At 41.9% G+C, this 121,896-nt stretch overlaps 1 protein-coding gene and 1 pseudogene across 2 annotated transcripts; both read left to right on the top strand.

The window, feature by feature from the left end:
* The first annotated feature begins 16,788 nt into the window (after positions 1 to 16,788).
* Positions 16,789 to 71,550, top strand: LOC110347689 (beta-1,4-galactosyltransferase 1 pseudogene; annotated as a pseudogene). Its single transcript, XR_015449950.1, has 7 exons — positions 16,789 to 43,674; positions 45,513 to 45,620; positions 46,891 to 46,991; positions 52,530 to 52,885; positions 65,661 to 65,783; positions 65,906 to 66,036; positions 66,724 to 71,550. The product of XR_015449950.1 is annotated as a beta-1,4-galactosyltransferase 1 pseudogene (transcript).
* A 42,735-nt stretch (positions 71,551 to 114,285) lies between these two features.
* On the top strand, positions 114,286 to 121,251 carry LOC147830521 (syncytin-1-like). Its single transcript, XM_087217282.1, has 2 exons — positions 114,286 to 114,660; positions 119,038 to 121,251. Exon 2 carries the CDS (start codon positions 119,047 to 119,049, stop codon positions 120,787 to 120,789), a length of 1,743 nt encoding a protein of 580 aa, XP_087073408.1. The 5' UTR covers positions 114,286 to 114,660; positions 119,038 to 119,046; the 3' UTR covers positions 120,790 to 121,251.
* The last annotated feature ends 645 nt before the right edge of the window (positions 121,252 to 121,896 follow it).

The following is a 121,896-nucleotide window of genomic DNA, read 5'->3' as shown; positions in this document are numbered from 1 at the left end:
AATTGAACTCAGGACCTCTGCCCTGACCTACATGCCCAGATTTCTGGGTCTTCCCAAGTCACTCTGTTGCTCAGACTGGGTTAAACTGGTGATGCCCCTGCCTCAGCCTCTCAAAAGTGCTAGGATCACAGGTGTCAGTACCACGTCCAGTGAACTGTTTATTCTTTTGGTGTAAGTTGAGAATTTTTCAATATATTTTGGATTTTTTTAGTTTTATATGAACACATTTTTAAACTTTTATTAACACATGTTTGTGGTACATAATGCTCACATTCACTTTAGGGGATTGGTACATGTACATAATCTTCTGTTGGAAGAGTAACTGGCAAAGATTTTTCTCCTGTTCTGTAGTGCCTCTTTGTTCTGTTGTTTCCCTTGCTATACAGAAACTTTTTAATTTGATGCAATTCCATTTGTTGATTCTAGCTTCTAGTAGTGATTTCCTTTTTTTTGCATTATCCATCAACATTTACTCTTTGGAATTCTTATGTAGGAAAGGTTTGTCACTCATTCTCTCTCTCCTTCCTTCTTTGTTTAATCATTTTATATCAGTATGTACTCATGGATATTTACTTTATTTTCTTTGTTACCCACTGCTATCATTATTTATTTTCTTGCTCACATTTTTTCCATTTTGAGCCATGAAAAGTTTTTCTGTTTGGCTCCTTTTAACCTGTTTCTTTTTTTAAAAAATAGCATTTTATCACTTTCTGGATTTATAAGACACTCAAGACTCATTTTATTTTCGGGTACCTGTTTTCATTTATTGAAGATTAATCTGTCTGTATGTCTAACAATCTTGACACATATCAAAATAGACAGATGCATACTGCTGTTCCCAAATGCAATCCAGCATGGCAGGATTAATTCCAGCGTCCTCTCCTTGTTTATCTGTAACTTCTTTAAACTATAGTGTAAGACTGCACTTTAGGCATCTACTGTGGGTTCACAAACGTGTAGTTTCACATGTGCTATCCCATACCCTTGTGAGAAACACATTTACCAAGCACAGTTTTTGTGCGCGGTTCCCATGCCTCAGAGTATCCAGCCAAAAGGCTATTTTCTGAATTTATGTCAGGATCTTTCATCTTCACCCTCTTCCATATTGTTATGTAATATTTTTTTAATACAGTAATTAGGTTCATTTTTCATTGTTCACAATCCATTTGAATTCACGTAAATCCTGGTTGATCTACTTTTTAAATTTTAAAATTAATTTTATTGGTACATTTTAGGTATACAATATGATGACATTCATTATTGGGAATTTGCACCGTTACATGATCTCTCTTGGTTCTTATATTTTTCCCCCTTCCCCTGCCCTCCCTTCAACCCCTCCATCCCTCCCTATTTACAAAGACTTTGTTTCCATTTTTCCTTTTCTCGTATTTTTTCCTTTCCCTTCTTTCCTTTCCCCTACCTCTCCCACTTCCGCTTCTCCTTTGCCCCTTTTCTTCCTATTTCATGTTATCTATTATACATTTTGATCCTTATTTACACTTTCAGTTTCTCACACCAGAGAAAACTATTCGGTATTTACACGTGTGTGTCCTATTTATTACACTTAAGAGTATGGCTAGGGCCGGGGATTTATCTCAGTGGTTCTGGCGTCTGCCTTGCAAGCTCAAGGTCCCAAGTTCGATCCCTGGTACCAAAAAACAAAACAAAACAGAGTATAGCTTCAATGTGCATCCATTTAGCTATAAATATCTTTTGTTTTTCATTCTTTATGGCTGAGTAGTAGTCCATTTTATAAAAAAAAAACTCCACGTCTTTATCCAGTCTCCAGTTAATGGGCAATTGGCCTGTTTCCAAGCTTTAGCTATTACGAATTGTGCCGCTATGAACATGGGTGCACATATATCGGTGTGGTGTGATTCTTTTAATTCACTGGGGAAGATCCCCAGCAGGGGAATAGCTGAGTCAAATGGGACTTCTAGTCCTAGCTCTTTGAGGAATCTCCACACTGATTTCCACAGTGGTTGCACCAGTCTGCACTCCCACCAACAATGGAGAAGGATTCCTTTCTTCCCACAGCCCGGCCAACATTTGTTATTGGTTGATTTCTTGATAGCAGCCATTCTTTCTGGGGTAAGGTGGAATCTCAGTGTTGTTTTCATTTGCATCTCTCAAATGACCAGTGGTGTTGAACATTTTTTCATATATTTGTTTGCTGCTTTTACTTCTTTGAGAAATGTCTGTTCATTTCAGATGCCCATTTTTAAGTTGGGTCTTTATATTTGGGGGGTCTGATTTTTTTGAGTTCTTTAAATATTCTAGATAGTAGACCTTTTTCTGAGTCAAAGTAATGAATTTTAAATTGCTTTCATGAATTTCTTCATGATTGTATTCTCTTAATGTTGTTAATGTTCATTTTCCTAAAGTTGTTTCACTTTATCAATCTTTCTGAATAAAATCTATTTTACTGATCTTATATAAACAGATTTGCTGATTACTTTGAATTGATTTTCTATTCTTGGTTCTTAATATCAGATTATTTGACATATTTTAAAATTATCTTTTCCCTTTGCTTTGAGGTGAAGGCTTACTTCACATACTCATATTATTCCTTTTCATTTTCTTGTCAAGAAACCCAATGCTTGCTTACATATTATCTCTCTGAGCAGTATTTTCTTTCTCCTTTTCCTTTCTGTCTATTTCTCTGGGGATCCTGGCTATTAATTTCTAATTCTTGTTTTGATTTCCTGTATAACCTAAGTGTAATTTATGAGTGACTATGGACTTATGCATTGTCTGACTTGTTTACAGCCTTTTTGTATTTAGGTTTGTGGTGTGTGTGCATGTTTGTTATTTTGGGGGGGACTAGCCATGATGTACATAGCTTAGTGAGGGGCCAGATTCTAGGCTCCGCAGTGTTAACTTGTCTCGGGATCAGAAGTGTGCAAAAGACCTAGACTTCCTGACTGTGGGAAAGCCATGATCCCTGCACTGCAGAGACAGGATAACTCCTACTGAAGGCAATAAAAAATGCAGACATCTGGGTGTGGGGAAGGACCTTAACTTTTCCCTTTGAGATGCTAAACTTGTTCCCAATCTTGCTATCACAACTTACTGCAGTCCCTGTTCCTGGAATAGTATACTACCCACTCCCCTGCCCTTCTTGGAGAATAATAAAAATGGGCCCCAGTGGAGTTCATTGAACCCTATCCACTAGAGATAAATTCCTCCTGGTCACCCATTACAAATTGAATATTGTTTCTGTCTCTTTTATTCTCCATTCTCCCTACAGGTATTTAAGGGTCTAAGGGGCTCCTGATATTATTTAATGAACAGGATTTCAAAACTACCTACTCATTAGATGGGCTACTGGTTTGAGACAGGGTCTTGCTATGTAGTTCAGGCTAGCCTTGAACTCACTGTGTAGCCCAAGCTGGCCTCGAACTCATGGTGATCCTCCTGCCTCAGGCTCCCAAGTACTGGGATTTGAAGTATGAGCCATCAGGCCCAGCCTCAGTTTTCCTTTGTTTGTTTGAGTTAACAAGTTCAAAATTTATAGGGTTGTGTTTTGTAAATTTCTAAATTTCTAGTACTTCCAGTGCTTCATGCTTTTATCAGATGTCCCTGCATTTTTATGATTTTTTTTAGGACTCTGATACTGCCGTGAGTTTTCTGGGGTTATTTATATTGGCAGATGCATAACTTTAATGTGGGATATATTTAGGTAACTTGATTGCAAATCTTCTGCTGCACCACAGTCATTCCATAGATATTACAGTTCTCTTCTTGTCATAGACATTTGACTTAAAAGTATTCTTTCCATCCATTGGTATTTCTAGCTTCATATGAATACCATTCGTGTAATATGAAGCATTTAATGATGTGTGAATATGTGCAATTCTTTTAGTTTTTGTTACCAAGGACCATTTATAAGACCCAAATGATTCTAATCTGCTTCTCCATTTTTAAAACTTTCTTCCTTGTATGTGGAAATTAGTAAGGATCTTCTGAAGTTATTTAACTATAAAATCTAATAATTTATGGGGGCCAGTTCTTCCTATGACAGATTAAATTTACTGGGTGTTTAACCATAATTAGGGTGTTATCTTAACTCAGCCTGCTCCACAAAAATGTATCGCCAATTGAGTGTCTAATCACACACACACACACACACACATATATATGTGTGTGTGTGTATATATATATATAAATTTTTGAGACAGATCTCACCATATAGTTCAGGCTGGCCTTGAACTCACTATGTAGCTCAGGCTGTCCTCAAACTTGAGATGATCCTACTGACTCAGCCTCTGGAGTGCTGGGATTTACACTACCATGCTGGTGAGATAATTTTTTTTTTTTTTTTTTTTTTGTAGCAGGGAATAGAACTCGGGACCTCTTGCTTGCCAGGCAGGCACTGTGCTGCTGTGCTGCATCTCCAGCCTCATATACTTTTAACCATTGTGGAGGATGAGAAAATATAGAGAGCATCTGTTTGCTAGTTCATTCTTGATAGTATTATCAATGTGTCTTCACATATCAAAAATGATATAGCAACTTTTCTCTGGACGGTTGTAAGGACACTGACTTCATTCATAAGAAATCTACCCTCAGAATCAGCCCGTTGCAGACAGGCAGGTCTGTGCACGCCCTACCGAGGTCCTGAGTCACGCGGAAGACACCGAATCACCCCACTGCAGACAGGCAGCTACCTGATTCCACATTACCAAGGCGCAGAGGACACCAGACCACCAAACCAAGGTACTGAGTCCCACTGTTCCCAGCCCAGAGGTAGGGTCTTCTGAGCCGTCGTCCTACTGCTCCTGGTCCAGAGGAAGGGGCTTCCCGGTCACCATCCCTCCCGCTGCTCCCAGCCCAGAGGAAAGGGCTTTTGGGCCACCTTCTATCCCGCTACTCCTGGCCCAGAGGAAGGGGATTCGGGACCACCATCCCTCCCACCGCTCCCGGCCCAGTGGGAGGGGCTTCTGAGCCACCATCCCACTGCTCCTGGTCCAGAAGAAGGGGTTTCCTGGCCACCATCCCTCCAGCTGCTCCCAGCCCACAAGAAAGGGTTTTGGGTCACCATCCCTACCGCTGCTCCCAGCCCCTATCCCACCTCACCCAGCTCAGAGGAGATAATCCGTGTAGGCGCTAACAGCCCCCCGCCCCAGTTGAAATGAGAAAACACATAAATAAGTCTCAAAACCAGACTTCCAGATCACCTACAGCAACCCCAAAGGGAAATGAGATGGAACCCTCTGATACTCAACCACCTGGACCCACTGAACTGGCAACAAAAGGGGATCTGGAAAAAATGAAATCAGAAATAATTTCTCAGATAACTGAAGAAATTGTGCCCTTAGTGCAAGACATGATTAATTAATCTAGAGAGGAGCTGAGAAACATGATGGAATGCCAACATAAGAAACAAATGGAATCCATAAAACAGATGCAAATAGATTTCCAGGACATAAAAAACTCCATTGAAAGTCTACACAGCAGAATGAGGCAGTGTGAGGACAGAATTTTGGATATAGAAGATAAGATTGCAATTAGTGACCAGGAAAAGAAAAATTGCTTCAAAGTTATAAGGGAACATGAGAAATCAATCCAGCAGCTGCTAGATGATGCAAAAAAGAATAACATAAGACTGATTGGGCTCAATGAAGAAACAGGAGAGAGTGCAGATGACATAAAAAAATCTCTTCACAGAAATAATGGCAGAAAACTTCCCAAGCAGGGGAAAAGAGCTTGACATACAGATAAGTGAGGCATATAGGACTCCAAATAGCCTTGATCAAAAAAAATCTACACATAGGCATATAATTGTTAAGATTCCAGAAACACAACAGAAGAACAAAGTTCTCCAAGCAGTCAGAGAAAAGAAACAAATCACATACAAAGGAAAGCCCATCAGAATCACAGCAGACTTCTCAACACAAACCATCAAGGCAAGAAGAGCTTGGAGTGACATATTCGAAGCCCTAAAACAAAACAGCCTCCAACCCAGACTGATGGACCCTGCAAAACTATCTTTCAAAATTGATGGAGAAATAAGATACTTTCATGACAAAGAGCACCTTAGGAACTTCGTGAATACCAAACCAGCACTCCAAAGAATTTTACACAATAGCCTAGGAACAGACATTGAGGATCACAACCCCAGGAAGCAAAGCAGAATGAACCCATCTGTCATGACAAGAAATTAAATGTAAAGGGGGAGAACACAACAAAAAGAAAAAGTCATGGCAATGACAAGTCAATACGTTTCAGTTATAACCATCAACGTTAATGGTCTCAATTCACCAATCAAAAGAAATAGACTGGCAGAATGGGTCAAGAAGCAAACTCCAACAATATGCTGCATACAAGAAACACACTTAATTCAAAAGGAAACTCATAGACTGAAAGTTAAAGGGTGGAAAACAATACTGCATGTGACAGGAACCCCCCAAAAAGCAGGAGTAGCTATCCTCTTGGCAGATTAAGTCGATTTCAAACCAACACTAATTAAGAGAGATGAAGAAGGACACTACATCCTTGTAAAGGGGATGATCCAAGAGGAAGAGATGACAATCATAAATATCTATGCACCAAACACTAGTGCACCCAACTATATAAAACAAATACTAACAGACATGAAAAGCCATATATGCACTAATACAGTTGTAGTGGGGGACCTCAACACCCCACTGTCACAAATAGATAGATCAACTAGACTAAAAATAAGTAATGAAATACTAGAACTCAATTGAACTCTTGAACAAATGAATTTAACAGATGTTTACAGAGTCTTCCACCCCACAAAATCAGAATACACATTCTTCTCAGCTGCACATGGGTCATTCTCCAAAATAGACCACATACTCACACATAGAACATGTTTAAGTAAGTGCAAAGGAATTGAAGTTGTCCCCTGTACATTATCAGACCATAGTGTGATGAAATTGGAGATCCATAGCAAAAGAAACTCAAAAAATTTCATAAACATGTGGAAATTGAACAACACAGTTCTGAATAACCAATGGGTCACAGAGGAAATTAGAGAAGAAATCAGACAGTTCCTTCAGTTAAATGACAATGACAATACAACATATCGGAGTCTATGGGACACAATGAAAGCAGTCTTACGAGGGAAATTCATAGCAGTGAATACGCATATTAGGAAAACAGAACGAGCCCAATTAAACAACCTGATGCTGAACCTCAAGCTTCTAGAAAAAGAAGAGCAGGACAATCCCAAAGCTCATGCAAGGGAAGAAATTATAAAGATCAGAGGAGAAATCAATGCAATGGAGACTAAGAGAAAAATACAAAAAATCAGTGAAGCCAAGAGTTGGTTCTTTGAAAGAATCAACAAAATTGATAAACCTTTAGTCAACCTTGTCAGAAAAAGGAAAGAAAAGGCCCAAATCCATGCAATTAGGAATGAAAAGGGTGAAACTACAACAGACCCAGCAGAAATCCAGAGGATCATCAATACCTACTTCCAGAACCTGTACGCCAATAAGATGGACAACACAGAAGAAATGGACAGATTCCTAGATACATATGAATTACCAAAGTTGAATGAAGAAGACCTAAAAATTCTGAACAACCCAATATCAACCAATGAAATTGAAAACGTAATTAAAAACTTATCAACTAAGAAAAGCCCAGGCCCTGATGGCTTCACTGCTGAATTCTACAAGACATTTAGAGAGGAACTGCTGCCACTACTGTTTAAACTCTTCAATGAAATTGAAAGGGAAGCAATACTCCCAAATTCATTCCTGGAAGCAAGCATCACCTTGATCCCCAAAGCAGACAAAGACCCAACTGAAAAAGAGAACTATAGGCCAATCTCATTAATGAACATAGATGCAAAAATCCTTAATAAGATACTGGCAAACAGAATGCAGAAGATCATCAAGAAGATCATACACCCTGATCAAGTGGGATTCATCCCAGGGATGCAGGGATGGTTCAATATACGAAAATCAATTAATGTAATACACTATATCAATAGAGCCAAGGACAAAAACCATATGATTATCTCCGTAGATGCAGAAAAAGCATTTGACAAAATCTAACATGCATTTATGATAAAAACCCTACAAAAAATTGGTATAGATGGTCTCTACCTCAAACTGATAGAAGCCATCTGTGAAAAACCAACAGCCAATATCATACTAAATGGTCAAAAACTGAAATCCTTCACACTAAAATCAGGAACAAGACAAGGATGTCCACTATTTCCACTCTTGTTCAATATAGTTCTGGAAACATTAGCCACGGCAGTTAGACAAGAGAAAGAAATAAAAGAAATAAAGATAGGAAATGAAGAAGTCAAATTGTCATTATTTGCAGATGACATGATACTCTATATAGAAGACCCCAAGAACTCCACCAAAAGTCTTCTAGACTTAATAACCAAATTCAGTCAAGTAGCTGGTTACAAGGTCAACACACAAAAATCAATAGCTTTCCTCTACACCAATGACAGACTCACTGAGAGAGAAACAGGGCAAATAATTCCTTTCACAATAGTATCCAAAAAACTGAAATACCTAGGAATCATCCTAACGAAAGAAATCAAAGACCTCTTCTCTGAAAACTATAGCACTCTGAAAAGAGAGATTGAAGATGATATCAGAAAATGGACAGACATCCCCTGCTCCTGGGTAGGAAAGGTTAATATAGTGAAAATGGCTATACTTCCAAAACTGCTATATAGATTTAATGCAATTCCAATTGAGATCCCAGCAGCATACTTTGTAGACCTCGAGAAAACAATCCAAAAATTCATTTGGAACAAGAAGAGACCCAGAATAGCAAAAGCAATTCTAGGTAACAGAGACATGGCAGGGGGTATCACAATCCCCAACCTACAACTATACTACAAAGCTACTGTGATAAAAACAGCATGGTACTGGCAAAGAAACAGACCTGAGGACCAGTGGAACAGATTAGAAGATGCAGAAACAACTCCAGACACACTCAGCCATCTCATCTTCAAGAAAGGAGCCAAACACCCTCACTGGAGGAAAGATAGCCTCTTTAATAAATGGTGCTGGAAAAATTGGGCTTCAACTTGCCAAAGATTAAAACTAGACCTGTATCTCTCACCATGCACTAAACTAAAATCAAAATGGATTAAAGATCTAAATATTAAAATAGAAACTCTGAACCAGTTGGAACAGAGGTTAGGTAGAACCCTTGAAGACATCGGTGTAGGAAAAGATTTTATGAACAAAACCTCAGTTGCCCGTGAACTAGCACAAACAATCAACAAATGGGATCTCTTCTTATTAAAAAGCTTCTGCACAGCAAGAGAAACCACCAGCAGTGTGAAGAGACAATTCACAATGTGGGAAAAAATCTTCACCTGCTCTTCCTCAGACAAAGGTCTACTATCTCGAATCTATAAAGAACTTAAAAAGATCAGACCTCCCAAATTTAAAGACCCAATCCAAAAATGGGCATCTGAAATGAACAGACATTTCTCAGACAAAGAAGTAGAAATAGCAAATAAATACATGAAAAAATGTTCAGCGTCACTGGTCATTCGAGAGATGCAAATGCAAACAATGCTGAGATTCCACCTCACTCCAGAAAGAATGGCTGCTATCATGAAATCAACCAATAACAAATGCTGGTGGGGCTGTGGGGAAAGAGGAACGCTGCTCCACTGCTGGTGGGAGTGTAGACTGGTGCAAGCACTGTGGAAATCACTATGGAGATACCTCAAAGAACTAGGACTGGAAATCCCATTTGACCCCGCTATTCCACTGCTGGGGATCTTCCCCAAGATTAAAAAGTATCATACCACAGTGATATATGTGCGCCCATGTTCGTAGCACAGTTTGTAATAGCTAAAACTTGGAAACAGCCCAAATGCCCATCAACTGGAGACTGGATAGAGAAAATATGCGGTTTTTTTAATGAAATGGAGTACTACTCATCCATAAAAAATGAGAAATTAGAGACATTTATAGCTAGGTGGATGCACATTGAGGCGATACTCTTAAGTGAAATAAATAGGACACACATGTGTAAATACCAAATAGTTTCTCTAGTGTGAGAAACTGAAAGTGTAAATAAGGACTAAAATGTATAATAGGTAATGTGAAATAGGAAGAAAAGGGGCAAAGGGGAAGGAAGTGGGAGGGCTAGGGGAAAGGATAGAAGGGAATATAATTAATATGAGAAAACGGAAAAATAGGAACAACATCTTTGTAAATAGGGAGGACTGGAGGGGTTGAAGGGAGGGCTGGGCGAGGGTGAAAAATAAGAACCAAGAGAGACTATGTAAAGGTGCAGATTTCCAATGATGAATGTCATTATATTGTATACCTAAAATGTACCGATGATTAGAATGTATAATCGATAATGTAAAATAGGAAGAAAAGGTCCAAAGGGATAGGGGTAGTGGGAGGGGCAGGGGAAAGGAAAGAAGGGAAAGGAAAAAATGATGAGAAATGGAAAAAATGGAAATAAAGTCTTTGTAAACAGGGAAGGGTGGAGGGGGTGAAGGGAGGGCTAGGAATGGGGAAAAAATAAGAACCAAGATGCATTATATAAAGGTACAATTCCCAGTGAGAAATGTAATTGTGTTGTATACCTACAATGTACCAATAAAAGAATTTAATAAAAAAAAAAAATAAAGAAGTCTACCCTCAAGACCTCATCTAATTCTATTACCCCCTACAAACCATACTTCCAGTGCAAGAACATTCATGCTTAGGTAGCATTCAGTTTGTAAGTGATATTGTACTAGATTGAAAGATAATCATAGACTGAGTCTTTTTCATAAGGATCTCTATGCTCTCTATGCAGGCTTATGTCCAATAGCTACCAGAACTTTCTAGCTTTCATTTTTGCTATAGAAAGGATTAACAGGAATCCTTACCTTTTACCCAATATATCTCTAGGATATGAGTTCCATAATTTCCTGCACAGTCATTGGAGAATATTGGAGAATTCCCTTTTGTTCACAAGACAGGATGGGATTCCCCAAATAGACTTGTTTAAGAGAAAGTAAGTCTGTAGCAGTATTAACAGAATCATCATGGGCAACTTCTGCTCCAACAGGAACACTGCTGGAACTCTACAAATTTACCACAGGTGAGGGTGAGTAGAATGGGGGAAAATGAAAATAGCTTTAGTGGTGCCCTTTTTAGGTGAATAACAGGATGAAAGGAGAAGGCTGGATTATCCATCTTTCAAAGTGTATAATCTCAAAGAGTAAGTACACAGAAACTTATATGGGTTGCTCACAAGTACTTTTTCTGCACCCAAGAAAAAGAAAGCAGTTTTCTGAAAGTCTGAGTCTGATCTGTTATTTTCTTAAAAAAAGAAGCCTTAGGAAGATGATTAGAAAGAGAAAGCAGAAGTAACTCTTTCTACCATTTCAAGGTTTTACTTAGCAATGTTTGGGTATGAGATTGTGTTTTATGACAACACTGTTCCTCATATTGTTTCCAATTTTATTTCCTTTTAGGTTACATTTAATTCCTAGGCATATGCTGAAAGAAAATGGCCCATTTCCTTCTCTTTATCAGGTGGCCCAAAAGGACACATCTCTGGCCCTTGGCATGGTTTTCTTGATGCTTCATTTCAACTGGACCTGGGTAGGACTTGTCATTACAGAAGGCCATGAAAGCCATCGGTTTCTCTTAGATATCCAAGCAGAGGTGGAGAGGAACACAATCTGTGTAGCATTAGTGAAAATGCATCGTATATACCAAGTAAACATCAACAGGTTATCCTGACTGGGGAAACATCACTGGTAATTGTGCTTATAACTTACTAGGATATTGATTGTCTAGGTGATGTAAACTATGATATACAGCCATATTTAGCCACATGGAGAATCTGGATCACAAATTCACAGTGGCATGCTGACACTGATACAGGAAATAATACCAGAAATACGAAATATTATATCTCCCAACCTGTTAGCTGTATGATACGTTGAATTCCTATTCTGTAAAAATTGAAGAATGAATTCTAGGAACAACAGAGGTTAAGAGTATTTATTGACAGGAAAGCTCTTGAAGGGCAGGAGGGGATCTGAGTGGGTAGCCAGGGAGGCCCACTTTTCAGAGGAGTTTTATAGGGTGAAGCCCACGTGGGTACAACATGGGCCACAGCCATGATCATCCAATAAGATTACAAGCACAGTCGCTTAGGCAATAGTGGTCCAACTGGGAAGCAAGTCATGTAACAAGTGTGGGTAGAAAGAACAAAGATTCTCCTAGGAAGTGGTGGGTCCAGAGGTCTCTGGTCACCACCAAGGTGGTTGATGTCTATCTAGACTTTATTAGGCCCAGTGTTTGTTCTTTGAGGAAGTATGTAGGTCTGGTCATCTTGTCTTTATCTGAGGCCCAGTTTCCAATCGATATGTCTCTGGTCTGTTGACCCTCTCCAGGACCTAGCCCTGTCTGACTACTTATAATCAATTACCTAACTCATCTGTATAATAACATGGCTGGGAAAAATTTTATACTTGACTCATTCCATGGGATTCTCATTTTTTCAAACTACCATGAGGAGATTTCAGGCTTCAGAAATTTTGTCCATGTAGCTAACCTTTTCAAGTATCCAGAAGACACATACCTCACTAATTATTGGTTCAATAATTTTCATTGTTCATTTTCTGATTCTGATTTCACAGTGAAGAATTGTACACCTAATGCCTCTTTGGCGTGGTTACCTGTGAATCATTTTGACATGACCATGAAGTAGGAGTCACAATGCTGTGTATGTGGCAGCCCTTGCCCTTCACAAGATGCTTCTTCAACAATTAGAAATGCCACATGAGAAACAGAGAAGTGATGGTGTTTTTCTCCTGGCAGGTAGTTTCTTCCATTGTATGGAATAGACTATCAAGGTGCATTTATTAAATTATTCCACTTGTGCCCTACCCATGAAGTTTAGAGTCTTTAATCCAAAAAAAAAAAAATTGTAGCAGGGTCACTGACAAGGAGATAAATCTTGAGCTTGGTAGAAATGGCCATCAGGGAACCATTGGTAAGGAGGAAACGTGAGACAAGATATTTGCTTTGATATAAAGGATGCCAATGCCTCACCCACGTAATGCTTCATTTAAAAAAATTAAACAGGGCTGGGGATTTAGCTCAGTGGTTTCGCCGCCTGCTGCACAAGCGCAAGGACCCGAGTTCAATCCCCAATACCAAAAAACAAAACAAAACAAAACAAAAAAATCTAAACATTTCCCAAGACGTGCTTACAAGACAACAGGAAAACCTAGTCCTATATGAACGTAAATAGTACCAAATCCTACAGTGGATATATTATATGAAATTTTTTCATTAAATTCTGAAACCTCTTTCCATATTGATAGTCACATTTAGCAGATAGATAACATGGGAAAAATCATAAAACAAAATGGATGTTGGAAGTTTTGATTCCCCAGTGAATTTTTGTGTAACATACATGTACAATATTTGCTTAAATGGGTTTAGATTGAATATTTTCTACTGAAGCTGATTTTTTTGAGGAATATATTGACATATTAGTCCTCAGTAGGGTGTTATTTGTTGTGGTTTATTAGAAGACAGGGTTAAAGTAGTGTTATGAAAAAGGGATTAAAGACAAAGGGTCTTCATTCATGTTTTCTGTCTCTGTACTATTCACTGTAGTATGATGTGTTTGTTTTCAAGCTGTTCCCCTTCCTGAAAAACACTCAATTTAAGAATCCTGCTGGTAACCAAGTGAATTTGGATAAGAAAGGGAAACTGGATGCAAATATGACATTCTAAACTTTTTGAACTTTCTAGAAGGCCTTAGACTTAAGGTGAAATTAGGAACATTTCCCCCACATGTTCCACTTGTTGAACAATTTTCTATATCTAAGGATATGCTAGAATGGGGGCTACCAATTAGAGAGGTATGTTTGGCCTAATTGCACTTTGTTAGCCACAAATAACCAAAATGTTGTTGAAGGTTTTGTGTATGCAGTTTTGCTCATAAAATGGTCATATGGAAACTGAATAACTCAATTTTCAATCTCAAAAATTTTCTCACTTACCATCTTTGTGATGAATGGAAAAGGAACATGTTTATTTAACTGTATTTTTTTAAATATTCGCATATTTATTATTAACTAAATATGCCATTTAACTACATAATTAAATTTTGTGGATACACAAATTTAGTTTATTCCTTTTGTTTTAAAGGAGTAAGTAAAATTCTAAGAATTTTCCAATCTATAGTTTTCCCCTTAGATTTCCCATTTTATATGCAGTGAGAGTTGCAATCCTGGAAAACTCCTTAGGAGGGAGTTATTTTGATAGCATCCCTTGTCCAGAAAATGAGATTGCCAATGATACTGGTAAGAGCATGTCTTATGGACAGTTCCTCTTTTTACCTTAAGTTTGTTCTATTCAGTACTATTATTTATTTATTTATTTATTTATATTTTTTGCAGAACCAGGGATCAAACTCAGGACCTTGTATTTGCCAGGCAGGTGCTGGTGCCACTGAGCTAAACCACCAGCCCAGTACTATTATTTATTAAAACACATCTGTTCTTTCCCTTAAACTACACTCTTTTTCACTTATTTATCTTTTTCTTTTCATTTGTATTTTTGACATTGTGGGCGATTGGATTGAGAGGTCCTCTAGCACTGAGCTGCATCTCCAACCATTTTTATTTTGGTATTTTGAGACAGAATCTCATAAGTTACCCCGGGATGGGGTCAAACTTGTAATTCTCTTGTTTCAGCCTGCTGATTAGCTGTGATTACAGGCATGTGCCACTATATCTGGCCACTTTGATTCATTTTGTTAGAACCGTGAAAACATTTTTTTAAAAACCCTTTCCCTATCCAATGGTTTCTAAGTTTCATCTCCATCATAAAGTTTAACAAAATATTGTTAAACACCAACTCTTTACATTCTTTGAAACTAACTTAGAGTACACTTAAGACAAAAATTTTCCAGTGACTTACTTTTTTTTTTTTTTTTCTTTTTTGGACACAAAGCAGATGGGAGGGAATGTGTTTGGTTAGAGACAAAGGCATGTTTTTGGCATACAACATATTTGTACAGCACAACCTCAATTACTAGAGATTTATCTCTTCTATATTAGAATTCTTAGGTGAGTATGGGGAATATCCTATATAATAAATCATGATTTGTGCCATGCTTTTGCAATGATAATATGTAAACAGAAAAAGATATTTTTAAAATGATGATTATCTACAATTTTTGGGAGAGTGTCAAAGGCATTTTACAGAGGCAGCAAAATTAGTATTTATCAGAAAGATGAGAGGGCATAAATTTTTAGAATGAGCAGAATTGGCCATAGTGGCATCCCCTTTTCAATTTCTATTTAGTTTTTACTATATTAAAAATTATTTTTAAAATTTGCATTCTTATTAGTACATGTTCGCAGCATAAAATGGCCACATCTCTTGTGGGAAGTTGGTACATGTACATAATGCACCCTTACTCTTTTTCCATCCTGTTCTCCTTTTCCTACCTGCTGCCTTTGTCTCCATTCAAAGAGCCTAAAACAATGTTCAATGTCATTAAAACACAGATAATGTGAGGATGGGGGTTGAGACATGGGGTAGAAACGTTACAGAAACCAGTGTGGAATATTTTTGCATACCACAGTACCACTTTGGAAATACTTGAATGTATGATAAATTGTGACATGCTAAAATTACCTTTCTACTGGATATATTCTAATTTGTTTTTATGGCTGATATGTGGGCATGGGTTTTTTTTGTTGTTGTTGTTGTTGTTTTGGTACCAGGGATCAAACTCTAGACCTTGCACTTCCAAGGCAGTCGGTGGCACCAGGCTAATGTGTGTTTTGATCACAACATACTAAGTATGATTTCAATTTGCTGTGAAATATGTCAAGAGTGATTATAAGGTATACTATGTACTTAATTTGGATACTTGTTATTAAGGTTTGGTGATATGGTACTTTTATTTAAGTGTTACATATATGCACCCAGCAATGTCAATTACTTCATGTTTCTGGTTTTTGAAATACAGTTCTCAACAATCTGTAGTTTATAGCATAGATTTAAATACAAGTGAAAAATATGTAACTGAAAATATTACCTATCAAATCCTAAGAGTTGAAGTTGAGACACAAATGTACATTTTATATTATATCTACTTACAAGCTCTTCTGTATATTTAAATGAAGGCTGATATTTTCCCTATGAAATATTCATCATAAGGTAAAAAATGAAAACCAAATTTGTATGCAAAAATAGAAGATAGGAAATGATATGATAAGGATTTTTAAGAAATTATAAGAAATACATAGAGAAATAACTAAGTTGACTCTGGTTAAAAATATATTAACAACCCTTAATATATTCTAACAAGAAGAAGGAAAAAGGGTTGCAAAGCAACATAATATGACTACAATGTAGATCATTTGTAGAGATATACAGAAAATTTATTATATGAAATATAGTAGTATTTCAATTGACTTGAAAGTTGACTTAAAATTTAAAAAATCAAAAGAAAAGTAAGCAAACTAGTCCTAAGGAAAAACTCTGTACAGTACAAGGTTTACTAAGAAATTTGAGTTCGGGCCGCGCCGCCCCGCCCCTCCCCCGCCCCCGCCCCGTGCCCCGCCCCGCCCCGCCCCGCCCCGCCCCAGGCCCGGCCGCGACCTGAGCCGCCTGCCCCGGCTGGTCGGAGTCCCCACTCCAGTGCAGGGCGGCTCTAGCGCTGCCGCCAGCGGGCAGCCCACCGGGGAGCCCCCTTCGGGCCCCTCCACTCAGCCTCGCCCGGGTCGCGACTCCAGTCCTGATGCAGATTCGGACACCGGCCCCTCGAGCAACTTAACTTTGGTCCCAGTGTCCCCGAACAAAACACTGTCGCTGCCCGCTTGTCCTGAGGAGCCCCCGCTTCTGGGCTGGAGATAGTATGTTCGATCGTGCTGAGCTTCTCGATACAGGCTTTCAAGAAGCCTTAAAGGACTGTGACTACAACTGCTTTGTGTTCAGTGATGTGGACCTCATCCCGATGGAAGATCGTAATGCCTACAGGTGTTTTTCACAGCCACGACGTATTTCTGTCGCAATGGACAAGTTTGGATTTAGCCTACCTCATGTTCAGTATTTTGGAGGTGTCTCTGCTCTAAGTAAACAACAGTTTCTTGCCATCAATGGATTTCCTAATAATTATTGGGGCTGGGGCGGAGAAGATGATGACGTTTTTTAACAGATTAGTTTTTAAAGTCATGTCTGTATCTCACCCAAATGCTGTGGTTGGGAGGTGTCACATTATCCGCTATTCAAGAGACAAGAAGAATGAACCCAATCCTCAGAGGTTTTCCCATATTCACACACAAAGGAGACAATGCACTCTGATGGTTTGAACTCACTCACCTACCAGGTGATGGACATAGAGAGATACCAATTATATAACAAAATCACAGTGGATGTCGGGTCACCAAGCTAGTGTTTAGGTGCAAATAAGAGACTGAAAATGGCCAGAGACCTCTGCTGTGTGTCTTTGTCAGTCTTTTGGGCTGGTTCCTCTCATTTGTACAATCTGAATAATAGGTCCCCTCCCTCATCATTTGGACACCTTTCCAGATGACCAGGAGGAGTGGAATATTTTGTCTCCAACTTGGCTTGGCATGTGACTTCTTAGCAGTACAAAGTGTTTATCAGTGTAGAAGCTGTCAGTCTTTGGGGCTTCTTGACACGTTCACAGTGTCACCCAAAGCCTCAGAACTGTGCACAGCTCAAAATTGGTGACTGTGGGACTCAGTCCCACTGATGAAACTCCTAAATTGTGAAATGGGTAAGAATTTTGCTTTAAATTGTGATGTTTTTATTACTTCATGAAAAATTGGAGTCTGCTGCTGAAATTGGTTGGTATGATATCTTTTGGTTGTAAAGTTTTAACAGAAAAACACAAAATCTCAACAAGTTTCATATTACGTCCCCTCCCTCACCCTCTTTCAGTGGTATGCAATCACTGTGTGTTATGTGAGACTTTTCATAGCAAAAGAATTTTAAAACTTGAGCCTTGAACCTTTGTCCTGCTTATGTATGAATCTCAAGGCAACTTTAGCCATCAGAGCAAAGGCCCTGGGTATTTAATCTCACTTACAGTGCCTATCTTCAAGTTGTCTGTTTTCTGAATGTAAAGATTTTTTTTTTAAAGAAGCAGCTTGTAGTATTTTTAAAAACAAATCAAGTTCTAATTATGGTCTAGCTTGATTTTGTGTTGATCCAAATTTGCATAGCTGTTTAGTGTTAAGTTGTGACAATTTATTTTTCTGGGCATGTTATGTAAACTTGAATTTCCTATGTATTTTTTATTGTGGAGTTTTAAATGTGGGAGAGGATTGAACATTTTTTAGGAGGAAAAAAAACGTGTCCTGTAATGGCCACAAATAGGCCTCTCAGGGGACTGGGGATTTAGCTCAGTGTTTCCAGCGCCTGCCGAGCAAGCAAGCGCAAGGTCCTGAGTTCAATCCCCAGTACCAAAAAAAAAAATGGGCCTCTTGATTTAGCTGGCAGGCCAGGTTTTATGAAGAGCAAAATCACCTTTGGATCTTTTGATGTGGGTAAGGCCTTCTGGTCAGCATTATCCTGCCAGACCTCTGGGGCAGAGACCTGAGAGCCAGGCTCAGCCTCCTGGGCAGAACTCTCCACCTCTCCAACCATCCCCAGGTGGGCAGAGCCGAGGGCCTCAGCCTCCTGTAACTGACCCCATAAGGCCTTAGGTAGGCTCTGGGCTTGTAAATAACAGCAGTCGGCTTGTTTACCACCCCCTAGCTCCTCCCCAGCTGGAGGGAACCTCTGTTCAGGCTGAGACTGCCTTCCCAGAGCCTCTGTGGCCACACTCCTTGGCTTACCCTGCATTACCAATTCTCCTTCCTTCCTGCCCTGCCTTTCTTCTTTCTTCCTCTCCCGTTTAGTTCCTTTGTCTCTTGCCTGTTCCCTAAAATTTGCCTGTGGCACTCAGGGTCAAACAGACTATTCATTCTCCAGCATGACTGTGCCTTTTAATTAGTGATCTAGAAAGTTCAGCTGTACCCACACCCCCAGCTCCTCCTGAGAACTCTGGTGCCTACAGCCTCTCATCCCCGCTCAGGGTTTTAGCAGGTGCTCCCACACCTGTGAAGCCCAGCCACAGGGGATCCTTCACAAACCCACCTCTCCTCATCTGGGATGGGTAGCAGCCTGGGGTGAGATGGCAGGAGGCACTCCTACCACAAAATGCCTCTCCAAGATCCATCCTGGGCTTAGGTCCTAAGGTTCAGCTGCCTAATCCTAGGCTTGAGGCTTTTGCTCTGGCAGGCAGGACCCAAGCTACTGCCCTCTTGGGCACCAGCCCTGAGTGTGGAGGCTGAGCTGATACCTGGACCCAAATTCTACCTGTGCCTTTTAATCATTTTGAGCATCTTGAATATTGACCTGGTTCTTTTTTTTTTTTTTTTTTTTTTTTCCAAAAGTCTTAGTATTGGTTAGACATTATCTCCCTCTGCAGAAGCAGCCAGGCCTATGCAGAGTATTCCTTCATCAGTTCCCCACGCCTTAATAGTGATGTTATTAAAACACATTGCACTGGGCCGGGGATTTAGCTCAGTGGTTCCGCCACCTGCCTTGCAAACGCAAGGACCCAAGTTCGATCCCTGGTACAAAAAAAACACAACACATTGCACTGACAGAGAGATTTGAGAAATGCAGAAGCCTTTCTGTTCCTAGATCCTGACTTTTCCAAAGTGCCTTAAAAGAAAGGAAACAAATGCCCTGAATGGTGACTTTTTAATTATTTCCTTCACTCTTAAAATTCTGCATTTTCTTGTTTCTTTCTTTCCTGTTGTGTTTTCATTGATATGAGTATGTGGTTCATTCTCAGAACCAAGGGAAATTCTGCTTCACCTGTACCCCCTACTTGCTGACTTTCCAGTGCTGTCAGGGGATATCCCCAAGCCCAAGGACATTTTCCCAGCCCAAGAAATGCTGTGGATCTGGTTTCCTCACTGGAAATTCCAAGGCTGAGAGTTCAGGGAGCATTTCCTTCTCCTAGCAGTTACTACTATGGAATTGTCGCATGCTGTGCTTTTCTCTGTGTCCACCCTGTTGCTGGTGACTCCATGTGAAGTGACCTTTGGGAAAGATCAAAGTTGGCACAGGAGAGTAAAGGAAATGCTATACTGGCTTTTAGCCTGACCAGAGTCTCCGCTGACCACTGCCCTGGGTGTGGGGTGCCCCATACAACCAGGAAACAACTTTCATGTCCTCGAGACCTGTTGTTCTATGTATTTTTATTTCTTGAATATACAAATATGTGTATTTTCTGTGTGTGGGGGCAATATCTGACCTTGATGTTCAGAACAGACAACTGTATTTTTGCCTGTGAAATCCAGTAATATAACATGAATAAATGACCCTATCTTTGTTAAAAAAAAAAAAAGAAAGAAATTCGAGTTCATATTTTAATGCTTTCCCACAATTTTTATGTGAATTAAGAATATTAGTGATGAAGTTTATAATTAATCTGGAACATGCCAATACTCAAACTCTTTCAGAAAAAAAGGAAAAGTGGGAAAACAATTTATATTAAGAGAATAGCTAACTTCTGTTACCTATATCTGGCAATGACATTGTATAAAACAAAGTTTACAGGGTACGTTCCTTATTGAACTAGTATTATATTCTGTTTCAAGTTGAGGTGTATATTTTCAGGAGGGTATACCCTGACAAAATTAAGTTTATGAAATATAATTGACCATACTAGTTTCTTGGAGAAAAGATATGATATCAATAAATGAAAAATATAATAAAATTGAACACCTGTTTAGGATTACAAGTAAACAACAATAGTTTCTTTTTTATTTTTCAGTACCGAGGATCGAACTTAGGACCTTCCGCTTGCGAGGCAGGCAGCAGAACCACTGAGCTAAATCCCTGGCCCTACAAGTAAACAACAATAAAAACAATTGTTAGGAGTAAGGGAAGCTGTATAAATCCCATCAGTTGTCCTTTTAGAATCCTAAAGCAATTCTAACATTTTGTGGTTCAATTTTGAAAGCAAGAGTGAGACAAGAATTTCCTATGTCACCATTTTGACCAAACATTACACTGGATATTCTGGCTAGTTCAATAGAGTCAAGAAAACACACAAAATAGCAAATTATATTGGACAGGAAGTAATATAACTGATAATAATTCCCAATACTATGAGTATTTACATATAAACCCATAGAAATAATAAGTTAATTTTGAATTTAGTGGGGATGAAATACAAGATTAATGTAAAAGTGTATTTCTATAGTTCATTCATAAACCATTTATAGATCAAAATTTAAAAATTGACATTTACTCCATCTTAAAACTATTAAATATCTAGCAATAAATCCTGTAATGGTTTTGAAAATAACATCATTAAACTATCGAAAAACATTTGTGAACATAAAATTGTACGAAGTGGCTCAGTAAGTATGTTCATGGATGGAAATGCTCAATAATTAAAGAATATTAGTATTTTTCAGTTTGATCTACGATTGAATGCAAATGTAGTAAAACTCTAATTTTTTTTTTTTTTTGGAAACTACAATCTTTTCTAGGGTGGTGCAGCTTTCTATGACATTAAGTACTATTGATCATATATGTTCTGGAAATTAGTAAATTATGTTGGTTTCTTAATAATGATTACTCATTAATGACTATCCCAGGCATCACTTATGGAGGTATGATTGAGATAGGTAGGTCTTGTATTGCTTTGTGAAAACAGAAAGATGCTTTTATAATAATGCCAGAATAATTAGAATAAATAACAGGACTGTTCACTATCTAACCTGCATTTTCAGGCAGACTACATTTGGAGTTGTGTTTACTGTGGCTATTTCTACTGTCTTGGCCAAAACTATTAGTGTGTTTCTGGATTTTAATATCATTACACCAGGCATGAGGATGAGGCAGTTATTAATATAGGGGCATCCAGCTCCATTATTCCCATCTGCTTCCTGATCCAATTCACTGTCTATGGAATCTGAATAGAAAAAAAAACGAACAGAACACTCTTTGTTGGTGTAGATGTACACTCTGAACATGTAAAGAAAGAAGAGAGAGAGAGAGAAAGATTAGATTACTTCTGGAAGCAGTTTGAAATCCACCTATTTATCTCAGAATGACTGCAGGTGCTAAGAGTGGTAAAATAAGACATTAGAAAGGAGATTCTCCTGCTCCTTCTGACCAAGATAAAGAAATCAAAATAGTGGGGCCGGGGATTTAGCTCAGTGGTTTCGCCGCCTGCTGCGCAAGCGCAAGGACCCAAGTTTGATCCCTGGTACCAAAAAAAGAAAAAAAAAAAAATTACAAAATAAAAAGACAAAGGCTCAAACTTGGTTTTATAGTAAGGCAAAAAATAGAAGGGAAATAAAGATCTTATCTAAATTTGTAGATGTGGTATTAAAAGAAAAGGTACTCAGAGTAGATTAAACTATTAAAAGAAATGCTGTTGTGGCTTATTTAAAAAAAGAAATAATTGCTAACCCTTCGGGGGAGGATTCTAACTGACTAGTCTATTTATAGTTATAAACCTACAGCTATAAAGAGGCTTATTTTAATTGAACATGGCCAATATATATAAAAGTGCAGTTACATTTAATATAGTTGATTTATGTACTTCTTTTTGGTTTGTTGGTCTGCCTATTCATCTGTTTTAATGGTTGGTTAAATAACCTACAGGCTCTTCATTTAAAAAAAATTTTTGAGCTCAAACATTTGTTTTTATTTCCATTTTTCCCCTTATAAAGTTATTTTATTTGGAGATTTCTGTGGAAAACCTGTTATCTTGTTTTTCAAACTCAAAACATTACAGGATAAGCTTGAGGTTTATATAGGACTTACAAATAAAAGCTTTAAAGTTTTATAGCATTGGTTTGATGTATATGTTTCTGTGTATCAATTTTTTGTTTTATAAATACAATGTCTACTGTTGTGTGTGTACAGTAACTTAAGAGTTTTTCCTTTGTTGAAATAAAAATACATAGCTCAGAAATGTTAACTATGGTTATGCTTTGGTTCTCATGAGACATCTAAAATAATGGTTAAGTGAAATAGGTATATAGAACCCTAACCCTAAATAGGTTTAACCCTAACCCTAAATGGTTAAATTATATAGCTAATACATCTATTTATTTATTTATTTTTAAATAAATTTATTGGTGGATTTTAGGTATATAATATAACGATATTCATCATTGGAAATTTGCACCTTTACATAATCTCTCTTGGTTCTTATTTTTTCCCCAGTCCCTGGCCCTCCCTTCAACCCCTCCATCCCTCCCTATCTACAAAGACTTTGTTTCCATTTTTTCCTTTTCTCATATTAATTCCATTCCCTTCTTTCCTTTCCCCTACCCCTCCCACTTCCCCTTCCCCTTTGCCCTTTTTCTTCCTATTTCACATTATCTATTATACCTTTTAGTCCTTATCTACACTTTCAGTTTCTCATACTAGACAAACTATTTAGTTGTAAATGGGACATGTGTGCCCTATTTATTTCACTTAAGAGTATGGCCTCAATGTGCATCCATTTAGCTATATATGTCTCTAATTTCTCATTTTTTATGGCTGAGTAGTACTCCATTTTATTTAAAAAACCACACTTTCTTTATCCAGTCTCCAGTTGATGGGCATTTGGGCTACTTCCAAGCTTTAGCTACTACAAACTGTGCTGCTATAAACATGGTGGACATATATCACTGAGGTATGCTTCTTTTAATTCTTTGGGGAAAATACCCACCAGGGGATTAGCTGTGGCAAATGGGACTTCCAGTCCTAGTTCTTTGAGGTATCTCCATACTGATTTCCACAGTGGTTACACAGTCTACACTCCCACCAGCAGTGGATCAGGGTTCCTCTTTCCCCAAACCCCCACCAGCATTTGTTATTGGTTGATTTCATGATAGCAGCCATTCTTTCTGGATTGAGGTGGAATCTCAGCATTGTTTTCATTCGCATCTCTCAAATGATCAGTGATGTTGAACATTTTTTCATATGTTTATTTGCTCTTTCCACTTCTTTGTCTGAGAAATGTCTGTTCATTTCAGATGCCCATTTTTGGATTGGGTCTTTAAATTTGGGAGGTCTGGTCTTTTTAAGTTCTTTATCAATTCGAGATAGTAAACCTTTGTCTGAGAAAGAGCAGGTGAAAATTTTTTTTCCCACATTGTGAGTTGTCTCTTCACACTGTTGGTAGTTTCTCTTGCTGTGCAGAAGCTTTTTAGTGAGAAGAGATCCCACTTGTTGATTGTTTGTGCTAGTTCACGGTCAACTGAGGTTTTGTTCATAAAATCTTTTCCTACCCCAGTGTCTTCAAGAGTTCTACCTAACCTCTGTTCCAGCCAGTTCAGCGTTTCTGTTTTAATATTTAGATCTTTAATCCATTTTGATTTTAGTTTAGTGCATGGTGAAAGATACAGGTCTAGTTTTAATCTTTGGCAAGTTGAAACCCAATTTTTCCAGCACCATTTATTAAAGAGGCTATCTTTCCTCCAGTGAGGGTGTTTGGCTCCTTTGTCAAAGATGAGGTGGCTGAGTGTGGCTGGAGTTGTTTCTGCATCTTCTAATCTGTCCCACTGGTCCTCAGGTCTGTTTCTTTGCCAGCACCATGCTGTTTTTATCACAGTAGCTTTGTAGTATAGTTTCAAGTTGGAGGTTGTGATACCCCCTGACATATCTCTGTTGCCTAGGATTGCTTTTGCTATTCTAGGTCTCTTCTTGTTCCAAATGAATTTTTCAATTGTTTTTTCAAGGTCTGAGAAGTATGCTGCTGGGATTTCAATTGGAATTGCATTGATTCTATATAGCAGTTTTGTAAGTGTGGCCATTTTCACTATGTTGGTTCTTCCTACCCAAGACCAAGGGATGTCTTTCCATTTTCTGATATCCTCTTCAATCTCTTTTCAGAGTGCTGTAGTTTTCAGAGAAGAGGTCTTTGATTTCTTTCATTAGGATGATTTCTAGGTATTTCAGTTTTTTGGATGCTATTGTGAAAGGTATTGTTTGCCCTATTTCTCTCAGTGAGTCTGTTGTTCGTGTAGAGGAAAGCTATTGATATTTGTGTGTGACTTTGTATCCAGCTACTTGACTGAATTTGGTTATTAAGTCTAGAAGACTTTGGAGGAGTTCTTGGGGTCTTCTATACAGAGTATCATCTCATCTGCAAATAATGACAATTTGACTTTTTCATTTCCTATCTTTATTCCTTTTATTACTTTCTTTTGTCTAATTGCTGTGGTTAATGTTTCCAAAACTATATTGGACAGGAGTGGTGATAGTGGATATCCTTGTCTTGTTCCTGATTTTAGTGTGAAGGATTTCAGTTTTTGACCATTTAGTATGATATTGGCTGTTGGTTTTTCATAGATGGCTTTTATCACATTGAGGCAGAGACAGTCTATTCCAAATTTTTTGTAGGGTTTTTATCATAAATGCATGTTGGATTTTTGTCAAATGCTTTTTCTGCGTCTATTAAGATGATCATATGGTTTTTGTCTATTGATATAATGTATTACATTTATTGATTTGTTTATGTTGAACCATCCCTGTATCCCTGGGATGAATCCCACATGGTCACGGTGTATGATCTTCTTGATGATCTTCTGCATTCTATTTGCCAGTATCTTGTTAAGGATTTTTGCATCTATGTTCGTTAGTGAGATTGGCCTATAGTTCTCTTTTTCAGCTGGGTCTTTTTCTGCTTTGGGGATCAAGGTGATGCTTGCTTCCAGGAATGAATTTGGGAGTATTGCTTCCCTTTCAATTTAATTGAAGAGTTTAAACAGTAATGGCAGTAGTTTCTCTCTATATGTCTTGTAGAATTCAGCTGTGAAGCCATGAGGACCCGGGCTTTTGTTAGTTGGTAAGTTTTTAATTATGGTTTCAATTTCATTGATTGATATTGGGTTGTTTAGAATTTTTATGTCTTCTATGTTCAACTTTGGTAATTCATAGGTATCTAGGCATCTGTCCATTTCTTCTGTGTTTTCCATCTTATTGGTGTATAGGTTCTCGAAGTAGGTATTTATGGTCCTCTGTATTTCTGCTGGGTCCATTGTAATTTCATCCTTTTCATTCCTAATTGCATAGATTTGAGCCTTTTCTTTCCTTTTTCTGATAAGTTTGGCTAAGGGCTTGTTAATTTTGTTTATTCTTTCGAAGAACCAACTCTTGGCTTCATTGATTTTTTTGTATCATTCTCTTAGTCTCCATTGCATTGATTTCTGCTCTGATCTTTATAATTTCCTCCCTTGTATGAGCTTTGGGTTTGTCCTGGTCTTCTTTTTCTAGAGGCTTGAGGTTTAGGATCAGGTTAATCTGTTTTCCTCATATGAATATTCACTGCTATGAATTTCCCTCATAAGACTGCTTTCGTTGTGTCCCATAGATTCTGATATGTTGTATTGTCATTGTCGTTTAATTAAAGGGACTGTCTCAGTTCTTTTTTAATTTCCTCTGTGACCCAGTGGTTATTCTGAAGTGTGTTGTTCAATTTCCATGTGTTTGTGAAATTCTTGTGGTTTCTTTTGCTATTGATCTCCAATTTCTTCCCAGTGTGGTCTAATAATATACATGGGGTTAATTCAATTCCTTCGCACTTACTTAAACATGTTCTATGAGCGAGTATGTGGTCTATTTTGGAGAACAACCCGTGTGCAGCTGAAAAGAATGTGTATTCTTATTTTGTGGGGTGGAACACTCTGTAAACATCTGTTAAGTTCATTTGTTCAAGAATTTGATTGAGTTCTAGTGTTTTGTTGTTTATTTTTTGTCTAGTTCATCTAAGAATTTGTGACAGTGGGGTATTGAGGTCCCCCACTACTATTGTGTTAGTGTTTATTTGATTTTTCATGTCAGTTAGTATTTGTTTTATATAGTTAGGTGCACTAGTGTTTGGTGCATATATGTTTATGATTGTCATCTCTTCCTCTTGGATCATTCCCTTTACAAGGATGTAGTGTCCTTCTTTGTCTCTCTTAGTCAGTGTTGGTTTGAAATCCACTTGATCTGCAGAGGATAGCTACTCATGCTTTTTTTGGGGTTCCTGTCACATGGAGTATTGTTTTCCACCCTTTAACTTTCAGTCTATGAGTTTCTTTTTGAATTAAGTGTGTTTCTTGTATGTAGCATATTGTTGGGTCTTGCTTCTTGACCCATTCTGCCAGTCTATTTCTTTTGACTGGTGAATAGAAAACATTAACATTGATGGTTATAGCTGATATGTATTGACTTATCATTGTCATGACTTTTTCCTCTTTGTTGCATTGTCCCTCTTTGCATTTAGTTTCTTGTCTTGCCCAGTGGATTCATTCTGCTGGGCTTCCTGGGGTTGTGATTCTCATTGTCTTTTCGTAGGATATTGTCTAAAATTTTCTGGAGTACTGGTTTGGTATTCATGAAGTTCCTAAGGTGCTCTTTGTCATGAAAGTATCTTATTTCTCCATCAATTTTGAAAGATAGTTTTGCAGGTACATCAATCTGGGTTGGAGGCTGTTTTCCTTTAGGGCTTGAAATACATCACTCCAAGCTCTTCTTGCCTTGAGGATTTGTGTTGAGAAGTCTGCTGTGATTTTGATGGGCTTTCCTTTGTATGTGATTTGTTTCTTTTCTCTAACTGCTTATAGAATTTTGTTCTTCTGTTGGGTTTCTGGAATCTTAACTATTATATGCCTATGTGCAGATTTTTTTTTTTTGATCAAGGCTATTTGGAGTCCTATATGCCTCACTTATCTATATGTCAAGTTCTTTCCCCCTGCTTCGGAAGTTTTATGCCATCACTTCTGTGAACATTTTTTTTTATGTCACCTGCACTCTCTCCTGTTTCTTCATTGTCTCTGATCAGCCTTATGTTATTCTTCTTTGCATCATCTAGCAGCTGCTGGATTGATTTCTCATGGTCCCTTACTATTTTAAAGAAACTTTTCTTTTCCTGGTCACTAATTGCAATCTTATCTTCTATATCTGAAATTCTGTCCTCGCATTGGCTTGCTCTGCTGTGTAAACTTTCAATGGAGTTTTTCATGTCTTGGAAGTCAGTTTGCATCTGTTTTTTGTATTCCATTTGTTTCCTATATTGGGATTCCATCATGTTCCTCAACTCCTCTATTTTTTTTTAATCTGTGTCCTCTCTAGAGTTATTAATCATGTCTTGCACTATGGACAAAATCTCTGCTGTTATCTGAGAAATTATTTCTGATTTCATTTTTTCCAGATTGTCCTTCATCGCCAGTTCAGGGATTCCAGGTGGTTGAGTATCAGATTGTTCCATCTCGTTTCCCTTTGGGGTTGCTTTAGGTGATCTGGAAGTCTGGGTTTGAGACTTGTGTACATGTCTTCTCATTTCAATGGGGAGGGGTTAGGAGGGATGTGTGCTGTTGGCACCCACATGGCTCTGCCCCTCAGCACTGGGGGCAGTGGTATAGCTGCCTGATAGGTTCACCTCCTCTGTGCTGGGGGCAGCTCTGCTCCTCGGCACTGGGGGCCAATACATCTATTTGTATTCAGTAAGGCTGTTTCCTAAACTTCTAAATGGTCTGAAAATATTTTATTTATTGCTAACCTCATATATTAAATGCATTTGTGTTTCCTAAGTGTGCAGGTCTTTGAAGATGCAGAACTTTAAAAAGACATGATACTGATGACCTCCAGACTAAAGTGATTCATGATAATGGATTTTTTTCAGGTTTAGGGTTATAGGATTGTTATATAACTGTGTTATGATGGTTATATGTATCTAAATAATATACAGTCCAAATAGTGTCACTCTAAAAATGAAAAACTGGACAATTGTTAATATTTAAATATCTTAAAATATTCTTGTCTAGAAAGATAACATATTTAGATTTAAATTTTCTTTATGTCATTTAATATTTTATAATTAGATTAAGGTGACTGCTAAAAGGTTATTTTATACTAAAAAATTTAAATATATTTTTATAAATAAAAATTTCAATGGTTCTAAAATAATAATGCCATCATAATGGTGAAGCTAAGATGCTGTTTGTTCTTGATTTGTTTTGAAATTTAAAAATTAGCCAATGTCTCTTCATAGAGTCTTTTATTACAAAGAAATATACATGATGTGAAGAATTTTACATATATTCTCCATGTACCATGGAGCAGCTGTATGTTAACCATCTAATGAGAAGAAAGCTGGTAATTTATAATAAAAATGTTGACAATTTGCATATGTAGAATCTATCATCTAATATGAGAAATGTTCCTGTAATCAATGAAATTGTTTCCCTTTCTAAAGTCAGAGCTGGAATGACAGTAACACAAGGAGATTCAATTACCCCTTCTCCATATTGATAGAGTCTATCTCCATATTGATGGGTCTATGCCTCCACTTTACTCAGCATACTGGACTTGTGAATCCTGAAAATGTAACAAAAATCTGTCATCCACAAAACAAATATCAAGACATTTTGTATAACAGCTCATATATATGAATGTTCTTTAAAGAATAGTCAGCTGCATGTAACAGCACACTTTACCACAGCAATAGCAGCGATTCTTGACTTTCTAGTGGGAGATCAAAGGTCTGAATCTGATCTCATACCTGACTCTTCATAGGAGTCACACATCCTCTCTCCAGCCCACAGGTGAAGGGTGCTTAGCAAGGAGCTGTTACTGAAACATAATTTCACTTTTGTGCTCATGGTTTTGTCATCATCCTGAATTCTTCATCTCAAGGAAAGGTGAGTGTAATATTGAAGATGTGAGGTGCGGAAGAACAGAATTAAGCACACCACACTCACCATGTCTCCAAAGGTATTCATGGTCATGGTGAAGCGTATTTCCACTGATTGTATTTCCTATTGTGCAATTCAGTCATTTCCACATTCTTCTCCCAGACTGCTCACCTCCATCCTCCCTGTCTTTAGAGGCATATATATCTAATGGTCTTTATTTCTACTTAAAACCCAATCCATGCTTACTAAGTGGATTTGGAGATCCTGATGGAAGAGAAACCATGGCCAATGTGAAGCCAGGGCTGGCTTTTTCCCTCATAAGAGCTGTTCCCCATGGCAAGACATGACAGGGAATTTGTCTACATTGTACTTACAGTGCAGGCCATTAAGTTTACTGCCTGGTGAGACCTGGCTTCTTGAAACTACTCTTTGATTATGAACACTCAACAGCAACCACCATTCTCTCTGATGTGTCTGTGAACATTTCAGATATTATCAGCCATGCCATATAGCTGCCTGTATGTTGCCTTCCACTGGGGCCATTGTGCATCTAAACTGTGATCAGGTTTTGAAGCTGCTGATGCTTTTCCCAAGCAAAGGATGTCCAGGAAGAATGAATACTTCATGCTTCAAAAAATCATTAGAAGAAATGTTGGATTAGACCAATTCTTCTAAAAAGCTTTCTTACTCTTTCCCACCAAATTATTCCACCATGGTGGAAGGAAAAAACAAACAAACAAACAAACAAACAAATAAACAATTTTCCCAAGTATTTTCTTAAGGGGTGTGGAATGTCATAAGGACATAGTTGCAGGAATAGAGACCAAATGCAGGTATTGGAGCCACCAAATGAAAAACAGCCTGCCTGCTGGGGGCACTGCTCTATAGAGCATTATGGCCAGGCCTAACTTGCTTCCTTCTGTGGATGAGTCAGGGCCCTGCATGGAATGAGGAACACGCATCTTGTTCACTTCCTCCCATGAGGCAGGGCCCCATGGGAGGAGAACAGGTGACAAAAGGGCATGGTGGAGCAAGGCCAGGCAGAGAAGAGGCCAATCTTCCTGCCCATTCCCCAGAGAAATGTCAGACATGATGTCCTGCAGACCTTAGCCTCGGTTGTAGACCAGCCCTTTTTACCTCCCCCTGCACTGCCCCTATCTCTGCCTCTATAGACAAACGTGTGGCCATTTGCTTGGTCTTTTCCTCCCAACAGGGGTTAGAGCCCCACCTGGCCCTGCCTATACCTTATTATATCTGTCTGTCTTCGTTTGTTTTTTTTTTTTGGTACCAGGGATCGAACTTGGGACCTTCCACTTGTGAGGTAGGCAGCGGAAACACTGAGCTAAATCCCCAGCACCTTGTCTGCCTTTCTTAATCTCTCACCCTCATTTCTCACTCTGTGAACCCTTCAGCCATGAAGGCCGTGGGACCTGCCCAGAGTCTATGAATTGAAACAGCGTTTGAAATAATTTAGGTTTTAAGAACTGTGAGAGGTACCTGTTGGTGGGTCAGAATTTTACTGCAACGACTAGAAAAGAAGGAAACTCAAAAGGCCCAGGTGTTGTACCAATGGTCAGAGGACACCCAGGTGAAAACCTCAGTAGTGAGTGTGTCTAATACCAAGCAGGGGCAGAAATCAGGAGAGTCGGGAGGCCACCCACACCTCCTTACTGGCTAATGTATGTAACGAGGTGAGCTATGCCTTGGAACCTGCCCTTCTTGAGTTGAACCCTTTCTGAATTGCCTCCACGGGAGCTGCAGGACTGTGCGCTTGAGTACCAGAGGAGCCCCATGCCCCGTGGAGCCTTGGGGTGGGGATGCCAGGCCGGGAACATGCAGAGCATCTCCTCACACACTGGGCTGCAGAGGACGCATGCAGAGGCTCAGGAAGGACCGGAGTCATCGCAGCCCTCGCAGAAGTCCAGCCACCTGGGCCTGGAGATGGCGCCAACTGAAGTCCGGCAGGCACATCCGACCCTGCAGACCTTGCATCTGCCTGAACCACCAGGGACTCATCTGAGACACAGACGGCCCCACAGGCTCTGTCTGCAGTGGCCAGGCCTCGGACTTTTGGGGGTCCTGGCCCCCAGCTGCCACTCACTTGACCTGCCCCGCCCCTGCTGCTCACCCTCCGTGTGATTGGCTCTACCAGCTGCTGGATAGGGCCTGCTGGCTTTGATTCCCTCAGATCCCAGCCTGTGGGAAGCTATAGCCCCACACTGTAAGACCTCCAGGCCCACACAGAGGGACCGCTTTGATCTCATCTGAGCACAGACACAAATATCACAGGTAAATTGTATTCTGCATGTTCTGACAGGTTATCCAGGGACAGAATGCAAGAAAAAGAAAGCAAAATTACCAAATATATCAGTAAGACTATTTCAAATTTGAAAAACTACCTTCTGATGAATTCATAAGAGATACTGTATTTATTGCTGTCTCTTAGGGTCAGAGTAACAGCCAGAAGAGGTGTGTAATTATGTTTCCTCATGGGGAAAATCAGTACACAGAAGCCATATTCAGTATCAGTTGAGACATAGTTCTTTGCTTGAATATCAATTTTTATCTCAGGTTTTGAAATATAACATAGCTTCCCATCTCCCAAAAGGGGCCCTTCCATCTTTGTGAAAGATGCAGTTGCAACTCTCTCCCTCCTGAGGCCCACCATTTCTCATTGATCTCGATATCAAAGAAATGTTAATATTTTGAACCATAAAATAGTATAAAATGTTTTGTTAAAGTGTAGAAATATAATATGTGAAGTAGGACATAATGTACTGCATTTTGTGGGAAAAACCCCAGAGAATAAGAATTCTTATTCTGTGTTCTTAGGGCACAAACATGATGCCATGAAACAGCCCCACTGAAGAACATATGCAGTGGGATTCAGGTCAGAGATATGGAAGCGAGTGGATCTCATGTTCCCTCTAAGACTGGTGGCCCAAGCAGCCAAATAAAGTGGGTTTGGAAACATCAGCCACACATGACTGCATGTAGGGACTTGCCTCAGGAATCAGAATTATGGGGAGTGGGTTGTGTGGGACCAGCTGCACATCCTCTCCTGGGGAAGTTGATCCCCTGCCCTCTGCATGGGCTTCTCAAAGGGCACCACAGACCCAGATGAGCAGCAGAGCTCAGCATCAGCCCTGGTCTGGAAGTGTGTTGAATGAATCTTTCAGAGTAAACTCCTGTTCCATGCTGCCTTGTGCTGGTGAGCAGGAAAGCTGATTCTCTTCAAGGAGCTCCGGTTCCAAACAACTCCAGCTGGCAGCCTGACCTGCAATATGAGAGGGGAAAGGGGTGATGACTCCCAGTGCTGCTCTTCTCTGAGGGGCACAAAGCCCAGGAAGGCACGGGGGGAAGTGCAGGTTGGGACAGGGAGTGGACGCCCACTCTTGTCTGTATTCAACCACCTCAGCAAGAGACAGTCCTTTTGTTTCTTATTAGGACTTTGTAAAATTTTCTGATTGGTTGATATATCTATGTCTATGTCTGTGTGTGTGTGTGTGTGTTTTAAATTATTTTTTGAAAATAGGTCTCACCATGTAGTCCAGGCTGCACTTGAACTCACCATGTAGCCCAGGCTGGCCTTGCATTCATGGCAATCATCCTGCCTCAGCCTCCCAAGTGCTAGAATTACAGATGTATGCCACCATGTCCAGATAAATTATTTTTCTTGTTATTCATTTTTATTTTTTCTTGCTCTTGTTCTCTTTTTTTCTTCCTTCTAATACTTATATTCTTTTATTCTCTCTTGGTCACTTTGAGGGGCTTCACTTTTTATTTTCTTCTGTTTTTTCCCTTTTCCCTTTTAATATATTCTTTTACTTCTCCATGTTTTCTTCTCTCTTAATTAATTATATTTTTATCAACTTTAAAACATACATTACTTTGTGTTATTTCTGACCCTACAAATCCTGTTGTCAGCATTGTGGGCATTGCAGTTATACTCGGTTTTTACTTTATTACTATGTCTGGTTTCCTGCTATTTGTCACAGTTATGGTTATTCATTTCCCCATTCCTATGTGTTTTTGAGGCCTGAGCAGGTCACTTCAGGTATTTGGAGTAGGTGCTCTGACACTGAGGTACACTCCCAGCCCAGCTAAGAGACAGGACATCTTGCTCCATTCACAACCCAGCCCCTCTTAAACTTCACCAAATATTTTAATTCAAAGAATAGGCATTGAAACCCAGACAATGACTATAGTCTTTTGACAAATAGCCAAAGCTCAGCTAGTTACAGCAACTGGGCTTGTCAAGTGCAGAGTCATGAATTAAGCTGACTTTGTAATCAATGAAGCTGTGTTTGTGCCTAAGTTCAGCTCACAGTTGCTGCTCTTCTCACTGCATGCCCTGGCTCTTTGAATCTTCTCTGGACCTGAGAGCTGCCAGGTAGGGGAATCCTTTATTTTATTTGCTCAAATAAACTGCTAAGTTTCACTTATCTAAGAGTTTTTTCTTTTTAATATTAACCATGGGATAGACACTGAAATTTTATTTCAGTGTGATTAGAAATGGGAGATGTTTAGTGTTTATATTCTCCATCTGTAAGTAATCTACTAATGCTGGGTATGGTGGTGCCTGTAATCCCAGCTACTCAGGAGGCTGAGGCAGGAGGATTACAAGTTCAAGGCCTGGCTGGGCAATTTAGGGAGGATGGGGTGGAGATGTAGCTCAGTGCAAGACCTTGGGCTTATTCCCCAGTACCACACACACACACAAATCTAATATTTTCAATAAAAATTTTATTATAGTTTGTGAAGCATATTATATTTTAAGATTTTGCCTTCAAAACAGTTAATAGTTTGAACAAAAATGAAAACAAAAATTCAGTGGTTAGCATTTATTTATAAAAATAAATTTCAGGGAAACAAAAAGTTTATATGGCGATCTAGTGAAGTTATATACAAAGTCTCACTATTTGTTTATAAAAATTTGGGAAAAGGTGCAGTCTTAAGTTTTCAAGTCCCTTTCACTGATTTGGTGCAGAGAGAAGAGCTGGCAGGAGCCAAAGATCCCCTGCTGGACATCTCTGCCCAAGACCCAATTTTGGTGGAAAAGAAACAGAGTTCTGTGCACAAAGAAGGGTAGTGCTGACCTCCCTGTTGCCAGAAGGCCAAGAGTGCAGAGGGAGGCAGCCCTACTTGGAGGTCCAAGGGGGCTCTAAGTACTTGCTGAGGTTAGGGACCTGTAGTCCATGGTGCTTTATGTTCTGCAGACTGCTGCCTAGTGGGATTAACACAAAGTGCTGGATCTTGTCTCTCCTCAGCACATGAGAAGCCTCTTTTTATGGCCTCGGCCCTTATCCAGGATTCAGTCCTGGGCAGGTTTGCGCATGAGCACCCTCCAGCATCATTAACTTCAAGCCCCACCTTCCTGCTAAGCTTTCCCTAGGCCTCACTGAGACCTGAGCAGCAGGACTATGGGGTACAAGTAAGGAAGGGTCCAGATGTATGGAGAGAGGCCAGGATGGACAGCAGCCTGGTGGGGAGAGGGCACCCCACAGTCAGCAACCAGGGTCAGGTTATGGTGAGTGGCAGGGTGTAGCATTGGTGTTGGGTGTTGGATTAGAGTTTAGGGTTTGGGCTTGGGTTTAGTCTTTATGGGTTAAGGTAAGGTTAGGGTTAGTTTCATGTTAACATAAGGTTTGTAAGTAAGTGTTAGTGTTGGAGTTTGTGTTATGCTTGGCACATGCCACAGTGTGAGAATGTGCTTCACTGCACACCATCCTGCTGAGTTGCTTCATGGGAGGAGGAGGAGGGGCTCTGACCCCATGACTCAGTTCCACATTTTGGTTGCATACTGGAGAAGAAGCCAATCTTCTTGCTTGTAAACCAGCAGCCCAGCTGTATGAAGAGGAAACCCACAAACTACCTATAAGCCAAAAAAATCTGAGGGAGGAGAGGAGTGAATACAATAGTTCTTAGGGCTTCACTGTATTGTTAGGTTTACATTTACAATTAGGTTAGGTTAATGCTCTGCCAGAAAATCAATGGAGTTTTTATAGGATAATGCAACCCTTAGGCTCACTTCACTTTCACCACCTGCCCTGCCTGGGAGAAAAATCCCTTTTCTTTTTCGAAACAGTTTTCTTTTTCTGGAACTCACTTTGGGACAGTTCACCATTGCCACGACCTTGAAAAATCTAAAGAACACATCTGGAGTCTACACCAGCCTGTTGGCCTTCAGACTTCAACTAGGACATTTACTCTGCAGATTTGGACTTGTCCTGTAAAACTAACTAAAATGACAAGAATACCTGAGCATCATCTGTCCAGAATGCCAGACAACACTGCCATGAAGCAGCAAAATTTGCCTGCCCACCAGCTACATTTCTCAGCTACGGTAGTCCTATCTTTTTTTTTTTTTTTTTTGGTGCAGGAGTATTCTGCCTTTGCGTGGGTGTCATCCTTATATTGTCTGCAAAGCGCACCAAGAAAATAGAGATTAATTACACAAAAAATATGCAAAAATTGTGCTCATTTGCGGGAAAATGCCTTTAACTTTCACAAAGAATATACCTGCTCTATACCCTTTTACCTTCCACAGAAAATGGAGGGTAATGTTTATATGTACTACAAATTGTATGGCTTCTATCAGAATATCTATCGATATATTCGATCCAGAAGTAATAACCAACTGGTGGGTGAGGATGTGAGGGATATTGAGGATTGTGCTCCATTCAAAGTATCTCACCACAGTACTCCCATTGTTCCTTGTGGTGCTATTGTCAACAGCATGTTCAATGATACCATAATTCTTTCATACAAACTTAATTCACATATGCGTATCAGAGTCCCAATGCTAAAGAAGGGACTTAAATGCTGGACAGATAAGTATGTTAAGTTTTAGAATCCAAGTTTCAATAATCTTTATAGCTAATTTGCAGGAAGCACAAAGCCCCTGTACTGGCCTAAACCAATCTATGATCCGGATAAAAACAATGCAGAAAACAATGGCTTCCTCAATGATGACTTCATTGTCTGGATGCGGACAGCTGACTTTCCAACATTCAAAAAACTGTACTGTAGACTCTATCAAATTCACTATTTTACTGAAGGCTTGCCTGCTGGTAATTACAGTTTCAACATATCCTATAATTTTCCAATAACCAGGTTCCACGGAGAAAAATCTGTTCTTTCCACCCTGACATGGTGTGGAGGTGGTGGCTTTTTCTTAGGAGTTGCCTACACAGTGACAGGACCATTGACGTGGTTGGCCTCCTTTGCCTTAATGGCAGTTCACTTGATATGGAAAAAAAAGAAAGTAACCTTCCGACAGTAAAGTCATGCTTTAAGAAGATATGCAGAAAACAGAAGTGGACAATGAAGTGACAGAGCCAAAAATCTCTGACATGGCTTGAAATGACTGAGATATTTCAAGAAGGGGAACTAGATTGGCTGAACAAATACAATCCCAGATAAATAAATTGTGACAATTTAGGAGGTGGGGAAGGCAGAAAGTAGAGGAGGAATGGGGGGGGGGGCGCGAATATTTAGTTACAGTAAAATGTTTTTGGAAAGGAGAAAATAAATCATCCTTGAGTTCTAAAAAAATAACATCCATTTTTGTTTGAATGCATGTCTTCAGTTCTTCTGGATAGCTACCTAGGAATGGAAACATAAAGCAGAATAGCAAATGTATACTCAACTTTTTGAGGATATGGCAAACTATTTTCGAACACAAACTGTACTATGTATAAGGGTCAGCACTTGTTACCTTAAATTATATGGATGATAGGTGCTGTACTAAGGGAATCTCACTGTGGTTGTCATTTGCATTTCCTTAATGGCTGAGATCTTAAGCATGTTTGTATTTAAATTGATTTTAATACATGTGTGAGCTATGGGTCTGCATTTAATCTTCTGCATTGGGACCACCAGTTTTCCCAGCATAATTTGTTGAAGAGGCTGTCTTTCCTCCAGGGTATTGTTTGGGCCCCTTTTGTCCAAAATCCAGTGGGTGAAAGTGCCTGAAAGCATTTCTTCATTCTGAATTCTATTGTGTTGATCAACGTATCTGTTTTGATGTTTTCATCACTGTACTTTTGTCATATAACTTTAAATCTGGGATTGTAATGCCTCCTGCTTTGCTTTTCTTGCTCAGGGGTGTTTTAGTGTCTCTAGACTCTACAAATTCCTTTTAAATTAAAGGAGTGTGATATATAGTTCTGAGAATAATACTCATGGTATATTGATTAGAATTAAACATGATCATTTGTGAAGTGCCATCATTTTGACAATATTGTTTCTGCCTATCCAGAAACAGGGTATGTCTTTCCAGTTTATAGTTTCTTCTTCAATCTCTCTTTTTTTCTAAACTGCCATAGTTGTTGTAGGGGATTTTTACTTCATTTTTTGCCCAATTTCCAGGTTTATGTTTTTTTTTAAAGCTATCATGAATGGTATTATTTCTTGATTTCTGTCCAAGGGGGGTTCATGATTAGTGTACAGGAACACTATTGAATTATACCCTGAACTATCCCCATCATTATATTTTCTTTGGTCTGGTACACATTTTTGGTTGGTTTTGATAGACACTAAGAATGATTTGTGTATTTTGAATACAAATGTGTTCTCAGATATGTATTTTGTAGAGAAGTTATCCAGTAAGTGGCTTGTCTTTTTTATATCAAAATAGGGTTAGTCACACAGTAGAAAATTTAGTTTTATGAAGCCAATATGATTGATATATTTACTTTTGTGAAGAGGATTAGGGTTTGAGGTTTAAAGTAAGTTTGAGAGTGAGGATTAGGGGTTAGGGTGAGTAAATTTGAGAATTTGAGTTATGTAGTCCAGCTAGCCCTATGGTTTGGGTTAGGACTTGAGTTTGATTTGAATAGAAGTAGGGTTATAGTTAGGGTTAATAATTGAAAAAATTACATTGAAATTTTCTTATATTTTATCAGTTAAATACTATTCCAAGTATATTGTGGTAAATTAAGGATTTAAAGGAAACAATAAAACAGTCCAACAAAGTATAGTGTATTCTTTTGCTAATTTTGACAAAAACATTACAGATTTGGCTTTAAAAATTTATTTTCTTAAAGGTCTGAGGGGTAAAATCCAAGCAAAAGCTGCCTGTAAAATTTCTCCTGAGCCTTCTGTCTCTGACTTGCAGACAGCTGACTCCCAGCCTCACATGGCCTTTCAGATGTTCTCCACTGGTGTCTCTTTTGTAAGGACAAGTCAAACTGGGTTAGAATAGACACACATTCTTGTCTCCCTGTTAATGTAGTACAAAAAATTGGCTCATACCAGTGTGGTGGTGCATGTCTGTAATCCCAGCACTCATCCTTCATTCCTCAGGGAGATAAGAGAATCTGGTTGGAGGGGCCTCAGACACTCATTTCCACTCTGTGGACATCCCTGGATGGTCTGGCCAGTGGTCCTAACACAAGAATTCTTAGAAAAATTCTCAGGAGGCACATGAGTGGCAACAGTATCTCCTCTAGTCATCGAGAGCTGATGGCCAGTACCAGTCTCTCAGAGCTCAGCCTGGAAATATTATCATCAGGGGGCTTGCAGTGCTGGAATACATTCTACACCAGGCTGCATTGGTCCTAAGGTGCATCTCTGGGTTCCCTTAGCATCCTCTGTCTAGAAGGGGCCTGGACATACTGAGGGAAGTGCAGCTGGTGGTAGGGATAAGAAGGAAATATGTTCATACTGAAGTGCTTTCTTTCAAACTTCATGTCCTTTCCTGACTTCATGGGCCTTATTATTCTGTAGGAGAAAAAAGAGATCAAAGTCCCCCTCCACTCAAAAAGACCCTTTGACATTAGGTATTTTGAATAAAGTAGACCATGTTATTGGGATAGAGGACAGCACAGAGATGGGGTACAAAGTACATTGGGTGAGGAGGGAGGGCTTCCCAGGGGAGGCAGTGTGAGCATTGACCCTGCTAAGAGCTGCAGGACCAGGAGCAGAGAAGACACAATCCATGCATGGCTGCAAGCTGCCCAAGACCTTAGTGCATCACAGCACTATCCAGTTCTAGCAATGTCAGTGTTTCCATTCCTGTCTACTGTACATATGGCCAGCTGTTTGCTCTGTCCTCAGCTGTTTTGGGTAAATCTTTAATATAGAATTCAGTGTGAGATTGGGATGGAAAATCTTAACTTGATTTACTTACAAATTTTTCTTACTGTGATTTCAGTTAGCAACTGTGTCATATAGAGTAAGGTATAAAACATTCATTAAACATTTATTTATGTCTGGGGTGTCTCTGCAGGTGATGTTCTAGTCAAGGCACAATTTAAAAAACCCCACTTACTAACTCCATGTTGTGTATGTACAATTCCAAGTAACTGGGAACATCCAGGTGATCACATTCTTGAGAATTGCCCCCAGGGATTCCACATTGTGTGACTGCATTTCCATAATTTATGTAGAGCTGGCATTTAAAATCCTTGTGAGGATACTTTCTTCTTCACTCCTAACATATACAAACTATCACATGATATTAAATGTTCTTACATATGAAAGAATAGGGTTATTTAAACTGTCATGCTATAAAATTATGATTTTAATGTGATTCCAACAACAGTCAATAGATTTAATTATTTTCTGGAGGTAGAGAAGTTTATATGCTCAATGAGTTAAGCTATTTTCTGTTACTATAATTGTGTGCCTCAGACTGGATAATTTGTAATGAATAAAGGTTTGTTCAGCCTGAGGTTCTGGAGGCCCAAGGTCAAGGACTCCCACTTGGTGAGGGAACCACCATCTTCCTCGTGGGGCTACTCTGCAGATTCCTGAAGCAGAGGTGCATACAAACATTGGGCCAAACTGGCTTTTCTAAGAGTTCCACTTTACAGATGACTCAGTAAGCCATTAATGTATAGCTTAATTACTCCATTTATGATTTAACCACCTTTAAAGACTCTCCCACTACCAAGTATTTAATATTTCATAAAGGAAATTAAATTTCAATATGAATTGTGATGCGGATGTTGAAACCATAGTAGCTTATAAAGAAAAATCAAATAGTAAATGTAGCCAGTAAAATCCTGAAATTTAAAGTCAATATAGTCCAGGCTGGGGATTTAGCTCAGTGGTTCTGGCACCTGCCTCACAAGCGCAAGGTCTCAAGTTCAATCCCCAGTACCAAAAAATAATAATAATAAAGTCAATATAGTCCAGCTAGCCCTAAAATATATTATGACCCTCCATAATGAAAAGATTATGGTGGTGTTGGTGAACCAATAGTTAAACTAATGTTTAAAATTTCCTAGAGTTGGGCATGGTGGCACATGCCTATAATCTCAGCACTTGAGAGACTGAGGCAGGAGGATCTCTGTGATTTCAAGGCCAGCCTAGGGTACATAGTGAGTTCAAGGACATCCTGAATTGGATATCGAGACTATGTCCAAATATAAATGAATGCAAACGGTCTATGAATACTTTATTGCACTGTATTTAGGTCATTAATAAAATCACAAATCTGGGCTAGGGATTTAGCTCAGTGGCACCGCACCTGCCTCACAAGCACAAGGTCCTGAGTTCAATCCCCAGTACTGCAAAAAACCCCACAAAACCCCCACAAATCAGAAGGTAATGACTGTGCTTTGGGATAATGATAGACACTAGGAAAAAGTTAAAACTGGACTTGTACTGCCATTATATATAACCAGACAAAAATCAAAAACTGAGAGATCTAGAAATGAAAAATAATGTCACAAAATCTGTAGAAAAAAGAATTAAGGGAAATGTTTTCCTGTGACCTAAAATACAGAATTATAAAATACACGAAACTGATTTTTTTTTTGAGACAGGGTCTTGCTATGTAGATCAGGCTGACTTTGAACTCATTTATGTAGCCCAGGTAGAATTCTAACTTGTGGTGAATCTACTGCCTTAGTCTCCGAAGTGCTGAGATTACAGGCACCACATCAGGCTGAAAATTAAGTTTTGCATAGCAAAATAGTAAGACCAAAGTGCAAAGATATTGGGGAAAGGCCAGGCTATAGCTCAGTGGCGCCGCGCCTGTCTGGCAAGCGCAAGGTTCTGAGTTCCATCCCCAGCACCAAGCAACAAACAAAAACAAAAACAAAATCCAAAGACACCGGAGAAACTTTTTATCTGCAGCACAGAAATGGCAAATGTTCTCAATGTATCCATAACACTCCTAAAAATATAGAAACTAAGGCCTAGAAAAGGACCGCCCCACTGGACCAAGGAATCTTAGACTCCCTAGCGTATCTCACTGAGGGCTAGGTGTATTCTAAACACTAGCGGAGGGCCATCATTAGACCCTGGGCAATGAATCTGCAGGGACTGGCTGAGGATCCTGTTTACTGTAGTCATGGACCACACCAAGGATTCTGGGTAATGTAGTCCTGGGGACGGGTCATGCCAAAAATTCTGGATATTATAATCCCATAGGGGCACGCTGAGGATTCAGAATATTGTATTCCATTTTGGGGGGGCTGAAAACACACCAAGGATTTTGCGTACCATAGTCCTGGGGCGTGTCTCAGTAAGGAATCTGGATACATTAGTTCATGAAGAAACCTGCCGAAGATCCAGGGTACCTTTTTCCTTAAGGAGGTACACTGAAGATTTTGTGTTCTGAAATCCTGTGGGCTGTGGAAGGTTTTAGGTATCATATTTCTTCAGGACGGACACGCTGAGGCTTCTGGGTATTGCAGTACTTGTATGGGTTACACTGAGGATTCTGGATAGCAGAGTCCTTGGGAATCATTCTGAGTACCTAGTTCTTGCAGAGCACCCAGAGAATTCTGGGTCTTGTTGTTGTTGATGTTGTTGTTGGGGGAGGGGTGGTTCTGGGTACTGCAGTCCCAGATGTGGAATTGTCTGGTATCCTGGAAGGGGTGTGTGTGTCACAGCGATACTTAGAGCTACTGCAGTACAGGCGTGTGCATCCAGAGGCGTTTGGTTACTGTGGTGGATTGACTAATGGTCAATTTAAGCAGAATGTCCAGCTGAACTGAGTCAGTGTGGTTCTGGGCATGGAAGACCCACCTGAGAAGTGTTGCCAATGGTACAAAAGGAGAATAGGAGGGGAAGATGCATGATGTTTATTTTCCTAGAGAAGCTTGCTTCGGATGGTTTTCCTGATAGAAACTTGGCTGTTTTTGTTGGAGAAGCAGTTGTGGTCCTCGCTGTCACTAGGGATGGCTGCTGTTCTCTTCAGGGGAGCTCTGGTCTTCACCTTGAATGTCGCTTTCTGGCTCCAGTGTGAATCCCTTAGCCTTCTGGCACAGATCCTTTACCTTGCAGCACAGACTTTCTAAAATCCATCACTGGCCTTTGGGGCTTCCCAGTGCAGATCCTTGATGCAGACTCATGGAGGACATTTCTGTGGGCTCTAGGCCTTTGGCTGGACTTTTCGGGCTCCAAGACTTGGCTGGATTCTTTAGGTTTCCAGCACACGGACAGATCTCTTGCACTCTTCTGCATTTGACTTTTGGGGTGAATATTATAAAATAATCCTATAAATTATGTGTGCCCTGCATTAAATCTATTCCTTTGCAAACCACTGACTACAGCAAGTACTTTGATCCTTCCGGGCGCCTTCCTGGTACCACAGTCATGGGCAAAGAGGTGTCCTAGGGAGGTTACCATGATGAACCACGATGGGTGGTGGTGACACGCTGACATTTCTGGGTACTGTAGTTCAGTGGTTGAGGCACACAGAGTTTCTGGGAGAGAGTCACAGGGAGGATTATGGGTACCAGGGTAGGGGATGTGCTAAGGCTTGGGCCCATGGTGGGGTATCCATAATCTGGATAATGTAGTCTGTGGGGGGGGGTCACACCAAGGATTCTGGGTAGTGTAGTTCTATGATTGGGGCAGGCAGTCTTCTGGGTACTGTAGTCCTGGGTGTGGGCTGTAAGGCCAAGAATTCTGGGTACTGTAGTTGGGGGTGCACAGCAAGGGTTCCAGGTTGGGTTATCACGTGCAAGATTCTGTGACCTCTGGCGGGCGATGCTGTGGAGTCAGCAGCTGTTGTCAGCAACCTTCTCGTGTCAGTTGCCCTGGTGAGCTGGACTCCTGCCTACTCTCTATCCAGTGGGACAAAAGGGCTGAGAAGACCAGGCTGGTAGGGCGTTCCCGCTGGATCAGAGCTCGTCACTACTGTGACTGGCCCCAGGGTGCCCACACTTGAGAGGTTCCTTCTCCCGTGACCCGCCCTGCTGCGCCCAATCCGGACGCACCCGGGCCACACCCCTCCTCCTCCAGAACCCAGGCCCCGCCCCCTCACAAAAGCTCAAGGACACCCACAGTTGAGGTGCCCTGGCTCCGCCCCCTCCGGTAACCCGCCCTGTTGGGCCCAATCCTGGTTCTCCTGGGCTATGCCGCTTCTCTTCCTGAACCCAGGCCCGGCCCCTCCCATGACCCTGACCCGGACACCCACAGCTGAAGAGCCTGGCCACGGGCCTCCTCTTCCTGTAGCCAGGCTCCGCCCCCTCTGGGGACTCGCCCTGTTGTGCCCAATCTTGGTGCTCCCTGGCTATTCCCCTCCTCTTCATGAACCCAGGCCCGCCTTGGCTGTGGCCCAGCCACGCCCCTCCCAGGACGCAGCCCCAGGACGCCCACAACTGAGGCGCCTGGCCACACCCCTTCTCCTGTAGCCAGACTCCACCCCCTCCAACGACCTTACCGGCTGCACACCCTACTCTCTGGACCCTTCCGCCCGCTGACCAGAGCGCGGCAGTTGGCCATGCTTTATGTCTCGCAGAGAATGCTGCTTCGTCTCTGTCCTCAGCAGGTGAGGAGCCTCCTACCATGACCTCGGCTTCCTCCCCTGGGCAGTTGAGGCGTGAGCACCTGCCGGCCTCACCAACCCCAGGCCTCACCTTCCCGCCAAGCTCATGCTAGGCCTCACCTTCCGACAAGCCCGCTCCAGCCTCACAAACCCCTGCCCCAGCCTCACCAGTCCCAGGCCTTACCTTCCCGCCAAGCCTGCCCTAGGTGTCCCTCATGCTGAGGGACAGGAGTGTGCGGTGCAGCAGTTAAGGAGGGGTCTGCATGTGTGGTTGGGGCCTGCACGGACGGGGAGGCTGGATGGAAAGGGCAGCCCGCCATCAGGAGCCAGGATTAGTAGAATGAACTGCAGGGTTAACACTGGTGATAGGTGTTGGTTAGGTTTGGGCTAGTTTTACACTATCCTCGAGTTGTAAGGAAGTATTCATGTTGGAGTTTGTATTATTGCTTGACATGTTGTTAGGTTTATCACTTACAATTAGGTTAGCTCTGTGAGGAAATCAGTGGCATTTTTATAAGATAATGCAATGCTTAGGCCCACTTCACCCCTTACTCTGCCTGAGAGAAAACTTTTAATTCATGAATTGCAGATTCAGGCTATGTCTTTACATTCCTCTGTTTTGACAAAAAACTTAAATTAGCTATTTTGGGAATTTGTCAACTAGTTTGAATTTTCACAACTGGCATATGTCACAATCAGCCAATATAATTATTTCCCCTGAAAGTCAGTAGTATTTTTTTGGGGGGGGACTGGGGATCGAACTTGGATCCTTGCGCTTGCGCAGCAGGTGGCAAAACCACTGAGCTAAATCCCTGGCCCAGTCAGTAGTATTTTAACATGAAATATAACTATAGAGTGGCTAATTTTTAGGGAAATATTGTTGGCAAAATGTAGGTGGTATATCTCATCAAAATTATATTTGTAGGAATTTCTTTAGCATATTAATTTGGAAATTCTTCTATTTATAATCTCTGTTTATATAGAATACCTGAGAACAATAATTCCTTCAGTGTAAATTACTGTTAAAATGTATTTTCAGTTTTTTAATTTAGTGACACCACTTCAGTTAAATTGGTTTTGTTTGTTTGTTTTGTTTTGTTTTTGAGACAGAATCTCACTCTGTAATTCAGGCTGACCTTGAACTCATCATGTAGTCCCAGCTGGCTTTGAACTCATGGTGATCCTCCTGCTTCAGCCTCCTGAGTGCTAGGATTACAGGTGTGTGCCACCACTCTTGGTTTAAACTTCTTGTTTATCAGTAACCACAGGATTGGTGTCTAACTTTCAATGCCAGTCAGTGATGACTGTCACAGCGGAGTTAAATGGCTTTCTTGCTGTTCAGCTGTTACAGGCCTAAGATTGTTAGAGCATCTTTGAATGTCTCATCTTTTTTAGTTTTTCAGTAAGTACAGTTTGTCAAATAACTTTTGAGGCACTGGGACATACCTGAATTAGGAATGAGCTCATCTTTTACTTGTCTTTATACTCAAAGTCAAGTATCCCATCTAAAGTGTGTACATACCCTGTCTGGAATTCCCACACATCCCCAATTAGGTCAGAGACAAGAGAGGAGGAAACACTTTTGATTAAGATGTGGGGTTGGGAGAGTGAAAGAATTTTTTTGTAGACATTACCCTTTTGCAAATATTACAAATGGGGAGTACAAAGTAGAAAAAGTATACAGTAGTTAAAACATTTGCTCTATAAATTGTTAACCTTTAGAGATATAATGGCTGCTAAAAATAGAGTCCTTACACTAAAGAAAAATGTATGCCATTTTGAAAATAAAATCTTGTTCCATAAATGCAGCCCAACTAAATATTAATGTTAGCTCACAAATCAATGCTGTCAGGGGAATGAGTAAAGTAGAAAAACTTTCAACTTTTGATTCTAAATTATGTAGTATAATCAAACATGGTCATCCAGAATTTTTATATTTTTCTTTGTACAGAGGTTATGTATTCTGGGTATTTTTTTTAAAGGAAACACTTTAAATCCCACAAATCAGCATTTTCCATCAATCGTAAGATTTTCTCAGTACTCTGAAATTTCTTTACATTATATGCGTAACAGCTGAGATGCTGGATTTTTTTTTATGTGTGATGAAGATTTAATTTCATTTCTATCCATAGCAACCAAAATTAACTAAGTTTAACATTAAACATTTGAACATCTACTGGAATTTAAAATTGGAAAGGATGTTCATCTAGCATAGCAGACCTGCTCTGAAATACCAGCTTATTGAAATTAGATGCTTTAATATAATTACATAAATAAATTAAAATCACTAAAATGTCATATTGCACATCAAGCCTGGATAATTCAAGTTTCTTTTCACTACTTATAGAAATAAGTATGTTTTTTCAAGACAATTCTTTTTAATCTAGAAATTATAACCAAGATGAACTGGCTATTAAATATCCCTTCAGAGCTAAATCTGTAGGAACATTGCACATTTCCTATCATTTTTTTCTGACTCTTTCCACAGAAGGGAGAAGAAGAAATTCCAAGGAAAAGAAGAAGTATAGACAAGCAAATATGCTTATGGTCATTCAAAGCCAGATGGTTGAGCATGCTTGACTGCTATTGGTGAGTCAAATAGAAAATGACAGTACCATTTATCGTATTATATTATACACAAAATTTTAACAAAGGCAAGGCAAATCAGACTGCTGATTTCAGCCATATGTTATATTTGATAGCAATTCATAGATGTGTACTACACAAAATTAAAATAAATGCCTTAATTCTTAAGGTAGAAAAGGCTGGATTGTTTTTGTATATATGACTGCCTCCACCTGAAATACTGTCAGAAGTACTTAAAGGGCAGTTTATCTTGTACATGAAATTTTTAGAGTTGATAATGCATTAACTTATTTTATAAACTCTTAGATTATGTGTATTTGGCCTGTAAAATGTATAGTTTAATGTCAGCTATCTATAAATACTGTTCTGGCTCAGGGATTTAGCTCAGTGGTTCTTTCGCCTGCCTCACCAGCACAAGGTCCCAAGTTTGATCTCCAGTTAACAAAAAAAAAACCTGTTGTATAAGTTTCTTTGGTTAGAAACATTTGGACATGTAGTGCCACTTGGGTCAGGATGTTCTTCAGTACTATTTATTTAGCAAACTATTTTTGGTTTATGCAACTAGCAAAAATTTGTATGATACAATAGAATATAGTTCTCACACTTAACTTTCATATGAGGAGTTCTTCTTGAACCAAGTTTAGCAAAATTAGAGGGAAAGTTCTAAGAATATTTAAGAGAAAAAGTTAACATTTTCAGGCTAAATAGTTGAATCTAATAAAGATAACAAATAATGTCTATTATCTCAACTCTCCAAAGTTTGGGGTTAGTGTTTAACTATCATTTGAGCTTATTCATGAGGTAGGTGAATAAAAGTAGGCAGCTAAATTTTAGTTTCATGTTCCTCCTGTATAAACAGAAAATAAGCAGTTATTGTAAACTGACTTGCAGATAAATCAGGAACTGCCCTGCATAATATTTAAGGAAAATGAATGTTTAAAGACTTATTTACTTCAACATTTAATTTTAACAATACAATAGAAAACACAAGAAATTACTTCAACACATCTGTAGCCTTTTAAAATAGTTTTGCTTTCAATTTTATTAAGAACAGATCTCTATCTTAAGCTTTATTCTTTTAAACAGATTTTGACATTGTTTTTCTGTACTACAATTTTTAAAAAACATTTTTACAAAAAACTGTCTTTAGAAACATTTTATTCAAAAGTTATACTGTTAACATATATGATCAATTTATAACAGAAACATAACTTTTATATTATAAAATTATACCAATGGATCACCAGCATTTAAAAATTGTTATTAGATCATATTTGTGCCTCAAACTGTCATCTACTGATATAACCGCTGGATACCTAAAAAAGAACACACATGTATAACATATTTGAGGTTGGAAACACCCAAAATCATTGCTTTTCAACTTAAAAGGAGTTTTAGTAGAAACAGAGATTTAAAAATAAAAACTCATTTTAAATACTTAATTTAAACAAAGACTACATAGACACTAAATTAGTAGCACTTTAGTTTTTATAGAGAAGCAAGGAAGCCATTTACTATCTCTTGAAACTATTAGCATTAGGCAGCATAAACAAACACATTAAGGTGAGGTAACATAGCTATTAACTCTATATCAAAAGAGTTTTTAAGAATTTAAAAACTTATTAGAATATGAAATAAATTGTGCTTACATAAATAACTTAAAATGATAAACAGATATAATCCTCAATCACTTTGAGAGTTATTTTCTTAAGCTCATTTTCACTAGTTGACCTGTAGATTAATAAAACTCTATTTTTAGATATTTGAGCTTACGTTAGTGATATATGTGAGACATATATGAGCAACCTATGAAATATATGTAATATTTAAATATATTATCATTTATAAATTTTAAATAATATATGAATTTATATTTAACAAATCCTTAGTATTTTAACTTAATTATAAATAACTTAGAGCTTTTATCTGTTTAATTTTTAAAAACTACATTTACATTGTATGTAAAATATAAAATATATGACAAACACAAGTAATAATCTTAAAGCAAACTTTTGTTGAGAAAAAAATGTAAAAGTTGTCAATATCTCAAAATTCCCTTTGCATACACTATAAGAGACTATTATTTAAAATTTTGAAGGTTTTTTGGGGGCTTTTGAACTTGAATCTTCATATTGACCTCAATGAATTATTTATAATCACATTTTTATGTCACCAAAAGCAAACTATTTTGGGAAACAAGGATACCCATAAGTGAACTTTATTAATTGTGGGCATTGAAAATGGAGTAGCTCAGAAAATCTGGAAAGATCCAAGAACTGTAGGGAGAAATATTTTTTTGTATAATCATTTTAGAGCTGAGTGAATTAATATCTATGTAAATGTGGACTCAGCTCTTTCAGGAAATTAGGAAGAAGTACAGCATGGCCGGACAGTGCTTATTTAGACACACATTAGTGTATAAGACAAAATTCCCTGTTTTTTTTTATATAGACTTAGTAAGAAAGCTTTCCAGTAGACTTTTATTAGATAATATCTAATGAATAGAAACTTTAAAAAGTGTTTCCATTTTTTAACTTTAATAAACCATAGGAGAGGTCTGTTACCTAACTCATGCTGAGTAGAATAACCAAGTAGAAGCTGTCAGGCTCCGTAAACCACTCTTGGTTAAGAAAGCAGCCTTGAGAACATTTTGGAAGAAGCCAGTCCTGAAACTACTGTAGTCCTGGCATGCAGACCACTACAGAGGCAAGAAACAGCTAGACCTGGGCCTTTACGTGCTATTTATTAAAAAGCATGATTTTCATTTTGTTATTAGGGACTCAAGGGCCATTCTTGCTGCAAATTTTAACTTTTTAAACTAATGTCTAGGAAAATATGGATAGATTTTGTTATAAACCCTAACATTTTTGCCAGGAATGGTGGTGCACACCTGTCATCCCAGCACTCGGGAGGCTGAGGCAGGAGGATCGCTTTGAGTTTGAGGCCAGCCTCTGCTACATAGTGAGTTCAAGTCCAGCCTGAACTACATAGTGAGACCCTGTCTCAAAAAAAAAAGGGGGCCAGGGATTTAGCTCAGTGGTTCTGGTGCCTGCCTCACAAGCGAAAGGTCCCGAGCTTGATCCCTGGTACCAAAAAAAACAAAACCAAAAACAAAACACTCTAACATTTTAAACTAATGTCTATCAAAAAACAGGACCCCTGGTACAAATTTAGAAGCGGTCTTTATACTGACTATTGTTATATATCATTGTTTGAGAAGCTAAATAATTTAAAATAAAAGAATACCCAGATATTGGTATATTCATATTGTCTCAGTGTTGAACTGACTGATTTTTAAGAGTTTTTAGGATCCTAACAAACTCAAAAATTTCAATTATATTTTTATGCTCTTTAATTTCTTTTTTTGAGACAGGGTTTCACAGTGTAATTCAGGATGGCCTTGAACTGATTATGTATCCCAGGGTGTCCTCAAACTCACAGCTCTTGCCTCAGCTTCCTGAGTGTTGGCATTACAGGCTTATGCAACCACACCCAGCAATTAATATCTTTAACTTTTGTGCAACTGAAACTTTTTCTAAAGTTAAAATACCTCAAATATAAATTTGATTAGCTAATGTAGTGAAAATTTACATTAGCAGGTGAGGACACCTTTGTTATATCTTTTAAAACTCTTCTTTTTCTTTGTTTGTTTTGAGACAGGGTCTCACTGTGTAGCCCAGGGTGGCCTTAAAATCTTCCTCTCTCATCCTCCTGCATGCTGGGATTACAGGAATGCATCACCATACTGACCTTTTAAAAACATTTTATAAAAGTCATGTGATCAAAGAGGTATTTAGGTTTATGTTTTTAAGATATTGAGTACTTTTTAAAAGAAGTAATCTGGTACCATCTCAACAATATATAAATACAAGTATACAGGTAGGCATAACATAATATATACATTTATGCCAATACACATAAAGCAATGACTTAAAGTTATAATTTATCAGCTTTTAAAAACATATGTCTCCAGCCACGGGGGAGGATTCAGAGCTGGCACCACGCCATTACTGTAAAGGAGATGGCATCTGGACCACCATACATCTGCTCCCATCTAATGGAATGCTTCCGAAATGGCCCAGAACCGCTCACAGGAATACAGAGAATGGGTTCGACCCACCTTACCACATCTCCTGCTTTGGGGCAGGTTTCCCGGCTGGCACCACACAGCTCCCTGAATGCAGGTGGCATCCAGGCTGTCGTACAGCTGCTCCCATCTAATGGGATGCTACCAAAATGGCTCAGAACCAATCACAGGAAAAAAATAGCATGTGTTCGATGCACCATAACACATCTGCCACGGGGGAGGATTCCGGGCTGTAATCAGATCTCTGCCATCATCACTCTCACCTGCAGGCTCTAGTACTGAGTCCCTGGTGCCCTGGAGGGTGACAGCCACTGTGTCCAGATGTGCACATCTGCCTACAGCTCTCCCTTCCAATTGCTGCCGGGCTGGGCAGTACAGGGAACCAGAAAGGGACTGAGGTGGTGATGATTAGATCCCAGGTGGACCATAGCTGGTCAGTGTTGCCTAGGACCCCGAGTCCCTGAGTGTACCTGGAGGGTATAGATTGGGTCCTCCCTGGCTGCTTCCATGCCTGGGAGTTCACACATCTGGCTGGCATCCAGGTTGGATGGAGGCAAACTTGCTCGCATCCTTAAAAAGATCTTAAAAAGAGGCCTAGAACTGTACAAGTAAAGATGGATGCAAGCACCTGCTCGGTCCCCTGCAGGAGGACCCTGTGTGGAGGGAGTGGACTGATCCAATAGTTCCTCCTGAGACTTCCTGCAGCCCAGTCTTGCGCCCATTCATACATCCTGAGGCGGATCCCTCCACCAGGCTTCCAATTATCCAACAAGGTAGGGCTGGCCAGGGCCCCAGGGAAGCCTGGGGCTTTGCTGTATAAGGAGGACGTGTTGCTGTCTTTTCAAGTTTTAAGAAAGCCAAATCCCTGGAATTTAGATAAATCAGATAGGCACTACCAGGTTAGGGTTAAGTCTCCAAGAATGGCTTTGCGAGTAATTACAGAAAACAAAACCAAGAAAAAAGCCCAGCAGTTATTAGGTCCTAAGTAATTTGCAGCCTGTTTCACCCGAGCTAATTAAAATGTAATCGGGATTGTCTGGCAACGTGTATTCTGTCAGTAGTTTTTCTTGGGAAGAGAAATCAAGCCAAGAGACCATGAGAAAAGCCTTTCACGGGAATTGGCTCGATCTAAACTGCTTCTGTAGCCGCTGCAACTGTAAAACAAGTAAATCACTGCAACTGACAATAAAAAGGTGGAGGGAGGGACATCCTTGTCCTCTCTGGAGATGGGCTGGTGGTTTCTGCGTTGTGTTGCGGTGTTGTTCAAACACCCGCGTGGCATCTTCTGGGGAGAGGGACTTTGGTAAGGCGGTGGATTTGAGTCAGGTGTGTGGGGACAGGCGCCTGCCTGGATGTCGATGTCCTGCTACCTCGCTACAGAGGTAAGCGTCGGGTTTCGCTTCCCCGCAGGCCCTGAAAGAGGCTGAGTGTCCTTTTCTACTTTCTCCTGACAGACACTGTTTGATTCCGAACAAAGGCTCGCAAAGTTCACCGGTGGGCCTCAGCTCTTCAGATCCCAACTGTGAGCCGTCCGTAGGTCGCTCTCTGGCACACTGGCGGGGAAGGCCACCCGGAGGGCTGCGGACAGACACCCGAAACTGCACCCTCCAGAACTGATCAGCGCCGGTTCCAGCTGCTCGGATCCCTGATTCCGGGAGCCCCTCCTTTGCTGAGCCCCCTCTACTCCACTGGGCCTCGGCCGGCCGGAGGGGTACCCAGTGTAAAGGCAGAGGGCTCTGCTTCCAGTTCCAGCCTCACCTGGGAGCCTCCAGAATTTTCCCTGGGGCGAGAAGCTGGGCTGTTGGAACAGGTGGGTAGCTCAGGGGAGAGGCGAGCAGCAGAGGAGGAGGCCCGCAAGTGGATGACTCGAGGGCCTTGCGCCCTCGGAGTCCGGGAGCTGCTCGGGCGCCCACCCGCTTTGGTGCAGGTCCAAGGGCGCCAGGAGTGCACTTCCAGGAGCCTCCTTCGCCCCTCTCCCCCCCACCTTCCGCACCCTCAAGCTGGAACAACCTACTCGGGCTGGGGGAGCCCTTGGCCCCGGGGATTCTTCCCCGGAGCATCCAAGCCTGGCCCCTGCGTCCTGAGCCCCACCCTTCCCCTGCCACTGCCGGTCCTCTGAGCCGGTGGTTAGTAAGGGAACCCTTGGAGCTGCGAGCGGGACGCGCACCGCGCACCCCGAGAGAGCGCACAAGTCGGCCCCGGGGCCCTGGGTGGGTCTTCCGGAGGTGGCTAGCGAGCCCCAGACCCGCCGGTTAGGAAAGCTACAGCTCAAAGCCGTCCGAGGCGTCCGGCACCCCGGCACCTGCGACACTGGGGCACCGCGCGCGCCTTGGAGACCCCGGGAGTGTCCGTGCCGCCGGTGGGGAGCGTCCCGGGCGGCCCGGAGTTGGCGGAACTCCTCCTCCCTGGCGCCGAGTTGCGCGCGCTGCGGTCCCGGGAAAGTGACAAGCCCCACGCAGACACCTGGGAATCCGAAAAACTGGTCTGCGTCCCCTAGAAAGAGCGAGTGCCGCCCGTCCCGTCGGCCGCCGGGGAGAAGGGATTTGGAGAAGATGCCCAGGAGAGAGGCTTGGGGAGCCCGGATCGTGCAACCCACGCGGAGGGAAAGCCGGGCAGAACTTTGCGCCCGCCCAGGCTGGGAGGACCTCGCGCGCACGCCGAGGCCCCAGGGCTGCAGAGGGGATCCCGGCGGGGCGGGGGGGGGGGGTGGCGAGGGCGAGGGCGCTCGTACCTGGAAGTGCTGGAAGAAGGCGGAGAAGCGAGTGGTCTGCAGGCGGAGGCACCTGGAGGCGCAGCGCGTGCGCTGGAAGCTCCGGGCGGACAGAGACTCGTCCAGCCGCCGTGGGGTCGCCGCCGCCACCAAGCCGGGGCCTGAAGCCAGGCAGCCCCCCGAGGCCGCCAACCAGAGCCACAGGCACAGGGTGAGGGCCGCGCTGCGCCCCGTACTCCATGGCTCCCCGCTCGGAACCGGGGCCGCGCTGCCGGGCACCTCGCCGCCGCCGCCGCCAGTCGGCTGCAAAGTTCAATCCTCGCTCTCCGGTGCCTGCCGACCGCCCGCCCTCCCACTCCCCGGGGGCGGGGCCGGGGTGATAAGCGGCGGCGCCATTGGTCGCCAGCAGTGTGAGCAACAGGGGGCCAGGCCCGGGCGCCGGAGCCGCTGCTGAGCGGATCCAGGGCCGCACTGACCCCGTCCTGTGCCCTGCTCCCCGCCCCGCCTTCCAGGTGAACTCAGGTGTGAGCGAGGGGAGGCGCCCTCTCGGGTAGCAGGGACCCTGGCCCTGGCTGAGGAAGGGCAGAGCGCCCCTAGGGAGGCTGTCCTCTCCCCGTTCCCCACCTCCGGCAAGCCCTTCTGCTTCTGCGGCGTGGGTCACTTGCCCTGAGCCCTAGCATTGGGAAGGAGGTAAGAGAACGGAAGTGGACGGAAAATTGTCTGGATAATTGCACAGTGCCTTCATGTATGACGAGGCCTGGAAAGCTGTAAAGCACTTTTGAAAGGTAAATGTTTCCAGGTTCCTAAAATTTTACTTCTTAAAATGGTTGGTTTTGAAAGGCCCTGTTGCTTATATAGAAATGGAACCTGTGTCTAAACAACTCTTAGTAATATCGGATTGTAGCTCTTGATCAATTCTATTTACACCAACAACCTAAGAAATGAATAATAAGGACCTAGTTGAAAATTCCTGAAAACTACAGGATCTTCGTTTTTCTTCTTGCGATTGCTGGGATGTGTTTGGCCCAGGTGATCAATGCTTAGTTGCAAGCCTGTGGCACTATTGTGAGACAGTGGAATCTTTAAGACACAGGGCCTCCTGGGAGGAAGTTAGGCCATTGAGGATATGTTCCTGAATGGGATACTGGGAATCTAGCCCTTCCTTGTTTTGTTGCACTATATGCTTCCCTGCATGATTTGTTATCTCACCACAGGCCCAAAGCCACAGAGCCGATTGACCATGGGCGGAAACCTCTGAAACTGTGAGCCAAAATAAACCTTTCCTCTTTGCAAGTTGTTTATCTCAGATACTTGTTACAGTAATGGAAAGCTAACCAACAGAGGCCGCAAGCTGACCCCACAGCCAGTTATTACTTTCCACATGGTCTGATCCTGGAGTCTCTTAGTTTAAGTCTCACTAATCAAGTCACCCTTCTCCAAACACAAAGCATGGAAGAATGAGGAGAAAGGGAGAAGAAAAGGAAGATGAGGGTGGGGGAATTTTCAGGCCCATGATGAGCTAACCTGAGACATTATCTTTCTAGTAATATACTTAACAGCCACAGAGAGGAAGCCCTCGAGCTTGAGAGCAGAGGTGTGGTTTGCAGGGCTCTGTGATGAAGAAAACTTGGTGTAGTCAATATGTAGAAATTCTCCATATTCACTCCTAATCTTGAAAATGATTGTACATCTTCTCTTCTGCATAATATTTCTACTATAAAATACTATGTGTAACTGCTTTTCAACAGGAAATTTCTTGCCTATCTGTGCTTTGATCACTGGTCAAAATCTTATTTCACTGAGCTACTGATTTTGGAAAAATGTTTTGAAACAAAGATAGACAACACACCATATTAACTGCCACCCAGGGCAATTTCTCCTCTCTGCTTTAGTGTCACATTATTATCAGGAAGAAATGTCACATAAGTATAATGCATAAATTATAACATTGGTTTTTTGCCTTATCAACTGTCAGAGTAATCAATGAAGACATATAAATTTCCCAAAATGCCCAGAGGATACTATACAACATTTTTAGCCCATTTGCTAGATGTTTTGATGAGGGTATTTGCTGAGAAATCATATCACTTTTGTCATATGCTGAAAGGGTCAATTGGTTCTTTTTCCTTAGAGATATGCTCTTTCAAGTCCTTTTTCATAAAAAGTTCTGAAAAGTCATGGTGAGCTTTTTTCACTACTAACAGAAGTGCTGGGGATTTAGCGCAGTGGTTCTGCCGCCTGCCTCACAAGCCCAAGGTCCCGAGAGTTTGATCCCCAGTACCCCCCCCAAATAAATAAAAATAAAAGTGCCTGTAACTACTAATAGAATAATTTTTAAAACATTTACTCTAAAAAGACTCAATATAAATGTTAAAAATGAATGTTGAATTGTATTTGTTACTTCAGTGGTTGAAATTAGAGAAGAGAAAAAGGATGTTAAGAATTTCTTCTGTATAAATTTTTATTTGGTTTGTCCTCCTGATTCCAGCATTAACGGTCTTCATTCAAATTTCAAGCTTTGTTGTCTTTTCCATTTCCAAATCATCCTCTTTTCCACTTGTCTTATACTCCCTAGATGTGAAGGTCATGTCATCATGTTATAATATGAATTTCTCATCATCCTTGCTAGCATTCCATAGCTCCTGGGTCATTCAAGCTCATTTCTAGATGATTTTAGCTCTGGAAAGAAGGTACTGAGTCATAGAGTAAAAACATTTCTATGCAAAAAAAAAAAATGTTCCATTGACATTCCCTCCCCAAAATCATATACTCCAGCTGGAAATTCAGTGAAATAATTGTTCCTACTGCAGGGGTCCACATTGCTCTCTTTGACTCAAAGTCAGCACTGAATTCCCAATAATGCATGTCCACATTGTCTCACTCACACAAGTCAAACCCTGTTGTGCTTTCCCTTGTGCCATTTGTTGTCAAATGCTATTTTTAGCACACACATTCACATTTTCCTTACCAAAATTTCAGATAACTTGATGGTTCAGACAGAGTTCTCTTTTCTTGTGGCTTCTCCCACTTCTCAGTACCCCCTGTGCCTAAGGTCTGTCATTGCTCAAATGAATTAGTTTGGTTATGAAGGGAGCTGGGCTGACCTCATGAGTCACTGGCAAGACAATTCTGAAGCCCATTCCAGGAAGGATTCAGCTCTTTCCATGCATTTTGCTGCATAATAAACCACCCCACAAGTTAGTGGCTTATTTGGTTATTTTCATGATCTTGTAGGAATCCTGGGCTTAGAGGGATGATTCTCCTGCTTCATGTGATATTGGCTGCAGCTGCAGTAACACTGGGTCTTGAATATTCTGGGTGATCCAATATGGCTCCTTCACTGGCTGTCACTTGGTTCTGTTGACTGGGACCTCAGCTATGGTGGTCTAGTGAGGTACCTCCTATCTCCTCCAAAGGTCTTTCCATGTGGCTCTCATCGAATGCTGGCTAAGTTCCAGGGGGCCAGAAAGTACTAGAGACATATGCCTACAACTCTCCAAAGATCATATTCTGTAGCACATAAGACTCAGGCCAGTAACAGCAATCATTATAGCTACAGTAATAGAGGTGATTACTATATTTTAGCCCTTGATTTGTTTGCTTTTTTTTCCTTTGCACAAAACTAGCCTATGGTAGGTGATTATTTTGGGTTTTTTTGTTTTAATTTCTTTTATTGGTACATTGTAGGTATACAACATAATTACATTTCTCATTGGGAATTGTACCTTTACATAATGCATCTTGGTTCTTATTTTTTCCCCATTCCTAGCCCTCCCTTCACCCCCTCCACCCTTCCCTATTTACAAAGACTTTATTTCCATTTTTTCCATTTCTCATCATTTTTCCTTTCCTTTCTTTCCTTTCCCCTGCCCCTCCCACTACCCCTACGCCTTTGGACCTTTTCTTCCTATTTTGCATTATTGATTATTCATTCTAATCATTGGTACATTTTAGGTATACAATATAATGACATTCATCATTGGAAATTTGCACCTTTACATAGTCTCTCTTGTTTCTTATTTTTCACCCTTGCCCAGCCCTCCCTTCAACCCCTCCAGTCCTCCCTATTTACAAAGATTTTGTTCCTATTTTTCCATTTTCTCATATTAATCCCATTCCCTTCTATCCTTTCCCCTAGCCCTCCCACTTCCTTCCCCTTTGCCCCTTTTCTTCCTATTTCACATTACCTATTATACATTTAGTCCTTATTTACACTTTCAGTTTCTCACACCAGAGAAAGTATTCGGTATTTACACATGTGTGTCCTATTTATTTCACTTAAGAGTATCACCTCAATGTGCATCCACTTAGCTATAAATGTCTTAATTTCTCATTTTTTATGACTGAGTAGTACTCCATTTTATTAAAAAAAACACATTTTCTTTATCAAGTCTCCAGTTGATGGGCATTTGGGCAGTTTTCAAGTTTTAGCTATTACAAACTGCGCTGCTATGAACATGGGTGCACATATATCACTGTGGTATGATTCTTTTAATTCTTTGGGGAAGATCCCCAGCAGTGGAATAGTGGGGTCAAATGGGACTTCCAGTCCTAGTTCGTTGAGGTATCTCCATACTGATTTCCACAGTGCTTGCACCAGTCTACACTCCCACCAGCAGTGGAGCAGGGTTCGTCTTTCCCAACAGCCCCACCAGCATTTGTTATTGGCTGATTTCATGATAGCAGCCATTCTTTCTGGAGTGAAGTGGAATCTCAGCATTGTTTTCATTTGCATCTCTTGAATGACCAGTGATGTTGAACATTTTTTCATGTATTTATTTGCTATTTCTACTTCTTTGTCTGAGAAATGTCTGTTCATTTCAGATGCCCATTTTTGGATTGGGTCTTTAAATTTGGGAGGTCTGATCTTTTTAAGTTCTTTATAGATTCTAGATAGTAGACCTTTGTCTGAAGAAGAGCAGGTGAAGATTTGTTCCCACATTGTGGGTTGTCTCTTCACACTGCTGGTGGTTTCTCTTGCTGTGCAGAAGCCTTTTAATAAGAAGAGATCCCATTTGTTGATTGTGCTAGTTCATGGGCAACTGAGGTTTTGTTCATAAAATCTTTTCCTACACCAGTGTCTTCAAGGGTTCTACCTAACCTCTGTTCCAACTGGTTCAGAGTTTCTATTTTAATATTTAGATCTTTAATCCATTTTGATTTTAGTTTAGTGCATGGTGAGAGATACAGGTCTAGTTTTAATCTTTGGCAAGTTGAAGCCCAATTTTTCCAGCACCATTTATTAAAGAGGCTATCTTTCCTCCAGTGAGGGTGTTTGGCTCCTTTGTCGAAGATGAGATGGCTGAGTGTGTCTGGCGTTGTTTCTGCATCTTCTAATCTGTTCCACTGGTCCTCAGGTCTGTTTCTTTGCCAGTACCATGCTGTTTTTATCACAGTAGCTTTGTAGTATAGTTGTAGGTTGGGGATTGTGATACCCCCTGCCATGTCTCTGTTACCTAGAATTGCTTTTGCTATTCTGGGTCTCTTCTTGCTCCAAATGAATTTTTGGATTGTTTTCTCGAGGTCTATGAAGTATGCTGCTGGGATCTCAATTGGAATTGCATTAAATCTGTATAACAGTTTTGGAAGTATGGCCATTTTCACTATATTAACCTTTCCTACCCAGGAGCAGGGGATGTCTGTCCATTTTCTGATATCATCTTCAATCTCTCTTTTCAGAGTGCCATAGTTTTCAGAGAAGAGGTCTTTGATTTCTTTCGTTAGGATGATTCCTAGGTATTTCAGTTTTTTGGATGCTATTGTGAAAGGAATTATTTGCCCTGTTTCTCTCTCAGTGAGTCTGTCATTGGTGTAGAGGAAAGCTATTGATTTTTGTGTGTTGACCTTGTAACCAGCTACTTGACTGAATTTGGCTATTAAGTGTAGAAGACTTTTGGTGGAGTTCTTGGGGTCTTCTATATAGAGTATCATGTCATCTGCAAATAATGACAATTTGACTTCTTCATTTCCTATCTTTATTCCTTTTATTTCTTTCTCTTGTCTAATTGCTGTGGTTAATGTTTCCAGAACTATATTGAACAAGAGTGGTGATAGTGGACATCCTTGTCTTGTTCCTGATTTGAGTGTGAAGGATTTCAGTTTTTGACCATTTAGTATGATATTGGCTGTTGGTTTTTCATAGATGGCTTCTATCAGTTTGAGGTAGAGACCATCTATTCCAATTTTTTGTAGGGTTTTTATCATAAATGCATGTTGGATTTTGTCAAATGCTTTTTCTGTGTCTATGGAGATAATCATGGTTTTTGTCCTTGGCTCTATTGATATAGTGTATTACATTGATTGATTTTCATATATTGAACCATCCCTGCATCCCTGGGATGAATCCCATTTGATCAGGGTGTATGATCTTCTTGATGATCTTCTGCATTCTGTTTGCCAGTATCTTATTAAGGATTTTTGCATCTATGTTCATTAATGAGATTGGCCTATAGTTCTCTTTTTCAGTTGGGTCTTTGTCTGCTTTGGGGATCAAGGTGATGCTTGCTTCCAGGAATGAACTTGGGAGTATTGCTTCCCTTTCAATTTCATTGAAGAGTTTAAACAGTAGTGGCAGTAGTTTCTCTCTAAATGTCTTGTAGAATTCAGCAGTGAAGCCATCAGGGCCTGGGCTTTTCTTAGTTGATAAGTTTTTCATTACATTTTCAATTTCATTGGTTGATATTGGGTTGTTCCGAATTTTTAGGTCTTCTTCATTCAACTTTGGTAATTCGTATGTATCTAGGAATCTGTCCATTTCTTCTGTGTTGTCCATCTTATTGGCGTATAGGTTCTGGAAGTAGGTATTGATGATCATCTGGATTTCTGCTGGGTCTGTTGTAATTTCACCCTTTTCATTCCTAATTGCATGGATTTGGGCCTTTTCTTTCCTTTTTCTGACAAGGTTGGCTAAAGATTTGTCAATTTTGTTGATTCTTTTGAAGAACCAACTCTTGGCTTCATTGATTTTTTTTGTATCATTCTCTTAGTCTCCATTGCATTGATTTCTCCTCTGATCTTTATAATTTCCTCCCTTGTATGAGCTTTGGGGTTGTCCTGTTCTTCTTTTTCTAGAAGCTTGAGGTTCAGCATTAGGTTGTTTAATTGGGCTTGTTCTGTTTTCCTAATATGCGTATTCACTGCTATGAATTTCCCTCGTAAGACTGCTTTCATTGTGTCCCATAGATTCCGATATGTTGTATTGTCATTGTCATTTAATTGAAGGAACTGTCTGATTTCTTTGCTAATTTCCTCTGTGACCCATTGGTTATTCAGAACTGTGTTGTTCAATTTCCACATGTTTATGAAATTTTTTGAGTTTCTTTTGCTATGGATCTCCAATTTCATCACACTATGGTCTGATAATGTACAGGGGATAACTTCAATTCCTTTGTACTTACTTCAACATGTTCTATGTGTGAGTATGTGGTCTATTTTGGAGAATGACCCATGTGCAGCTGAGAAGAATGTGTATTCTGATTTTGTGGGGTGGAAGACTCTGTAAACATCTGTTAAGTTCATTTGTTCAAGAGTTCGATTGAGTTCTAGTATTTCATTACTTATTTTTAGTCTAGTTGATCTATCTGTGACAGTGGGGTGTTGAGGTTCCCCACTACAATTGTATTAGTGCATACATGACTTTTCATGTCTGTTAGTATTTGTTTTATATAGTTGGGTGCACTAGTGTTTGGTGCATAGATATTTATGATTGTCATCTCTTCCTCTTGGATTCTTCCCTTTACAAGGATGTAGTGTCCTTCTTCATCTCTCTTAATCATTGTTGGTTTGAAATCTACTTGATCTGCAAAGAGGATAGATACTCCTGCTTTTTTGGGGGTTCCCATTGCATGGAGTATTGTTTTCCACCCTTTAACTTTCAGTCTATGAGTTTCCTTTTGAATTAAGTGTGTTTCTTGTATGCAGCATATTGTTGGATTTTGCTTCTTGACCCATTCTGCCAGTCTATTTCTTTTGATTGGTGAATTGAGACCATTAACGTTGATGGTTATAACTGAAATGTATTGACTTGTCATTGCCATGACTTTTTCTTTTTGTTGTGTTCTCCCCCTTTACATTTAATTTCTTGTCATGACAGATGGGTTCATTCTGCTTTGCTTCCTGGGGTTGTGATCCTCAATGTCTGTTCCTAGGCTATTGTGTAAAATTCTTTGGAGTGCTGGTTTGGTATTCATGAAGTTCCTAAGGTGCTCTTTGTTATGAAAGTGTCTTATTTCTCCATCCATTTTGAAAGATAGTTTTGCAGGGTCCATCAGTCTGGGTTGGAGGCTGTTTTGTTTTAGGGCTTCGAATATGTCACTCCAAGCTCTTCTTGCCTTGATGGTTTGTGTTGAGAAGTCTGCTGTGATTCTGATGGGCTTTCCTTTGTATATGATTTGTTTCTTTTCTCTGACTGCTTGGAGAACTTTGTTCTTCTGTTGTGTTTCTGGAATCTTAACAATTATATGCCTATGTGTAGATTTTTTTTGATCAAGGCTATTTGGAGTCCTATATGCCTCACTTATCTGTATGTCAAGCTCTTTTCCCCTGCTTGGGAAGTTTTCTGCCATTATTTCTGTGAAGAGATTTTTTATGTCATCTGCACTCTCTCCTGTTTCTTCATTGAGCCCAATCAGTCTTATGTTATTCTTCTTTGCATCATCTAGCAGCTGCTGGATTGATTTCTCATGTTCCCTTATAATTTTGAAGCAATTTTTCTTTTCCTGGTCACTAATTGCAATCTTATCTTCTATATCTGAAATTCTGTCCTCACATTGGCTCATTCTGCTGTGTGGACTTTCAGTGGAGTTTTTCATGTCCTGGAAATCTATTTGCATCTGTTTTATGGATTCCATTTGTTTCTTATGTTGGGATTCCATCATATTCCTGAGCTCCTCTCTAGATTTATTAATCATGTCTTGCACTAGGGACACAGTTTCTCTTGTTATCTGAGAAATTATTTCTGATTTCATTTTTTCCAGATCCCCTTTTGTTGCCAGTTCAGTGGGTCCAGGTGGTTGAGTATCAGAGGGTTCCATCTCATTTCCCTTTGGGGTTGCTGTAGGTGATCTGGAAGCCTGGTTTTGAGACTTATTTATGTGTTTTCTCATTTCAACTGGGGTGGGGGGCTGTTAGCACCTGCACAGATTATCTCCTCTGAGCTGGGTGAGGTGGGACGGGCCCGGGAGCAGCAGTAGGGATGGTGACCCAAAAGCCCTTTCCTGTGGGCTGGGAGCAGCGGGAGGGATGCTGGCCTGGAAGCCCCTTCCTCTGGACCAGGAGCAGTGGGACAGTGGCTCAGAAGCCCCTACCTCTGGGCCGGGAACAGCAGGACTCAGTACCTTGGTCTGGTGGTCTAGTGTCCTCTGCATCTTTGTAGTGTGGAAACAGGTGGCTGCTTGTCTGCAGTGGGGTGATTCTGTGTCTTCCACGCAACTCAGGACCTCGGTAGGGCGGTAGGGCATGCACAGACCTTCCTGTGTGCAGCAGGCTGATTCAACGCGAATTCTGCATGACGGGGACCTCGGTAGGTTATAGGCAGACCTGCCTGTCTGCAGCGGGCTGATTCGGGGTGTTCTGTGCGACAGCAGGTGATTATTATTTTCAGTTTACAGAGGAGAATACTAAAGTCAGAGAAATTAATCCCTGGGCATTGAGCTGGGACTGAAAGCCAGAAATCCCAGATTCAGGAACTATATCCTCAATCAGTCTGCTTTTGGCTTCTCAACATTTCTGAAACAAAATTTTTGACTTATCATTTGAATTTTCACTTCTCTTCAGAAGATGATTTAAATTTCAGGAGTAGTTAGGCATTAGAGGGTAAATACAAAGCTATGGGTAATTAGGTAATTTCTAACTTCTAATGATGGTTCATCCATCTATTGCCATTCCTTCAATGAATGAAGGTGTTTTTACTTTAGAGGATCTCAGAGATTTATGACTAAGTCATGAAAACTGCAAGGAAATAAAGTGACCTTCATCTTCCATATGCCCAAGTTTACATTATCTAAATACTTCTAGGTAAATCAGGGAAGAAATAAAATACAAAGCCACCTAAGTTGATGCTTAATTCATTTTGGTTTTCACACTTTAGTTTTGCATATGTATACTTTATCTGCTACTTTTGTCACCAATTTGCATTACTTTGTGAAAATATTCTCTGGCTAGCTTCTCACAAAACCAAAGACACTCAAGAAAAGAGAAGTAAACTCTGAAGTTACATTTCATATATGCAGCACATATATACAGCAGAATAATATCTGGCTATGAAAACAATACCATACCATCATTTGCAACAACAAGGGCAGAACTGGAGATCATTAAGGTGAACAAAATAAGCCAGGCACAGAAAGACAAGTACTGAATGATCACATTCATGTGGAATCTAAAAAAGTTGATCTCATAGAATTTGAGGAGAGAATGGTGGTTATTAGAGGCTAGGGAGAGTAGTGGGTAGGGAGAGATGAGGGAGGCTAATTAAAGGGATCTAAGATATGGTTTGATGGGAGCAAGAAGCTCTGGTGTGCTACTGCACTGTAGAGTAACTGCATAAAATGTAATTACAAAGCAAGAAGGGCTACAGACATTTTCACAATAAGGAAATGATAAATGTTTGAAGATATAGATAAATATATTTAATATATATATTTAACCAGACTTAAAATGCATATATATAGTGGCACATCAGATGGTAAATCATTATGTACAATTTTCATGTTTTTATAAATCATTTTTGAAAAGCAACTTTAGTGGGGTGTTCTCTTAGAAAGAGAATAGTTTTCTAAATAAAGAAGAATAGCTCCAATTTTCAATTCTTTGTGTGATGGATTATTGCTCCTCTTGTTATCTATTCAGTCAATGTCACAGAGCTCTTATGTTTGGCCTTTCAATGCAAAAAGTAGGAAGAATAGTTAATACTAAATGTTAAAAATGTAAATCTATTCCATTTAAATTTAGATGCTATGTCACATTAGCTTCCATGTATTCATTTCCACTCTGAGGATAAAAACACTTATGGACTGAACAACAATTGCAGAAAGACCCACTAGGATAGACACTTTTATTGAGAGTTATTGACTTTGAGGTATTTGATAAGGTTTTTATATACAAATATTACTAATGATATTTAAAGCCTGTTTATCTTTAAATTGCGGATTTTCTACTCAGTAGCATGGCTGCAATGTTTCTGAGTGTTCTGTCCATGCCTCTTGCTGTGTTTTGAATTTCCATGTCCCTGGTAAATGTCTTCAAAAATCTTATTTTATTTTTAAAACCAGCTTAATAAAACTTGATCAGGCACATAGCAGAATCAATAGGAAGCTAATTGTCAGTAATGAGAGAGATTTCTTTCCTTAGAGAATGAAGAACCGAAGCATAAATCGCTTTTAATGGGTCTTTGCAACAAACCATACATAACCCTTTAAGAAAAAAACAGAAAGGAAACACACAACTTCCTGTGATGGGGGTGCCTGCTGCTTTCATGAAGGATGAAGGGATGGACTGTGGACGGTTTTCTAGGATGTCTACAAGGATAGAGATATCTGGAAGCTATTTTGGTTTCTGATGAGTCTCAGAGGCCTTGACACTTTCCCCCTTAACCATTTGAGGACATCTTTGTAGCCAGAGCTGTCTTTATATGATGGCAAACGGCGTGGGAAGGAAAACCTTCACACTTGTGTAATGTCAGCTTTGGTTTGGAAGAGTAGTCTTTAGAAACAGTTCTGTATTCTCTGTTGTCTCATTTACTTCTTACTGGATTGATTATTTTTAGAAACATTCCATAATTCTATATTTTCTGGCTTCCCAAAATGAGTGTATTTTCTTATGTCTAAAGTAGTTAACATGTGTTGCTATCTAATTTACCTCTTTCTCTGTATTTCAGAGTAACTCTCATTTATTTCACAAAGAGCTGAAATAATTGCTGAGAGGACAACACACCTTGTCTTGGCTTGTGTCTCTGAGATGAGAGGGATACCTGATTATAATCCTGTTAGCCACTAGGCAGGTACTTTTAGGGACCATTACCTGGGCTTGAAGAGGGAGGGCAGGATGCTGCCCTTTAAATGACAATTAACATATTTTCAAACTTTCTTCATTATGGCTAAGGCCCTGATCCGTTCATTTTAGGTGTCCTAAACATTACTCTTCACAATCCTGAATTTTACACCTGGAAGCTTTCGCATCTGCTACTTTTTAAACATGTGATACAGAACCTCTAACTGAACATGCTCAGCAATGTGCCCACATGGTGTGGAATGGTGAGTCTTTCCTGTGTGAACATAGGTAATATCCCCAATAAAAGCCCCTTGCTTTCTTTGATAGAGTAGAATATTTTCAGTCATGCCTAGCACTCTCCTTTCCTGCTGCATGGATTTGCTTTCTTTGATAGAGTAGAATATTTTCAGCCATGCCCAGCACTCTCCTTTCCTGCTGCATGGATTTGCTTTCTTTGATAGAGTAGAATGTTTTCAGCCATGCCCAGCACTCTCCTTTCCTGCTGCATGGATTTGCTTTCTTTGATAGAGTAGAATGTTTTCAGCCATGCCCAGCACTCTCCTTTCCTGCTGCATGTATTGACCTCTCTAGAGTGGGTACCCGTTAGCAGCGAGAGGTTGACAACCCTCAGCAGCAGAGCCCCTTCCTGAGGCCATCCTGCCCAGCTTGTACCCAGTGGTCGTCAGTGCAGCAGCACTGAACAAAGCTACACAAGGTAGAAGCAGACCTTTGCTGTAAGACCCACTCACCCGTGCCACGAGCCCTGAACTATCTTCTCTAAGTTAAGAGCAACTTACCTGAAGCTAAAAGCCTTGTGTGAGGCTGAAGGATATGATCTTGTCAAGTTGGAGCTTTAAATACAGAATTCTAGAAGGAAGACAAATGTTGGGAGCAATGCTACATAATTCTAGGGAAAAATCATTTGGTTAGCTTAGTTCTCTTGCCTACAGCCCAGCTACAGAATAACTCCAGTTTGCCCTCCGGTCACAACTGAGACTTCAGTGATCCAGTGATGCTGTGATTCTCCAGGACAAGAAACATCCTGGGAGAACAAACATCTGCTCAGTTCCTCGTTGTTCTTGGACTGTTAACATCTTGTTTACCCGAGATGTACTGAACTCTCTGCAAGCCTTCTGTTACACTTTGTTTATCCCAATGGGAACTATTGAACTCTCTGCAAGTCATTTGTTACATTTGTTTCTCCCAATGTACTGAATTCTCTGCAAGTCATTTGTTACGAGGTACTGAATAAAAGGTGTGGTAAGCTGGGGGCTTTTGTCTTTGCCGCCCAGAGCAGCACTGATCAGACCCAAAGCTCAGCTTCTTAGTCTCATTTTTCTACCTTTCCTGTAATTTGCCATGTGCTGCTGTGGCTCACAGGAGACCAGGACTCACTGTAGAGGTTCTGGTAACGTCCCCTTCTCCTGTCCCCTACATTTGGCTCCCAATGTGGATGTGAATTGGATCCACGGGTGAACTCGCCTGTGAGACAAACTCGGAGTAAAAGAGACAGCACACGGATCTCCCAGGACGCTTTCGAGACTCAGAGGAGGGACTCTGGTGGTAAGTGTGTCCAGCTGGGGGTAATTTTCTATCTTTGCTGAGTTATAACTATGGGTCAGTCTCTGTCATCGGAGAAGCGTAACTTTGCCAAATTACTTAAGTCGCTATTAAAGCAAGCTATGTACCCAGTACCTAAGGATACTGTGATAGATTTGTTAAAAGGCATACAAATGTACATCCTATCTTTTCCCCAGGAAGGGACAACTAACTTAATAGCATAGGAACGTGTAGGTACCATTCTCCATGAGGCCTGGTGAAGGAGTGATTGTCTCTCCCCCTGAACACTCTCCACTTGGGCCTTACTCCACTCTGTTCAGAGGTCAGAGTTGCTAGTCATTATATTTGTGATTGAAAACTTCCCTCCCCAACCTCTTAATATTTTAAGTGATTCCTCTTACGCAGTCTGGTTGACTCAAAGACTGGAAGGAGATACGGTCTGCTCTACCTTAGAACCTAAATTATTAAACTTGTTTTTAAGATTACAAAAGGCCATATGTCAAAAAATTCCTCTTGCCTTAATAACGTGGGGGAGAGGTTTCACCTGTGTCCTAACAGATAATGGGAAAACCTTGTGGCTGCCCTCCCGGAACGTGAGACCATGGGTCACGCTGGTGGAACTGCCAACATCTCGCAGAATGAGTGATAGCACCCTGGCTGAAAGCGATGAGCCAGCTGCACCTCAGGGACCCACCTCACCAGCGACAAACCAGCAAATCCATGGCAGGGTCCAGGACTGAGATGATGCCCCCAGAGGAATGATAATTATAGATCTATGGTAAAAAATTTATAAAGGTGGGGGACAACTTCAAAATGCTCTTTTTATATTTACAGGTATAAAAGCGCTTTCATTCCTTCTGATTCTAATTTCAAGAGATCTCTGTTAATTATTCCAAAGTTTTTGACCAGTCATATACAATTACAAATCTAATAATCATAAAAAGGATATTGTAATTCAATTTGGCCAAATATATTTGAGTGCACTCTAATTTTATAAATTGTCTTATATGTTTGTCTGTTGTCTGTTTGTTTGTACAGTTGAGCTCAATTTTTTTTCTCTTTTCCTTTTCACCTTTAAAAAAAAATTTTTTTTTTCTTAAAAGATATTCACCTATTATTAAATTGGCTTACAGATAAATGTTATTAAATTAAAGGCATGCCCTCCTTCCCAGGTTAACTGATCAAAGTGCCACCAAGATTTATTTTATAAAAGTAATGTGTATTGTCACCTACATGCAATAATCAAATTGCAATAAGCAGTTGTAAAATAAGAAGATATATATTCTTATTCTTTGTTTGTCAAAATAAATAGAGACTGTGGGTACTCCCTTTGGTGAATAAAGAAGTGGCCACCCAGAAAATAATTATTCTGGTCTTAATTCACTAAAGGGACCCCCTAGTAATTTTTATAATCTTATGGGAGACACACCACAACAATTATTGTCTCAATATGTTATTATAAATTGATTACATTGGTTATCATTGAAGTTTAAATTCTAAATATGTTATAAATCGATTACATTGGTTATCATTGAAGTTTAAATTCTAAATATGTTATAAATTGATTACATTGGTTATCATTGAAGTTTAAATTCTAAATGTTATAAATTGATTACATTGGTTATCATTGTAGTTTAAATTCTAAATATGTTATAAATTGATTACATTGGTTATCATTGATGTTTAAGCGCTAAATATGTTATTGTAAAATGTTTACATTGGTTAAGTTCTGAATATGCTATTGTAATATGTCCACATTGGTCATCTTCAAAAGCTTAATTTCTGTGTCATAAAAAATAGAGTGTTATTAGAAAGATGGTTTTGGTACCAAACTACAGTGAAGAACATAAGGTTTTATGCAACTGTGATATTTATTACTGCTCCTTTTCTGGTGTTCAAAATGTATTCATGCCCTCTAATTGTATGGATCTTCCAACATATTGTTTATGGTAATAACCTTTTGATTCAGGTATTGGCCCTTCTCTTATGCTCCAGCCACCTATGAAAATAGGCACACTTGTATGCTGATATATTTTCCTTAGATGACTTCCTATAAAAAGCTACTCAGGGATTCAACCACAAGAACAACTATCATTGGCAATAATAACAGTTTAACTATATTTTTATTCCAAAATGCTTATATCCAGGTAAAATTATAATAGTTGAGTTCACTACTCCTCTTACAATGCTAATGTTATTGATCTTCTCTTCTGGGTGTTCAACAACCAAAGTTTAGAGACCAAAACTGAAGAGGTATTTGGGCTAAGAAGGCAGCCAGTATTTTGGCCCTGGCCCTCCAAGGTCAACAACAATAACAAAAAGATCCAGGACATGAGGGAACCATCTCCGAGATCCTGCATTTTTGGTGAGTCACCCAACCTCCTGAGCAGGGAGGTTGCTGAACACCAAAACAGTAAAGATCCAACAAAAAGTGTACCAAAGGAATGTCACCTGGAGGAAAAAAATCTCCCATGATTTTGCAGGAAGCAACATGGTCAAGCAAGGCCGTGACATATCCTGATGGCTGACACTGACAGAGGAGCTAAGAGGCTCTATGCATGGTTCCAAGACAGTGGCTGTGGAGGCTTAATTGACCTTGTTAGATAACAAGAGATTGATTTTATTTAATATAGGTCTCACTGTAACTTGGTTTTAAACAACCAGTAGAAAAGTATAACTAAAGACAATGCTACTTTGAGTTCAACAAAAGTTTTAAGTTGTTAAGCCCCATGTTTAAAAACAAATTGCTAGATTTTTAATCCTTTTTAATTTTTAATCCTAAGAAAAATTATGCTTATTATAGACAGCTAAGCCAGTCAAACTATAGATCCTCACACTACATAGGGACAAGCCATTGTTGGGTGTGCTTGCTTTTCATAAAACCCCTTCACATAAAACAAAAAGAAAGGGAGATATGTTGGGAGCAATGCTACATAATTCTAGGGAAAAATCATTTGGTTAGCCTAGTTCTCTTGCCTATAGCCCAGCTACAGAATAACTCCAGTTTGCCCTCCGGTCACAACTGAGACTTCAGTGATCCAGTGATGCTGTGATTCTCCAGGACAAGAAACATCCTGGGAGAACAAACATCTGCTCAGTTCCTCGTTGTTCTTGGACTGTTAACATCTTGTTTACCCGAGATGTACTGAACTCTCTGCAAGCCTTCTGTTACACTTTGTTTATCCCAATGGGAACTATTGAACTCTCTGCAAGTCATTTGTTACATTTGTTTCTCCCAATGTACTGAATTCTCTGCAAGTCATTTGTTACGAGGTACTGAATAAAAGGTGTGGTAAGCTGGGGGCTTTTGTCTTTGCCACCCAGAGCAGCACTGATCAGACCCAAAGCTCAGCTTCTTAGTCCATTTTTCTACCTTTCCTGTAATTTGCCATGTGCTGCCGTGGCTCACAGGAGACCAGGACTCACTGTAGAGGTTCTGGTAATGTCCCCTTCCTCTGTCCCCTACAGGCAAATGCTTCTGGGACATCTACAAGGCAGAAGATGATCCGGAAAGATGATCACATTTGGCATCTAGCCCTTTTCACATCCTCAGAGCCTCAGAGCCTCACCAATGTTTTGCTCTGACACTGCAATTCCTGTCTTGGAAACTAGCCTCCTGTCCCTCTTAACTGCCCATATCACTGGCCCTTTGTACACCAAGGGCGCTCTCTTCACTCCCCCCTCTGCCCCTGCCCTGTACTGGGGGTCAAACCCAGGACCTTCACACCAAGCTACATCCCTTGCCTTTTAAAAGTTTTTAAATTTTTGAGAGAGAATGTTGCTAGGTTGCCCTGGCTGGGCTTCAATTGGCAATCCTTCTGCCTCAGCCTTCCAGTATGCTGGGATTACAAGTGTGCACCACTGCTACTGGCTACTCCTCACTGTTTTTTAGGATCCCAATTGTGCTTATGGGCTTTGTATGTATCAAGAGGTGAACCTCTTACAACTAGTAAGAATGTGTGGACCAGTCATGCTGGGGGCACCGAATCAGCCCGCACCCTGGCAGCAATCCACTGGATCCCCCACTCCCCCACTCCTTTGGCCTCTTCTCTGTACAGCCACCTGGTTCCACACTACAAAGACACAGAGGACAAAGGGAAAGGAATGGAAAAAGAATTAAGATGTGTTATGCACATGTACCAACTCCCCACGAGGAATTCAATCATTATGTACTGCAATAATGTACTAATAAAACAATAAAGAAAAATGAAAAATGACACGATAGCAAATTGCAGTGTGTGATCCTGGGTGGGGTCTTGGATCAGGCAGATAAACTGCCATAAAAAAACCCCACTATTGAAGTTCTTACAGCCTAGTTGTACTTGTAGGACTCTATGCGTTGATGTCAAGGCATTTTTTCACACCTCCTTCAGTGCTACTTCCTGCACATGCGCACTCTTTGGTACCTGCGCGACAACAGGCGTCATAAGAACATCTGGGGGTCGTAAGAACATCCGGGCACTTCCCAACTGGTGTGCACTTGGCGAGCATTAGCAGTACCTTCCCATGCAGCTGCAGCGCCGGACTGCAGTGGTGGACTCTCAGTCCTGTGAGAGGTTTCTAAAACTGACATATGTAAAAAATGTGATTGAGGCCCAGTCCTCCAGACCCCTCTGTACTGAACAGGCTTTGCAGGCTTTCCTCCTCATGTTTCCATTCGCTTGGTTTGGCTGTAGGTTGGAAGGGAGGGAAGTGGCCAGCAGCGCCTTGATGAAGTGCTCTTGAGGTGGTACAGCTTTCCGCAGGGATGAGGAGCTGGCTGTGCAGGGATGGCTCAGGCTCAGAGCAGAAGGTTTTTCCCAAGACTGTGTCATAGCAGGCTTAGAAAAGCAGGTAAGGCCCGACAGTAGACATCCAGTGCACGGGTTATCAGCATGTTTAAAAGACTCCGGAGCAAACGGAAGTTTTTTAAAAGTTGACGGAAAACATTAAATGGTCTGTTTAAAAAGACCTAGCCCTAGCCAAAGTAAAACTGACAGATCTATCCAGGACCAGGGTATAAGCAACCGATGTTTTAAATTTTGAAGGTAGGGGCCAGGGGTTAGCGCAGCGGTGCTGCACCTGCCTGGCAAGCGCAAGGTCCTGAGTTCAATTCTTGGTACCCTTTGAATATCTTGTTTAGTGTAGTGTTCAGAACTGATGTCACAAACATCATTGCAGCCTTTATATCTGGTATAGATTTAGCTATTGAAAGCACACCTCTAATATTTCTTCTTTATTTGTTAAGTGTGGCGCTCAATATCTTTGTGTTATTTGAGGGAGGATCAGGTTCTGTTGTGTTCCTGTCTACAGATCTCATGCATTTTCTACTAACCTCAGCAGAGGAATAAACCTTATAACACACTGGAATAATTAGATGGATCCATGAGCGACTCTTGAGCAACTAGGCAAGTATTTCCACAGGAGTATGCATGTGCTGTTGCATTGGTAATAATACATTGGTAGAGTAATAATACATTGGAAGAGTTTGATAGTGGTAAAAAATCCTCAGTGATATGATCATATGGAGATTGTGCAGGTAGACAAGGAAAAGGAGAGCAGTAAAGGATAGGTTATCTTGGGCATCTTTTCCAGTGACCTGTCCTGACCTCCCTTACAGTGAGTCATTAGAGGCCATCCCACTGAAAATCTCCACCTTCCAGGTAGGGGCATGTATGGGCATCCATCATAGCAGGAGTCAGAGGATGTCCATAGGCATTGATAAGTGATGGTGGGGTCCATGCATGTTGATGTGGCTTTATTTTAGGTGCAGGAGCCAAGGTAAGGAAGGAATGTGAAATCCAATTCAGCACATAAGAGTTTGTTGTCAGATGCAGGAAAATGAATGTAGAGGGATCTGAGTGACTTGGGATTGCTTTTTCCTGGTCCAGTGACACTGTTGTGGACCAGTGTTCTAAGCATGAAGCACAGGAATCTAGAGTTGAACATTTGATGAGGAAGAGTGTCTGGTGATGACAGTGTTTCCCTTGGATTAGTTCTAATATCAGGGTCAAATGAAGGCCTCTGTGGAAGTGGTGATGGACAAGGAATTTGCCAGGTTTTCTTGTATAGCAATGTATGTGAAGAACAGGATTGTTAGACTTCCCTTAAGGAAAGTATATGGAGAGACAGAGAAAACCTTTCTGAGTCAAGATTGCTGATCATCAGGCAATTCCTAACATGGATGTAGCCTCATTCTCAGAGGCTCATGTTTCTTAGTGAGGTCAGAAAACAGGCTCAGTGCAGCATGTTGTTGGCAGTATTGTAACCGGGTATCCTGGGAAGGGCCCTCTGCTCACCAAGTCTTGTGAAATGTTACTGTGTTCAGATATAGGACACTTTTATTTTCTGAATATACACTGGAGGAAGCTACGTTGGCAGCCTTGTCTTTTGTTTGCTGTTTGACATGTGTGATACAAAGCTAGAACAAGAGAGTCTTCCCAACCAATAAGTTCCTCATTTTCATGAAGGATTGCAGGTCACTAAAGTTGTTTCCATGCTCACTGTGGTACATGGAGAGGCAGAGATTCTTGTCAATTTCCAGATTTCCACAACCAGTCCTACTGACTTTGGAGGTTCTCCAGGTTTCTGTTCGAGAAATGAAGGTGTCTTTTACCAGGCTTTGTACATGGAGTTCCCCAAGGACCCAGGTAGTCAAGCAAGTGGGCTCCTCAAGTACGTTGCCCTCTGCACTTCTTACATGTAGTTGTGCAAGGAGCCATGGACTAAATCAATATTCTTGATGAGTTTTTAACAGGGGTTCTGATGTCATGGTGTGGCCTGCAGCACATTCCTGTGGATCACTAGAGACATCAGGTAAGTGTGGGATTAGCAGAATCTACCAATGAGTCATTGCCAACATTGCACAGGGGGTAGATGAGGAAGATTGCTCTGGGCATTCCCACCCCTTTCTTGATCAGGTCAGATAGGATTGCAACCACGCTGATGCTATTGCCTGAGAGTGGCCCCTTGGCATAGACAATGTCAAGTGGATGCCAAAATGGTGAGCCTTAAAGGGTGACCCTATGGAGGATTTTGTGCTTGTTTTGGCCAATCCCAAGGAGCAGTAAGCAAAGGAGTGTTTACAGGTGTCCACCTAGAAGAAGTTTGACCTGGAGTCAGGACTCTCCCTGTTAATCATCCTAGCATCCAGGTACATTTCCATTGTCACTCTGTGGTTTTACAGGCACTGGATTTCTCACAGGGTGTACATGAACACCTTCCTCTTCCTCAGAGATGCTGAGAACTTGGTGGTCAGAACCTCATATAAATGTCAGGTAAGCATTAGGGAGCTGGTGCCTGGTTGGTGACCACGTGATCTTCAGTATTCCAGTGGATATCAAGAGTATATTCATAAGGAGACTTTGTCATTTTCCTTGGTGGGCATCTACTGAAGTTCTTGCCTATTGTAGGGTTGAAGGCCTATGTCCATTTGCCCTCAGTATCTTCTTTCAGATATAGATATGACTGCAGAAGTTGAGGTTCTCATGTTTCACCCTTTAATTGGAAAGTGTGGCATTCAGTGCCTTCTTTCTATCCTTAGGAAGCAACAAGTGCTGATGGATCCAAGCCAGCAGGTCTGTATTTCCCACTGGTTACAGTAGAGGCATAAGTTGGATAATCATTGTCATAGAGTTGGTTCCAGAGATGCGCAGTGTAGCAGTTTGTCAGGTATCACCCTGGGAATGTCAGTTTTCTTTTGCAAGGCTAGGCTGTGGCATGCAGGTAGAGTCCATAGACTTCAGATTTTAGGATGACATGAAGATTGGGCAGGTGGACAATGAAATGTTTTCCAGTAAAGAATGGGTTTTCTTGGACATCTCTTCCAGCGAGTGGTCTAGAACTCAGTGAGCCTTGAAATGCCATCCTGTTGAATACCTCTAGGTTTCCAGTAAGTGCAGTTGTGTGCCTCCCTCCTGCCAGGTGAAAGGAGATCTCCATGGTGTCTGGTAAGTGATGGTGGGGTGCCTTTAGATTGTTGTGGCCCTGCTTTGTGTACAAGTGACCAAGGAAGCAACAAGGGTAGAACTTAGCCAATCCAGTGCACATGATTGTGCCCTCAGTGTAGAGGTCAGGCACATATATGTTGAGGGATCTAAGGGTCTTTGATTGCTATTGCCCTGGTCCAGTGACCTTTTGGTGAAGCAGACAACTGAGCATGCAGCACAGTATTCTTAGCAGGTGAGCACTCAAAGTGGATGAATGGGGATGATAGTGTTCCCTTCAGGTTGGTTCTGGAACCAGAGTGAACTGAAAGTCTTTTGTGCCAGTGGAGATAGCCAAGGAAAGGGCTGGGTGTTCTTGCAGAAAAAAATGTGAGCTGAATTATATGCTTTTCACATAGTGTTATAGGACTTCCCTCAGGTAGGTGTGCTCTGTGACAGAGAAGTTTTTTTGAGATTACAGATCATCAAGTAAGTCCTAATATGGACATAGCCCATGTCTAGGCTCTTGATATTCCTGGTAAGTTTGAAAAGCAGCCTTGGCCAAATCTGTTTTTGTCAGGTACAAATCAGGGTGTTGGGAGCTCCTTGGAATCATGAAATCTTTCATATTCTGATGGATGTCAGGTGTTGGTATATAACAAAATATTCTCATGTTTCCAGAGGGGACATGCACGAATGCTTTTGGATATTGTAGCATTCAGACCAATGTCACATTTACCCTCAGAGCCTTTTTTTCTAGATACAGATTTGAGTACTGCTGGTGAACCTGTGATGTTTTCTTTTTTATTTGACAAGTGTGGTGTTCAGTGCCTCCTTGTTCTTTTGAGGGAGCACCAGGTGGTGTTGAATTCCAGCATACAGACCTTCTGAATTTCATACTGGTTCCAATGAGGGAGTAATCAGAACATCAGGTCATTGTCATGGGATGAGTTCCTGAGATACAGATTGGACATTTTTGCAAATATGTCCTTGGAGGTGCCCACCTACTATTGCATGGATAGTCTGTACACACAAAGGAAGAACCTTGTAGTGTCGATGAATCCAAAGTGAAACTATAATGTGGAGATTGTGCAGGTGAACATGGAAATATCTACCAGTAGAATATGGATTTTTGTGGACATTTTTTTCAGTGAGGGAGGGGTCTGGTTTTCATCATGAGCCATGAGATCCCATCCCATTGAACATCCCCAGGTTCTCAGGAGCTCTAAGTTTAGGTTTCCATCATCACACCAGACATGTGATTACCATGGATTTTCATAGGTTATGGTCAGATCTCTGTGGGTCATAGCAACCATGCTTGTGGTGCAGTTGCTCAGGGAAATGATGAAGTGGGAAATAAGCCAAACTAGGGACTGTGAGTTTGGGTATGGTGTAATTATAGGAAAATGAATATTGAGTTATCTATGTGTTCTTGGGTTGCTTTTTCCCAGACCCAAAACATTGTGTTGGACCAGACTTCTGAGCAGAAAGCATGGAATCTTGGCAGGGGACCAGCTGATGAGGATGGGTGTCTCACAAATTTGGTGTTCCTCTCAGATTGATTCTGGTCCATGTGTGGTAAAAGTCTTCTGTGCCAGTGGACATAGCCAAGGAAGGGGCAGCTGTTCTTACAGAGCAAAGTGGTTGCTGAATTGCATGGTTTTCCATGGTGTGGTTGGACTTTCCTTCAGGTAGGCACATGTAGTGGTGAAGCAGTTTTTTGGAGTTGAGATTGCTGATGGTCAGGTAAGTGGTAACATGGACATAGCCTGGATCTTGGGCCTGATGATCTCAGTGAGTTTAAAGAGAAGCCTCTCCCTGACCTGGTGTTTCCATGTTTCATTACCAGGTGTTCTGCAAAGGGATTTTCTAGAGATCAGGTCTTGTGAGTTACCACCCTCAGCCATGGTTACACTTGGTTTTTTCCTCTGTGACAGTGAAGGTAAAACAAGAATTTTCAAATGGCTATTGATAAGAATTACATTTTCATGTAGGATGTCTGGGCCCTCAGGCAGTTTCCATGCTGTTGTCTTGTATGATATGAGGCAGAGATTCTTGTGACTATCTAGGTGTCTAGTATTCCCAGTGGTGACTCTTAGAACTTTTGTAGGTTTCTGTTTAAGGAAGCTAGATTTTCTCATAACAGCTCTTGTCCCTGGAGCTCTCCAAGAAGCCAGGTAATGAAGCAAGTGAGCTCCACAAAGAGACACAGTGAACCCTGCAATCCTTACATGTGCTGGTGCAAGAATATGTGGACTAAAGCAGTATTCCTGGTGCATATTTCACAGGGCTCCTGAAGAGGTGTATGAAGAGCTATTGTGGATCCCTACAGACATCAAGTAAGTGTGGGTTTGATGTCAGGCCACCAATTAGTTCTGCCTGCTTCATGTGCATGTGTTGGAAAGTGTCCCTCAAGTGAGTGACAAGTGTTGCAAGTGAGGAAAATGTCCCTCAGGATTTCTTGCTCCTTTATTGATTTGAACTTCCTCTGATCAGAAAGAATGAAGTCCTTGGAAATCCTATAGTCTGTGAGGGGACTCTTGGCAGGGGTGAGGTCAGGTAAATGCCAGGATTATGGGCACTGAAGTGTTATTCTGTGCAAGTTTGTGGGCTTGTTTCTACCCTACAGGGGAACAGGAAGCACAGTAGTGTTTTCAGGAATCCACATAGGAGAATTTCTTTGATTCTGGGAAGGGTACTCTTTCCTTGACAATAGTCCCAGCATCCAGATTGGTTTCAAATGTCCCTCTATTGTTATCAGGGACAATGAAATGCACATTGGCTCTACACCTCAACCCTCTGCATTATATTATTTCAGGTTGCCTTCAAAAGACGATGGTGATGCCAAGAAGTCTGTGGGCAGAACCTCATACAAATGTCAGGAAAGAATCATTTTGCTGGTATGTCTTTGGGATCACATGATCTTCCATCTTCATGTGAATATAAGGAATGTGTACATAATGAGGTATTCACATTTCCTTGACACATATCCACTGAAGAACACAGTTGATGTAGGGTTCAGGCAAGGGCAACATTTCTCCTCAAGGCCTCATTTTCTGGCACGAAGTTGACTGCTGATGGTGAATCTGATGTTTCCTCATTTATTTGGCTAGTGGGTTCAGTGCCTTCTTGCTATCCTAAGGGGGCAGCAGGTGCTGTTAAATTCCTGCAGGCAGATTTTGTGCATTTCATACTGGTGCCAGAAAGGGAATAGGTAGTACAACAAGTTCTTATGGTAGGGTTCTTCCCTGAAAGATGGATTGGAGAAGTTCTGCGAGCATGTTTTTAGGAGTGTCCACTTACTATTGGTTGACTAGTTCATGGGCACATAGAAGCCTGGCAGTGGTGATGACACCTAAATGATAGGATGAGTTAGAGATTGTGCAGGTGGACACAGAAAATTAGAACAACAAAGAATAGGTTTTCTTGGGTGCCTTTTCCAATGTGAGGTCTGGAACTCACTGTGAGCCATGAGACACCATCATGTCAAACATGGCCAGTTTGCATGCAAATACATGTGTGGGTCTCCCTCCTAGCACCGCACATTGATCTATCTGGACTTTGGTGAGTGAATGTATGGTTCCTATGTGTGGCCATGGACATGACTTCTGTGTACAGCCTGGGGAACCACTGAAGAAGGTAGTAAGTCAATCCAGTGTCCAAGAGTATGCCCTTAGTGTGGATTGCTGGACATCATGTTGAGGGAATTTATCGATCCATGTAGGTAAGGAGTTTATCAATCCATGGGATTGGTTTTTCTCTGTACTAATGAGACTGTGGTGGACCATCCCTCTGAGAAGGAAGCATAGGAATCTTGTCAGGTAACCTGCTGTTTAGTATGAGCTTCTTGGGATGATAGTGTGTTCCCCTCAAATTGGTTCTGCTGCCACGGTGGAGTGATACACTTTCTGACAGTGGAGATAGACGAGAAAGGGCAAGGTCTTCTTGCAAAGCAAAGGACATGCTAAAGAACATTCTTTTTACATGATACTGTTGTACTTTGCTTCCAATAGGTATATGCAGAGATGAAATAAATTTTTTGAGTCGAGATTGCAGGTAATCAGGTAAGTCTTAGCTTGGACAGAGTCTGGTTCTTGGGGCCTGGTGGTCCTTAGTGAGATCAAAAAGGAGCTTCTCCTAACTTAGTGTTGCCATGTTTTGTCACCAGGTGGTCTGTGAAGCTCCTAGATGGTGGTCAAGTCTTCTGAGATTTGCCACCTTCACCCATGTGATCCCTTCTTCTATTCCCATGAACTGTGGACCTGGGCCCTTGGGCAGCCATGTCTTCTCCTTGCTGTTTGTGACAGTGAAGGTGAAACGATTGACTTTTCCCAGTGTCTACAGGTAAGCATCACATTTTCATGTAGGATGGTGGCCCAGTAGGTGATTTTCCAATCTTGTTGTTGTATATGAAGGGGCAGGGCTTCTTGTTAATATACAGTTTTCCACCAGCATGGATATTAACTCTTGAACTTCAGCAGATTTCCATTTTAGGGAGAAGGATTTCTCTTGCCTGGCTTTCTCTGTGGAGTTCTTCAAGGTCCCAGGTTGACATAAGTGGGCTCTCCAAACAAACATAATGACCACCACAATTATCACATGCAGGTACAAGGAGACAAGGACTGAGTCAATATTTGCAATGTGTTTTTCACAGAGATCCTGATGTCACAGTGAAGCCTACATCGTACTCATTCAGATTCCTACAGAAATCTAGCTGGTAAGTGTGGCCTTGTAGATCTCAACTCCTCCACATGCACAGGGAGCTGATGAAGGTGTCCCTAGGCATTCCAGGCTTCCTCCCAGCTTTGACAATTCTCTGGTTAGAAAGGAAGCCATCCTTGGTGTTGCTGTTATCTGATGGATCCCATGGTGTATATGAGCTCAAATGGATGCCAGAATGATGTGTATTGAAGTACTTAGTGACTCTGTCCAGGTTTTTGTGTTTCTCTTGTCCATACCCATGGGCAGTTAACCTAGGAGAGTTTGCACAGGCCACCTAAGAAAGGGTGGCTTCTGTGGACAAGAATGTTTCACTGGCAATCATCCCAACATCAAGGTAAGTTTCCAGTGCCACTCAAATTCTTCTGGCTGACTGAAATGCTCGTTGGCTCTATGCTGACATGCACTTCTTCTCTTTTTTTCCAGGTTTCCTTGAAGAGAGGGGGATAGGGATGCCAAGAAGTCTTTGGCAAGAAGCTCTTATAAGTATCAGGTAAGAATCAGGGTGCTGATACTTTGTTCTGACCTTGTGATCTTCAGGATCCAGGTGGATGTCAGGAGCATGTGCCTAATGACATGTGTTTCTGGGTCACATCCCCTGAAGGTCTTAGGTAGTGCAGAGTTGAGAGCTAGTACCACATTCACCTTCAGAACTTTTAATTTTTACACATAGAGTTGAATACTGCTGGCAAATGTGATATTTTCCCTTTTATTTAGCAAATTTTTGTTCAGTTCCTTTTTGGTCTCATGAGGGAGCTAAAGGTACTCTTGAATCCCAGCCTGCAGATTCAGTGCATTTCATGGGGCCCACATGACCTGCAAGATGCAGGTGGCTCAGGAGGATGTGGTAACAAGGTATTCTCATGTTTCTTGGAGATGTATCCTCTGAAAGACAAAGCTAGTGAAGGGTTCAGAGCTGATGCCACATTCAACCACAAAGCTTTTTTTCTTGAATAGATTTTGAATATTAATGGTGAACTTCTGCTGTTTCTCCATATTTGGCAAGTAGTGTTCAGTGCCTTCTTGCTACCCATAGGGACCATGGCACACTATTGCATCCATGTCGTCAGATTTCACATGTTCCCTAATAGTCCCGCTGGGCAGAAAAGCTGACCAACAGGTCATTTTCACAGGTGGACCGCTGAGAGTAGGCATTAGGGTGCTGTGGCAAGTGTTTCCTCATGAGAGTCCGCTCACTGTTTCTTGGCTAGTGTGCCATCACCAGGGAGTGCCTGGGAGTGCCTGTGGGCCTGAGTGACAGGGTGATGTGGGGACTGTGCTGATGGATGCAGAAGGGCACTGGCCAAGGAAGCTGTGTCCCTGGACACCTTTTGCAGTGAGCAATCCTGAGCTGAGTGTGAGTCTCGAGAGGCCATTCAATTGAACACTGCCAGATCCAGGTAAGGGTAGGCAAGAGCCTTCATCACAGTGCGGTCAGAGCATCTCTATGGGCTTGGGTAAGTGATGGTTGGCCCACTTTGGGCTGCTCTGGCTATGCTTTGTGTGCAGCTGCCCAGGGAGCAATAACTGGGGGAATGAGCCAATTTTATGACCATGAGTTTTCCCTTGGTGTATGGTGCAGTACAGGAAATGTTGAGGTTCTGTGCATCCAGGTAGTGTTTTTTCTTGATCCAGTGACATTGTGGCAGAACAACCTGCCCAGAAAGAGGCACTGGAATCAGTGCAGGTGACCAGTTGATGAGGATTAGTAACTTGGGATGATAGTTTTCCCCTCAGATTGGTTGTGGCATCCAGGTGGGGAGAAAACATTTGTGCTAGTTGTGATGAATGATGGAAAAGCCATGTGCTCTTGCAAGGTATGCTGAATTACATGGCTTTAAAATGGTTTGTTTGGCCTTCTTTTCAGGTATATATATTTATATATGTGCATGAAAGTCAGTTTGTTGAGGTGAGATTCCTGATGGTAAGGTAATTACTAATGTGGACATAGCATGAGTCATGCTTCCCTAGGGAGGTCAAAAATGAGCTTCTGCCAAACCTGATATTGTGATGTTTTGTCACAAAGTATCTCAAAAATGCCTGAGTCAAGATCAGATCTTGCATGTGGCCAACTTCAGCCATGGGTCATCATTTATTTTTATTTGTTTGAGACAGGGTCTCAATATGTAGTTCAGCCTGTCCTTCAACTCACTATGTAGCCCAGGCTGGGATCAAACTCAAAGCAATCCTCTCAGCTCAGCCTCTCAAAAGCTGGGATTACAGGCATGTGCCACCATGCCCACCTTTTGTTTCTCAGGAATGTTGGAGGAGGGCACATGGGCACCCTTCTGTTTGTACCACTGTTTGGTGTGTGTATGACTCAGGGTAGAACGAGAGAGTCTTTGTGGTGGTTACAGGTAAGCACCCCATTTCATGTAGAATGATTAGGCCTTAATGTATTTTTTGTGTTCACAGCCAGAGATTGCTGATTGTATCCAAATGCCAATCACTGGGGATACTGACCCTTAGAACATCTTCAGGCTTCACTTTAACGGCTTTGTCCTTTCTGTTCTACAAGGACCCAGATTGTCCAACAAGTGGGCTCTGCAAACTAATGCAGTGACCTCTGCCATTCTCACAATTAGTGCTGCAAGGTGATGTGTACTATGTCAGTATTCCTCAATGTGGTGTTGACAGAGCTACCTACGCATGTCAGAGTGAGCCACAGAAAATATGCAGGAGAATCCCTAAAGATAGATGGTAAGTGTGCATTTAGGCCCAGCACACCTGCCAGGTGAGAAGATAACAGAGGTGTCCTTGGGCATTCCAGGCCCCTACCTTGAAATTCAGGTACTTAGATCAGAAGGGATGGAGGCTTTGGTCATGCTACTATTTCAGGGGATCCTTGGCATGAACAGGGACAAATGGATGCCCAACTGGTGAGCATTGAATGTGTGATTCCTTTTTTTTTTGGTACCGGGGATCGAACTTTGGTCCTTGCTCTTGGGCAGCAGGTGGTGAAACCACTGAGCTAAATTCCTGGCCCTGAATGTGTGATTCTATCCAGGGTTTGTACTTGTTGGAGCACTGCCCAGGTAGCAATAAGCATAGGAGAGTTTGCAGGTGTCCCCTTAGGAGAGGTTTAATTCTGGGGATTGGACTGTGTTCCTGGCAAGAATCCCAACATTGAAGTTGGTTTCTTGTGTCATTCAGCAGTTTTCTTGTGCATTGAAATGCTCATCAGCTCTATGTTGAAACTTTCTTCCTCATACTTTCTCCAGTTTCCCTTGAAGAGAGGATCCTGAAGTCTAAAAGCCTGTGGCCATAAATCATGTGAAGGTAGCAATCAGGGTCCTTGTATCACTTTAGGGAATACATCATCTGGATCCAGATGAATGTCAGAAGGGAACATATACTGAGATGGTCTCATGTTTCCTGGGAATATCTCCTGTGAACAAGACTTCCTGGTTTTGTGAGGAAGCATTAGGTGTTATTGCTTCCCTGCCTGCAATTCTCATCCATTTTATACTTGTCCCAGCAGGGGAATAAATGGGGCAACACATCACTGTTACAGGGGCGGTCCTTGGGTAGGAATTGGGGCAGTTGGGCAGATATCTTCTGGAGAGTGTCCATTAACTGTTGACAGCTCATCCATGGGCCCATAGGAGGAGCACAGTGGAGGTGATATACTCTGAATGAGAGGAAGACGTGGAGATAGTGCAGGTACATATGGAAAAAAGGACTGGTAAAGACTAGGAGTTCTTGGGCATCTTTCCCACTGAAGAGTCCTGAAGAGATGGTGACCCAGGAGAAGTCAAACCTTGGAGTAGTGCCAGGATCCAGGTAAGGGTAGGGATGGGCCTGCATCTCAGTACAGGACAGAGAATCTCCATGGAACTTGGTAAGTGATGGTGGGGGCAATGAGGTTTGTTTTAGTCTTATTTTGAGTACAAGTACCCAGGGAAGCAATGAATATGGAACTTTGCTAGTCTAGTGACCAGGAGTTTGTGCTTCATATATGGTGAAGGAAAATGAATGTTGAGGGCCTGTGTGTCCTGAGATTGCCTGTACCCTCATCTAGTGACACTGTTGTGGACCAGTGTGCAGAACAGAATGAAAAGAATTTTTGTAGGACTAGTTGATGATGATTAGTTTCATGGGATGATAGTGTTCTCCTCAGATTGGTTCTGGTATGTGGGTGAAACAAAAGACTTCTCTTCAAGTAGTGATGTCCAATGTGAGGGCTGAATACTCTTGCAGAGCAAACTGCATGGTGAATTACATGGTGTTATCACAGTGTAGCTGGCAAAATGCAGCAGTTAAAAGTTTGTTGAGGAAAGATTGCAGATTGTCAGGTAACTCCTAATGTGGACATAGCCTGTTTCACAAGGCTTGTTGTTCATCAGAGAGGTCAAAAGGAATCTGTGCCTAATCTGGTCTTGCCATATTTTATCACCAGCCATCCTGCTAAGGGCCTAGCTGGTGATCAGGTTTTGTGAGATGTTGCTCCCATTGTCTATAGAACACCTTTCTTTTCTGCTGAACATTGGAGAGGAGACCTGAGCATCTTGGTCATTTCTACATTTTTGGACATTTGTGCTACTGAAGGTAAAAATAAGAGGCTTTCCCCAATGGCCATGGGTAAGCATTCAGTTTTCGTGTAGGATGGCTGGGCTACATACAGTTTTCAAGTTCTCCATCCTTGAACGAGATGCGTGGATACTTGTTCATATCCTGCTTTCCACCAGTATTGATCCTTGGAACTCCCTCAGATTCCTGTATAGGGAGAGATAATTTTTACCAGGTGTTGTCTGTCGACTTCTGCAAGGATGCATGTTGTGAACCCAGCAGGCTCTGAAAACAAACACAGTAACCTTTTCAGTTCTCATCTGTACTGGTGTGAGGAGATGTGGACTAAATCCCTCTTGTGTTATTGCTCTTGTGTTTTCCCTCTTGTGTTTTTCACAGGGCTCCTGTTGTCAGAGTGAGACACACAAAGTACAGTGATCTCTACACACCTCCATGGAAGTGTGGACTTGTGTCCTGGCCACCAACAAGGATGCTTGAACTCCACATGCACATGTGACAAAAGCGTCCCTCATTCTTCCTGTCCACTGTGTTGATTTGGAGGATTTCAGGTCATGTGGAGGGAATCCTCAGCCAGTCCAGTGACAACAAGGGTACACTGGGCTTGGATAGGTCAAATGGATACCAAACCAGTGAGCATTGAAAATGTACTTCTGTGCAGGTTTTGGCACTTGTTCTGGTTGGTTGCAGTAAGCATAGGTGAGTTTGAAGGTGTCCACATAGGAGAGTTTGAACTCTGGGGACAGTAATGTTTCCTTGGCAATCCTCTCAGTATACAGGTAGGTTTCTAGTGTCATCAAAGTTTTTATTGTGCACAGAAATGCTTATGGACTCTACACTGACACCCTCTTCTCCATGTCTTCTCAAATTCCCTTCAAGAGAAAATATGAAATGTAGAAGACTCTGGCTGCAACCTCATGGACATCTCAGGTAAGAACCATTGTCCTTGTACCTCATTGAGGACCATGGGATCTTTTGTATCCAGGTGGACATGAGGAGAGTGTGCATAAGGTGTTGTCCTGTTTCCTGGACAAGTATCCTCTTCAGGTCTGGAGTAGTGTAAGATTCTGAGCTGATTTCATATTCAACATCAGCGACACTATTTCTGGCATAGATATGACTATTGATGGTGAACTTCTGATGTAACCCACTCTATTTTGCAAGTGTGTATTCAGTGTCTTTTTGCTATTGTGTGGGAGAATTAGATGATATTGGATCCCTGATGTCAGGTATATCCTGCATTTCACACTAGTCACACTAGAGATCAAGTGGGGCAACAGGAAATTGTCATAGGGTGGTTCCCTCAAGTAAGGATTGGAGTAGTTTGGCAGGCATCTTTGGGGGAACTTCCTTTACTGTTTTCTAGCTGCTCTGTGGCAGAGGGAGGAGACTGTAGTGGTGATGGACCTTGAATGTAGGACAACATGGAATTGGTATAGGTGGACACATAAAGAGGCGTGGGTAAACAGTAGTTTCTTCTGGGCTTCTTGTCCAGTGAGAAGTGCAGATCTGATGGAGAGCCAAGAGAGGGTGTCCCATTCAACATCTCTGGGACATGGGTAAGGGCGTGTAGGGGCCTCATAGCTCCAGGCAAGTTCTCTCTATGGATCTTGGTAAGAGATCCTAGGCCCTCTGTTGGTGGCCAGGCTTGGGTGCAGGTGCTCAGGGAAACAATGAAGGGCAAACTTAGCCAGTTAAGTAAATAGGAGTTTGTGCTTATTGTAGGGTGCAGGGAAATGAAGATTGAGGGACTTTGTGTCCTTGCTCAAATGATATTTTTTATTTTATTTTATTTTTTTCAAATGATATTTTTGTGGACCAGCCTGCCAAAGAAGAAGCACATGATCCTCTGCAGTTGACCACTTGATGAATATAAGTGCCTCAGAGTGAGAGTGCTCCACTCAGATTGGTTCTCCTATCTGGGGAAAGTGAGAGCCTTTTGTGCCAGTGGTGCTGGCAAATGGAAAGGCCTGGTGTTCTTGCAGAACAAAGTGTGTGCAGAATTCTGTGCTTTTAGCATGGTGTGATTGGCATTGGTGTGATTCTCTTTATCTTTATACAGATATGAATAATTGGTTGTTGACACAAGATTGATAGGTAAGCTGTATTGTTCAGATTGTGAGGTAAGTCCTGTCATGGACATAGCCTTGTTCACAAGACCTGATCGATGTTCCTTTGAGAGCTCACAAAGGAGCCTCTGCCTAACCTGGTGTTGCCATGATTTATCAGTAGGTATCCTGCTAGGGAAATCAGGTCTTGAGAGGTGTTGCCACCTTCATCCTTGAGACACCTTTTTTCAGATGAATATTGAAGGAGGACACTTGGGCACCCTTCTGCCTTTCCAAATACTGTTTGACCTGTGTGCCAATGAAGGTCAAATAATGGACTCTTCCCAGTGGCTACAGTAAGCCTCCCATTTCATGTAGATCGGCTGGCCTATAATGAATTTTTCATGCTCACAGTAATACAAGAAGAGGCAGGGATTCTTGCTAATATCCAAGTATCCAGGCCTATAGACATTGACCCTTAGAACATCTGCAGGTTTCCCTTTAAGGGAAGAATTCTCTGACCAGTCTTTGTTCTTGGAGTTCCAAAAGGGCTGTGGTCATCAAGCAGCTAGGTGACACAAAACCACACAGTGATCTCAACAGTTCAGACATGTGCTAGTGCAAGGAGATGTAGATGAAATCATTATTCCAAGAACTGACTTTGTTTGGGCTCCCAATGTCACAGGGAGCTGTACTATTACCCTGGTGGATACCTACAGACATCCAGGTAGGTGTGAGCTTAGGCCCAGGCCACTGACAAGGTGTTCTGAGGTCCATTTCCTTGCATAAATGACAGAGGTGTCCCTTGGCACCTTTCCTGCCCCTTTCTAGAAATACAGGTACTCAGATCGGAAAGGAAGGTGTCTTCAGCCATGCTAGAGGTTATATGAGGACACATGGCCCAGGTGGGCTCTAATCTCAAATGGATGCTCACCTGTTGAGCACTGAATGTGTGACTGTATCCAGAATTTGTGCCTGTTGGGGCCCTCCCTGGGAACTGTGAGCATGAGTTTTTAGTTGTCCCTTAGGAAAGGTTGGATTCTGGGGACAGGACTGTTTCACTGTATCCAGTATCCCAGTATCCAGGTTGGTTTCCTGTGTCACTAAGGGTTTTCTTGTGCACCAAAAAGCTCATCAGTTCTACTCTGATACCCTCTTCCACATCTTTTCTCCCAGTTTCCTTCAAAAGAGCTAACCTCTTGAAGCCTACAAGACTAAGGGCAGACTTCTTGCAAATCTCAGGTAAGAATCAGCATCCTAGTCCCACAGTATGTTCATGTGATCGATCTGCCCTGTCTTGGTAGATGCCAAGAGGGTGTGTATAATGAGATCTCACTTTTCATGGGTGGGAATCCTTCAGATATCTTGGCTAGTGTGGGGTCAGAGCTGATGTCACATTCAACATTAGAGCCTTTTTCCCAGTATGTCTTTGAATGTTGATAGAAAACTTTTAGTGTTTATTCAGGAATGTGTAATTCTTTGTTTAATGTTCCTTCCTTTTTAATTCCATGTTTATTCCCTTTCAAATACTCCATTTGATAATCAGTGCCTACTTACTGTTATGAGGGAGCCTCAGGAGATATTGCATTCTTACCTGCAAAAATTGTGCATTTTTATAGTAATCCCAGTGGGAGAATAAACAGAGTAAAATGTCATTGTTACCATTGTGTGTTCTTGGGATAGGGATTGGAATGATTTGGCTGGTGTCTCCTCAGGAATATCCATTTATCAATGCAAGGTTAGTCATTGGCCCTTCAGGAGGAGCATAATAGAAGCAATGGACCCTGAATGATAGGATGATGTGGAGATTATGCAGGTGGACATGCGTAATGGACCAGTAAATGATAGGTTCTCTTGGGAGCCCTTTCCAGTGAATGGTCCTGAATGCATGTTGAGCCTGATGTTCATTGGGAAGGTCAGAAAGGAACCTCTGCCTTCCATAGGTGTTCCTGTGTTTCATTGCAGGTATCCTACTAAGATGATCCAGCTGGTGGTCAGGTTTTTGAGGCCTCATACTGATCACCCATGGGACACCTTTTCTGATGAGAATTAGGACTGGACTTGGACTCCCTTGTCATTTTGCCACTGTTGGACACATGTGCTACCCAAGGTAAAACAAGAGACTATTCCCAATGACTATGGGTAAGCATCTAGTTTCATATAGGATGGCTGGCACATAATATGGCTTTCAGGCTTGCTGTGATTGTTGAGAGGCATGGATCCTTGTTAGTATTCATGTATCCACCACCACAGATATCAGGCCTTGGAAAGTCTTTGGGATTTTCTTTTCAAAGAAGAACGATTTCTTTTACCAGACACTGCAAGGACCCAGGTCATGAACCAAGTAAGTTTACAAACAAATGATCTCCACAGTTCACATGTGCTTGTGTAAGGAGACATAAACTAAATCCACATCTCTTGTGTTTTTCACAGGCCTCTGAATGTCAGAGTGCCCTGTACAAAGTACTCAGGTGGATCCCTACAGATACCCACATAAATGAGGGCCTCAGCCCAGCAACTGACAAGGTCCCAATCTCCATGTGCATAGGTAAGTGAGGAAGGTATCCCTTGGCCTCCCAATCCCTTCATAGGTTGAGTGGTTCTTAGCTCAGAAAGGTTGGAGTTCTCCACCATGACAGTGCTATGAGGAGACACCTTCCATGGATGAGAGAGCATTGTTGCAAAACCTGTGAGTACTCAAGGAGTGATTCAGTGCAGGTTTTTGTGCTTGTTGTGCCATTCCCCAGTGAGCAATAAGCACATGAGTTTGGACTCTGGGGACAGGACAGTTTCCTTGACAATCATCCCAGCATCCAGGTATGTTTCCAGGGTTACATGATGGTTTTTTTATAGTCACTGACATACTTATTGGCTCTACATTGGCATCCTTTTCTTGACGTTTTTCCAGGTTGCCTTCACCAGAATACAGGGACAGAAAGAAGACTATGGCTGAAACCTCATGGAAATGTCAGGTGGATCAGGGTGCCTGTACCTCATTGGGGAGCACATGGTCTTCTGTGTTTAGGTGGATGTCAGGAGCATGTACCTAAGCAGATATTTCTCATGTTTTCTGATCACATATTCACTTTACAATTTAGCAAGTTTAGGCTTCAAATCTTATGCCCCATTCAACCTCAAAACCTTTTTGTCTGTTATAGATTTGACTCTAGATGGTGAATCGCTAATGCTTTGCCTTTTTGGGGGGCAAACATGATGTTCAGTGTGTTCTTGCTATTGTGAGGGAGCACCAGGTGCTGTTTCTAATAAACCAATATTTCCAATCAAGGGAGTAAGATATCTCTTAACCTGTCAATAGAAGTGATGCATTTCATAAGAGTCCTGGTAAAGGAATAAGTGGGGCAAGAGTTCACTTTCACAATGTTGGTTTCCACAATAGGTACTACAGTAGTATGGTGGGTATCCCAAACTGTCCACTTGCTGTGCACGCATAGTCCATGGGAGTTGTTATGATTCCAAAAAGATATGATGACATGGAGATTGTGCAAGTGGAAATGGGAGGTGGGACCATAAAGTATAGGTTTCCTCAGTGTCTTTTCCAGTGAGGGGTCTGGAACTCACTATGAGTCACTGAGCATTGGCTATCCCATTCACCATTTCCAAAGTACTATGTAAGTGTAGGTGTGAGCCTCCTTCATTGCATCAGACAGAGCATCTCTATGGACTTCATTAAATGATGGAAGGGTCCTTGTGGGTTGTTGCGGCTGTGCTTGAGTGCAGGTGCTCAGGGTAGTGATGAAGGGGGAACTAAGCCAATCCAGTGACCATGAATTTGCCCTTGACGTAGGGTGCAGGAACATTGAGGGATCTGTCTTGGATTTATTTTCCCTTCTCCAGTGACAATGTGGTTGAGCCACCTTGTGAGCAGGAAGCACAGTCATCTTGGCACATGACCCCCAGTTGAGAATGAGTGTCTCTGGGTGGTCATCTTCCCTCAGATTAGTTCTGAGGATTGAAAGTCATTTCCAGCAGTGGGGATGGCCAGGGAAAGGGTCAGATATTCTTGCAGATCAAAGTGCATGTTGAATTATTTGGTGTTTACATGGTGTTCTCAGACTTCTTTCCAGGCAGGTACAAGTAGAAATATAAAGAAATTTTCTTGAGTTGAGATTGCAGAAGGTCAAATAATGTGAATGTAGCCTGTTGTGGGGGTCCTGATGTTCCTTGGTGAGTTTGAATAAGACCCTCTATCTGATCTGATGTCATGTTTTGTCACCAGGTATGCTGAGAAGTTTGCAAGTGGGGATCAACTCTTGTGGGATATTGGCAACTTCAGTCATTGGACACCTTTCTCTTTTCCTACCAATATTGGAAGAGAGCTCTTGGCAACTTTGACTTTGTCTGCTGTTTGACATATGTGTGACAGGGAAGGTCAAACAAAAGAGTCTTGCCACTAGCAACCAGTAAGTGATGAATTTTCAAGGCAAACAGTGGGCCCCTAAGGCATTTTCCATTATTGGTGTTGTATATGGAGGGGTAGGACCTCTTGTTAATATATAGGTTTCCACTACTATGTATATTGACTTTTGCAATTCCTGCAGGTTTCCAATCAAGGGAATAAGATTTCTCATTTGTGGTTTTTTCCATGGAGCTCTTCAATGATCTAGGTAGTAAAACACATTGGGTCTGCGTAAAAATGCAGTGAACTTCACAATTCTCATCCTTGCTGATGGAAGGAGATCTGGCCTAAATCACAATTGGTGATGTGTTTTCACAGGGATCCTGTTTTCACAGTGAGGCAGACAACATACTCATATGGATCCTAGACACATCCCAGCAACCCTGAGATCCTGCTGCCTACCTGTGCATAGGTAAGATAAAGGTGCCCCTTTGCATTCCTAGGCCACTCTTGGAATTGAGGGTACCCAGGACAGAAAGGATCACATACTTTACAGGGAGTTGTCTGTGAGGGGGACACTTATCTTGGGTAAGGTCAAACAGATGCAGAAATGGAGAGCATTGAAGGAGTGATTCTGTCCAGGTTTTTGTGCTTGAGGAGGGCAGTTTGTCCTCAATGTGGGGAGCATTAAGCATAGGGCAATTCTCAGGGTTGCAGGTAGGATATGTGGGCAGGACTGTTTCCCTGGCAATCATCCCAGCATCCAGGTAAGGTTAGTGTCTTTCAGTGGTATATGGATAACAAAATGCTCAGTGCCTCTCCAGTGACATCTTCTTTTTCATGTTTTTAGGAATGCTCATTAGGCATTTGTGGCTAGAACTTTGTGAAAATGTCAGGTAAGAATTAGGGTTCTGGTATTTCCTTGTGGACCACTTGATGTTCTGTGTTCAGGTGGTATTCAAAAGTGTGTGTAAAATGAGATATCTCTTGTGTTTCCCAGGTACACATTCACCTTAGGACTTGACAAGTATACGTTTCAAAGCTTATATCCCATTCGCACTCAGAGCTTTCTTGTGTGGAACAGAATTGACTACTGATTGTGAAACTTTGATGCTTCACCCTTTCTTGGGCAAGTGTGATGTTCACTGCCTTTTTGCTAACTTGAGGCAGCACAAGTGCTATTCATTTTCTGTTGGCAGATCTTCTGCTAGTCCCAGAAAATGAATAAGTAGGGGAAGAACTCATTTTTATAGGTTGGGTTCCTGAGATAGGAATTAGAGCAGTTTGGCAGGTGTTTCCTCCAGCATGGCCATTTACTGTTTTTTTAAAAATTAATTTTATTGCTACATTTTAGGTATACAATATAATGACATCCATCATTGGAAATTTGTACCTTTACATAATCTCTCTTGGTTCTTATTTTCTCCCTGCCCCTGCCCTCCCTTCAACTGCTCCATCCCTCCCTATTTACAAAGACTTTGTTTCCATGTTTTCATTTTCTCATATTAATTCCATTCCCTTCTTTCCTTTCCCCCATGCCTCCCACTTCCCCTTCCCCTTTGCCCCTTTTCTTCCTACTTTACATTATCTATTATACCTTTTAGTTCTCATTTACACTTTCAGTTTCTCATACTAGAGACACTATTTGGTATTTACACGTGTGTCCTATTTATTTCACTTAAGAGTATCCCCTAAATATGCATCCATTTGGCTATAAATGTCTCTAGTTTCTCATTTTTTATGGCTAAGTAATACTCCATTTTATAAAAAAACCTCCCATTTTCTTTATCCAATCTCCAGTTGATAGGCATTTGGGCTGCTTCCAAGTTTTAGCTATTACCAATTGTGCCGCTATAAACATGGGTGCACATATATTGCTGTGGTATGATTCTTTTAATTCTTGGGGAAAGATACCCAGCAGGGGAGTAGCTGAGTCAAATGGCACTTCCAGTTCTAGTTCTTTTTTTTTTTTTGCTCTTTTATTGGTACATTGTAGGTATACAACACAATTACATTTCTCATTGGGAATTGTACCTTTACATAATGCATCTTGGTTCTTATTTTTTCCCCATTCCTAGCCCTCCCTTCACCCCCTCCACCCTTCCCTATTTACAAAGACTTTATTTCCATTTTTTCCATTTCTCAGCATTTTTCCTTTCCCTTCTTTCCTTTCCCCTGCCCCTCCCACTACCCCTACCCCTTTGGAACTTTTCTTCCCATTTTGCATTATTGATTATTCATTCTAATCATTGGTACATTTTAGGTATACAATATAATGACATTCATCATTGGAAATTTGCACCTTTACATAGTCTCTCTTGTTTCTTATTTTTCACCCTTGCCCAGCCCTCCCTTCAACCCCTCCAGTCCTCCCTATTTACAAAGATTTTGTTCCCATTTTTCCATTTTCTCATATTAATCCCATTCCCTTCTATCCTTTCCCCTAGCCCTCCCACTTCCTTCCCCTTTGCCCCTTTTCTTCCTATTTCTCATTACCTATTATACATTAGTCCTTATTTACACTTTCAGTTTCTCACACCAGAGAAATTATTTGGTATTTATTCATGTGTGTCCTATTTATTTCACTTAAGAGTATCGCCTCAATGTGCCTCCATTTAGCTATAAATGTCTCTAATTTCTCATTTTTTATGGCTGAGTAGTACTCCATTTTTTAAAAACCCACATTTTCTTTTTGCAGTCTTCAGTTGACGGGCATTTGGGCTGTTTCCAAGTTTTAGCTATCACAAACTGTGCTGCTATGAACATGGGTGCACATATATCACTGTGGTACGATTCTTTTAATTCTTTGGGGAAGATCCCCAGCAGTGGAATAGTGGGGTCAAATGGGATTTCCAGTCCTAGTTCTTTGAGGTATCTCCATACTGATTTCCACAGTGCTTGCACCAGTCTACACTCCCACCAACAATGGAGCAGGGTTCGTCTTTCCCAACAGCCCCACCAGCATTTGTTATTGGTTGATTTCATGATAGCAGCCATTCTTTCTGGAGTGAAGTGGAATCTCAGCATTGTTTTCATTTGCATCTCTGGAATGACCAGTGATGTTGAACATTTTTTCATGTATTTATTTGCTATTTCTACTTCTTTGTCTGAGAAATGTCTGTTCATTTCAGATACCTATTTTTGGATTGGGTCTTTAAATTTGGGAGGTCTGATCTTTTTAAGTTCTTTATAGATTCAAGATAGTAGACCTTTGTCTGAGGAAGAGCAGGTGAAGATTTGTTCCCACATTGTGGGTTGTCTCTTCACACTGCTGGTGGTTTCTCTTGCTGTGCAGAAGCCTTTTAATAAGAAGAGATCCCACTTGTTGTTTGTGTCAGTTCATGGGCAACTGAGGTTTTGTTCATAAAATCTTTTCCTACACCAATGTCTTCAAGTGTTCTACCTAACCTCTGTTCCAGCTGGTTCAGAAGTTGGAACTTTATTCTATTTTAATATTTAGATCTTTAATCCATTTTGATTTTAGTTTAGTGCACGGTGAGAGATATAGGTCTAGTTTTAATCTTTGGCAAGTTGAAGCCCAATTTTTCCAGCACCATTTATTAAAGAGGCTATCTTTCCTCCAGTGAGGGTGTTTGGCTCCTTTGTCGAAGATGAGATGGCTGAGTGTGTCTGGCGTTGTTTCTCCATCTTCTAACCTGTTTCACTGGTCCTCAAGTCTGTTTCTTTGCCAGTACCATGCTGATTTTATCACAGTAGCTTTGTACTATAGTTGCAGGTTGGGGATTGTGATACCCCCAGCCATGTCTCTGTTACCTAGAATTGCTTTTGCTATTCTGGGTCTCTTCTTGCTCCAAATGAATTTTTGGATTGTTTTCTCGAGGTCTATGAAGTATGCTGCTGGGATCTCAATTGGAATTGCATTAAATCTATATAGCACTTTTGGAATATGGCCATTTTCACTATATTAATCCTTCCTACCCAGGAGCAGGGGATGTCTGTCCATTTTCTGATATCATCTTCAATCTCTCTTTTCAGAGTGCCATAGTTTTCAGAGAAGAGGTCTTTGATTTCCTTCATTAGGATGATTCCTAGGTATTTCAGATTTTTGGATGCTATTGTGAAAAGAATTATTTGCCCTATTTCTCTCTCAGTGAGTCTGTCATTGGTGTAGAGGAAAGCTATTGATTTTTGTGTGTTGATCTTGTAACCAGCTACTTGACTGAATTTGGCTATTAAGTGTAGAAGACTTTTGGTGGAGTTCTTGGGGTCTTCTATATAGAGTATCATGTCATCTGCAAATAATGACAGTTTGACTTCATTTCCTATCTTTATTCCTTTTATTTCTTTCTCTTGTCTAATTGCCATGGCTAATGTTTCCAGAACTATATTGAACAAGAGTGGTGATAGTGGACATCCTTGTCTTATTCCTGATTTGAGTGTGAAGGATTTCAGTTTTTGACCATTTAGTATGATATTGGCTGTTGGTTTTTCATAGATGGCTTCTATCAGTTTGAGGTAGAGACCATCTATTCCAAGTTTTTGTAGGGTTTTTATCATAAATGCATGTTGGATTTTGTCAAATGCTTTTTCTGCATCTATGGAGATAATCATATGGTTTTTGTCCTTGGCTCTATTGATATAGTGTATTACATTAATTGATTTTCATATATTGAACCATCCCTGCATCCCTGGGATGAATCCCACTTGATCAGGGTGTATGATCTTCTTGATGATCTTCTGCATTCTGTTTGCCAGTATCTTATGAAGGATTTTTGCATCTATGTTCATTAATGAGATTGGCCTATAGTTCTCTTTTTCAGTTGGGTCTTTGTCTGCTTTGGGGATCAAGGTGATGCTTGCTTCCAGGAATGAACTTGGGAGTATTGCTTCCCTTTCAATTTCACTGAAGAGTTTAAACAGTAGTGGCAGTAGTTCCTCTCTAAATGCCTTGTAGAATTCAGCAGTGAAGCCATCAAGGCCCAGGCTTTTCTTTTTTTCTGTTTTTTGGTACTGGGGATTGAACTCGGGTCCTTGCGCTTGCACAACAGCTGGTAAAACCACTGAGCTAAATCCCTGGCAACCGGGCTTTTCTTAGTTGATAAGTTTTTCATTACATTTTCAATTTCGTTGGTTGATATTGGGTTGTTCAGAATTTTTAGGTCTTCTTCATTCAACTTTCATAATTCATATGTATCTAGGAATCTGTCCATTTCTTCTGTGTTGTCCATCGTATTGGCATATAGGTTCTGGAAGTAGGTATTGATGATCTTCTGGATTTCTGCTGGGTCTGTTGTAATTTCACCCTTTTCGTTCCTAATTGCATGGATTTGGGCCTTTTCTTTCCTTTTTCTGACAAGGTTGGCTAAGCGTTTGTCAATTTTGTTGATTCTTTCGAAGAACCAACTCTTGGGTTTATTGATTTTTTTGTATCATTCTCTTAGTTTCCATTGCATTGATTTCTCCTCTGATCTTTATAATTTCCTCCCTTGTATGAGCTTTGGGGTTGTCCTGCTCTTCTTTCTCTAGAAGCTTGAGGTTCAGCATCAGGTTGTTTAATTGGGCTGGTTCTGTTTTCCTAATATGCGTATTCACTGCATGAATTTCTCTCTTAAGACTGCTTTCATTGTGTCCCATAGATTCCAATATGTTCTATTGTCATATTTAATTGAAGGAACTGTCTGATTTCTTCTTTAATTTCCTGTGTGACCCATTGGTTATTCAGAAGTGTGTTGTTCAATTTCCACGTTTATGAAATTTTTTGTTTCTTTTGCTATGGATCTCCAATTTCATTGCACTATGGTCTGATAATATACAGGGGATAACTTCAATTCCTTTGCACTTACTTAAACATGTTCTATGTGTGAGTGTGTGGTCTATTTTTGAGAATGCCCCATGTCCATCTGAGAAGAATGTGTATTCTGATTTTGTGGGGTGGAAGACTCTGTAAACATCTGTTAAGTTCATTTGTTCAAGAGTTTGATTGAGTTCTAGTATTTTATTACTTCTTTTTTGTCTAGATGATCTATCTATTTGTGACAGTGGGGTGTTGATATCCCTCCACTTTGGGAGCGGCGTGGTGCCATCCTGGAATCCTCTTCTGTGGCATTGGATGTGGTAAGGTGAATGGAACACATTCTCTTTTTCTTGCGAGTGCTTGTGAGCCATTTCTGAAGCATCCCATTAACTGGGAGTGGCCATACCGAGGACCAGAAACTGTCTCCACTATGACAGTGGCCTGGTGCCAGCCAGGAATCCTGCCTGGTTGCAGGATGTGTAGTAAGGTGGACCAAACATTCTCTTTTTTACTGTTAGTGGTTCTGTGCCATTTCCAAAGCATCTCATTAACTAGGAGCAGCCGTATGGCAGAACGGATGCCACATTGACTATGGGAGCAGAGTGCTGCCATCCCAGAACCCTCCCCCATGGCAGGAGATGTGGTAAGGTGGATCGAGTGCATTCTCTTTTTTCCTGTGAGCACTAGTGAACCATTTCCAAACTATCCCATTAGATAGGAGCTGCCATCAGTAGCCCCAAATCCACCTTCATTATGGGAGCAGTGTGGTGATAGGCCAGAATCCTCCCCCATGGCAGGAAATGTGGTAAGGTAGATCAAACATGTTCTCTTTTTTCCTCTGAGTGGTTCTGAGCCATTTTGGGAGCATCACATTTGCTGGGAGCAGCCGTATGGTGGCCCAATGCCCCCTGCACTAACAGGAGCGGTGTGGTGCCATCCAGAAATATACCCCCATGGCAGGAGATGTGGCAAGCTGGACTGATCACATTCTCTTTTTTCTTGTGTGCAGTTCTGAGACATTTCAGAAGCATCCAATTACCTGGGAGTGTCCGTATGGTGGGCCGGAAGTGGCCTCCACTATGGGAGCGGAGTGGTGCCAGACCAAAATCCTCCCCTGTGGCAGGAGATGTGTTAAGGTAGACTGAACACAATCTCTTTTTTCCTGTGAGTGGTTCTGAGCTATTTTGGAAGTATCCAATTAGCTGGTATCTGCCATACCCTTGCCCAGAAGCTGCCTACAGTACAGGAGCAGGGTGGTGCCATTCCAAAATATTCCCCTGTGCCAGGATATGTGGTAAGTTAGATCCAATGCAATATCCATTTTCCTGTGAGTGTTTCTGAGCCATTTTGGATGCATCCCACTAGCTGAGAGTAGCCATATATTGGCCGGGCAGCCACCTCCACAAAGGGAACAGGATGGTGCCATCCCAAAATATTCCCCATGGCAGGAGATGTGATAAGGTGGATGGAATGAATTCTCTTTTTTTCTGTGAGTGTTTCTGAGCCATTTTGGAAGCATCCCATTAACTTCGATCATTGGTACATTGGCCCGAATGCTGCCTCCACTATAGGAGTGGCATGGTGCCATGCCAGAATCCACCCTCGTTGCAGCAAATTTGGTAAGATAGATCATTCACATTTGCTTTTTTCCTGTGAGCCATTCTGAGTCATTTTGGAAGCATCCCATTAGCTGGGGACAGTCATACAGTGGCCCAGAACCACCCTCCACTTTGGGAGTGGCATGGTGGCATCCAGAAATACTCCCCCATGGCAGGAGATGTGGTAAGATGGATTGAACGCATTCTCATTTTTCCCTTGAGTGGTTGGGAGACAGTTCAGAAGCATCCCATTACCTAGGAGTGGCTGTATGGTGCCACAGAAGCTGCCTCAATTACAGGAGCAGAATGGGGCCAACCCAGAATTAACCACCATGGTGTGAGATGTTGTACGGTATACTGAAAGCATTCTCTTTTTTCCTGTGAGCAGTTCCAAGTCATTTCAGAAGCATCCCATTAGCTGGGAGAGGCCATACTGTGGCCTGGAAGCCGCCTCCAATATGGGAGCAGCTTGGTGCCATGCCAGAATCATCCCCCTTGGCAGGAGATGTGCTAATGTAGATTGAATGCATTGTCTTTTTTCCTGTGAGTGGTTCTGAGCCATTTTGGAAGCATCCAATTAGATGGGAGAGGCCTTATGTCAACCTGGAATGTGTCTCAATTATGGGCACATGGTGTTGCCAGGCCAGAATCTTCTCCCATGGCAGGAAATGTGGCAAGGTATATCAAACACATTCCCTTTTTTCCTGTGAGCTGTTCTGAGCCATTTTGAAACATCCCTTTATCTGGGAGCGGCCGTATGGTGGCTCAGAATCCTCCTCCACTATGGTAGCGGTAAGGTGCCATGCCACAATCCTCCCCCATGGCAGGAGATGTAAGGTAGATTGAAAGCAATCTTTTTTTTCCTGTGACTGGTTCTGAGCCATTTCAGAAGCATTGTATTATATGGGAGCAGCCATTTGTTGGCACATAAGCAGCCTCCACATCTGGAGCAGGCTGGTGCCCTCCCGAAATATTCCCCTGAGGCAGGAGATGTACTACGGTGGATCTAATGCATTATCTTTTATGCTGTGTGTGATTCTGAGCCATTTCAGAAGCATCCTATTAGTTGTGAGCATTGGTACAATGGCCTGGAAGCCACCTCCACTGTGGGACCAGCATGGTGGCAGGGCAGAATCCATCCCCATGGCAGGAGATGTGGTAAGGTGGATCAAACGGATTCTTTGTTTTAGTGTGAGTGGTTCTGACACATTTTGGATGCATCCCATTAGCTGAGAGCAGCCGTATGTTGGCCCAGAAATGCCCTCCAGTATGGGAGCAGCATGGTGCCATCCCAAAATATTCCCGCATGGCAGAAGATGTGGTAAGGTGGATGGAAGGCATTCTCTTTTTTCCTGTGAATGGTTCTGAGCCATTTCAGAAGCATCCCATTAGATGTGAGCATCATTACGGTGGCCCAGAAGATGCCTCCACTATGGAAGCAGAGTGATGCCAGGCCAGAATCCTCCCTGGTGCCAGGAGCTGTGGTAAGTTAGATTGAACACAATCTCTTTTTTAATGTAAGTGGTCCTGAGCCATTTCAGAAACATTCCATTGGCTGAGAGCATCTGTATGGTGCCCCAGATGCCACCTCCAGTATGGGAACAGAGTGTTGCCATCAAGAAATATTCCCCCATGGCAGGAGATCTGGTAAGGTTTGTCTAACGCATAATCTTTTTTCATGTGAGCAGTTCTGACCCATTTTGGAAGCATCCCATTAGCTGGGAGTGGCTATACAGTGGCCCAGAATCCATCTCCACTACAGGAGCAGTGTTTTGGCATTCTGAAATATTCCCCCATGCCAGGAAATGTGGTAAGTTAGATCAAAAGCAATATTTTTTTCCTGTTAGTGGTTCTGGGCCATTTCAGAAGCATCCAATTAGCTGGGAGTGGCCTTATGGCAAGCTGGAATGCGCCTCCATTACTACAGCATGGCTGTGCCAGCGCAGAATCCTCCTCTATTGCATGAAATGTGGTAAGGTACATGGAATGCATTCTCTTCTTTCCTGTGAGCATTTCTGAGACACTTTGGAAGCATCCAATTAGCTGTGAGCACAAATACAGTGGCCCAGAATCTGCCTCCACTATGGGACTGGCATGGTGCCATGCCAGAATCCTCCCCCATGGCAGGAAATGTGGTAAGGTAGATCTAATGCATTCTCTGTTTTCCTGTGAGTGGTTCTGATCCATTTTAGTAGCAAGTGATTAGCTGAGAGCAGCCATACAGTGGCCCAGAAGCCCACTCCAATATGAGAGTGGCAAGGTGCCATCCCGAAATATACCCCCATGGCAGGAGATGTGGTAAGTTGGATCGAATGCATTCTCATTTTTCCTGTATGTGGTTATGAGCCATTTCTGAAGCATCCCATTAGCTGGGAGGGGCAATAGGGTGGCCAGGATTCAACCTCCACTACAGGAGGGGCATGGTGCCATCCTGAAATATTCTCCCATGGCAGGAGATGTGGTAAGGTGGATGGATCACATTTTCTTTTATCCTGTGAGCAGTTCTGAGCCACTTTGGAAGCATCCCATTAGCTGGAAGAGGCCATATGGTGGCCTGGAATCTACCTTCACTCCTGGCATTGGGTAGTGCCTGGCTAGAATCCTCTCCCTTGGCAGGAGATGTGGTATGGCAGATTGAATGCAATCTCTTTTTTCCTGTGATTTTTTTCTGAGCCATTTCTGAAGCATCCCATTAGCTGGGAGTGGCCATACAGTGGCCAGGAAGCTGCCTCCACACTCTTAGCGGCATTTTGCCATCCCCAAATATTCCCCCATGGCAGGATATGTGTTATGTTCATTGGAATGCATTCTCTTTATTCCTGTGAGTTGTTCAGAGCCATTTCAGAAGAATTCCATTAGCTGGGAGCGGACGTACAGTGGACTGGAATTCGCCTCCACTATGGGAGCAGCGTGGTGTCTGGCCAGCATCCTCCCCCAGGACAGGAGATGTGGTATTACAGATTGAACAAAATCTCATTTTCCTGTAATTGGTTCTGAGCCATTTTGGGAGCATCCCATTAGCTGGGAGTGATTGTACTGTGGCCTGTAAACTGCCTCCACTAAGGGAGCGGCATGGTCCCAGGACAGAATCCTCCCCTGTGGCAGGAGATGTGGTATGGTATATTGAACACAATCTCTTTTTACTGTGAGTGGTTGTGAGACATTTCAGAAGAAACCCATTACCTGAGAACAGCAGTATGGTTGCCAGAAAGCCACCTCCACTAAGGGAGCAGCATTGTGCTATCCCAAAATATTCCCCAGTGGCAGTAGATGTGGTAAGGTGGATAGAAAACATTCTCTTTTTTTCCAGTGAGTGGTTCTGAGCCATTTCAGAAGCAACCCATTAGCTGTGCTCATCAGTACCTTGGCCTGGAGTCTGCCTCAAGTGTGGGAGCAGCATAGTGCCATGCCCGAATCCACCCCCATTGCAGCAATTTGGTAACATAGAACGAATGCATTCTCTTTTTTCCTGTGAGCTGTTCTGAGCCATTTCAGAAGCAACCTATTAGCTAGGAGTTGCAGTTCGGTAGCCAGGAACATGTCTCCACTTTGGGAGCAGCATTGTGTCATCCCACAATAATCCCCTGTGGCAGGAGATGTTTTAAGGTGGACTGTACACATTCTCTTTTCTCTTGTGAGTGGTTCTGAGCCATTTCAGAAGCATCACATTTAGAGCGAACAGCCATATGGTGTCCTGGAATCCACCTCCACTACTGAAGCGGGGTAATGCCAGGCCAGAATTCTCCACTTCAGTAGGAGAAGTGCTGTTGCAGATTGAGTGCAATCTCTTTTTTTGTGTTATTGGTTCTGAGAAATTTTGAAAGCATCCCTTTATCTGGGAGTGGCCATATTTTGGCCAGGAAGCCACCTCCTCTATGGGAGCAGCATTCTGGGATCCTAAAATATTCCCCGTGGCAGGAGATGTGGTAATGTGGATGGAGCATTCTCTTTTTTTCTGTGAGTGGTTCTGACCCATTACAGAAGCATCCTGTTAGCTCTGATCATCAGTACCTTGGCCCAGAGTCTGCCTCCACCATGGGAGTGGCATGGTGCCTTGCCAGAATCCTCCCCCATTGCAGGAAATTTGGTAAAGTAGAATGAGTGCATTCTCTTTTTTCCTGTGAGTAGTTCTGAGCCATTTCAGAAGCATCCCATTAGGTGGAAATGATCATATGGTGGACCAGAATCCACCTCCACTACTGAAGCGGGGTAGTGCCAGGACAGAATCCTCCCCTGTGGCAGGAGATATGGTATCACAGATCTAATGCTATATCAGTTTTTCTGTGATTGGTTCTGAGAAATTTTGGAAGCATCCCTTTAGCTGATGGCAGCCATATTGTGGCCAGGAAGCCACCTCGTCTATGGGAGCTTCATTGTGCCATCCCAAAATATTCCGTCATAGGAGATGTGGTAAGGTGGATGGAACACATTCTCTTTTTTCCTGTGAGTGGTTCTCAGACATTTCAGAAACATCCCATTAGATTTGATCATTGGTACAGTGCCCCAGAATCTGCCTCCAATATGGGAGTGGCATGGTGCCAAGCTGGAATCCTCCCTCACTGCAGGAAATTTGGTAAGGGTAGATCAAACAAATTCTCTTTTTTCCCCATGAGCAGTTCTGAGCCATTTTGGAATCCACCCATTAGCTGGAAATGGTGGTATGGTGTCCAGGAAAATGCCTCCACTTCGGCAGTGGCATTGTGCCATCCCAGAATATTCCCCCATTGCAGAAGATGTGGTAAGGTGGATGAAATGCATTCTCTTTTCCTGTGAGTGGTTCTGAACCATTTCAGAAGCATCCCATTTGCTGGGAGTGGCCATATGCTGGCCTGGAAGCTGCCTCCACTATGGGAGTGGAGTGGTGAAATGCCAGAATCCTCTGCTGTGGCAAGAGATGTGGTAAGGTAGGTTGAACACAATCTCTTTTTTACTGTGAACTGTTCTGAACCATTTCAGAAGCATCCTATTAGCTGGGATTGGATGTACGTGGGCCAGGAAGCCACCTCCAATGCTGGAGCGGGGTAGTGCCAGGCCAGAATCCTCCGCCATGGCAGGAGATGTGGTATGGCAGATCAAAAGCTTTCTCCTTTTTCCTCTGAGAGGTTCTGAGCCATTTCAGAAGCATCCCGTTAGCTGTGATCATCAGTACCTTGGTCTGGAGTCTGCCTCCAGTATGGCAGCTGCATGGTGCCATGCCCGAATCCACCCCCATTGCAGGAAATTTAGTAACATGGATCAAATGCATTCTCTTTTTTCCTGTGAGCAGTTCTGAGTCATTTCGGAAGCAACCTATTATCTGGGAGTGGCGGTTCGGTGGCCTGGAAGATGCCTCCACTTTGGGAGCGGCATTGTGCCATCCCAAAATAATCCCCTGTGGCAGAAGATGTTTTAGGTGGACTGCACACATTCTCTTTTCTCTTGCGAGTGGTTCTGAGCCATTTCAGAAGCATCAAATTTCCTGGGAGTGGCCATATGGTGTCCTGGAATCCGCCTCCACTATTGGAGCAGGGTAGTGCCAGGCCAGAATCCTCCCCTGCTGCAGGAGATGATTTATCACAGATTGAACACAATCTCTTTTTCCCTGTGAGCTGTTCTGAGCCATTTCAGAAGCATCCCATTAGCTGGGATCATCCAAAGGATGGCCCGGTATCTGCCTCCACTACTGGAGTGGGATAGTACCAGGCCAGAATCCTCTCCCATGGCAGGAGATGTGGTATGGCAGAAGGAATGCTTTCTTTTTATTCCTGTGAGTGGTTCTGAGCCTTTTTGGAAGCATCCCCTTAGCTGTGATCATTGATGCATTGGCCTGGAGTCTGCCTCCACTACTGGAGCGGTATGGTGCCATGCTGGAAACCCCCCATTGCAGGTAATTTGGTAAGGTAGATCGAACACATTCTTTTTTTTACTGTGAGTGGTTCTGAGCCATTTCAGAAGCAACCCATTAGCTGGGAGTGGGAGTAGTGTGGCCAGGAAGCCGCCTCCACTATGGGAGAGGCATTGTGCCATCCCAAAATATTCCCCTGTGGCAGATGTGGTAATGTGGATGGAAAGCATTCCCGTTTTTCCTGTGAGCAGTTCTGAGCCATTTTGGAAGCATCCCATTAGCTGGGAGTGGCCAGGAGGTGGACCGGAAGCTGCCTCCACTACTGGAGCAGGGCAGAGCCAGGCCAGAATCTTCCCCCATGGCTGGAGTTGTGGTATAGCGGATGGAACGCAGTCTCTTTTTTCTTATGATGGTTTCTGAGCCATTTTGGAAGCATCCCATTAGCTGAGAGTGGCTGAACAGGTGGCCCGGAATCTGCCTCCTCTATGGGAGTGGTGTGGTACCTTGCCAGAATCCTCCCCCTTGGCAGGAATGTGACAAGGTAGATGGAACTGAATTTGTTTTTTCTTGTGAGTGGTTCTGAGCCATTTTGGAAGCAACCCATTAGCTGTGTCTGGTGGTACAGGGGACAGGAAGACACTTCCGCTAGGAGAGCAGCATTGTGCCATCCCAAAATATTCCCCCATGGCAGGACACATGGTAAGGTGAATGCAACACATTATCTTTTTTTCTGTGAGCAATTCTGAGCCATTTTGGAAGCATCCCATTTCTGGGAGTGGCCATTAGGTGGCCAGGAATCCACCTCCACTTTGGGAGTGGAGTGGTGCCATGCCAGAATCCTCCACTGTGGCAGGAGATATGGTAAAGTAGATCGAATGCAATCTGCTTTTTACCATGCACTGTTCTGAGCCATTTTGGAAGCATCCCATTAGCTGGCATTGGACATATGGTGGCCAGGAAGCTGCCTTGACTACTGGAATAAGGTATTGCCAGGCCAGAATACTCCAGTGTAGCAGAAGATGTGGCATGGCAGGTCAAAAGCTTTCTCTTTTTTCCTGTGTTTCTAAGCCTTTTCAGAAGCATCCCTTAAGCTGTGATAATCAGTAAGGTGGACTGGAGTCTACCTCCACTCTGGGAGCAGCATGGTGCCATGTCAGAATCCTACCCCATTGCAAGAAATTTGGTAAGGTAGATCGAAAACATTCTGTTTTCCTGTGAGTGGTTCTGAGCCATTTCGGAAGCAACCCATTATCTGGGAGTGGCAGTATGTTGGCCAGGAAGATGCCTCCACTGCAATAGCACCATTTTGCCATCCCAAAATATTCCCCCGTGGCAGGACATGTGGTAAGATGGATGGAACACATTCTCTTTTTTGCTGTGAGCTGTTCTGAGCCATTTGAGAAGCATCCTGTTAGCTGTGATCATCGGTACTGTGGCCAGGTGTCTGCCTTCAAATTGGGAGCAGCATGGTGCCATGCCAGAATCCTCCCCCATTACAGGAAATGTGGTAAGGTAGATTGAACTCATTCTCTTTTTTCCTGTGAGTGGTTCTGAGCCATGTCAGAAGGAACTCATTAGCTGGGAGTGGTGGAACAGTGGCCGGGAAGATGCCTCCACTTGGAAAGCATAATTGTGCCATCCCAAAATATTCCCCCGTGTCAGAAGATGTGGTAAAGTGGATGAAACACATTCTCTTTTTTCCTGTGAGTGGTTCTGAACCATTTCGGAAGCATCCTATTAGCTGGGAGTGGCCGTAAGGTGGCCTGAAGTTGGCTCCACTATGGGAGTGGAGTGGTGCCATGCCGGAATCCTCCCCTGTGACAGAAGATGTGTTAAGGTAGATCGAACGAAATCTCTTTTTTACTGTGAGAGGTTCTGAGCCATTTCAGAAACATCCCATTAAATGGGAGTGTCTGTACTGTGGCCTAGAAACAGTCTCACCTAAGGTAGCAGCATGGTGCCATCCTGAAATATTCCTCCTAGGCAGGAGATGTGGTAAGTTAGATAGAACACAATCTCTTTTTTACCTTGAGAGGTTCTGAGTCAATTAAGAAGCATCCTGTTAGCTCAGACTGGGCTTATGTCAAACCAAAAGGCACCTCCATTACAGGAGCAGTGTAGTGCCAGGACAAAAACCTCCTCTGTGGCAGGAGATGCGGTATCACAGATTGAACACAAACTCTTTTTTCCTGTGACAGGTCCTGAGCCATTTTGGAAACAACTCATTAGCTTGGAGTGGTGGATCATTGGCCAGGATGACGCCTCCACTTTGACAGCAGAATTGTGCCATCCCAAAATATTCCCCCATGGCTGGAGATGTGGTAAGGTGGATGGAACGCATTTGGGTTAGGGTTAGGGTTAGGGCTAAGGTTAGGGTTAGAGGTTAGGGTTAGGGATAGGGTTAAGGGTTAGGGTTAGGTTAAGGTTAGGGGTTAGGGTTAGGTTTAGGATTAGGGTTAGGTTTAGGGTTAGGGGTAGGGGTTAGGGTTAGGGTTAGGGTTAGCATTAGGGTTAGGGTTAGGGTTAGAGTTAGGGTTACGATGATGGTTAGGAATGGCAAGTGGATCAAATACCCAGTTATTGTAGTATGAGTAGGATTGTTAGAGTTAGCATTAGTCTTAGGTAAAGTATATTGTGTTGTTACATGTTCCTGAACATTGCAGTGTGGCTGTGATGGGTAGTGTTTAGGTTAGCATTGTAGTTAGGGTTAGGATAAGGTTTGGGGTTGGTTTTATCTGTATGTTCAGTATTTTTCTTCCTCTGTATTGTAGTGTGGTCATGATGGTTAGAATTAACCTTAGTTTCATGTGAGTGTTAGGGCCAGAGTAGCAATTCAGTTCCTTGTGTATTGGATTTGAAGCATGAAGATTAGGGTTAGGGTTCAGTCTGTCATGAGTATCAGGGTTCTATTTCATGTGCGTGAATTTTGAAATGTGGGTATTATCTCTAGGGTTTGGGTTCATGTTCATGTAAGCGTTACAGATGGGGTGAAATTCACATGGCTTACTCTTGGAGTGTGTGTATTATGGCTAGTGTGAGGGGCAATGTTAGGCTGAGGAACAACAATTGTGTTGGAGTTCCAGGACCTGATTATTGGAGTGTGAGCATGATGGACAGGATAAGGTAAAGGGTTATGTATTGCACTGAATTCAAAGTACCTCAGCATGGCAGTGAGGCTACAAAGTGACATATTTGTGTGAGTGTTATGGTGAGGGTCACAGACAGTGTTAGATTTGGTGTCAGAGATAGTATTGGAATATAAGGATCTTTGTATTAGAGGTCAAGTGTGCTAGTTAGTGTTAGGGTAAGTATTAATCGAGGGTTTAGATAGTGTGGGAATTCATGCACCATGGTCTGTGAAAGTAGGTATGAAGCCTAGGTTCAGGATTGAGTTCAGAATGAAGTTTTGGGTTCAAATTCATGTCATACAAATTGAAGTGTGAGTATGATTCTTAGAATTGGGATTCATAATAGGGTTAGGGCTCTGTTTAGTGTTGGAATTCACATACCTCAATATTAGAGTGTGGATTTTATGGCTAGTGCTAGGTTTAGGGTGTGGATAAGTGACAGGGATAGCTTAGAATGGCCATTATATGATTATCGACATGAGAGAGTGATGTTAAGGTTAGGTTAAGTGTGATGGTGAGGCATAGGTTTGAAATTCATGTAGCAAGTAAGACTACATGTAATGTAAGTGCTGGGGTTAGGGTTAGAGTTAGGGTTAGGGCTAGGGTTGGGTGATAGCATTGAAATTGAAATGTCTGTGTTTTCAAGTGTGGGTTGGAAAGTTAGTATTAGCATAAGTTCATGGGGAGGGTTATGGATAATGTCGAATTTCAAGTACCTGGCTAATGGAATCTGGTCCTGCTGCTTAGGGTTAGGGTTAGGGTTAGGGTTAGGATTAGGTTTAGGTTTAGGGAACCAATTCATGTACCTGACATTTGGAGTGTGGGTATGATGTTTAGGGTTAGAGTTCTTCTTTTCGTAAGTGTCATGTATAGTGCTGAAATAGAGGTACCTAAAAATGATTTAGGGTTAGGGTAGGGTTAGGGATAAGGTTAGGGGTAGGGTAATAGATACCATTGAAACTGAAATTCTTGTGTCTTCAAGTGTGGGTTGGAAAGTTAGTATTAGCGTAAGTTCATGGGGAGGGTTAGGGATAATGTCGAATTTCAAGTACCTGGGTGTTGGAATTTGGTCCTGCTGCTTAGGGTTATGGTTATGGTTAGGATTAGATTTAGGTTTAGGTTTCCAATTCATGCACCTGCTGCTTAGGGTTAGGGTTAGTATGAATTTTAGGTTCAGGGTTCCAATTCATGTACCAGGCATTTGGAGTGTGGATATGACATTTAGGGTTAGGGTTCTTCTTTTCGTATGTATCATGGATAGTGCTGAAATACAGGTAAATAAAAATGAGTAAGGGATATGGTAGGGATAGGGTTAAGATTAGTGTTAGGGTGATAGATAGCATTGAAATTGAAATGCTTGTCTTCAAGTGTGGGTTTGAAAGTTAGTGTAAGTTCATGGGGAGTATTAGGGATAATGTCGAATTTCGAGAACCTGTGTATTGCAACTTGGTCCTGCTGCTTAGGGTTAGGTTTAGGGTTAGGTTAGGTTTAGGTTTAGGGTTCCATTTCATGTACCTGACGTTTGGAGTGTGGGTATGGTGTTTAGGGTTAGAGTTCTTCTTTTCGTATGTGTCATGGATAGTGCTGAAATAGAGGAACCTGAAAATGACTTAGGGATAGGGCAGTTTTAGGGTTAGGGTTAGGGTTAGTGTTAGGGTGATACATAGCATTGAAATTGAAATGCCTCTGTCTTCATGTGTGGGTTGGGAAGTTACTATTAGCATAAGTTCATGGGGAAGGTTAGAGATAATGTCGAATTTCAAGAACTTGGGTATTGGAATTTGGTGCTGCTGCTTAGGTTTAAGGTTGTGGTTAGGATTAGATTTAGGTTTAGTGTGCCAATTCATGTACCTGACTTTTGGAGTGTGGGTATGATGTTTACGCTGAGGGTTCATCTTTTTGTAAGTGTCATGGATAGTGCTGAAATAGAGGTAAATGAAAATGACTTGGGCATACTGTAGGGTTAATGTTCAGGTTAGGTTTAGGGGGATAGATAGCATTGAAAGCAAAATGCCTGTGTCTTCAAGTGTGGGTTTGAAAGTTAGTATTAGCGTAAGTTCATTGGGAGGGTTAGGGATAATGTCGAATATCAAGAACCTGGGTATTGGAATTTGGTCCTGCAGCTTAGGGTTACGTTTAGGGTTATGATTCGGTTTAGGTTTAGGGTTCCAATTCATGTTCCTGACGTTTGGAGTGTGGATATGATGTTTAGGGTTTGGGTTCTTCTTTTCGTAAGTGTCATGGATTGTGCTGAAACAGAGGTACCTGAAAATGACTTAGGGTGAGGGTAGGGTTAGGGTTAGTGTTAGGGTTAGGGTGATAGATAGCATTGAAATTGAAATGCCTGTGTCTTCAATTGCGGGTTGGAATGTGGGTATTGGCATAAGTCCATAGGGAGGGTTAGGGATAATGTCAAATTTCAAGTACCTGGTTATTTGAATTTGGTCCTGCTGCTTTATTTTTGGGTTTAGGGTTAGCATGAGGTTTAGATTTAGGGTTCCAGTTCATGTACCTGAGGTTTGTTGTGTGCTTATGATGTTTAGGTTTGGGGTTCTTCTTTTCGTATGTGTCATGGTTAGTGCTGAAATAGAGGTTCCTGAAAATGACTTAGGTTTAGGGCATGGTTAGGGTTAGAGTTAGTGTTAGGGTCATAGATAGCATTGAAATTGAAATGCCTGTGTCTTCAAGTGTGGGTTAGAATGTTAGTATTAGCATAAATTCATGGGGAGGGTTAGGGATAATTTCGAATTTCAAGTAACTCTTTATTGGAATTTGGTCCTGCTGCTTAGGGTTAGGTTTTAAATTAGGATTAGGTGTAGGTTTAGGGTTCCAATACATGTACCTGAGGTTTGGCGTGTGGGTATGATGTTTAGGTTTAGGGATCTTCTTTTCGTAAGTGTCATGGATAGTGCTGAAATAGAGGTACTTTAAAATGACTTAGGGTTAGGGCAGTGTTAGGGTTAGGTTTAGGGTGATAGATAGCATTGAAATTGTAATGCCTGTGTCTTCAAGTGTGTGTTGGAATGTTAGTATTATTGTAAGTTGACGTGGACGGTTAGGGATAATGTTGAATTTCAAGTACCTGATTATTGGAATTTGGTAGTGCTACTTAGGGTTAGGGTTAGGCTTAGGATTAGGTTTAGGTTTAGGCTTCCAATTCATTTACCTGACGTTTGGTGTGGGGGTAAGATCTTTAGGGTTAGTGTTCTTCTTTTCGTAAGTGTCATGGATAGTGCTGTTATTGAGGTAAAGGTAGATGACTTAGTGTTAGTTAACAGTTAGGATTAGTGTTAGGGTTACTCTCAGGGTGATAGATAGCATTGAAATTGAAATGTCTGTGTCTAGCAGTGTGGGTTGAAAAGTTAGAATTAGTTTAAGTTCATGGAGAGGGTTAGGGACAATATCAAATTTCAAGTACCTCGGTATTAGAATTTTGTCCTGCTGCTTAGGGCTAGGGTTAGGGTTAGGATTATGTTTAGGTTTAGTGTTCCAATTCATGTACCTGAAGTTTGGAGTGTGGGTATGATATTTAGGGTTTGGGTTCTTCTTTTCATAAGTGTCATGGATAGTGCTGAAACAGAGGTAACTGAAAATAACTTAGTGGTAGTGTAGGGTTAGGCTTAGAGTTAGGGTTATGGTGATAGATAGCATTGAAATTGAAATGCCTGTGTCTTCAAGTATGTGTTGGAATGTTAGTATTAGTGTCAGTTCAAGGGGAGGTTTAGCGAAAATGTTGAACTTCAAGTCCCTGATTATTGGAATATAGTCGTTCTGCTTAGGTGTAGGTTTAGGGTTGAGATTTGCTTTAGGCTTAGGGATTGAATTCATGTACCTGACGTTTGGAGTGTAGGTATGATGTTTCGGGTTAGGGTTCTTCTTTTCATATATGTCATGGATAGTGCTGAAATAGAGGTACCTGAAAATGACTTAGGGTTAGGGCCTGGTTGGGTTAGGGTTAACATTAGTGCTAGGGTGAGAGATAGCTTGAAATTGAAATGGCTGTTTCTTCAACTGTTGGTTGGAATGTTAGTTTTAGCGTAAGTTCATGGGGAGGACTAAGGATAATGTCGAATTTCAAGAACCTGGGTATTTGAGTTTGGTTCTGCTGGTTAGGGTTAGGTTTAGGTTTAGGGTTAGGTTTTGGTTTAGGGTTCCAATTCATGTACCTGACCTTGGGAGTGTGGGTATGATGTTTAGGGTTAAGGTTCTTCTTTTCGTGTCATGGATAATGCTGAAATTGAGGTACCTGAAAATGACTTTGGGTTTGTGTAGGGTTAGTGTTAGGGGTAGGGTTAATGTTACGGTGATAGAAAGCATTGAAATTGAAATGCCTGTGTCTACATGTGTGTGTAGCAATGTTAGTATTATCTTAAGGTCACGGGGAAGTTTAGGGGTAATGTCAAATTTCATGTACGTGCATATTGGAATTTGGTCCCAATGCTTTGGTTTAGGGTTAGGGTTAAGATTAGGTTTAGGTTTAGTCTTCCAATTCATGTACCTTACGTTTGGAGTGTTGGTATGATGTTTAGGGTTAGGGTTCTTCTTTTCGTGTCATGGATAGTACTGAAACAGAGGTAACTGAAAATGACTTAGGGTTAATGTAGGGTTAGGGTTAGGGTTAGTGTTACGGTGATAGATCGTATTGAAATTGAAATACGTGTGTCTTCAAGTGTGGGTTGGAATGTTAGTATTAGCGTAAGTTCATGGGGAAGGTCAGGGATAATGTCATATTTCAAGAACATGGGTATTGGAATTTGGTCCTGCTGCTTAGGGCTAGGGTTAGGGTTAGGATTATGTTTAGGTTTAGTGTTCCAATTCATGTACCTGACGTTTGGAGTGTAGGTATGCTGTTTAGGGTTAGGGTTCTTCTTTTCATAAGTGTCATGGATAGTGCTGAAATAGAGGTACCTGAAAATGATTTAGGGTCAGTGTAGCGTTAGGGTTATGGTTAGGGTCAGGGTGATAAATAGCATTGAAATTGAAATGCCTGTGTCTTCAAGTGTGGCTTGGAACATTAATATTAGCTTAAGTTCATGGGGAGGTTTAGGGATAGTGTCCAATTTCATGTAACTGGGTATTGCAATTTTGTCCTGTTGCTTAGGGTTAGGGTTAGGGTTAGGATTAGGTTTAGGTTTAGGGAACCAATTCATGTACCTGACGTTTGGCGTGTGGGTATGATGTTTAGGGTTAGGGTTCTTCTTTTCATATATGTCATGGATAGTGCTGAAATAGAGGTACCTGAAAATGACTTAGGGTTAGGGCCTGGTTGGGTTAGGGTTAGGATTAGTGCTAGGGTGAGAGATAACTTGAAATTGAAATCTCTGTTTCTTCAACTGTTGGTTGGATTGTTAGTTTTAGCATAAGTTCATGGGGAGGACTAAAGATAATGTCGTATTTCAAGAACCTGGGTATTGGAATTTGGTCCTGCTGCTTAGGGTTAGGGTTAGGGTTAGGAGTAGGTTTAGGTTTTTGGTTCCAATTCATGTGTATGACGTTTGGAATGTGGGTATGCTGGTTAGGGTTAGGGTTCTTCTTTTCGTTTCATGGATAGTGCTGAAACAGATGTAAATTAAAATGACTGAGGGACAGTCTAGGGTTAGGGTTAATGTTAGAGTTAGGGTGATAGATAGCATTGAAATTGAAATGCCTGTGTCTTCAACTGTGTGTTGGATGTTAGTATTAGTGTAAGTTCATGGGGAGGTTTAGGGACAGTGTGGAATTTCCAGTACATGATTATTGGTATTTGGTCCTGCTGCTTAGGGTTAGGTTTAGGGGTAGGGTTAGGTTAAGGTTTAGGGTTCCAATTCATGTACCTGACGTTTGGAGTTTGTGTATGATGTTTAGGGTTAGGGTTCTTCTTTTCATAAGTGTCATGGATAGTGCTGAAATACAGGTATATGAAAATGACTTATTGATAGGGTAGAGTTAGGGTTAGGGTTACGGTGATAGATAGCATTGAAATTGAAATGTCTGTGTCTTCAAGTGTGGTTTTGACAGATAACATTAGTGTAAGTTCATGGGAAGGGTTAGGGATAATGTCAAATTTCAAGTACCTTGGTACTGGAATTTGGTTGTGCTGTTTAGGGTTAGGTTTAGGGTTAGGGTTAGTTTTAGATTTAGTGTTCCAATTTATGTACCTGAAGTTTGGAGTGTGGGTATGATGTTTTGTGTCATGGTTCTTCTTTTCATAAGTGTTATGGATAGTGCTGAAATAGAGGTATATGAAAATGACTTAGGGATAGGGTAGGGTCAGGGTTAGGGTTAGGGTTAGGGTGATAGATAGCATTGAAATTGAAATGCCTGTGTCTTCAAGTGTGGGTGTGAAAGTTAGTATTGGCATAAGTTCATGGGGAGGTTTAGGGATAATGTCGAATTTCAAGTACCTGTGTATTGGAATTTGGTTCTGCTTCTTTATTATTAGGTTTAGGGTTAGGATTAGGTTTACGTCTAGAGTTCCAATTCATGTACCTGAGGTTTGGCGTGTGGGCATGATTTTTATGGTTAGGGTTCTTCTTTTTGTAAGTGTCATGGATAGTGTTGATATAGAGGTACCTGAAAATAACAGGGTTAGGGTAGGGTTAGGTTAAGGTTTAGGGTTAGTGTGATAGCATTGAAATTGAAAAGCCTGTGTCTTTAACTGTGTGTTGGAATGTTAGTATTAATGTAAGTTCATGGGGAGGGTTAGGGATAATGTGGAATTTCAAGTACATGTTTATTGGAATTTGGTCCTCATGCTTAGGTTTAGGTTTAGGGTAATGATTAGATTTAGGTTTATGGTTCCAATTCAAGCACCTGATGTTTGGAGTGTGTGTATGATGTTTAGGGTTAGCGTTCTTCTTTTCATAAGTATCATGGATAGTGCTGAAATAGAGGGACCTCAAAATGACTTAGGGTTATTTCAGGGTTTGGTTTAGGGTTAGGGATAGTGCTAAGGTGATAGTTAGCATGGAAATTGAAATGCCTGTGTCTTCAACTGTTGGTTGGAAAGTTAGTATTAGCATAAGTTCATTGGGAGGGTTAGGGAAAATGTCAAATTTCAAGAACCTGGGTATTGGAATTTGGTCCTGTGTGGGGGGCCTTGCCCCCCTGCTAGAACTCTTGAGTGCCTTTTTCGGACATATCCGGGCCTGCTGCAAATCTACCCAGCAACAAGGAAGTAGCCCCAGTACCCTCCTCTTGCTCCTCCCCTCTAGCCCTACGGTATATATGTTGTAGCAGCTTCCGCAATAAACGAGACTTGATCAGAAACCTGTCTTGTCTCCATCTCTCGTGTCCCCTGTCCTTTGTCATTCTCACCCCCCCTCTAGGGTCTCCGCTGACTTACCCGTGGGCCGGGACAAGTGGCGCCCGATGTGGGGCCAGAGAACGGGGGGATCCAGTGAAGAACGCTGCTCGGGGGCCCAATAAAATAAAATAGAAAAAAGAGGATTGCGTCTGGCGTGAACCTGCCATCTTTCCTGCACCTCGGTGAGTTGAGCAGCGATTATGGGACAGGGCATTAGCTAGCATGAGTTATTTGTACAAGGTCTTAAAGAAACTTTACAGGCACAAGGGGTAAAGGTTACAGTCAAACAGTTGTTAAAATTTTTTTGATTATATTAGAGATCTCTGCCCTTGGTTTCCCGCTGAGGGTACTATTGATGAGAAGAGATGGAAAAGAGTAGGGGAGGCCCTTAAGGATTACTATGCTACTTGCGGACCAGAAAAGGTCCCGATCACTGCATTTTCTTATTGGAATCTTATTAATGACATTATCTCTCAAAAAACCAAAGATCCGATGGTGGCTCAAGCCATCCAGGTCGGGGAGATAGCTCTCCGATCGGAGGAAGGGTCAATCACTCTCCCTCAGAGTGAGGAGTTTGTAAATACCCTGCAAGATGCCAAGATGGCGCCGAGGCCCGAGCCCCTGCGGGACGCCAAGATGGTGCCGAGGCCCGAGCCCCTGCGGGACGGGACTCCCTCAAAGGATGAAGGAGAAGACTTGATGTCTTTTGATAGCGACGATAACTTAGACAAGAAAAAACAAAATGTTATTGATGAGGGCCTACAGGCGGGCTCTGCCTCTTCCAAGTCTTTTAAAGAAAAGCTTCGGCGCTCCTCAGCTTCCGCCTCCGCTCTTTCAGCCCCTGCCTCTGACCCCGCCCCACCTGTTAAGGAGGTACCAGCCTTGTATCCTTCCCTCCGACATTTCAGAAACCCCCCCTTTTCACAGAACGGTCCGGGAGAGGCTGACTGGGCCAACCTCGAGGAGGAGGCAACCAGATATCGCAATCCTGATTGGCCACCCGTAGTTCAACGTCCACCTCCTTATCTTCCAGAACCCAACACTCCCATTGCGCCCGCTCTAGCATGCCCTGTTGTTGATCCCCAAAAGGAACTCCGGGACAAAATAGAATTTCTAAAAGAACAGATAAGGTTAGAAAAGAAACATCAAGAACTTATTACCCAGCTTGAAGGCTTAAGAACAGGCAAAGCCCATGAAAATGTCCGTAGAGAAGACACCCTTAAGCCACGACCCCCCATTAGAGGGGCGACCCCCAGGGTGCCATCTGGATCAAGGGTACCCCTAGAACTTGAAACTGTGTAAGTCTTTCCTGTAACTGAGACTGCTGACGCACAGGGACAGGTGTGGAGACACCATAGTGGTTTTGATTTCAAGGTTATTAAAGAACTTAAAACGGCCGCAGCTCAATACGGGGCCACTGCACCTTACACCATGGCTATTTTAGAATCGGTGGCAGAAAATTGGCTCACCCCAATTGATTGGCAGACTCTGGCCCGCGCCACCCTTACAGGAGGTGATTATTTATTATGGAAATCTGAATATGTTAAAAATTGCCGAGATACTGCTAGACGCAATGCTCAGGCGGATAATGGTTGGATACTTGATATGCTTCTAGGGGATGGGGCCTATGCTACCAGCGATCAGCAGATGCAATTTGATGCGGGGTTATATGCCCAGATTCAGACCGCAGCCACTAGAGCCTGGAGAAAGCTCCCTTCTAAAGGGGATGTGAGTGCTTCTCTCACCAATATCCGACAGGGGCCTGATGAGCCCTTCGCGGATTTTGTTCACTGCCTGCTCACAGCAGCGGGTCGGATTTTTGGGAGCGCAGAAACTGGGACAGATTTTGTTAAACAGCTTGCTTTTGAAAATGCAAATGCTGCTTGCCAGGCCGCCATCCGCCCTTATAAAAAGAAAACTGATCTCTCATGTTACATTAGCCTTTGCTCAGAAATTGGGACCGCCTACCAACAGGGACTTGCTATGGCTGCTGCCATGCAGGGTTACACGGTCAAACAGTTTTTGTCGCGCCGCCCAGGCAACAAGTGTTTCCGGTGCGGGACAACGGGTCATTTTGCCAAGGAATGTCAGGCCCCTAGGGGGTTGGCCCCTGGGGCCTCACTTCCGGGGCCTTGCCCTCGATGCAATAGAGGAAGACATTGGGCGAGAAAATGTAGGTCCAAGACGGACCCTCAGGGCCGGCCCCTCCCGCTTGTCCATAACCCAGATCAGGGAAACGGGAGAGGGGGCCAGCCCCAGGCCCCTGCACCCAAACAAATTTACGGGGCACTCAATTTTGCTCCAACAAACAACAATCCATTTCAGACCTCTTCAGAACAACAACGGGAAGTGCCGGACTGGACCTCAGTTCCGCCGCCCACACAGTATTGACTCCAAAAATGGGGGTACAGGCCCTTTCGACAGGGGTCTTTGGACCCCTGCCTAAGGAGACCTTTGGGCTTGTAATAGAAACAGCACTATAGATGGGCTGCTGGTCTCCCCCGGGGGTGATTGATAGTGATTATTCCGGAGAGATTAAAGTTATGGTTTCTTCCCCCAAAGTCATTAATACCATTCAATCAGGCCGAAGATTTGCTCAATTGTTACTCCTTCCCCTTCTCTCTACCTCTAATAAGGCTCTTAACAATGCCCGAGACAGCCAGGGATTCGGCTCATCCGATGTCTACTGGTCGGAGATGCTTTCAGCCCAAAAGCCTCTCATGACCTTGTGGTTGGATGGGAGACAATTTTCTGGATTGGTAGACACTGGTGCTGATGTAACTGTCATCAAGGGAAAAAATTGGCCTCAGGCGTGGCCATTAAAAGACACCCTCACCCATCTCAGGGGTATAGGTCAGAGTCAAAATCCTAAACAAAGTGCCAAAGCTCTGACCTGGAGAGACCAAGATGGTAATCAGGGCACCATTCAACCTTATATCATCTCAGGGTTACCCATTAATCTATGGGGGAGAGACCTATTATCACAAATGGGGATGATTATTTCTAGCCCTAATAAAATTGTCACTATACAGATGTTTAAAAATGGGTACATTCCAGGCAAAGGGCTAGGTAAACACTCTACAGGTATTGTACAGCCCATTGAGCCAGTCCTTTGTAGCTTCAGCTATTCAGGCCGTACGTAAATCTTGGGCCCAAATGTATGTTATACACTATATGGATGTCACACATTACCCTAAATTTGGAAATCTTAAATATATACATGTCAACATTAATACATATAGTGGATTTGTATTTGCCACCCTACAATCCGGGGAGGCTACTAAACATGTAATTGCCCACCTTCTAGTTGCCTTCTCAGTACTTGGATGTCCACAGCAAATTAAGACAGACAATGGTCCAGGCTATGCCAGTTCTGGCTTCTCAAAGTTTTGCAAGCAATTAGAAATAACACACATAACGGGAATCCCATATAATCCACAGGGACAAGGCATTATAGAAAGAGCCAACCTCACACTCAAAATTACATTAGATAAAATAAAAAGAGGGGAATGGTACCCTATCAAGGGGTCACCTAGAAACCTGATATCACATGCACTATTTATTCTTAACTTCTTAAATTTGGATGCCAAAGGTTTATCTGCAGCCAACCGTTTCTGGCAACCAGAGACGCAAAAACAATTTGCCTCTGTGTTGTGGAGAGACCCCCTGGACCACTCATGGCATGGGCCTGATCCCGTACTCTTCTGGGGCCGAGGGTCAGTGTGTGTTTACTCCAAGGAAATGAAGTCAGCCAGGTGGCTTCCAGAACGCTTAGTAAAACAAGTTGATAAGCGTGTTGATGATGCCGATGATCCAACATTGTCCAATTTCAACCAGTTAACAATGGTGTCTACAATTACAATCTAATAATCATAAAGAAAATAGTATAATTCAACTTGGCTAGTTATATTTGGGTGCACCCTAATTTATACACTGTATCATATGTTTGTCTATTGTCTGTTGTTTGTGTTCGTACAGTTGAGCTCAATGTTTCCCTTCCTCTTCAAACGATATTCGCCTATTGTTAAATTGACTTATAGATAATATTATTAAACTAAAGACATGCTTTTCTTCCCAGGTTGTTAATTGATCAAAGTACCACTGAAATTTATTTTATGAAAGTGACGTGCATTGTCACCCACATGCAACAATCAAATTGCAATTAACAGTTACAAAATAAAAAGATATATATTAATTGTTTGTCAAAACGATTATAGATGGGAACTCCCTTTGATGAATATAGAAGTGGCCACCCAGAAAATGATTATTCTGGTCTTAATTCATTAAAGGGACCCCCTAGTAAATTTTATATTATATAATCTTATGGGAGACATATCACAATGAATATTATCTAAATATGTTATAAATTGATTGTATTGGTTGTCCTTGATATTTAAGCACTGAATATGTTGTTACAAAATGTTTACATTGGTTAAGTTCTGAATATGTTATTGTAATATGTCCACATTGGTTATCTTCAAAAGCTTAATCAGGTTAGCCTAACTCTCTTATCTACAGCCCAGCCTTGTTTACATCACAGGACGAAATTTTGCTTACAGGTTAAGAAGATGACATCCCTGATTCCGTTGCATGGTCTGTTGCTGTTCCTGGCATCGACAACAAAAAGTGGATTTCAACCAGTTAACAAAGAACAATTGCTCATTGCCCTGTATGGTAACCCCTGTGACTGTGCTGGGGGTTCTGGCAGGGCTGCACCCACAAGTTATACTCGTAGTACTGATTGCGGTGACAAGATTGCCTACTTAGTTTATGAGGCCGCATTAGTGGGAGGATATAACCAAAAATGGAAATGTGTCACTAAGCCTAAAATCATACCAACTGTCAATGGCAAACCAGGGCCATGCCCTGCCAGTTGTGTCATGGCCTCAGAGATGCATTCTACCTGTTACACTGAAGCCCAACAATGTACATATTCCGATGGAAAAATATATTTAACTGCTGTTCTACAAAGAACTTACAGGGGCTCCGTCGGAGGTGACTGGGATTTTCCCAGCCCCACTGGATATTCTAAATTTGGCCAAGCCTCTTGCAATGGCGGTCTCGGCAAAGATGTCTGCTGGCCGCCACAGGCCCCAATCCATATATCTGATGGTGGTGGGCCTTCAGATCAGCTCAGGGAAGAGCGAGTGCAAAAACAACTTGAGACTATCATCCAAGAGATGTATCCCTCCCTAAATTATCATCTACTGGTCCTTCCCAAACCTCGAGGCCCAGACCCTGACGCCCAAACCCTGAGTGTCCTAGAGGCCACTTATCATTTGATCAATACATCCAACCCAGCCTTTGCTGCGGATTGTTGGCTATGCTTGACTCTTGGCACACCCCTGCCCCTCGCCTTGCCAGTTGTCGACCAAACTAACTATGCCAACAGTTCTAGTTATAATTGCAGTTTTTCTCTGCCCTTCAGGGTCCAGCCAGTACAGTTCAATGCCTCAGTTTGCTATCTAAATACGGGCCACAACAATAGTTTCGATATACGTGTTGGAGTCCAAAATTTCTCTCTCTGCTCGGTAGTGCTTAATGGCCCTGCCGCCATTTGCCCTGCCCCGGGTCACGTGCTCGTCTGTGGAGGGAGCTTGGCATTCACCTCCCTCCCTACTAATTGGACTGGGCTGTGCGTGGTGGCGACTGTCTTCCCGGACATCTCCCTTATTCCTGGAGATGAGCCAGTGCCCTTGCCCAGCTTTGACTATATCGCTGGGCGACATAAAAGGGCCGTCTCACTGGTCCCCTTGCTCGTGGGGCTAGGGGTGTCCAGCACCCTTGCCACTGGCTCTGCTGGCGTCGGAGTGGCGTTACGTTCCTATGCCAAATTATCCAACCAATTGATTAATGATGTTCAAGCTCTCTCCAACACTCTTACAGATATACAAGATCAGATTGATTCTCTGGCTGAGGTGGTCCTTCAAAATAGAAGGGGTCTGGACCTCCTCACGGTGGAACAAGGAGGGATTTGCATAGCCCTAAATGAATATTGTTGTTTCTATGCCAATAAATCTGGGATCGTCAGGGGAAAAATTCACGAACTTCAGGAAGATTTAAACAGACGACGACAAGAATTCACTCAAAATCCCCTCTGGACTGGCCTCAATGGTTTCCTCCCTTATCTCCTCCCTTTGCTGGGACCCTTATTGGGTCTACTCTTGCTCATTTCTTTAGGGCCCATACTTTATAACAAAATCATGGCCTTTCTTAGAGCCCAGATAGAGGCAATAAAAACAGCACCCATACAGGTCTACTATAATAGATTGGCAATGGCTGACCAGGACGAATGTCGGACCATCGATTAGGTCCTTGCCGTGGCGAAGTGTTCTCGCCCCACCTGGTGAGTGGGCTGGCAAGCCAATGACGGGCAACTGAGCAAGCGTGCCATGCAATGAGAGAGCCCTCGTGTGCCGCCTAAGACAGGTGCCAGAGCCTTGATTCTCTGGTTAACCGATGACGGGTAAGGTGCACGGTGCAGACACGTATGTTGCTCTGACCCAAGACAGGCTCAGCCCCCTCAGGCTTGGCTCTCCTGACGCCTTTCTTATAATTATAATTTTAAAGGGAGGACCTGTGGGGGGCCTTGCCCCCCCGCTAGAACTCTTGAGTGCCTTTTACGGACATATCCGGGCCTGCTGCAAATCTACCCGGCAACAAGGAAGTAGCCCCAGTACCCTCCTCTTGCTCCTCCCCTCTAGCCCTACAGTATATATGTTGTAGCAGCTTCCGCAATAAACGAGACTTGATCAGAAACCTGTCTTGTCTCCATCTCTCGTGTCCCCTGTCCTTTGTCATTCTCACCCCCCCTCTAGGGTCTCCGTTGACTTACCCGCAGGTCGGGACAGTCCTGCTGCTTAGGTTTGGGGTTAGCGTTAGGATTAGGTTTAGGTTTAGGGTTATAGTTAGGTTTAGGTTTAGTTTTCCAATTAATGTACCTATCGTTTTGAGTGTGGGTATGATGTTTAGGGTTAGGGTTCTTCTTTTCATAAGTGTCATGGATAGTGCTGAAATAGAGGTATATGAAAATGACTTAGGGATAGGGTAGGGTTAGGGTTAGGGTTAGGGTGATAGATCGCATTGAAATTGCAATGCCTGTGTCTTCATATGTGTGTTTGAAAGTTAGTATTAGCATAAGTTCATGGGGAGGTTTAAGGATAATGTCGAATTTCAAGCACCTGGGTATTGGAATTTGGTCCTGCTGCTTAGGGTTAGAGTTAGTGTTAGGATTAGGTTTAGGTTTAGTGTTCCAATTCATGTACATGATGTTTGGAGTGTTGGTATGATGTTTATGGTTACCATTCTTCATTTCGTAAGTGTCATGGATAGTGCTGAAATAGAAGTAAAAGAAAATAATGTAGGGATAGTGTAGGGTTAGTGTTAAGGTTAGGTTTAGTGTGATAGATAGCATTGAA

Source organism: Heterocephalus glaber, unplaced genomic scaffold (genome assembly GCF_053883595.1).
Source record: "Heterocephalus glaber isolate CG9 unplaced genomic scaffold, H.glaber_assembly_v1.0 deba00000122, whole genome shotgun sequence".
Taxonomy (NCBI): domain Eukaryota; kingdom Metazoa; phylum Chordata; class Mammalia; order Rodentia; family Bathyergidae; genus Heterocephalus; species Heterocephalus glaber.
Note: the sequence above shows the minus strand (reverse complement) of the source record. Positions and strands in the feature narration are given on the sequence as shown.

Coding starts and splice junctions, on each gene's coding strand:
- LOC147830521 (XM_087217282.1), top strand. CDS start 119,047: ATGACATCCCTGATTCCGTTGCATGGTCTGTTGCTGTTCCTGGCATCG.